The sequence below is a fragment of the Elgaria multicarinata genome, chromosome 3 (assembly GCF_023053635.1).
Source record: "Elgaria multicarinata webbii isolate HBS135686 ecotype San Diego chromosome 3, rElgMul1.1.pri, whole genome shotgun sequence".
In the NCBI taxonomy this organism is placed as follows: Eukaryota; Metazoa; Chordata; class Lepidosauria; order Squamata; family Anguidae; genus Elgaria; species Elgaria multicarinata.
This window is the reverse complement of record NC_086173.1, coordinates 115534102-115678280: the sequence shown is the minus strand read 5'-3', so window position 1 is coordinate 115678280 and position 144179 is coordinate 115534102. Positions and strand designations below refer to the sequence as shown.

At 39.9% G+C, this 144179-nt stretch overlaps 1 protein-coding gene across 27 annotated transcripts; it reads right to left on the bottom strand.

Annotated features, from left to right (window-relative positions):
* Positions 1-33840: 33840 nt before the first annotated feature.
* On the bottom strand, positions 33841-143528 carry SLMAP (sarcolemma associated protein). 27 transcript variants are annotated; one of them, XM_063121308.1, is made up of 24 exons: positions 142789-143518; positions 95822-95975; positions 92746-92818; positions 92322-92358; positions 86576-86638; positions 83362-83457; positions 82924-82995; positions 80993-81133; positions 79058-79195; positions 77094-77262; positions 76955-77005; positions 75748-75798; positions 72107-72169; positions 63818-63877; positions 57794-57874; positions 57517-57576; positions 54105-54227; positions 53485-53559; positions 50976-51296; positions 48281-48398; positions 44450-44621; positions 40654-40788; positions 35213-35302; positions 34045-34133 (listed from the first exon to the last, which is right to left on the bottom strand). In XM_063121308.1, the coding sequence occupies exons 1-23, from the start codon at positions 142984-142986 to the stop codon at positions 35219-35221; spliced, it is 2535 nt and encodes an 844-aa protein (XP_062977378.1). In that variant the 5' UTR covers positions 142987-143518; the 3' UTR covers positions 34045-34133; positions 35213-35218. The 27 variants fall into 27 exon arrangements, with proteins under 27 accessions (XP_062977372.1, XP_062977371.1, XP_062977375.1 ...); XM_063121307.1 differs by having other exon boundaries at positions 54105-54230; positions 142789-143502; XM_063121310.1 differs by having other exon boundaries at positions 63818-63874; positions 142789-143502.
* Positions 143529-144179: the final 651 nt, after the last annotated feature.

Below are 144179 nucleotides of genomic sequence, written 5' to 3'. Positions count from 1 at the left end.
CAGGAGTGTTGCCAGAGCATGGGGCATCATCAAGGGGGCGGAACTAGCCCCACATGTTCCTTCAGGCCCCTTCATGTATTCAGAAGTGAATGCTTAAACAGGGCTTTTGTTGGTTTGTAATAGGTTCTCACACACTTGGGACCAAAAGAAACATGTTCTTTATGCATGAGAATGTACTCTTACAAATGCATGTTTATTTTCAAAACAGTGAGCAGGCATATCAGAAACTGGTCACAAATTTTGAAATCAGCCTTATGTGCACAATTCATTGATGTGGTATTTACTTGAATCCCCCAGGTTCAAATAACACCTCATTTAAGAAGTCCTCTGGGTGGCTGTGAAGATATGACACCAAGGCCACAGCTAGACCTAAGGTTTATCCTTGGTTCATCCAGGGTTCACCCCGCCTGAACACTGGATCCCCTGTGTGTCACCTAGATGAACAGGTTTGACCCCTGGACGATCCAGGGATAAACCTTAGGTCTAGCTAAGGCCTATCTCTCAATTTAATTTACCTCAGAGGATTATTGTGGGGCTAAAGGTGCAATCCCAAACTTAAGATCTGCCACCTATAGGATTCTATGAAAGCCCTGCTATGCTGCTGGAAGGTCAGATGCAACATCACCAGGACAGGTATGCCAATGGGTCACCCCAGACACATGGCTGGAGCTTTCCACTGGTGAAGATACACCGGCAGCATGGCTGAAATAGGGTGGAGTTGTGGACAGGCAATGGGAAGCACAGTGGAGGAGCACACTTTTCCTACATCCCTTCAGCCCATGGCCACAACCCTATCGGTGGTGCAACTTTGCAGCATTCTCAGGCAAGGGAAGGGGGAAGACATACTGTAATAATGTAGAACAGTTGCAGCTGCACATCAATTCACAGTTATTGAAGTCTCTCACTGCCCGCCCCCATTGGTGGAGGCTGGGAAGCATGAGGCATGATCACTGAGCCAGGGGACACCTTTCCTTTCTCCCATTCACTCACTCTTTTCTCTCACCTCATCACAAACACCTAGCTGAAGGCAGGCTAGGGACTATACTAGGGATGAGCAAGTTCTGGCACAGCCAATGCAAAGGAAGGAATGATGGGAGTTGTAGGCCAAAGCATCTGTTGCCCACCCTGGAGTATGTGTTCCAATTGCTGCCTATTGCTCGTAATTCTTTCTGTGAGCGTCTTCAGGTGAGCGTTTGATCACACTCTCGCAAGTGGCCACTCACAGTTCTTCGCGGGGCATTTTGACAATGCAGTGTTCCTCCCATGAATCTCCCGCTCGTTCTGCTCTTTTTTCCATTACAAAATGAGCCTCATCAAATCCTTTTTGCTTTTTGGAGGGCTATAATGAAACTTGCCGCCATTTCCTGCTGTGTGCAGGATAAGCAGTGTGACAAAAATGCCCACTGAATGGGCCATGTGGCTGTTGCTACTTCCTCTTTCTTCCCTGTGTGAAGGAAGAGGAAGCTGCTCAGCCCTATTGTGGGACAGAAGCAGGAGGCAAAGCGACGGTAGAGAAACACGATTCCCCCCCCCCAAAAAAACTGATGATCCTCTGTGTCTCCCTTTGCTCGCCACAAGCTGCTGCCTCAAAGGTACAAGATCCACCTGCCATCTCATTCCATGGAGGCCATGTGGGAGGCCCACCTGTTGAGGTTTATATGTTTGAGGTTTATGGGAGATTTTCCAACCTCATTAGTTATTGCACAGACTAGGCTTCTGGCCAATAACTTTGTAGCAGAGTATTACAGCGGTTTCCAGCCAAGTCAGCAAAGACACTAATTAAGACTGAGATTTGAATTGGTTTAAACAAACCTTTACTGGCATATAAAAATATAATTTAGTTATGGCAATCACAGATAACAAATACTTACACACGGTCAGTCAATACAGCTCTGATACATCTCTGAGTGATTCTGAGTGATACATGTACATGGAAATACATTTACTTTTATAGACTACCTGTACAATGATGCAACTTCTTGCAACCCTTAATTGAAGACAATCAGTTTACCAATTATTCAATTATGACATCAATGTCCAGGTGCAAAGTTGACCTTTAAGTTTTCTGCTGAGTCTTCTGTTCCTCCAGCTCCTCAGCAATTAACAAATCAATGGAAACATAACCAGGATCCGTTCCAGGATTCCAACACCACCCTATGAACAGCAGCAGCAGCAGCTACCTGTAAGATGTCCTGCCATTTTAGTTCCCAGCTCTTGCTCTCCGCTGTCGGAATAAACTGCTCTCCTATTGATTTCACAGGACAGACCTTATTACACAGCAGATAGGTAATACAGGGAAGGAATAGGTAGCCCTGGAATGTTTACTCAGCAGAAGGTAGTGGTAGCAGCAGGCATATATACTTTCAGGACTACTCAAACCATCTTTCCAAAGTGATATGCCACCAATTGAAAGTTTCTTGCTTTGTTTCTTGCCTCCAGCACCAAGATTAATTTGTTATAGTTCAGAGACAGCATCTGAGTCACAAGATAAATCAGGAGGAATCTCATCTGATGTCTCTAAATGTCTAACTTTGCTAACATTTTCCTATTAGCTCCCTATTTTTCTCAGTTCACAGTCCAAACTAAAGAAAGGAATCAGGACAAAGAAGTCGAGAGAAGATTCTAAACGCAGGCTTAGCCGGTTCCATTAATCATTTTATTCCACACTGTGAACTCAAAGGTCTGTTCATCTAATAGGTGGAAGTATGTATTCATTCATTACATGCTGAAGGTTCCAATCCCAGGTTCCAATTCCAAGGGTTAAACCCAATCTTCTAATGGTTCCCTATAATAAACTCAGCTTTTAAGATTGGAAAATCAAACTCCACTGGGCTCAGACATGTTATAAAGACAGGGCCTGGAATCCATGCAAGAGTGAAAAGAGATAAGATACCACCACTATTCAATATCTGGGAAGTTAATCGTGGATTATATTTGTACAAGGTTTTTCTTTAGAACATATAAACCATGTAAGCCAAGAGACAAGTCGTGGAGACCACAATTAACAGAGTCTAAACACTCTCTTTTGCATGGTGTTGTCGTTTCTTATTCCAGCATTACCCTGTCCTGAGAAGAATATTTGGAGGAGGATGTCGTTTTCTGCCCTTTTTGTTACAAAGCAATATTCTTAGCCTTAATTCAACATCATACTCTGTCACAGACCACCTCAAACAAAACAGACCATATATGCCGAAACTGGCCATTAGCAGTTTGCCCAGATATTGCCAATCTGTCTATCTGTTTGACTGGTATTTACACCTTTTCTCCCACAACTAAGCTAAGGACATCTTCCTCTTCCCCCTTCCCCATTGTCCCTTGCACCGTGGTTCTAACTCCTAATAAGGTTCCATTGAAATTAATCAGGAGCAGCTCATGATATTTGGCTGCCCAAGGTGAAGAACAAGAGGGCGCCCCATACCAGCCCATCAGATGACTGGCAGATGAACCTGTCTTCAGCCCTGATGAGACTGCATCCTTCATTGCACATGAAGGCAGCAGGCTAACTTAGGTGCCACAGCGGGGATTACATGGCACACAGGTCTCTCCTGCAACACCTTGCTGCTGCCTCCCAGCATCTGCTGCCTGAGGTAATTGCTTTACTCTGCCTAATGGTAGGGCTGGCCCTGAAATTAATGGATTTACTTCCATTGAATGTGACCTTCCTGCCCCTCCCATTCTCTCATCTTGGATTCTTTTGCATCTACTGTTGTCTCCTGATCTGCCACTGGAGATCTAAGGGCAACGGTTGTGTCAAACAGCCACAGTAAAGCCTAACATTTAAGGATAAAATATCATCCAAGCAAAATTCAGGGGAATAGTTCCATCTTGTTTCACTAGTACAGGCGTGGGCAATTTGTGGTTCACCAGATGTTTTGGCCTACAACTCCCATCAGTCCTAGCCAGCAAAGCCAATGGTAAGGAATGATAAGAGCTGTAGGCCAAAACATCTGGAAGGCTACAAGTTGCCCACCCCTGATCATTGTGCTTCTCTTTGTGACTTGTTACTGACACTGCAGAATTATGGGCTACTTTCATTATTAATTACTTTTTAAATTATAAGTCCATCACATTATAATTTCTCAGGGAAACATCAAAACAATACAGTAGGGAAAGCATTGCTTTTGTTTGAGTAAAAGCTGGAGGGATATTTCTACAGTCCCATGAAAGGCAAACTCAAGGCATCCTGGATACATAATTTTGTTTATAAGGAATGTTTGGCTACATGGAGATAGCATGGTCTTATAAACAGAACAGCATCTGTGATGTGGTGTGTCTATAACCAAATGATTCAGACAGGGGAAAGCCAAGATAGACACATACTTTCAAAATAGCCCTGCTCTCTTTTTTATCTGGTCACTCTAGTATAGCTCCTGCAGCTTTAACTGTTGTGATGAAGAGGGACTTTCATCAGGTGCTGCATGCATACAAATGACACCTGCTGAAATTCCCTTTTCTATGCAACTGTTAAAGATACAGGAGCCCTGTCCTTCTTTCCATATGGTCACCCTATATATATGCTTCTCCAGAGCCCCAGCTGTCAGCTGTTATTTAAAATTGAGATCTAGAATTTAACCTAGTTTAGTCCCATTATGTGTCCAGGACAGGCAACCTGGATCACAACCCTGGCATACCAAAAGGCTACATCGCATGAGATATTTTCTACTCAGATATGGATCTTACATCAGGCCCCTCTGGAAATTCCAACTGAATGTGTCCTCCATGCCAACAACTACCCAAGGTTACATTTGCACTCCCCACTCTGGCTGAAGTTATGATTAAGAGTTTGGGCACATGCTCTTTCCAGCTGCATGCAGGTCTGAATAGGGTTAGTTGGAACTTCCTTTGTTCCCAATAGCAGATTTACAACACGGGCAGAAGTTCGGTTATGATGGAATGTCCTTAGCTTTCTCCTGGCATGCACACACACACACGCACACACACACTTTCAGCCACAAATGTCAAGAAGGCAAATGGCTTTTGTGTAGATGCTTGTAGGTTCCCCTTGCCTTGATGACTCTCTTGGGTTTCTCTCTGTTGACACATTTTCCTACCCATTCTTTATGGTGTGTCGCATGCTATTTTCCTTATATCCCTGAGAGAGCCAGACAAGAATTTTCCAATTGTTTCTCAACACATTTGTTTTTCCTGCTACTTCTAAGAGGAAGAGCTCTATAGAAAAATAGGAAACACCAGTCATCTGCAGGTTACTACCACACATGCTTGTTCTTCTTGAGCATATCTGAAGCTACTTTAAAATGTAAGGCAAATACTACATGTAGATTAAAAAAAGAAAGAAAAAAGATAGCTGTGCTAGTGCATGAGGGGGGAAATCTAAAATCCGCAGTTGGCAATACCTTTATTAGATCCAATCACACTTTTTGTGGGATTTTGGTTGGTCCTAATGAAGATATTGTTCATCTACATGTAGAGTTTCTGGTAATAAGCACCATGAAAATACATTGTCCGCACTCAGTCTTTCATAATCTGATTGTCTCACATTGTACCTTATTGTTGTTTAAAATAACCAGACGTTGTGCCTTTGTGTGCCTTACTTTACTCATAAATGAAACTACAATAATAACACACAGCTTTCTCTTCTTGGAACTTTGTGATTCACATGTGAAAATGGGTGGGTTGAGTCCATGGTGGTATCACTGAATTTAATTTCAAGGGGGCTGATCTGCGTCAACATGAGAAACTGACTCAAATTTCAGACTTGGCATAATGGCAGCCACTGATGTTGTTCCATTGATGATTGATCCTTATTCCACTGCAGCACTGTAGTCGTCATAGCTTGCTTGCGCATTCAGTTCATCACCTGATACTACTGTTAGGTGACAAACATGGAGGTGTGAACCAACCCTTAGTCACACCACTGAGAAACCAACAGGAGTGGTTTTGTTATGAAGCATGTCTTCATGTGATCATCCAAAGATGAATGTAACAGTTCTGTGGGTAGGTTCACATGTCACGCTAAGCCACCCTGAGAATAAGCCACGTTTCATTGTTCGCTTGCTAACCTGACAGATGATTGGATGCTCTGTGGCTTGCCATGGCTTGTTTCCCCCTCAGTCCTTCCGCCAGCTCTGGCATGTATCCTAGGCCCCTTTGCAGCAGAATTCCTTGTTTACTTGGTCCCTACATCAGCACCCTCTCAGCAATTGGTCTGCTGGGGTTGCCGGCTCCCAAAGGAACCCCTGTCCACATCAGATTGCCAAATAGAATGAATTTTCTGAGCCCTTATGAAGGTGTAACACAGAAGAGCACAAGACTGATATATAGCCCAGAATACCATTATCCCTTTCTTGTCAATGTCTTTGGGGCTGCCTATAAGCACCGAAAGCCTCGGGATGGCTGCGCTGTAAAACTGCATCAATTATATGACACAGCAGCCACCCCGCAGCCATCCTGGGGCTTTCTCGTGAAGCTGCAAAGCCAAAAAGTCAGGGATTTACCTTGATCTTTTCCTACTGAGCGAGGCAAGTCCAGCACATCTTCCATCTTTTGTCGCTCCTGAATCAAAGTCATAGTGGAGGTGTGGCCTGTTGGATGGTGCCCCCTGATTGGTTGATGTTCAGCTGGGCAGGGGGTGGTCCTGGCTGCCGGAAATACCACACTTTTGCTGCTGCATTGGGATTAACCACCACCACCCGACGCAGCAAAAGTGCAGAGTTTTGCTTATTCTGACGGCAACCTGCCACCATAAAGGCAGCCCCCTTGTCTATTTCATCCTCCATTTTGGGACTTCCCTTGTTAGCAAATGCTTTTTTTTTTTAAGGCTGCTTCACATTAAACTGAAGTACTAACACCCTAAAGCTCCTTCTCTCCTGGAGATACCAGGCATTTTTTGCTTTCCACACCCCACCACAACAGATCGCTAAAAGAAATAATTTCCCAAGACCTAATGAATATAGAAAAGCATTCACAAGTTCGCTTTCTCCCCCCAGGGTCTTCCTCTGTTCAGCATTTAACCAAAGATACCTGTATTCCCCTTTTGTCAATTCGTCCGCTTTGGCAATTTCTTGCTAGTGAACACCTTTTAAAAAAGAAAAACCTCCTTTAGAGTTCTGACTGGTTGCGACTGAAACCTGGAGCAGATTTACCACCCCGCTGGCATTGAAGCCCCCAGCCTCTGCTGCTATTTAGCACTTTCCCCTCCAAATCAAGAGTTTCCTCCCCATCTCCAGCCCACAACAACTGATTGCAAATTTTCTTCCAACGCCTGACATATCAATAAATGTGACGTGTTTTTTCCCAACAGAGCAACTAGTCAGTTTCAGCCCCATTCATAATTGCCAGGAGTGAATGTTTAGCAGTTTCTTTTCTCTTTGTGAATATAATACTCCATCATAGATGGAATATTATATTCACAAAATTACCCCAAGCCAGTAAATTGTTGAAATCGGAAAAGGTTGAGGTAGTCAACGGTCCTCTCCCTTTTAACTAGACAATGGAGGGAAAACAAAACATAAATCCCATATTGGTTTCAGGAGATTCAGATTACATTGGATGTCTTAAATAATATGTGACTATTACTAATAAATGGATAGTGCTTGCTAATTACAAATGATTGGACAGTGCTTTCTCCTGTTTCCTGAGAAATTAAATTAAATGCATAATATGTCATTTTTGAAAGGCATCTTTCTCTAGTCTGCCTAAATTAGATTGTTTTAATGTCATTTTCTAGCTGCTCACAATCAACTAAGACAAATAAACAACAAGCTACAAAATAATATAGAAGTTCTATTTCTTTTCCCCTATTGGGCAAACAAGCAAAGCAAGGGAAGAAATACAAATGAGATAAAATTGGATTATGCTACATGTCTGACACAACATAGACCTGGAGCATGATGTTTTCATTCTGACCCAAAGGCTGGTTTATGCACTTATAAAGGAATGATCTTCCGCTGTTTAGAGTGTGGAAACAAACATTCTGCGCTATTAGCTGATTTGTCTAAGCAAAGATAAAAGGAAAATGTTCATTACGCCTTCCTTAAAGGAAAGAAGACTAAAGCCGCAGCATTGTTCATTGTAACATGATGGAATTCTCATTCTAAACAGGGAAATTTTAGAAGACCTTACCATAATTAGCATCTAAAGATGTTGAGGCTCTTCAATAGAACACACAGAGAGAGACTTTGCACAGGTAAAAAAAAATAGATTGCCTTGATTCTGGAGTGAGTGGAAGCTGTTTATTTTCCCTCCCACCAGACATACTTAATAGATCCCTTTATACTTTTCTAAATTATTATGAAGCACAAAGTTAGTTGCAAGTGACAGCTTCAGACAGAGATTTCATAATGTCAAAAGAAGGGTAAATCCTATTCAAAGTACCGAATGTTTAGAAGGGCTTTAAGCCGACTAAATTAAGGACCTATCTGTGCACAGTCCTGTATTAACATTTCTCCTTCAACCTACCAGAGTCCCAAGATGATCTTATTTGCCTACATCTTCAATTGCTCCACATTATGCAGGTCCCAACTTTGTGTTTTCCTTTTCTGGAAATCGATCCCACAAAGATAGAACTTGATCTTTAGATGCCAAATTACTCTGGTTTTAACAGCAGGAGGTTTCTAGGCTGCCAGTTTTGTGATTTTTTTTTTTTTTTTTTTTATGAAATCATTTTCCAGCTGACATTTTTATTTAACCCTTTGGTATCTAACTACCTCAGGGGGAAATCTAAATAATCTCAGAGGAAAGCACCTTCTTCAGTTCAACGCATCTCCTTTTCCTGTGGCATATGCAACAGGACAATAGCAGCTGTTGGTTGGAAAGAAGGAAATTATTCTATGTACTAAATAATGTGTGTGTGTGTGTGTGTATATATATATATATATATGTGTGTGTGTGTGTGTGTGTGTGTGTGTGTGTGTATATGTATATATATATATATATATATATATATATATATATATATATATCCTGAGATTGTTACTCATGTTCAAATTGTTGGAGGAGAGTTATACAGAAGTCACTAGCATTTGTCTTAGATTTAGTATTGTGTGTTCACCATCCGAGAAAGAATGTGGCATAGTTAAACTATGGAATTCATTTCCACAAGATATAGTGATGGTCACCCATGATGGCTTTAAAAGGGGATTGGAGAAATTCATGGAGGCTAAAGAGATAAATGGCTACTAGACCTGATGGCTTTATACTATATCCAGTATCAAAGGCAGTAAGCCTATATATACCAGTTGATGGGGAACATGGGTGGGAGGGTGCTATTGTACCATGTCTTTGTACCAAGACCAGAGTCTTGTGGCACATTAAAGACTAACACATTTAGTCTGGCACAAGCTTTTGTGGACTATAGTCCACTTCATTAGATGCATGGAGTTTTATGGAGAGCTTCAGGATTTCATACAGTACATATGTTGTGAGGAGGAGAGCGGGAAGAATTGTAAACAGAGAGGTCAGAAGGAAATTTAATAAAGAAAATACTGCTGAAGACAATCGCATTACAAATAAATAAATTTGTTAGTGTTTAAGGTGCCACAAAACTCTTTGTGGTTTTGCTGCAACAGACCAAAATGGCTACCCTCTGGAATGTATCAATAAAATATGAGATCCAAAACAAAAACAAAACAACAACAATGTAACTACGTCAGGTGAGATTAATGACATGTGAAAATAGCATTAGGATCAGGGCGGTGGGGGGAGCAATTAAAACCACCTTTCTCTTTACTGAGAAGTACCAAGCAATGAACATTAAATTGTGGTGCAAGAAGTGTCTCAGCTTTAATATGGCCTGGTTCAGATGATAGTACGATAATCAACGGGGGAGGGGAGGGAACCGTCCGTTGAGTTGATTATTGTGTCATGGGGAGGCGGATACACAACAGACTCACAACTGACAGTAAGTTGTTTTGTCAATTTAAACAATGAGGAAAAATAAGAGGCTGCTCTGTTGTTTATCGAGAGACCTGTTGATTAAATCGTTGTGTTGCAGGCTCCTTTGTGTAATCTTCCCCATTGAGTGCACTATTCCAGAAGGCCACAGAATTCTCCAGCTGAAGCGTCCGAAATCACCCAATCGCTCCTGTACAACCAGCAGAACTTTCGGTGCATGATGGGACAGGGCTGGGAGGATTGAGGAAGGGAGGAGGACCAGCAGCTCAGAAGGACACGGGGACTTTCAGCCATACAATGGGGGGAGGGGCAACATGTTGTGTGGGAAGTACCAGAAAAATAACAGTCAGTTGCCTCTTCCCCCCTCCGTTGCCTAATATGTTGTCCAAACCAGGCCTTTTTGTCTATCTGGGTCACGACACCTGAGAAACCATCCTAAAAGGAACAAATGAATAACGAAGAAGTTGTACATTCTGGGATTTGGCCAGCATTTCAAGTAATCTGCTTCCAGTGGCTGCACTCCAAAAACCACCTACTAGCACTGAGTCCTTCTACTGAAGAGGTGGGTCACTTGCAAAAAAAAAAGAGAGAAAAAAAGACTGCTCAGATTACTGCCATGGACATTAAGTTTTTTATTTATTTCTAAGCTTGTTTCTTATTGGCATCAGGGCCAAAGGATTATTATTCTTCCTTCTCCCATTAGGAATCTCCAGTTAAGGAATGATTGAGACGGCTGGAATTGTACATTTTTCCAGCATGGCCCCTGTGGCTTTCACAGCAGCAGTATGACAGGCAGAAACCCAACATTACATTTTATTTATTAATTCCACAGTGTTGTTGAAATATCAGAGAAAGCTATTTATTAATTCCACAATGTTGTTGAACTATTGGAGAAAGTGAAACAAGTAAGTGACTGGCAGGTTAGTGGAGCTGAGCTGTCAACATTCCAGGCAATTCTAACCAAAATTAATACAGTGATTCGTTTCATTTTGCAATTTGAAACACACACACACACACACACACACACACACACACACACACGCACGGGAAGAAATGAGCACAGCCAGAGAAATGAGGGGGAAATCTTGGATAGACAAACTCTTGGATATACAAAATGTTGCATTGTGAAGTAGTCCCTGTTTAGGATTCCAGTTATTCCACTTCCCCTCCACCAGACCTCTGAACTATCAACATATCCATGAAGGATACTTCAGGGTTGTTGTTTTTTGCTGTGCCCTCTGTACAGTTCACTATACTCATCACTACTGAGAGAAGTGTGAACAGCCCAAACCTGTACAACTGGGATGGGGAATTAAGCTTCTGCTTAAAGGTGGCATGTTTATTATAATGTTTGGACTACAACTCCTAGCCAGCATAGCCAATGGTGAGGGTTCATAGGAATTGTAGGCCAAAATATCTGAAGGGCCATGAATTGCTGATCCTTGCCAATATATCCAAGTCCTCTTCTTACAGCCTGTGCAGTGATTCCAAAGGGACAAAAGGCACAAGACCAATGCAATTAATAGAGCCAAGCTGTAAAGAAAATGATGCTGGCCATACTTGGAGCAAAAGTTCCTTACTCATGCACCTTGACAAGGGTGGGCTAATTAACATATTTTAAATGGATACTTTTTTTTATATTGTTGTTTTTATGTTTCTGGGTTTTTTTAAATTTTGTATACTTTTTAATGTTTACCATTTTTAAGTGTTGTAAACCGCCCAGAGAGCTTCGGCTATGGGGCGGTATATAAATGTAACAAATAATAATAATAAAATAATTAACAGACATTTCTTGAGACACCACATTTACCCAAATGAAGTCCTCAGTAGACTCTTGTACAAAGACAGCCTCAATTAGTGCTTTACTGGTTAGCCAAGTAAAGGATCATGTTTCTCAGGTGTCTATAAGTATATTGGCCACAGGTGACACAATCCTCAAAGCGACAAGGAAACAAAGGACAGGCTATTGACTCCGGATCAACATTTTAAGCAGTGGTTGACAGTAAGTAGGATCTGGCAACCTACCTTGCAGACCAATCTGAATGGGTGAACAGGCTCTGCAATTTCAGAAGCAAGGAGAGGTTGTGGCTAACACAATATACATATTTCTCTCAGTGACGGCCAGGATGGCAACTGACATCACAGCCTGTGACTTGATAGGTGGTATAATGACTAGCAAGTGACTGTGATGACTAGCAAGTGACTATGATATCTGCTGTGTCAGACTTTGTAAAATGGCAGCACAGGAGGCTGAAGTATGAAGAAACCCCTTCACATTGTACAATATTTACTGCACTTGTTCAATGACCTCTTTCTGACCCCGATGGAGGAGAGGTAGATATCATCAACCCCTTTTCTTGAGGGAAAGAAATTCTGGCCAAACCATATTTTCCCCCTTGGAGTTCCAAGTTCTTCTGGATATATCCTAATAGCAACCCACAGAGGCAAGAGATTTCCCAGAAACCAAATGCAAGGGCTGCATACACAGGTCTAAGCTGGAGAAATCTCTTTTGGGAGTCATTGCATGGAAGAGAGATGTGTGGGTAAGTTCTTCAGTAAATTCCCTGTCTTAAGTACCTCTCTGGCTCACATACCATGATAGATGTATTGGTCTCCCGCCTGGGTATTAATTTTTTAAATGGCGAGATCAGGTCATCAGTTAAACCCAACTGAGAGTAACTCCCCCCAAAGAAATGCTTTATGGCTGCGTTCCACTTGCTTTCCTCATTTCCCCTTTCATCATCATTTGAAACCCCCACTGTTAATCAAAGTAATTGCCCCGAGAATCAGTCAGGAATGTTTTAAACATTAGAAGCAAAAAGTTGTCACTACAAATTCACCAGAAAGGCTAAAATACAGATTCTCTCTGTCAAATGCTGTGGGAAAGTTTGCTTTGGAGCACTGAGGGCAAAACACAAATTTGCTTCCAATCTGGATTGTTTATCTTCAACACTCATATATACATACAGGGTGCTTTCACTTAAACATGGTTTCCTCCCCTCCAACCCCACCTCTCCTCTCCATGTGCATATCATTTCAGCCAGTGCTGCTTGAGCTCAATGCCAGCAAGGCAATCATTCAAGTAAGCCATCATGGGACGGGATGTGTTGGGTTGCTTTACTTTTCTTTCTTTCTTTCTGTTAAGCATGAGCTCTTTGGTCCTACTCCTGATGACAATTAATTTGCAACTTGATGACTATGATCTGACTAACCTTAATATACTAAGGGTGCAATCCTATGCATGTTAAGACAGGAAAAAGACCTACAATTCTTACAGCGTGGCTGGCTGGGTCTGCTGGGTGATGTAGGACATTTTTTTTTCTGTCTAAATATGCATAGGATTGCGCCTTAAATGTGAAAAACTTTAAGGCTGTCACTCCTATGGTTGCAAAGCAGTGGAATAAAAAAGAAAGTTAAAGAGTGAAGACTCTTGAAAACTAGATGTTATCTTCAAACTGCAATTTTCACTGTTTTATTATTCTGTTAAATCTGATGATGGTCTTCCAGATTGTTTTCATTAACTGTTAGTTCAACAAGGAAACATTTGCTGCTTTGAGATTCCATGCCATGCCTACAGCATAGAGGGGGAGATACATTGGAACGGTTAGAGTGTTTGGACTTCGGAGACCCAGGATTAAGTTCCCACTAAACTGTCATTTATGTATTTATAGGGTGACCATATGAAAAGGAGGACCGGGCTCCTGTATCTTTCACAGTTGTATAGAGAAGAGAATTTCAGTAGGTATCATTTGTATGCATGCAGCACCTGGTGAAATTCCCTCTTCATTGCAGCAGTTAAAGCTGCAGGAGCCCTGCCCTCTTTTGTATCTGGTCACTCTAGTTTAGCAACTGCATCTTTAACTGTTACAGGAGTCCTGTCTTCCTTTCCATAAGATCACTGTATCATTTATAGCCAGGGAGAGGAGGAAATTTTTGTCCATTACATATTGAATTGTTACCTGGACATGTTTCTGAAAGAGATTCTTGAGACAGTTTCTTTTCTGAACAGCAGAAAAATGTGTTACTTATTGGGTGATAGGGATAAATATAAAGTCTCTAGGTTTGCCTATGCAGCCAAACGGATTAGATAGAGACAGATGATACAAAATGTGCTGGAGATCATCTGTGCTAAAATGTACTTTAGAGCTGGAATTTAGTCCCATTGAACTCAATGGGGCTCACTTCTGAGTAGATATGCATAGGATTGCATTGTGAACTTGATTGTGCTGTATGTGTGTTTTGGTTTTTAGCAAATAAATTTGACTGACTGACTAATCTTAGCAGAGCTGGGCTCGGTCGATTGTTTGGGGGATTTCCAAGAAACATGTCAGTGCTAAAGGAAATGGTGTTAGTGAGTCAGCAGACATAGAGCAGCATGTTGCTTTTGAGTCAAATTAAGCACTGCCTCAGCTTCACAGCCCATTTTACTTAATACTGTTCTAATGGAATAATGGTAAAATGTGACCAGGGCAACGGAATAGGACTGCATTTGTTTTTTTCAGACTTGCATCCTTGCAGCCAAAATGCTAATTCAGCTCAAGGTCGGGCCATGTTTGGGGAATGGGAAGCAAGGAGCCTGAGTAAAGGTGGATTAATACAAGATGGCGGTCATGAAGCCTTAGGAACAGGGAAGAAGGAAGAATGAAAAGAAACACGTCTGTTATTGATCTATGGAGCTCCATCACGCCAGTGATTTATCGCACGCTCGCCATTCCTGGTATGTGGTTTTGCAGCACGATATTCACATGCATCGTCCCTGTCCTGCACTCATCTCACTCCTCTCCCCTGTTGCATTTTATTTTGGTGTGGGGAAAGTCTGGATTATTTTCCCCTCTTGCTTTTTCCTTTGTTGGGGGCATGTGTTAATGGAGTCTTGATGATGAAAGGGGAAGGCAGGGCGGCTCTCCTCCTCCTCCTCCTCCAGCACATTGCCATAGGAACTTGTTTGAATGGACTTTTTAGTGCTCCATCCCCCTCATTGCCTGCAGAAATGGAACCCAGATGAAACCTTAAGTAATCACTAGATAACAAAGCAAGAGCAGGGGGGGAAAGAGCCCATGTCCATCAGAGCACCACAACCAATAAACTGGAGGAGGAAGGAGAAGGGGCAGGGTAGAGTGGAAGTGCAAACAAGCAAAAACCCATGTAAAAGGGACCATGTGTGATGGAGCCCTTGCAGCGCTTATGAAATGGAGGTAAAAAATGTGGAAACAAACCAGAGGGGAAAAATAGATGTGATGGTGCCCATGGTTGAAGCTCAGTGAGAGCTGCTTCTCACAACTACAAAAATGCAGCTGCATTGGCCAGCATCCAATCCTGCCACTGCACTACTGGGAATGACTGTGAGTACAAATGGGAACTAGCTTAAATGACCGCTTCCAGAATGGGGCAAGTCAGAGGAACTCGTGAAGGAAGTTCAGCTGACCTGTCCCATTCCAGAAGTGGTAGTTTCGGTTAGTTTCCTGACTTCAGCTAGCAATGCCAGTTGCCAGTTTCAACATGCACGTGTTCAGAACTAGCAGATTTCCAGCATTGGATACTGCCCATTGTATCAATTGCGAAGAATATATACACATTAAAATCAGTGATTTCCTCAGCAGAATACAGAGAAGCAGGAGCCTTTTTTGGCCATTCTGTGAAGAGATCATTCCATACAATAATCTCACACTTGTTTATTTTCCTGTACGATATATGTACGATCATCACATTCAATGACCTACGTGTGGGCTGCATGCTTTCCTACTTTGAATTGCTTTTAGACAATACCTTTTTATTGGATACAGAGACAAGATACACAAGGATGAATTATAAATCAGTAATTTTTATCCTCATCTTTCTTTCTAACTGCTGAGAGTAGGGAATCATTTGGTTGGCCATTTTTAGGCACAAAAATGTCTTTGCTCAACACCACTCGAAAATGCATATCCATCACATTGGTTGAGAAGAGAGATGCTACTGTAAACATCCAGGCAAGAATCCAGAGGGCCGGTGGGCTGTAAGCACCCAGAAATATCTAGAGGCCTCTAAGCATGATGCCCAAGCAGGCTTTTTACTGGGCCCTGTGAAGCCAAAGATTCAGAGCATGTAAGATAGCTTCTTCTCAGAGTCCAAGAATGTCCTTGGCTGCACTCAGACACCACCTCGCATTCCAGATGGCCTTCAGCATGGCAAGGTGGGCAATTAAAACATTGCCCCTCTTGCCACAAGTGAGGCTTTGAACATTCAAGGTGGGGATCTAGCATGGCAAAACCATTCCAGTTTCTGTACTCCATTCCAAAGTTTTGCCAGAGTAGCCCCATTCTGCTGTCTTTCATCCAAGAAGCTTCTGAAGTAGGGTTTTTGTAACGGTTGAAGCAAACCTAAGGGTCGAACTATGCACCTGTTAAATGCATGGTGGCAGCGACTGCCTTCCATGCGTGCTGTGTGGAGACTAGACTTCAGCCATGTAGCAAATGGAACAATTAATACAAACCAACTTCCCTAGATTTCAGAGGAGTTATGGATCTGTGTGCCATTAGAGTTACAATGAAGTTTTTAGGTAACACCACAGAGTTATATAGTTATGAGACTTCCTCTTACTAGTCATAGTCTTGTGGTGCTCCTGGATTATTTAAAGAATGTCCATGGACCTTCTCTATGGATCGGAGTCCACCAGAAGAAGAGCCTTCAGTGCGGTGGCCCCTTCCTATGGAATTCCATGCCTTTGGAGGTCAGGCAGGTACCAAAATAGTGTTGCTTCCAGCACTTACTGAAACCATTGTTATTTCAGGAACCCTTCCTGAGCTTATCAAAACTCAGTTGTATCAGAACTCTGTTTCTGTTTCTTTTTAAAACAAAATATTATTTTAACATGGGCCCTGTCCTGAAGGTGCTGCATCGGCGCTGCAAGGCCTCAGGCTTCTGCATTGGCGCTCCTTCCTGGCATCTGCACAGGAAGGAGCACCAATGCAGAGTTGCCGCTGCCACTGCGACAACCACTGGGGAGGGGGGAGGACGAGGCAGCCATCTCTCTTCCCTCTGACCTCACTCTGGCTGCCCCGTTCCTCCCCCAGTTGTTGTTGTTTTAATCTGTAGATGTGAAACTTCGCATCTACAGATTAAAAAGGGAGGGGGAGAGGAACAGACAGAAGGAGAAGAGCCGGTTCGGGCTCCATGCATCCCTCTCTTCCTCTCCCTCTGGCTGCCCCGTTTCTTCCCCCTCCCAAATGTAAAAATGGGAGGGGGAGCAACGGGGCAGCCAGAGAAGGAGGAAGGGAGGGACACGCAGCACCTGAACTGGCCCTCCTCCAGCCGATGGTGACCAATCAGGGGGCGCCATCGGTTGTGGCATGCCTCCGCTTAAAAAAAGTTGGGGTAAGTGCCCAACTTTTTAAAAGCGGAGTTTAGGGGGTTTGCCCCTGGATGGCTTCGGGATGGCAGCTGCATCATATAGATGACCTGCTGCCACTCCGAATCCACTCCACGGCAAACCCCTCGTCAAGACAGGCTCATGGTGTTTTTATTCTGCTGTTCACTGCTCTAGAATCTTTGGATGTGGAGTGGTATACAAATACTGCAAACAAATAATATCCAACATTTCTACCACAAAGTGTACTCAATCTAGTACAAGACCCAGGAAGTGCCAGGACAGTTTGTATTACACTGTATATATGATAATATGTCTGATTCACTGGTTGGCCTTAAAGTAATATCCCTGTGGAGAGGGAGGAAAAACCAGGAGACTTAGTGATTGGAGCTTTTACTTTATTCATTCTGTATATGAATTATCCCATATATATTTACATACTATCTGCTAGTAAAAATAAATAAATTAAAAAAGTTTGTAGCAGTTAGATGAAACAATTCTATATGGTCACTTCTTATGAATCGGTCCCGCAAGATGGGCACTGTTCAACATAAGGAGACAACAGAAAAATCAATGACTGGCCATAGCTCTGGCTTTCTTGGCATTTTATTTCTTACTAATAAAAGCAAGTGGTATGGCTTATTTCATGTGCATGATTGTTTATCTAGGAATGGTTAAATCAGGCAGCAACAAACCATCAAAACTGACTTAAATGTCTTAATTGACCTATTCACACTCTCCTTCACATTCTTCTTTTACAATCCAATCCTATGCATATACACTTAGAAATAAATCCCACTTCAGTCAATGGGGCTGACTCCTGAGTAAGATTGTATGGCATCACAGCCTTAAAGTCAGCTTCCTAGGTAACATAATAAAACAACTTCCTTGTTATTTTCCAACACGAATACCAAGATCACTTATCAGTGTTAATACTGGGTTCAAACCAGACCTCCCCAACTTGGTCCTCTCCAGATGTTTTGGACTAAAGTCTCAACATTCCTGATCATTGGCCATGCTGACTGGGGTGGATGGGAGTTGAAGTCCAAAACGTCTAGAGGGTACCAGATTGGGGAAGGCTGGGTTAAATTTCCCCATAGGAGAGCAGTTCCCAAAACCTCTCCAAAGTAGTAGCACAAAGAACGTTCCAATGAAGCATGCATGTGATATTCTTATTCTTCTGCATGTCACCTGTGAGCAAACAGGTGTGGGTCCTCCCATACGATTGGGCTGAATTCTTGGAAGCAGAGAGGAGGATTCCCAGCACCGCAAGGCTCAAAACTCATTTAATACATATGACTTCAGTCACTGGAGTGCTCCAATAGCAGGCTGATGCTGACCTGGTTGGAGGTGTTCTGCCAAGGCTTCCAGTGACAGGGCGCAATTACCTGGGCTTTAGTTCCGCTATCCAGCAGCTATTCTGTTCAGGAGAGAGACCACAGATGGATTACGTTTGCATGCTGCCTCCCACTGGCATGCACTGGATGTATAAAAATGAAAAACAACCTTCGAAAACAATGTACTGCAAATACAGAGCTCTTGATGTTACGGGCACCAATCTTTAAAGTTGTCCCCTGTGGGTTATATCTCAACCATTCTCAAAAGATGAGCTGGAGCGAACAAGCAGTGTGTCATTAGGAGTCTTTCCCTGAAGGAATTTGCAAAGAGAAGCACAGCTGAACATTTAATACTGGGCATGATTCAAGACTAAAACCATTTCCTTTTGGGGAGACACGGTGGGTAGATCGCCTTCCAGGGCCTAACTAAACATCAGCAAAACACACAACAAAACTCCAGCGACTGTCTGCTTCTTTTTTAAAAGAGAAAAGCTGGTATGGTGGTGGGGGACAACTTGGAGCAGAAAAGAGGTGGGTGTATGCAGAGGGCATAAACTTTCTCCCCTGTAGCTTCTCTACTACAAATCTACTCCCCAGCTGGGAGGGGGGGCACTTTGGCATTGCCAAAATAGAGGGCCAAAAGAGACACAGATTTGCATGACATTTGCATCTGCTAATTTATGGGTATAGATGCAAATTTAGAAATAGTTACTAGAATTAAAATAGAAATACAATATATTTGACAAGAATGGAGAAGAATGTAACTGGATAATCAGGGTATTAGCTCAGTCTGCTGTTGTGCTTGTGTCAACTGTTTATGGGCATCTTCAAGACTCCTGTGTTCCCCTCTCCTTAATTATTCTTTATCTTTAAACAGGTTTTGGGCTGGACAGCCCTTCAGTTAGAGGACACCTTCAAATAGAGGATAGTCCTCTGTAAAGAAGGGCAGATGGCCATCCTACCTCCAGTTTCTTTTCCCCCTGATGGGATTCCAAACATATTTACTTTTCCAAACCAGCTTTAAAAATTAAGGGGTCAGGAAGCAGCAGCAATAATCCAGGGTTTGCCATGTGTGTTTGCAAAGACTCTTTCGTTTGGCTTTCACACCGAGCATCTAAAATGATTGCCATATTAAACCCAATTACCCAGTCCATGCAGTACTTTAGTTTCATAGTAGCTGTTGAACATGGGAAGCAACATGGATATCTGTTTCTGTGAACTGCTGCTCACATGATTATGGAGAGTTTGTACTGATTTTAAATTTGTGCAGCTAATGTCCTTGGTTTTACAAAGAGTACCTGGAATGCCTTGTGTCAGCACAAATCACCATTACTGTTGCAAGTATGGTCACAGCCTTCACGTTTGTTTATTATAGCCAGGAGAGTATGTATCACTTCCTCAGTAAGTGATAGTGCATAAGTTCAAAGTGATTGAAGTTTCACCTAAGCTTTGGTCTTCAAAACACTTTTAGGTCTTCTTTCTCCAACTCCAAACAGGATTCCTGATTCACCAACTGAAGCGCTTTGAGAAAACAAAGTTGCTTACCTGGGCCGGTTGCTCTTCAAGGGCGACCCACACAGAACCAAGTGTATGGGTTTGCTGCCCAGGCTTGCCACTTGGCAGGAAATCCTCTGACAGCTGTGCTTTCGACCCGAGAAGGAGTGCTCTAGCTATCTGGTATTAATCTGACGCAGGTGAAGCTCTCTTCAACAGGGAAAGAACCTATGTTCTCTTAACTTGAAACCCAACAGCCATATATCAAAAAGGCCAAACAAGGGCCCCAAATGGGGAAATTGAACAGGGTGTGATGGTGACCTGGTTCACACGATCTCCGCAGCTCACCATGGCTTATTAGCCATGATGGGTTGCAGTGCCCACAGGCACCAGGTTGGTAATCCAAGACACTGCCGTGGCATCTCGTTACATCTGAACTCAGACAGTGTGGGTTGTTGGGATGGTGGACAAGCCATCCAGAACCTTTGGGCTGTTTGGGGGTTGTGTGTGTGTGTGTGTCTTAATTACCCCAGCTACCTACCTTTGCTGACTTCACATGTAACAAGAACCTACAGCACATCCCCACCACATCCCAATTATTGAAAATGGCAGCCACTGCAATGAGAAGCTGTGCAGGGATATTCACCCACAGTGGCTTCTTATTACATGCAAACTGGGGCAGTGTTTGGAATCTCAACACTGCTCAAAATAAAAATGGCAAGTAACCAATTTGTATCCACTTGTCCTATGGGAATGATATTGCACACAGTCCCACATAGAAGTGATGAGAAAGCCCCCCCCCTCGGGAAAGAGTACATGAAATCGAACAATCACATGTGACCCATCCCTCCTCTCCCCAAAATTTCAGCTGTGTTGCAAGGGAACAGGGTTTCTTTGAGGCACATGATGTAGAGCTCACCCTCAAGCATCCTAGGCCAAAAAGGAGAACTAGGATGAGACCCCTGCATTTCCAAGCTGTTTCCCACAACACTTAGGTACTTCTTTGGGCTCAGCAAAGGGGTATGGCTCAGTAACGTAGCAAAAGCAGGTTTCTCATATAGGGACAGGTTGCTGATCCCCAGCCCTTCCTGCAGAATTCAGATACAACTCTGTGGACGAGGCTTATGTGCAATTCCCTCAGAACAAGGAGGAGCAATTCCATCTGCCGATGTGCAGAGGGGCCCCTCCATGCCTGGGGGAACTGCACTGAGGTCACGAAGATGACACGTGCAGGAAGGGTGAAGAAAGAGACATTCTGTTGGTTTGCACCATTTCTCTTGGGGACACTGTCAGATGGAAATAAAGAGTTCCCACACTGCAACTCACAACAGTTCAAACCAAAGCAAATAGAAGGCTGTCTTGCCTCAGACTTTGCCCAGTAGGGGTGGGTTCTTAGCTTTGAAGCCCTGCTGTTGGAGGATTTGACACAAAGGATTTCGTACAAGTAGCCATTAATCCTTGGGTGCAGCCCTGCTCGAAGAAGACCAAAGCAGGATCTACACGACTGCTTTATAGCGCTTTTGAAGTGCACTGACAACTGTTGGGACCCATAGCACATACCACATACCATTTTCAATCCACTTTCAAAGTGTTATATCCTGCTTGGTGGAGATCTGGCCCAAGTATGTTTTTTATGTTGTTGTTGCCAAGCCAGGGCCAAAGCATGGATCTGCTCTGGTATTGATGTGCACCATTGGAGCATGAGTGCATTTTATATTCTCTCTCTAAAGGAGCAACTCCTTCCAGAAACCCTTATGCCTTCAAATCTTCATGTAGGTAACAATAATATAACTGCATGGATGAGAATGAATGATGAGGTGAACATGATGATTACTATAACAAGTGAATGAATCGGACTTTTATAATCCAGCAACTTTCAAGAAAATACTGGCATCTCAACAGATGATTTCACTAGTACAGGACTATCTTACAATATGATTACGAGGTTTTAACATTTATAGAACACTAGTGCTGTGCTAGGTACTACTTTGCGAGAGATTCAACTGAACAGCATAAGGAAACCATCTTATAACCAAGATGCACATTACAACTGCACATGAAATAAGCTAGAGCTCATGAATAAACTAGACTCTCTATGCCCTGCAAGGAAATGGCATTGACACACACACATTCACCTCCATTTTGTCTAACCATATCAGATATGCCTACCGAGACTGAGCACCTTCCCCGTACTGTCTTTCTCCGCTGTGGCACCCCGGTTGTGGAATGAGCTCCCCAGAGAGGTCTGCCTGGCGCCTACACTGTACTCCTTTCATCGCCAGCTGAAGACCTTTTTATTCTCTCAGTATTTTAACATTTAATTTTAACTTAAATTTAAATCTTACTGTTTTAACTCTGTATTTTAATCTTATATCAATTTTGCTTCGTGGTTTTATCCTGGTTGTGCTTTTTATATTGTATTTTGTATTTGTGCTTTTAACCTGTTGGTTGTTTTATTATGGTTTTAATTTTTGTGAACCGCCCAGAGAGCTTCGGCTATTGGACGGTATAAAAATGTAATAAATAAATAAATAAATAAATTTATAAACTAGATCAGGCAATGGTTGCTACACTGCTTCACTTCTCCCATATTAGATGCCTATTGGATCTTTGAAGACTGGTTACAAGAGACATTTAATGACGTTTTATGAACAGTGGCATCAACACCTTTTTAACAAAATTAAGAATGTAAGTTTAAATCAAATTTAATTTCACTAATGAGGAATGTGCACATTGGTATATTTTCCAAGTAATATTGTGTGGTTGTGGGTCTACACTTACATGCGCGCGAGCACACACAGACAAGATCTGGCTATCAGGATATTGAAATCAATTATGTCACAAATATCCTTCCAACGTACTCAATAGATAACATGCACAAATCATATGAGATATTTTCAGATAAGTTCATCATGTAATGAATGCACATTTGTTGCACATCTTCCTTGAATTATGTGGCAATATTACATATTAGAGCATTTCGAAAAATGCAGGACTACCTCATAGAATAGTATTTGCTATTGTCTTATGGCATATGTCTGCATCAGTATCATGACCCCACTATGATGGCAAGCCTTTAAATGTTTTTCTTAAAATTTATTTTACCTTGCTGCAAGATCGTTGCACACAAGTGCTCAACTGGTTTCTTCTGGTGGACCTCAGCAGGCAAGGTCTACATGCCTCATTGTATTGTAAATCTTTTTGTTTAGTATTAATTCAAATTGTTTATTTTGTTAGTACACTTAGGCACTCTGCCGGCTGTGAGTTCCCACTCTCCTGTTTTGGAATACATATCTTGGGTTAAAAAAATAAAATGAGGCTGAACAGCAGCTAAGCTACTCTTCCAGACCAATATGTATGGATGGGATAGCATGTGATTTAATACTAAAAATCCATGTAGAGGGTCACATCAAGACAAAAAGGCATCCAACATACAATTTCACAACGTGGCATGGCCTTTAAAACAGTTTTGAGAGGCACTTTTTAAAATCAGTTTTGGAAAATTTTGGAAAGACTATGTTTTTAAATAAAGCTTCCTATGGCAGATTTTCCTGAGATTTTCCTAGCCATTGCTATATTTTTGTCTGGCAGCTTTGCAGTCCGACCTCTTGTGCTGATGTAAACGAGCAAACTAAAAATGAGCAAGAATGGATCCTGCTGTTCTTCTGACTCATTCTAGGGAGATGTAATTAGCAAACGCCAGAAAGACATGCCAGGAGCATTTCACTGTGCTTGGCTACTCCTCTATCAAGACCAACAAAAGCAAGTGGCGTATTGTAAGATTCTGTTCAATAGGTCCGGGTATTCATCAAAGACGCATTGTGACAAACTGAGAGGAGATCATCACCTACCTCTCAAATTTACCTCAAAAAATAAATGTGCGAATGGAGAGCTGGCCTATAGTCCTCTCAGAGAAAAGAAAACTGAGGACAATCTACATTGTAAGACAGTGAGCGTCTTTAAATGAGCATTTTATAGCACGCTTGTTACTGGCCACTCACAAATGTTCGTGGGTCATTTTGATGACGCCATCTGCCTCTTGTGCATCTCCTGCTCCATTTTCTGGTTTTTAGCGCTCAAAATAAAACCAAAGAAAATTTGACTCTTCTGGGATATATCAGAATTTGTTGGGTTTTCCTGCCGTGTGCAGGCAAGGTTGCACTATAAACTGCCCACTAGAGGGCGCTGTCCCATCCAACTGCATTGAGACTGTACAAGCCATGTTGTCGCTGCTCTCTTCGTGTAATTACTGCTCATTGCAGAAGTGGAAGAGAACCAGGAAGCAGGGCCACGGTAAGGGAATACGATTCCCCCTCCCTCCATCTGAAGGAGCACAGTGTAATTAAACAATGTGAACAAATATCATCAAGTGAGAGAGAAGCCTCCCTGAAATGGTTCCATGATGTGCAGCTACTTGGCTCTTCTCCTGCTTCCATTACATAGCAAGCTCAAGTTAAGTCCCCTCCGGACAACCTTCCCTGTTGCTTTCTTCTTGCAATGACTGTTGTCGCAGAAGACTGAAGATCAATTACTTGTTTTAATTGTGTGGTACAAATATTATTTAAAATTTACTTTTTTTACATCGTGAGCGATTAAGAGAAAGAATGCAAATTAATGGACATATCAAGGAATTTTAAGTTATAAAAAGCCATATCCAATTAAATTCTAACTCTCCCCACCATTCTAAATTTCTATGTCCACCCATTATTTGTACCACGGATGGGGCCCCTATGGAGCAATCCTATGTAGACAGAAAAAAAGTTCTACAACTCCCAGCATCCCTCAAACCAGACATGCTGGCTGGGGCATGCTGGGAATTGTAGGACATTTTTCTGTCTAAACATGCATAGCATTATGCCCCAGAACACTGGAATTAGAAAGTTGCAGTGGTGGGACACAGACTTAGCCCCATGAATCAATGGAGATCCCCTCCTCTTGAACTTCACCCCCCCACCTTCCTCAGGGGCCTGCTCCATAGTTAACAGCAAACATGCACAAGAGTGTTATGAGCATGTGTGTGGCAAACGCCAAGCTTTCACTAGTATAAAAGACATTTAAAAAAATTCTAAAAACTGAAAATGGGAGGGAACAGCCCAATGAACCACTGAGATTACTCAAGGGTCATTAAACCCTGAGTGTCTGTTGGGCAGGGGAGGGGAACACAAAAGGCCAGGGAGGTAAAATGGAATGGAGTATCCTGGGGGCTGTCTTCATGGCTCCGGGTTGGCACTGCCTCCCTCTCAAACCTAGTGGCTTCCCTCTTGTGGGGCAGCATCAGGTAATCCTGATGTCAAGGAGGGAGCACGAGGTGTCTGGGTGGCTATCTGGGGGCTGGAACCATCCTGCCCTCTTTCTGGTGGAAGGTGACCAATAGCTGTTTGCCTTCCACCAGGCACTGCCTTCAGGTTGACCCCAGATTGGCCCTGGAGTGACTACAGATGGCGGAAGTGCCATATTGATGTCGCTCTATTTGAAAAAGTCGCGTTAAATCCCCAATTTTTTAGAATCGCAGAATTGCAGGGCTCTGAAGCTGAGCTTGCACAGACCCACAGCCACTGTGGGGTTTTCCTTGCGTATAGTCAGCCCCCTGGAAAGGGCACATGGCTAGATAGCTAGAATCTGAACAGGAGCTCTCCACTTATTATAGGTCCTACTTGTTCCCTTTAATAGCAAACTCAGATGTTCAAGTGTCCATCAGTTAGGCGGAGAAATGGGATTACCCCCACAATAAGGTAAGGGTTTGTACATACTCAGGTATGCCCTATGTGTGCAGGAGTACATTCGTTTGTGAATTAAAGGAGGTTGTTAAAAATCCCCCCAAAAATGGTTGAGAGGAATCTGTAAACTTAAAGAATGTTGAGCCTACAGAAAGAAAAAAAGAGACAGAGAAGGAAAACAAGATACAAAGCAAAACAAACAAACTACAACCCTTTGTGGACTTTATCCTTTCCACGTGATGAATGTCATGTGGAGAAAGCACAGTAGAACCGATGGGCCCAGTCCTCGCCCTCTTCATGCATTGGGGGCTTGTTTGTAAAGGGGAAGCTCATGTGAGTCTACCAATTAAGTCTATACCTGAGAGAAGCTTGGCACATGGAATGTGCAAATGAAGGAAAATAAAACAAAAGAAAGAAAATGGAGAGCAGAGGAACAGAAGGAACTGAAAAAAGAAAAGGGGCAAATAAATCCAGTTGAAACTCTAGTTACACAAATGTGGTGTAGCTCTCACCCAACATTGACCCTCATATCAATGTCACCCAATGCTCCCGATTTGTCCCAATGCTTGATTGTCTCAATGTTTGTGGATAACCTCTTTATCATTCACATAGATAAAGTTGCTTTTTATTCAAGAACAAAAAAGGTGTATTTCAATACTGTAATCCATTAAAAGGCCTTAAGAAATTTAATGTTTCGAGGTTTGTTTGTTTTTAAATTAAGCAGAATAGAACTTGGGATGCCAGTAACATAAAACAGATTTTGCTACAGAGCAGAATGAAGCTCTCAGAGAATGATACACACACAAACTAATTCAGGGGCAACCTTGAATAAGAGACAAGGTGAGTAAGACTGATACTGTGGTCTTAGTTATTCATGAAGTTCCCTCTTACACATATGCTGATGAATCAGTTCTGCAGCATAGCAGCAGTCTTTTGGCTGAGTTATAAAAGAAATCCTACCTAAATGGAGCCATTCAATTTTTTTTGCAGCCCTTGTATCATAGTTGATCTGTAGTAAACTGGGTAGTACAGCAGAAACTCAAACTCAGGCTATTCAAACGTTCTAGTCAAATGGCATATGACCCAAATAGCAACATTTCAGGACAGCTTCTGTGTCCTGAATAGGTGTATGGTTTCTGGAAATTCTTGCTCCCCCCTCCCCCCCCCTCGTGTGTATTTGCAAACAAAGTTGCAAGAAACGGCATGTTAAAATCTATTTTCAGAAACAACAGAAAGGATTGTTGCATATTAGTTCTACATCGACATCTGTTAAAAGGATGTATTACAACAGGTGATGTTTGCCCTGTCCTGGATGGGGTTGCACTCCGCCTAAAGGATCGGGTCTGTAGTTTGGGGGTGCTCTTGGATCCAGAACTGTCACTTGAGGCACAGGTGAACTCAGTGGCAAAGAGCACCTTTTATCAGCTTAGGCTGACATACCAACTGCGCCCTTATCTGGACAGAGATAGCCTAGCTACAGTTATCCATGCTCTGATAACCTCTCGTTTGGATTACTGCAATGTGTTATACGTGGAGCTGCCTTTGAAAACGCTCCGGAAACTTCAACTGGTACAAAACAGGGCAGCACGGTTACTAACAGGGACTGGCCTTTTCCAGCTTCATTGGCTGCCAGTCCAGGTCTGAGCCCAATTCAAAGTGCTGGTACTGACATTTAAAGCCCTAAATGGCTTGGGGCCAGGCTATCTGAAGGAACGCCTCCTCCCATATGTACCTGCCCGGACCCTAAGGTCATCCTCAGGGGTCCTTCTCCGCGAGCTCCTGCCAAAGGAAGGGAGGCAGGTGACTACCAGGAGGAGGGCCTTCTCTGCTGTGGCACCCCGGCTGTGGAATGAGCTCCCTAAGGAGGTTCGCTTGGCACCTACATTATATGCTTTTAGACGCCAGGTGAAGACCTTTTTATTCTCCCAGCATTTTAACAATCTATAAATAAATTTTAACTTGGTGTTTTAAATTTTTAATTTTGCATTGCTGCTGTTTTTATCTGGTTGAGCTTTTATACTGTATTATATATTATGGTTTTATACTTTTGTTTTATACTTTGAATGTTTTTAATTTTTGTGAACCGCCCAGAGAGCTCCGGCTATTGGGCAGTATAGAAATGTAATAAATAAATAAATAAATAAATAAACTTCTGCATTTGTTCATCAGACTTCTTGAAAATATAAGTGGACTGTTGTGTTCCAGAGAGTATAAATACAACTACTCTAATGTAGTGAACAAGACTGTGTACATTATTCTTTTTTATCTCAGAGTTGCTCATACAAGCTAATTTTATGATAGAAATTTTGCAATAGATGGATGTGACTTGGGGTGAATTTAGATACTATTTTCCCATAGATGGGTGAGACGTAGAGAGAATTTAATCTATATTATATTGCGCTTGTGATAGTGAAGCCTCTGACACTAATTGGATGAGCTACTCCTGGAGTGGAACCTATATATTTACATAGGAAGCTGCCATATACAGAGTCAGACCATTGGTCCTTCTAGTTCAGTACTGTCTGCACAGGGGTCAAAATAGGAGTCTCTCCCAGCCTTACCTGGAAATGCCAGGGACTGAACCTGAAACCTTCTGCATGCAAAGCATGTGTTCTACTACTGAGCTGTGATTGTTCCCATGGGCTGGCACAGAATGTTCATACACATTCCAAGTGCTTAGGGAGCAAAGCTATCAGAATGTCTGTAGTCCAATTTTCATGAGGAAAGAGAAGTTTGGCCAAGGTTAACACTATTCACAAAACATTGGAACATAGCTTTGTGGAGGTGGGCTGAGGACTGGAAAGAGATATGTGAGGCAAGGAAGCGAAGGGGGAGGGAGCTCCCTGAGGACGGGGTAGCAAAAGGGAAGGGTAAAAAGTAGGCAAGGACTGAGAAACAGAAACCCAGGGGAAAGGTCGATAAAGTAAAAGGAAGCTTGAGAAAAAGACATTTGAGACTGGTAACTGAGACAAAGAGGGGATAATAAAAGATAGGAAGGTGGCAGCTTAATTTCACATGGCAACTAGCCACCTAGTTCTTTGGCTGCAAATTTCCAAAGGAGGTTTAATTCAAATCAAACTTCATTGGGATGTTTAATTGTAAATCTGACCACATTAGGACACATTTATGAGAAAGTTTCAAGCGTAGTAAAATGACATACAAAACTCTCCATATGCTGTTTCTATTATCAAATATACTCACCCTCAGTGGGTTGACTCAAATTAGTTTCTTTTTTAACCCCCCCCCCCTTTCCCCATGATCTAGCATCTAATGATCAAGGCACACCCCTCCAGAACTTGCTTCTTTAAGCGATTGTTTCAAAATAAGGTTATCTGGCTCCAAATCATATAGAAAAGGCAGGAGCAGACTAGCACTTACATTTCTCAGAAAAATACCCAATTATCATTCTAGGCCTACTCAGCAACATCTACTCATGACAAGCTGCTCAGCACCAATTATGTTGAAGCTTATGTGTTTTCTAAAATAAAAACCAATTAGCAGTCTTTTTCTTTCCTTTGGTCATGGAGATGGACGAGATTGGGGGTGAAGTCTGAAGATATAAAACTCAGCCATAATTAATTCAGTCTCACTATGGCAAAAGTTTAAGATCTGGTGCATGTGATGGATGCACGAATACTAACCCACACTTCCAGATTCTTGTAAATTTACTGGCATAATAAATTAGTATTTGAGACAATGTTGCAATAGATGTCAAAGCCCCCTCCCATTAATACTTCCCATTTTTAAAATATAAAATGAGCACACATGCATGCTTTTCCCCCTGTGCTTGTATCTTGCACAGTATGTGGTAAGCTCCTCTATTCCACTTCCCCCTTTTCCCACAGCCAAAGCGACAACTGAACAGACAAAATGTTACAGGCTGCTACATTTTGGCCTTATCAAGCCTTATATTAAGCTATACTGGGTTTTCAGAACTTAAGGAGTTCAAGGATTTTTAATTAAGGCTTTGATGTCTTACCTTTTAAATTATTACCTAAATTCTAGATAAAGTTATAATACTGACGTGCTAAAACTAACACTGAAATTGAAGTTAATTACTCAATAAGTACGTGATATGAGGAGAAACGCATTTTGGTCTACAGATTTACTTTGACGATTTCTAAGTACAGAATACATGACCTATATACAAGTCTCTTAGGCACCGAAGTGCTGGATAGCAAATAAATTTGCATATATTTACTTATCTTGCATAATTTATCTGGCTTTCAAAGTTCAAGTTTTCAAAATTGAGAGGCTTTTTGGCAAGGAATGGGGTGACAGAAAGGGAATGGAGGAAGGAAATAGCATTATACTCAGGGAAGAAAAGCCAGTGAAATTGAAGGGCAGAGAAAAGTCACTCCTTGACCTCCAGAAGCCACCACATAATCATCCTCTGGTTTGAGCCTTATCCCCACGCCCCTCATACATTCTAAAGTAGTGACAATTAGAGAGCAATCCTATGGTCTCTGGTAGAGAATTCCCAGAGACCGTAGGATAGCTTATGAGACAACACTCTGGGCTTGGAAGGGGGAGTCAGAGATCCGACCTCAGAGCCCTCCCCATCGCAGCCAGTGTGGAGAGAACTGCACTGGCTACCTTCCGAGGTCAGAAAAGTAACCTTGGAGCCTCAGGAAATGGGGTGTTCTGGTGAGCAGTGAAGGGAGGTGACTGGAGAAGCCCGGATACAAATTATCGTGAGCTTTCCCCAGCCTCCTTCACTCTGCCTCCAAAGCACCCTTCCTAAGTAGGCTGAAAAACCCATCTAACAAAAAAGAAAAAAGAGAGAGAGAGATGGGAGAATGGAGAAGGTGAAAATCACCTCTTCCTACCCTCCCAGCTTCAGCCCAGCAGGGGATAGGAAACTCAGAAGGCTCCAAGGGCTTCCAAGCATTGAGGGTGCAGCTGATAGGATTGTGCCCTTAGCATTTTGTGCAGGACTTACATCAGAATCTGCACTTACACAATGAACCACAGACAAGCAGAATATACATAGACCAGTTTGTACATCTTAACTGTGACCAAAGCTAGCTACATTCTAAATTGAGTGAGAAAAGTTTGAGCAAAGCCATCTCTACAACCACAGGGTGACAATCTTCCATGCTGTTGTATCCAAGGCAAATTTCAGTTATTCCTTCGTTTTCTATTCTCCAAACTACTCCTTCACTTTTCAACAATTGTTTCTGCCCTAACACATTGGTTAGCCTTTAAGATTCCATAAGACGCTTAGTTGTTTTGGCTTGCAAAAGACGAGCACATTCACCCTCTGGAAATTCCCTTTCATAACACCACTATTTAGTTACATAAAGAAAATGATTTTCATTACAGTGAAATACCAAATGAGTAAATGAAAATAAATACTCTGATCTTTAGACAAGGATGTTTATTGACTAGTGGATTCTTTGAGAGAATAGTAGGAATGGTTCTCACCTATGGCTTTGATCCGTGTTCTTCTTTTGGGGAAGAAGGGCACTTTACAAGGAACCCAGAGCTTCCACCAAAACAGCCCTATGTGAAGTTCTGCTATCCCATGTCATGATGTCATTATTATGATCTTGCCTTTTTGCACATCATTGGCTACTGCTGGCAAGGTATGTATGTACAATCCACACTGGGTTGGATCCAGATTCAGGCACGTGCAACTGGGCTGGCAGAAGCAGATGTCCTGCCCCCTCCTCCAGCCCCCTGAAAATGCTACACAGAGGGGCTGTTTTCACAACACATCAGCCCACTGTGGCTTACTGTTTGTGAGGCACAACAGCCCACCGTGGTGCATGTAGGATGCGTATAGCCTCCATTTTGATTATGCAACCCCTGCTTGGGGGTTGTTGTATCATGTGAACCCATGCTCAGTGGGTTCACATGACACAGCAACCTGTAAATGGGGCAGGCATGTGCAACCTGGCACCAGTGGGCACTGTGTGATATTATCCAAACCTGATCAGAGGGGACCCTGATGAATGGGATGAGCCAAAAAGTCAGGCAAAAGCACCATCCATGAGTAGCCTTCAACTGGAGGCAGATCCTGGATCCAATCCACTGTTAGTACATCAAGTTGTACTAGACGGTGCAAGTTGTACTAGACATGACAGTTTGGGAGTGGAGGGAAGATTTGACACAGGGCTGAAATGTTTGGCGGCAATGCAGCATGCAATTATTTGTAACTATCCACAGTTGTTTGCTTTTCGTTCATAAAGCTAGCAAGGTATTTAAAAAGTGGATAATCTGAGATGTCTGGCATCCATTTCAATATTTGCACTAGCTAATCTATAATGGCAATAAAATATTGCTGTGTTGCTGGTGTAAACACATGGCTTTGTGATGTGCTGGCAAGCTGTGTGTATACAACATCCTAAGCAGTGCTAGTAAGTCTTAGAATTAGGCAGGAGACTAACGTACTAGCCAAGGAATTTTTTTTTTCATTTTTACTGTCACCAGACATAATGCAAACATTGTTTGTAATAATATTTAATCATCCTCTTGTGTACAATGCGCTTATCAAAAGTCTGTGGTTGTCAAATGAGATTCAAGTCGAACGTTCATAGGGAGAGTAAAGTTATTTTATTAAATCATGCACATCACGTGTGTTAGTGCAAATAGTTCAATCTGTACTCCAGAAATTCTATTGTTTTTTATATCTTTACAAAATAGATTTAAAACAATTATTTACTTTTAAAAATGTAATTCTGAAGTTAAGCATTTTCAGAATAATATTTGCAATAACCTATATACAAGAGGTACTGAGTACCACTGGCATGTCTGTGTTGTGGGTGGGTTACAGCTTTCTGCAACTGAAAAGAATGAAATGAACAAAAATGACATTTTCTACATCTGTGGACTAACATTCCCTTAAATCTAAATGATCCTCCCATTAACAAACCCCAAATAGCTTAAGACAGAACTTTTAAAGTAAAATGACCCAAAACCTCAAAGGCAAATTATAAACTAAAAACTCTATTTAAATATTTAACTAGATCTGTTGATTGCCATTAAATCCTTTGAACGAACTGAATATTTGCTGAAATTTTTCATCAGCTGAATCATTTCACTTTACAATTCTTTTTGTATAATTATAGACCTTAATGAACAGAACTGTTGTGCAGTGCAAACCAGCACTTTATTTAGGTTTTAATTACAGTTGCCCCAATTCATAAGTTAACACTTACTGGAGACATTAATATTAAGGCCATAAAAATTGTGATGTAAAGCTTCTATTTGTTGATAGCACATTCTTTCAGCTTAAGTTGTTGCATAGAGGACCAATTAGATTATTCTAACCTTCCAGAAGGCTTATTTTGATTTTTTCTTCGTCTTCTTTTCCGTAAAAATAGAAGCACTCATGCACTTCACATAATTAAATTATGCCAATGAAAGCGCAATTAAAGAGACAAATATTACTTCCCCAGCTCGGTTTTTATAATAAGTGAGTGGAAAAATCATTTCTATAATGTGATATGTGAGAAAATATGTTGGGTTTTATAGTGTCTATATACATGAGATTTAATAAATTACATTCAAACTAAAAGTTGGATCACTGCACTATATCCATCAGAAAAATCAAGATTTTGCTCCCAGAAAAACCTTAGTTCACTCAGGCACACACATGCACACACCTGCACACAAAAACAGTCTAGACTGATGCTTTCAATTCAGTTTCTTCTAGAGCTCTTTAAGGCTGACAATGAACTATACTAGTTCCCAAGTCATCAGTAAAATAGGACCTTTACTGAAGAAAAATGTTTGTTTCCATCAGAAGACTTGGAAAAAAGAAAATTGATCCCAATAGCTCAGTGACTCACAGCAAGTAAAAAATAATAATGGTATGTTAATGTACAAATAAAGTCAAACTGAAAGGCACTGAGCACACTGCATCTGCTTCCAAGTATTTAAAGGATATTTGGCATGGGTGTCCAAATCAGGGGGAAATGCATTGCTTTCAATCTGGCAATCAGACTCTTATGTAAAATATCCACACACCTAACCACCATAAATAATTTGGTACCAAGAAGCCTACTTTAGGCCACCATAACAGTATTTAGAACTCCAACATACTATCTTAAGAATTACATGAAATTGTAAGCAACAATATTGCTCACGATAGAATGAAGTAATAATTTTATTCCCTCTTTATAGACAGATACATTTTGTACAGTTTAAAGCAATGACCCTACTGCTGTTCTGAAGCCAAACTCTGTGGTACTAAGAGGTAAAAAAAAGGAACAGGATGAATCTGTTTTCCCCCTGTATGTGAATGATGCCAGCTTCTAAAGGGAGGACGGTGTATGGATTCAACAACAGTTCTCATGGAGAAGCTCTGGTTAGGCCTGGGTACAGCACCATGGCTGTCACAGCAACCAAAGCTGCCATCACAGGCATCCAAGGCCATTGTCTCTGTGTGGGAAAAAAAAGAAAAGAATCAACATCTCATTGTTTTAGTGGACACTAATTAATTCACCCCTGGCAGCCCCTAGAATGTTTCCCATCTGTTCTTGAGTTTGAGAAATTTTGATTGGGCATCAAGAACTTAAACAATGTTCATCTAAGTAAAGGAATTCCAATGGACACAAGTCCCCATGATGTGACTTCATTAGGTTAGCAGTTATATAATTTCATCGTTCAATAGAATTTTTCCTGATAAACCATTTGCATTTAATCCACTTTGTTGCTTGTGCCAAAGTGAAGGTAGATGCGAGCCCTGCCAAATTATGAATTCTTCTTAGGTATCTTCCAATACCCTGCAACAACGCACGAGGCAGTTTACCTGTTAACATTTCACAATGCATGTTAACCTTTTCTTGCCTAGGTTTGAAGCAGATCTAAAATGCATCGGCGTTAATCTTAGATGTATGTTCTTCATCTCACCTTTTAACTTAAATTTTGACCATCCAGCATGAAGAACATAATTCCCTATAGAGGGTCAGAATCTTACAGAATGCATTTTGGAAGATACTAGAAATCATTGCAAGCTTAGAGATGGGAAGGCAAACCCATACTTGTTGTTCTCCTCTTGTTCCCATTCCCCCACCCCATTTTTTTCTTCACCACAGTATTGAGAAAAAATAAAAAGCATTCAAATCCAGAGAGAAATTTCTGAATTAGTTGAGGATAAAAAGGAAACCAAGGATCTAATTTAAATATGCAAACTCCTCATTTGTTAAGTTTAATTAAATAGTTAGGTTTTCTTCCAGGCCTTAACTCTGCAGCATCTCACAAAAGACAAATGTGTGTTAGAAGAGGAACAGAAACAATTAGTTTACAACAGGACACTGTTAGCACTAAGCACAAGGAAAACAGACAGATGTTAAATGATTAGTTGGTTTGGTTTGCCAATATTACACACAATGGCTTATTAAATGAAGGGTTTGTGTCAGGTAAATAAATACCTGCTTTTCACCATGCACTGTTTTACAAAAATGGCACAAACAGGTGACAGGGACGAACATACATGGACTGAATAGTGCTTGTAGTACCTTTCTCTACCACAATGGGCTGTAACACCAAAACAGGAAAGCCAGGATTAGGCCGATGAATACGGCTGGGACGGGTGGTAATATGGAAGGCTAAAGGGAAGGGAAGGGATATTAAAATCATTTTGTGCTATAAAAATCAATTAGGTAAAGATGATTTAGATAGGGGTGAGTTCAAAGATCAAGTTTTGTTTCAATCGAAACATTAAAGACATCTAACAAGACACAACTAGTCTGGTATACAAAGTTAGTACACCACTGTACAAAGTAAACATGGATATTGAAAAATAACACATTTTTCTCCTAAGGAAGTCCTTATTATATTGAATTTATTATTTTACAGCAAAATAAGACTTAAACTCATTTTGCATTTTAGAGGGATTCCCTAGATGGAAGAATACATTTATATTTTATATGCAAAATAATTTTAGTGGTTCAACTCATATTCAGGAAATTCAGATACCAATCAAGATTTTCTATTTGATGTGTAACCATTTAAAATTATCTTCTTCAAATATACCTTTTCCTTCTCTATCTTACAACTGCATTGGAATTTAAACTCTGACGTCAAGATTATTTTTTTACGGGGGGCACTTTACACAAAATTCTTCCTACACAGGTATCACCTCCATGTAGGAAAAAGAAGTATACCAAAAAGTGAACACCACTGGTTCCAAAGAACACATTCACATATTTGGGTCTGATTGCCTTCATACTTCTTAACAAATGAGGATATCCCCTTGTATACTGAGTACTCTGATGATAACTTTTGCGGACCAAATTTCTTTTTAGTAGACAGAAGAGCAACTTTCAGCACTTTATGCCTTGGCACAGATATGCCAAAACACAGCTCTCTGTGTGCTGCTTGAGTCCAAAACTCTGTTGGCATCCATTCAGATTCTAAAACAGGAGCTAACTAACCCAAGTTGACTTGAGGCTATATCAGTGCATGAAACAGTTACACCCCCAAAGCACTGTGCTGTCATTGTTTATGATCTAGCAACTTCATCATGAGTTCTAAACGTGCTGAAGCTTCTCATTCTCTTCTCCAACGTAAATATGTGATGAGCACAATGGGATGTTTCTCTCTCAGTGAAGAGAATGGGAAGTCCTTGAGTACATGGTATTCAGGATCCTTGCTGTATTGGATTTGGTTTCAGAAGAATGGTGGGCAGGTGTGAATTTGGCCAGAGACATATGCAGTATATAATGCAATGATTAGTAGCATAAGTACACTGGTTTGTTAGAGCAGTTGGCCAGCTCTATGATTTTAAGCTTGGTTCTCATAGCTGTACTCAGTAGGGCTGTGCATGATTCGGCCTCGGCCTGGAAATTCTGAGGCTTTGGCAGCCATTTTACACAGCAGCCACCACATTGTGCACAGCCCTTGTGTCAATGCTGAGAAGTCCTACAACTCCCAGCATGCCTTATCAGGGAGGGAGGGAGGGACTTACTGGGCTCCAGGAGCAATGGGTGCTCGTGGCCTCACCCCTGCAGTTCCCAGTAGATCGCCCACCCGGTCACACAATTAGGGCCACAGGAGACCCTGCATCGCTCCTCACAGGGTCCGCAAGCGCCCCACAGCTGCTGGTGTCCCCTCAGCCCCACCAGCTTCCCTCTGCTCCTCTCCGATGCCATCCCTGAATGTGCGCAGAAAGGATCTGGTGCACAAGGGCCATAAACCAAACAGCCAGTTCCATAAACCAAACAGCATTTCAAGTCCCTGCTGTCAAGGACAGTGCTTAGTATTTAGTGGGGATTGATACAAATCCTCAAGTTCAGTCTTGACAGGCCTTTATGACCCAAAAACATAGATAAGAACAATCCCATTTTCTAAAGATATGCTAATCTGTTCCCACAATAGCAGCCCATTAGATCCTTTAACATAATTTGCCTTCATATTTCTCATCAGAGCAGCCTGTATGGCAAATGGCAGCTATGGGTGAAAAACTCAAGTAACTGGAAGATCCAACAGGTTATAATAGCAAGAAAAACAGTGATTAAGAAAATGGAAGTTGCCAGCAAGACAAACAGCAACGAAATGCTTGTCAACAAGAAGATTCTTAATACAAAAATACCTAGTAAGTGGAAATACAGGATGGTACATGCAGATTTCATGTAATTTATGAGTAGGACTTAATTGAATGTGCTATCTGGTTCATATCATATATGCTAATTCCAATTCAATTATCTGAGTGTGTTTGTTTATGTAGCCAAAAAGGCAGCAACCATGCACACAAGAGAGATATCAGCTGATGCAGGGGAGTCCCAAGGTTTACATGACTACGAAACATGCTCAGAGGCCACAGAATGCTGATTTTAGTGAGCAACCCCCTCCCCCACCATTTTTTTTTTTTTTGGTGGTGTGGGGGGCAATAGTAGACTGAGTGGAAAATGAGGGTAGAGGAAGACACATTCATATAAAAATGGAAGAAAGTACCATGTCATTGACCTGGTTTGGATGTCTCAACGACCCACAGTTTAAAATGTGGGTTGTTGTGAATGAACGGGAGTGAGTGAGCTTGCTGGCTCCCGCCCAATTGCCCACCCTGTCCCTGAGATTAGTGTGACATGTAAACACAGAATGGAGGATTGTTGGGGGAGAACCACCCAGACTTGGAAACCATGGTTAAAGCTAATAAAAATAGTCACATATAGTAGGTGGTTTTTTATTCTACTGCTATCTTTTAGGCCATATAAAACATGCAGCTTACAGGAAAAAACAAGAGAAAATCCATTTAGACCTGAGGGTTTCCAGTAAAGTAAAAGAATTTGGGAGCTACATGTTTTATTATAAACTCATTTCCTCCTAAATGGCGATCTTCTCTTTGCGGAGTATTTTTCAAGTTGATGAGTTAACTGATATGGTTCAAATTTAAATCATCCACTCTGTCCGTACAGCTACATTTCTAATCATTTAGACATTAGGGAATTCTAATACCATTTCAAACCCTTTGCATATTGCCAATCTGGAAAGAAATTTTTTTTATTCCAAAAATGGCGACCGAGAGCTGCCAACAGAAAGTTCTGGATTCTCCCAGCAAGACGATGTTAGTTGGAATGTTCAGGCCCATTTGATCTTCTTATATGACAGAATCATGCACAACATTTTTATGACTGAAAGCAAAATCCATGAGGATTCTGTAGGGGAAATCACTGAGTAGAAAACAACATCTACATAGATTCTGCATTCTATCAAAGTATTTTCCACATTTATTCTTTCATAGGTTGCAGCCAGCACTTCCTGTACTGTATATATAGCACATTGAAATGGGCTCCAAGGGGAAAGCAGCAGATGAGAACTGCTGCTGAAATTTATTTCTGTTGTCGATGCTTTAACTGTAGTGGTTCTATATTTTATCTTATGTTTCAAGTTGCTTTTAGTAGAAAAACAATCAATAAGAATTGCTACCAAGAAATGCTCAAACTGCAAGCTTATGGAGACTGCAAGTGTTTTCCCCAGTTCCACTGCATATACTCAGAGTTATATAGCAGGCTATAACAATTAGATTCTACAACCTCTATAATTGAAAGACTTCAGACACCATTGGAGCTGTCACTGCTGACTGAATTCTGCTTGTTAACTTTAAATTAGAAAAAAAGATCATTCTAGTTAATGAGGAGGATCCTAGCGCATTTAAATTCAGCTCCTCGCCAATGGAAGCAAAGAAGAAACATGAGCAGTCACCCAAGAAAGTATTTGCAGAATCATTATGGAAAATGATTAACTCAATCTTTGTTTTTTAAAATGTTTTTTGACATGTTTTGCATTGGTTAACATAAACAAAGTTTACTGAAGCAAGGTGTTTAAATAACTGTATGTATGTAGTTACAGTTAGCTTATAAGGAAACAGATAACCGAGACTAAAGATGCAAAGGAACAGAGATGCTGGTGAAGTTCTCCTGAGGCAGGCTCATTAAAAAACTTTGGGGGCTTGTTAAACCCTACCTCAGTGGAGACGTGAGCTGTACAAGCACCTATCTTGTGGTACTAAATTCCATGATTTAGATATGCGCTGTGTGAAGTACTTTATTTTATCTGTCGTGAAATTCCCACTATTTAGCTTAATTGAATATTATGAAAGATCCACTTTTTGCACACCATCCATAATTTTATACACTTCTATTATTTTTTCTCTTTACTCGCCATTTTTCTAAGCTAAAAAGTCTCAAGCACTGTAACCTTTCTTCCTAGGGAATTGCTCCAACCCCTTAATCATTTTGGTTGCCGTATTCTGGACCTTTTCCAACTCTACAATATCTGTTTTGAGTTATGGCGAGCCAAATTGTATACAGTATTCCAAGTGTAGTCATACTATACATTTATACAGGGGCAGTAGGATAGTGGAAGTTTTATTTTCAACTCCTTGCCTAATGATCCCCAACACTTAATTTGCTTTTCACAGCCTCCACACACTGGGTCAACATTTTTATCAAGTTATCCACCACAACCTGAAGATCTTTTTCTTGGTCAGTCACTGGAAGCTCAGTCATCATTAGTTTATATGTACAGTTAAGATTTTTTATCCCAATATGCATTTGTTTACATTGAACCACATTTGCTGCCAGTTTGTAGAGATCCTTTTGGAGATTTTCACAATCCCTTTTTGTTTTAGCCACCCTAAAAAAATTGATGTTCTTGGCTCCCTCACTGTTCTCCCCTAACTCCAGATCATTTATGAAACAAGTTTAAAAGCACCAGTCCCAATACAGACCCTAGGGGACACAGGTATTTATATCACTTCATTGTAAGAACTGAGCATTTATTCGTAGTCTCTGTATTCTGTTCTTTAACCAGTTCTCAATTCATATGAGGATGTTTCCTCTTGTCCCATATCTTCTCAGGAACCTTTCATGAGGGACCTCATCAAAAGCCTTTGGATGTCTAAGTAAACATTCTTTTCTCCCTCAGATTAAAATATGAACAGAAGAACTGCTGACTCAATTTTCCCTTGCTGAATGTAATGCAGCTATGTGACACTGTTACCTTCAACAGGAGGAAATCAAGAGTTTGCAGGGGCAAAAAGCAAGGGGAGGGGAGGCCCACCTGCTGGGCTTCCCTAGACTACCCGTTTTTTCACACCTGGACTTCTTTATGCTGGTCCCATTTAATATAAAGGAAATTGTCTTTTGTCCCTGCAAGCACCCACAACACATTCGCTCCACAAGATTATATTGGGGGCAGGGAGGATGCGCCAGGATTTTTCTGGAAAAACTTGAATAATTTCTGAGTTAATCCAAGGTTAGTTTCCCAAAGCTCATTCATATCTACTCAGAAATACATGGTCTATCTCACAACTTTGTTGGGCCAGTGACTGCATGTAGCTTGTGCACTTTGCAAACATCCCCCCCCCCCAAACCCTGATCCTTTATCTCTAATATGTATGGTTCTCTCAGCAGAACTGAAATACCCAAAATTGGACACACACTTTATACCAACTTACATGGTTTCCTTTTTCTTGTAGCAGCTTCAAGTTGTCTTTACACTGTTTGAGTTCATCATTGATTGATTGCTTTTCCTGCTCAGTGATTTCAAACTTCAACTTCAGATCTGAGAGTATGGTCTGTGTCTTTTCATACTAAAGGCAAAGAAAACACATATCTACAGACCCATTTAAACTAGATATAAGTAGTTAAAGTAGCTTTTGGATATGTTCCTAAGCTTTTATTTAATGTATTGCACTATGTTTTAATATAAATATTTGGGGCAAAACTTAATTTGGGATTTTTTGTATATTATAACCAAGGGTCAAAGCAAAAGCAAATGCATGAATGTGTATCCATTCTCCTGCACAAAGACGCCTGATGTACCAGTGATCTTTGAATATGATTATCGGCTGCTGTTAAAAGGTAAGTGTCAAAGGATAACACAAATTTATCTTCAGCCAGAACTAGACCCAGCATCTCCTGCTTCTCTCCCCAGTCATGGTGAGGAAGTACAATTCTGTTGTTTTGTGTTACCAGACATTACTGGGGGTGGGGGGAGGAGGAAGGGGGGGTTTGCAGATTTTGACAGGTACAACTTTGCTCTAATATCTAGTTCTGGCTTTATTTCTCAAATAAAACTGAACACTGATATTTATACATTCCATTTATATGTGGTATCTATATCGTAGCTTTTCAACTTTTCACTAGATGCCTAGAACACTTTCTATAAACCCTTGTCTCAAATTAAATGTTGTACTTCACAAATTATTCCATGATAGAAATGATTTATTAATATAGATTAAAGCTTTTTATCAGAGTCTTCACATCTCTTGAACTCATAAGAGTTCAATATGTAAAATGCTATTCAAATTCCCAGAAGAGAACCTAAGGTTTAAAGTAAATCTAACTACCCATGAGGTTGTTTTGCTGAAAAAAACAAAAACATCACATGTTATTTGGCTCAGACTTGTTTTCTTTGGGGAGCTGGTGTTAATGAAATTGCAACAAAAATGTTACCTAGATCAAAAGTCTTTCAATTTTATTGAGACATCTTTGCAGAAATCTTATTCAAATTCCATTGAATTATTAATACTTCCTAACAGAGAAAGATTCATGCCTAGTGTGATAAATAAAAATACAGCCATTCCTAAAATGCTTAAATCAAGCTCATAAGTAAGGTCTAGGAGTCAGACAATGCATTTTGTCCTGCAGTACAGATTCTTATGAGCCTATTTGAAAAGGTGTATACATTGTTCATGGTATACACCAGCATTTTATAAAAACTAAGAATTACTTTCTTCTTTAACAGAAAGCCTCTGTCCAGACATTTCACAGGAATAGTTGCTCAATAATGAAGTGTGGGAGTATGGGACAGCCCTGCACCAACTTCACATCTTAAATCATCTAGCCAGTGCAGCATTGGACCCATTCTTTCATGCAAATCAGCAGTTAAGCAAAACGAGTCAGTTACTTCCCCAGCAAAATATAACCAAAGAGCATCAACACTAAAAAAATTATGAAGACTGCTCTAATTCTCCTTTTCAAACAAAACGCCCTACCAGAAAAGGCTATTCTCATTTTTATGGGCCTGACACATATTTCATCAGTGCATTATATATTCCCGTTTTACAGAAACCTTACTACAAGTGTATGAAATCAACCACGCAGTGTTAAGGCCACTACATATATTGCCATCTATGAAAACAAACTAAAGGTTTAAATAACAAATAAAGTGTTCTGAATTCCCTGTAGAAACCAATGACTTCTCTGCTAAAGCATGTATCACTGCCACTTGGCTGAGTAAGTAATACCATTGTATTAATACATTTAAAAAACTAATATGTTGAGAAAATGTACAGTCCCACTAGTCCCCCATATAAAATAAATATAGAAATGAAATCCAGATGGCAGTTGAAATGGTAACACAAGAAGGAATGGAAAAGTACAATGGAAATTGTCAACCCATGCTTCTCTAGTAATGTTAATGAAGGAACAAAATATCCTTTGAAGGTTCTTCACCTGCATGGTTTGTGCATGAGTCACTTCTGGAAGGGTTTTAATATTTTATGCATTTTCTATCAAGCTCTAATGCCAAAGGTTCTAAATAAAAACTACACATGATCACCATGATTGATGTGCATTCCTAGTAGTTAAGGAAAATGATTGCTTTGACTACAAAACCAATTTGAACAGTTAGGGCTCAATCCTATGCATGTTTAGACAGAAAAAGTCCTACACTTCCCAGCATGGTCAGCTGGGGCATACTGGGAGTTGTGGGACCTTTTGTGTCTAAAAATGCATAGGATTGCACCTTTAATCTGCTTATAAAGATGACAGTTGTATTAGAAAAATCAAAGTCTTCCTCAGGAAGCAATGAACCTATGCTCTGTTTCTGGTGCAGAGAGGAAAGGAATGCTTTTACTCTCCTCCACTCATTTTTTTAAAATTCTGGCAAGAGCATGATGCGCAATAACCTGGTTCAGATATGGCAAAGTTATCATGAGATGATTTATGTCATTTTCCTATGGGGAACGTTTCTTAGAAATGTTTCTACATGTGGCAACAGCTACTATCAAGCTGTTCACAAGCATTCAACCTGATGTTGTATATACCAAGCATCATCAGCATAGGAGCTCATTCAGAAGTAACGTTCCTCATATGAAAGTAGCAATAGAAAAATCGACTCATGTAGTGAATGTGGGAACTGGGCTTTAGTTTGAGCACTTGGCAGTTGAATTGTTCACCCTTGATTACATCCAGAGAGAGATATTCATATTTGCCCTAACAGAAGGAAGAAGCGAAGGGGAAAAGAAATAGCAAGTTCATAATCACAGACATTCTACAGTGAATAAGCATTAACAAGCAAGACTTAATTTTAGAGCGCTGGACTGCACATTAACAAGTATAAAAGCATGCCTACGCACTCAGTTTTTAGGCTGAATGCACACAATACTTTCAGATAAGCTGAGTCAGGCTTTTGATTCCCCTCACCCTCGCCTCTTTAACAGCCACCCCTGCAACATTGCTTTTCAGACTCTTTTGAGTTCCAAAAGCAGTCTGCCTCATAATGGCCTTGTTTGCACACAATACTAAACGATGTTTTAAATTATATGTATGAGCCTCAGGGCTTGTATGCTTCCCTCACCCGTCTCCTCTCTATCGTGGCTGAGATGAGGAGACCAGAAGCTTTTGCTTTGTTTTCAAGCAACTGCAGTTACTTCACTATGTCCAAACCTGGACAAAACTGTGCTTGGTCTTAACAATGGTTTAGGGAAAGAAGCAAACTTCAAACCATGGTTTATGATCCAGGCTTGTTTCCCTAAACCAGACCAGATGGGGACCCTCTGGCCCATGGGGATCCCCATCTGGTCTGCCAAGTTCTTCCCCAGACTCAGCCCCCTCTCCTGGCAGGGAAAATGCCTTATCTCTGATCAGCAACTGATAGCAGAGAAAAGCTTTTCTCTGCTGAGCACTGAAAAAAGTTCCCCGTTCCTGTTCTAAATCAGTTAAGACAAACTATGGTTCTCAGTTTGGACAAAATGAGTAACTGCCACTAACTGAAAATAGGAGTAAAAGCTTCCAATCTTCTCCTCATGGCCATGCTGGAAGAGGGGAAGGGAAAGGCCCAGGCTCAGACTTAATAGTGTAAAATTGTAGTTTAGTGGTACATCTAAACACAGCTAATGTGAGGACTGCTCTTGGAGTAATGGGGTGAGAAAAAGAGTGCCAAGATCCCCTCTGAATGGCCAGCTTTTAGACCTTTTTTAAAAAGCATACAAAAACCCATACAGATGAAATCAATTTGATATCTACCTCATTTTGTGCATCCTTGACTTGGTTTTCTGCCTCATTAAGGAGGGTTTTTAGACTAGCTGAATCCCGCTGATGTTCTTCTTTCAAAGAACCCATTTTATTTTCAAGCTCCTTTCTGGTCAGTTCGAGAACGCTCAAGTCACTGGTAAGCGCTAAACTCTGCTGCTGAGAACTGCAAAAGAAAAAAAGGGCAAGCCCCAAGGGAATACTATATGTTTAGAAACAAATGCTTTTAATCAATGTTAGCAACTTCCCCTCCTCAAAATCATGTTTTATAACTTCTGTACAATACTATGAGTCTGCAATATCTGCCATGACTGAAGAAATTATTGATGCAGTGCCATACAAATGAAATAACCAAGTTCCAACCAAGCATTGCACTTTGCTTTTGGAAGCAAAAGGAAATATTTTCTACATAACTCTTAACCCCAAAAACGACACTTAAAAGTGTAGACAATGGTTCAGTTTGGACATAACACCAACTCAGTTTAGTGTTGTGAGACAGAGCTGAAGTGAACCTCACCCCCCTTCCCCCTCCACATCTAGAACAGCCACGAGGAGGAGACTGGAAGCTTTTGCTTCTGTTCTAGATTAACCACAGTTGGCAATGTCATCCAAACCCAGACAAACTGTGGTTATTCTAAAGCATGATTAGCTGAAGTTAGCCAATTTCAAACCATAGTGGATGAAGCTGGCTTGTTTAAACTAATCATAGTTAAGATTAAACATGGGGTCCTTAACTTTCTATACTGGCTGCTGGATCTCCAAGCCCAAAGACTGTGCCTGGTCTGAAAAATCTTCAGACGGGGATGCTCCCTCCTATGTCCACAGAGTCACATCCAGGGAGAATATAGACAATGCCGCTGACGACAAGGATGTCAAATTTGACTGATAATCCTCTCTGCCAGACTGCAGATAAAGTGATCTTCGTTAGACTGGAAGTTAAGGCTGAGATGCCCGAGGAATCTGGAGGTGTCCCAAGGTGGTCAATTCTATAACACATTGGGACATAACTGCAGGTTGCCAAGACACCATTATCAATGGTGAGATGAAATCATGTCAAAGTGGAGGCTGGGATTAAGCGGTTGACAGTACTCCCAAGGTGATAAAGGCGCAGGTGATATCAGTCAATCTTAAGGCGATACAGCCCCTGTGGTAAGAATCTCTTTCATGCTCCTGCCTCCAATCTTCCTAATAAGAATGTTGCGGGGAAAGAGACCATTCCGAGCATCTGTCCCAATTGGACATTGGGGACTGACAGCATTCTCTCTGATATGAGGAATATGAGGAATATCAAGGTGGCTGTCCAAGCTCTTTCCTATACGAACTGGAGGTATTCAAGCCCGGGGATATCTCTCAGAATTGAAAGTCATTTAGAATCCAGATACTCAGAGTTGGCCAATTGACTCTGCTCAAACTGGTTGGTGTCAAGGAGAAGAATATGATTTCACCCTCCAAAGTCGATGGTAAAGATATAGGTTACAAGGTTGGTATAGATGATATTGGGGACATTGGTATAGGCAAATCTAGAAGCAGCAGCGGCTGACACTGATTTCTTGGAGTGATCTTTAGCCCCCTTTTTTATCTTATTTCCTCTTTGTTTTCAGGGCATCTAATTAAAACTTTACACTTTAGCCTTTTTTGCAAATTTCTTAACAACTGTAACAACCGCTGAGTACCGTGGAGTTGGTGGGCCAGTATGGGTAACCTGAGTATCCTGGGCTGGGGATACTATAACAGTCAGGTACATAGTGGCCTGAGAGGCAGCCAAAGCTTCAGTAGAAAGACCTGATTGTTGGGTCTGGGGCATTTTCCCTTTAGGCTTGTCCACCATCATTTTCCACAGTTCAGCCTGAAGTCTATCCGCACGGTTATGTCAAGCTTGTTTGGTGAAAGATTGGCAGCACGGAAGGTTTCTACAACATGTTCTTCCCCCAAACCCAGCAAAGAGAGACAGCGGCCTTCTGTATGATAGAATTTAGCACTGCACCTCACACATTTGCAAAAAGGGCCCTTTGAGGCCATACACCCCAAATGATCCTGCGACTGTGAAAGAAATCGCTAACCAAAATAAACAGAATCAACAAATAATGGTAAAGATAGAAAGAACCATAGTAGAGAAGAAGCTAAGGAATAAAAAAACTTCAGCAAGTGCTAACCAATGCAGTCTTTATAGACCGTGTTCCTAGTGAGGCTCGCATAATGTCAGTTGAAGAAGAACTGAGGGAACAGGCAGAACCTACTAGAGACATGTGCACTGGGGTGGTTGGGGAGGGATTCCCACCTAAATTCCTCAACCATAGAAAATTCCTGAATTGAGGCTCCACACAGGCGCAGCGCCCAGATGTGTGATGCACAGAGACCACGAAGAAGAATCTTTATTGTCAAATGGGAAAGAAAAACAGGAAAGTGGGGCGGGGTCAGTGGAATGTCGTACTTGGAGGGAATGACTGGCTGGAATCTTGAACAGTTAGAAAGTGATATGTTACAACATTTTGCTGCAGGTTCCACTTGCTATAATTGGATTTTAGTCAACTCTAGTTAATTAAAACAATGTTACAATCTAGTCAATCTTTGCAATGTTAAATAAAAAGAGGATATTAAATCTTTGTAAAACAGGTTATTAAATCTTTGTAAAGAGTGTGAGATCTCTCCAACACAAGGGAAGCTACTCAGAAAACTACTTTAGGCGTAGCAAAGGACTTCTTGTACATTCATAGGACATGACTTTTTCTTTGGATAGCAGACTCCATCCCATCCTACTTCTGATGCAGCATAGCAGCAGCTGATCCCAAAGCCCTGGCGGCTGCATGAAGCTAGTCAAGGAATTCTCTAAGGTTGGTTAATATTCACTGCCCTTTAAGTCATGTAGGAAAAATTAGTCATGTGGAAAATATTTATACAATATGACCTTCATATTTTATTGAAATGCCTTCTGTTTTAATTCTTACGGCATATTTTAGGCAGTATGGGAACATTATTTTTTACGGAGGTAAACCAAGATCAAAATATGTCTTAAAATTCTGCTGTTAAATAGTTTATTTTAAACTCAAAATTTTATTTTAAACATTAAGAAGACACCAGCCTCCATTTATTTTTCACCCTTCAATATTCCCTCCCCAAGTGCTGCTTAAGAGCAACTATCCTATCTAGTCATTCCCACAACCTTGAAATAAGGAAGACGGGGTGTCATATGACATATGTTTCTGGAGTATATGGCAGTCAGCTCACAATGTGGAAGGTCACCATTTCTGTTGTTTTTATACTGTTTTTTAATGTTTTTAAATTTTGTATACTTTTTAAATGTTTACTGTTTTAAACTTTTGTAAACTGCCCAGAGAGCTTCGGCTATGGGGTGGTATATAAATGTAACAAACAAATAAATAAATAAATAAATTTCTACTATTTCACAGCTTGTTCTAGAGGATCTTCATTTTCACTGCTTTGTTCACAGAAGTCTGAGCATTTTCTAGAGCTGAAGAACCATGTTTGAAGATCAGGGCAACTGTTGATGCTAAGCTGGTGCCCCTAATGCCGGGTTAGGGCTCTATTTTAAACCGTCAGGAGTGTCTGTGAGCAGTACTCAGTACTAGTAGTACTCTTTAGAACTGGGCAATCCCTGGGAAGACCAGGTAAAAGACATCTAGTGCTCCAGATGCATTACATTCATCTCGATCAAATCTGCTAACAAAACAGTGCATGAGAGGCCAAAGTATTTTCCTTTAAAACTTATGTTTTAAAACCAGCGTCTACCTTACAGTATATGTGTAAGGACCTTCTTCACAAGTTCAACATTTGTGGGTATCTCCCATTAGATTCAGCAGCACTTACTTATGTAGCTCCTTCTCCTGCCGCTGAAGTTCACATGCAAGCAAAGAATTCTCCTTCTTTAAAGAAACGCATTCGGCTTCAAGAACAGTCCACTCCTTTCTCAACTTTTCAAGTTCACCTATAAGCAAGTAATGCTATGTTACCCATTAAAACTGACCGAGAAATAGCTGTTTTCAATTGTAATGCCAACAAATATGTTTACAAATTATCTAAATGTAGTTGTCACATTAATAGTTATGCCTATTTAATGGTAAAAATGGAAGTGTCCTCATAGTAACAAATCAGTATTACCCTAGGCTAAAGTAATTTTCCACATGAAACCATGTACTGTTTTGGGAATTACCACTAAAACATTACAAAATGTATAATTACCAAATATCACAGTAAATCAAAACATACTGATCAGAACCGCAAACAACAACAAAAAAATTCAACTTCAGGGCAGAGCACACACACACACACACCATTCATGAGACCTATAACACTGCAGATACACATGCAAGATGCCGTCTTTCAGATGTCATCAATAATTTGACAGAAAAAGCTAGGCATCAATTAGACTCTGTGTGTGAATGTGCATGTGTGCGTGCTTGCAGGGGGAATGGGGGAGAATGTTCCAAAAAGTACAGTACAGACATCCATCTTCTGTGGGCTTATGGGATAAGTACTGCCAAGAAAAAGACAAGAAACAAGGGCCATTGAGTGGATAGATACCACGTGTATGGTGGAGCCAAAGTATTAGAAGCTTGAATAGATTTTGAAAAAAACTAATCACTGCAATTAGCACTGAATGAAATTATATAACTCTTGCAGTGGCCAGATGGATGTAACTACAAAAAAAATTTCACAGACCTTCAGAAGTAATTAGCACAAAACAATAGCTCATTTGTAGGTGCAAGTTTACATATATGCAATACTTTGCTACATTATTAATATGTGTTATATATTTTTATTATATGTTAGTGTTGTGATGTATTTTCTTCAAATATTGCATTATAAGTTTCAGCATCTTCATCGATTTTAATTTTTGCTCTGGTTCAACCTAAACATCAGCAGTTGACGTCAGAATATTTCATGGATGATATGTACAGTCAAATTAAGATTTCTATGCTACAGTCTATTATTGTAGCTTGCCTAACATTTCATATGTTTCCAGTGAGTACAGGGGGCAGCTACTCGAAGAGAAAGCTGAAAAGCTTATGTGTATAACTTCATACATTGTGCTAGGGATTCCAGCTAAGGTGACTACATGCTACATGGGATCACTGATGGATCCCACTGGCCATTGCTGCAGCAAAGCTTCCTAGGGAATGGCCTCGTTCAGAAGACACCTTAAACCATGGTTTTAACCACGGCTTTAAGCCAGAAAGCTGGGCTGTGTTCAGAACACACCTTAAACCACGGCTTTAAACATGGTGAATAAAGCAAAAAGCCTTATTCAGTGTGGTTAAAGGTGTCTTCTGAACACGGCCCGGATTTCCGGCTTAACCACCATGGTTAAAGCCATGGTTTAAGGTGTCTTCTGAATGGGCCCAATTGCTTCTGACACTGCCACATTTTCACAACATGTCGTGCTTCCCCAGCTAACAGCTGCTGACAGCCCTGTCCTCCAAGAATTTGTCTAATCCCCTTTTAAAGCCACATGAACTATAGACTTGGTTCGCACATAATAACAATCCATCAGTTTAAAAACCATTGGATTGTCATGCATAAGTGGAGATGCGTGCCTCTTTTGCTTTTAGCTTACAATACATGCTCATCTCCTTCATAGATCATGGAGTATGATATGCAAACCCGGACTGCTGGGATGTCTAGGGACTAAACAACCCATCAGTTAAACCATGGTTTGTTGTTGGGGTAAAGCTGGGTTGTTTAGCTCCTAAACAACCTAGTGGTCTGGATTTGCATGTCATACTCCACAACTTACAAAGGGATTGATTGATTGTGGGTTGTGGAGTAAAAGTAGAAAATCATCACGGCTTTAACAAGCCGAGGTGACTTGTTTAAGTCACGGCAGGCGCCAATGCGTGAGGAGCACGATTTGCCTAATTACTTGCCTGGGCATGGCTTGTTGTGTCATCTGAACCTGGGAAGCATGGTTTGTTTGAGAGGGAAGCAACCTGCAAATAACTCATGGCCTGTTCTTTGGGTTATTTGAGGGATTTTTCTCCCTCAAACAAGTCATGCCACCCAGGTTTGGACAAAACAACAAGCTGCGCCTGGGTGAGTAATTAGGCAAAACGGTGCCTGGGCCTGGCACACATTGGCATGTGCCATGGTTTGTTTAAGCCATGGTGATCAAACCAGAAGCCAGTGTGAAAAATTACTTTCCTTTGTCCTGAATCTATTGCCAATCAATTTTACTGGGTGACCCTGAGTTCTAGAATAATGTGGAAAGGAGAAAAATATTCACTCTATTCACTTCCTTCACACCATGAATAATTTTATAAACTTTTATCATGTCCCCATTAGTTGTGATTTTTCAAAAAGCCCCAAACTCTTATCATTTCTATATGTTAGCTCTAAAGCAAATTTAAACACCTGCACAATGCCCCCTTCTCAATTTAGATTAAAATTTATCTCAATTTATATCATGGTTAATCTGAACTACAAGATATCATAAAGCTTTGAAACAATAAAAGTGTAAACACAACACTTTATACATGTTATTCAATTATCCGACACCAGTATATACCTTGTAGACGCTTGGCTTCCTCTCTCTGCTGATCTTCGCACTGTTGACATCGTAACTGAAAATTGGCTTGCAGACTGACAATCTCTTTTTCATATTCTGAAGCCTCTTTGCGCCAACGTTCAAGTTCAGCCCTTACTTTCTGAAGCTCTTCTTGTAAAGCAGTGACATCTGTGTCCCTTTCTGATGCAGCCTTTTCAGCCACTTGTTGCAGTAACAGAATTTCACTCTGAGCACTAAGTAATTCATTCCGAGTACTGGAGATCTCATTCTCCTTTTCCTCACGAAGACGTTCAATATCTTCCTGTAGCCGCTGCAGCTGAGCTGTAAACATTTACAAGAAATTAGATTTTCTGAAGGAGTTAAGTAGGCAAATTCATCTCAGTCAGGTAAAGCTGTACACCTGACTAAGCCTGACTTAAAAGAAAAGAGGAGGAGAAATCTTTATAGGAAATATGCTGCAATACACTGATTTAATGCCAGCGCTTCTGACATCCCAACATAACACCATTGCTCAATTAAATTCAGTTCAGGGTTTGAAGCATTTAGACAAAATTGAAAAGTAAGGTCAACTAGCAACTGTTTGGTGAATCAGTATTAATAATGTGACACTTCAGTACTTTCTGGATTTAATTTCCCTCTGGCCTCAATGTTTACAGTTGCCCTCCTCCCAAACCATGTGTACTGTATATACTTGAAACTCTCAGTAACACTTTAGGCTTTGATGAAACAGACTGTAGTCCACAAAAGCTTATGCCATACTAAATTTGGTAAGCTTTCCAGGTGCCACAAGACTCATTTTGCTACAAGAGTTACAGAAAGAGAGATGTGGACACAGCATTATCATAAGGAGATTGAAACTGAAAGAGGGTTCAATGGAGACTTAAAAAGATGACAAACTGCGAGATAAATAGAATTAATTACAAAAGAAAACAATAGAATTTTATGCTTCAGTGGTTTAGAAAGAGTATTATGATACAACACAAATTAATGGTGAAGACCATACAAAGTGTCACTATTTTTTTTTCTGAGAATTCTAGTCCTAACTTTTCAGTCCAAATGATAACGTCATTTGGATTAAAAAGCAAGAAACCTAAGAGCTGGTTGGGTTACATGCTCTTGTACTATTTTTATTTTTTTTTAAAGCTGAAGCTGTTTTATATTTAGTCCAAATAATTGAAATGTTTATCTTTCTTCCTCATTATATTAAATAGTACCTAAAGAGCTAATTCTAATGACAAAAATACTTTGCAATATTCATGAAGATTATGTGATAAAAGCCCAATCCAGCTTAATATAAATGAATCTTATTGAAACTCGTTAACATGTTAATTGCAGTTAACATAAATGTGATAGCTTCAATGATAGCTTCAAAGTTAGTCATGACTACAGTTTTATGGGTCAAATGTTACTGAAAGAGACAGAATAAAAACTTGACTTTTATTTCAAGTTCATTGGTGTTATTTAAGTAAACAACCTAATTTTTTCTTGATTATAATATATTATATATTCTTTCGTAGGTAGGCTTCCTTGTCTGTCATGAAATGTCTTGTTTGCACCAGGTGAGGACCTTTTTATTTGTCTGAAGATTGGTAATTTGGCACTGATATATTACTGACTGCTCTGTTAGGTTTCTAATTGTTTTTAAATTATTGGTAGCCACTCTGAGAGCATTCAGCGAGGATCAAATGATCCCCCCAAATTAATTAGTAATATTGAATGAAAATAGTAATTAACAAATGAAATTTGTTAAATTTTATATGGAAATTTGCTCTAACTAATTGCTTAAAAAAATTCTTCTTCATAAGCTGGCATTATCACAAACAAATAAAAGTTTTCACATATGCCCCTAGGCTTCTTAGACCACCCCACCTTGCTTTCTCTTTTGAATGCCCACCCCACCATCTCCAGAGTTAGGAAACTTTGGGAGCAGCTTCCAATACACTGCAATGCAAGGAACTGTAATTCACATGCTAAAGCACTTCGGCTTGCACACAGTAGTAGTAGATGATAATACAAACGAAGTATAGAAGAATACTTTGCGTTAGTAATAAGCGTTAGTGCAACGCTTATTACTAGAGATCTACCAGACCATTTTTACCCTTTTAAAAAAACAAACCTGAAGCTTGAGCAGCGTAGATTTTGAAATTTCAGAAAATTTTGAAACTTCAAAAAAGTTCAATGTTGGAGCTTTAATAGCAAAACAATATTTTTATTTGCTCTGTGCCAAACAGTCTCCTATTGCATTACAGTCCAGTGCCAGTTTATTTGGTCTGTGAAATACCCTGCTTTTATTCCATTTGAATCATCCTAAACCTCTTTAATATTGAAATAGTTTTTTTTGCATTCACTCCATTCACTGATTTGTGTTAATTTGTCCAACCATTGTTCGGCAGTAGTTATTTTGTTCTGTTTTCAGAATTCTCATGAAAATGTTAACAATTCCTTATCCTTTTCCATCTGTATCTTTTCTATTATATCTTTTGCATAGCCTTGAAGGATTTTTTTTTACCTTGGAGAACTTGGATTTGTTTGGTGGACTCTTCAGCTTGTAATCTATAGGCTTTTCTCTCGTCTTCCAAAAGAGCTGTAAGCATAATGAAAATATCTAAATATTTAATGCCTTATTTATTAATAGTTTAAACATTAAAAAGTAGCTTATAAGCAATTCATTAAAGTTTAGTAGATCATTAAAAATCAGTCAGAGCCAACATAAGTAAATTAATATATTTAAATGATTAAATTATTCTGCTTGTTGTTAATACATTTTAAGGTTTTTTACAGTTTTCTTCAGTGCATCCATGATGTCATTGTGTTATGAAACAAAATGAAATTAGTTATAAAGAGAAGTGGTTTATCAAACATTTAAACTTAAATTACATTGAATCCTAAACTTGTCTACTTAGAAGTAAGTCCTAACAAATTCAATAGGACTTACTCCTAGGTAAATGAGTATCAGATTGCAGCCTCAGACAAATTTTCCCCTTCATTGTGAGGAGGGTATAAAACTGTACCTTGCGTATAGATTAAAAATGACCAGGCCAAATAGATTTAAGTGTCCTTTTGGTTACTAAAGTACTTGGACACACATTTCCTGGGTACTCTGCAGATTAAAAGGAATCTTCATCTCACCTTGCAGTTCAAAGCATTTTTGTTTACTTGTTCTAGCTAGCTCTTGGGCTTCAACCAGTTCCTTGTGCAGCTGCTGAATTTCTTGTTTAGTCTCAGTTTCTGACTGTGCACCCTGCAATTCATCTGCTAAAAGAACATTTGTCTTTAACGCATCAGTTTTAGTAATGGCTTAATTTCTATTCTCTCATGAAGATAGGACCGTAAAGAGTCATGCAAAATTAGTTAGCTACACATCATTGAATTAGACAAAGGTTAAGAGATAAACATTGTTAGGATGTCAAATATCCATACACGCAAGTTCTGCATGCAGGAATAAAGTGTAAATCAGCATGGAATAATGTATGCTGGTAATTCTAATCACAACATATTCTGTAGTGTTACATTTCAAATCTGATAAATTTTTCACAACACCAAAAATAACTTGAATACAGCTGATATTTCACTCCAGTTGCTAATTTTATTATTCTTTCATAGTTTCTTACTCAAGGATAAAGTACTCAAGATGCCAGATGCCTTGAAGGAGACATGGTGAAGCCTAATAAGACCTGGCGGACATCCCTTGGGCTCCTCTAGACCTCCCCTTCTATTATCCTAGGAAGCATTGACATTTACTGACTCCTTGGCACACCTGAACTTTCAGTTATAAGAGGTGGGAGTAGTGAAGCCTGGGGACATATAGGGCCAAAGTATGCCCAGTTCTCATACATTTTTAGAACCCACTGGAATGCGATAGGTCTTCAGTTAACTCTAAAATGTTTCTGTCCCAGCCAGAATCTGTAAGAATCAGAATCCTTCTCTTGGTCATTGCTCTTGCCAACTCCTTGGTTTCCAACTCCCTAGACATTATCAGACGAATTGAATAGACCAATCATATTCCAGGAAGATGGTGATTTCAACACAAGGTGATGTTTACACTTTTTAGAGGAAAAAAGGTCAAACGTTTGAAAAGGGCAGAGAAAATGTCTGGGGAGGGACATCAAGGTTTAGTATGCACCCAAAACACATACTTAAGAACATCACTGCCATTCATTCCTGTAGGAAAAAGTAAGTCACTGCATGTGGAGGCATAACTGTGATACACAATTGTACAACTTTACCTCACCCCCAACCCCCACCTGACACCAAGTGGTCTGGCTTCCAGTGAGAGGTACCTCATTGGAGTGGGGGGCACAAATATTGTATGCAGAGCATTAAAAGGTGTATAATGGACATATATTATAGGGCCGTTCTCCCCGGTCATGACAATAAGCATTGTGCTAATCTAGATAAAATAAATAAAATATCCTAAATAAAAACAAACTAAACAAAAAGCATCCAGTTGGCAAGGAACTGGTGATTATACTTAACAGGATCAGTGGTCTATAAACCAAATAATTGGCCATCTCATGGGAAATTCTCTGTGCATTACTGACCACAGGAAAAGTGCCACCCATGAAGAGATAATATACCAATTTATGGCTTATTGTTAAATGCATTTAGTATATAAAAGGCTAAAGAATGTCTACACCCAAATGAGTGTTATTACAAAAAGGAAAATACCACAAAAAGGCTGCTGAACAGTTGGGCCATTAATTAAAAGGCCTAATCACTGCTAAAGTGATTACTCTAATTCAGTCACTAGAGGAAAATGTAAATGCAACACAGAAATAAAAGTTTTATTCCCCAAAAGAATTTCAAATTATAGCTTCAATTACTCTGGGGATTTCTCTATCCTAACCGCAAGAAGAGAAATATATAATTTTAAAGCTCTCTCTCTCTTTCACCAAACTTCATAGAACAAGTGAACAGCCATACATGTGTTATTATTATTTTTTGCTTGTACAGCAGGCACAGAACTCAGTGGTAGAGCACCTGCTTTGCATGCAGAATGACCCAGGTTCAATCCTGGGCATCTGCAGGTAGGGAAGGAAAAAGTGCTGCATGAATCCCTGGAACACCACTGTCAGTCAGTGTCTACAATGCTGGGCTAGATTGACCAATGGTTTGACTTAGTATAAGGCAGCTTCCTATGTTCCTAATGGGTTTAAGCACATTTTGCTTTGTGTTGTTCTCTGGCTAGCATGTTTACCTTACAAAAATACTAAAAAAATAATTATTGCCTTGCAAGGTCAAGACTAATGATCCTACTCAGTACTGTCTCCTGATCAATAAGACAGGAAAGTTCACAAGCTAATAATATCCATTCTTGGTAATCAGAGGTATGAATTCATCTATATTGATGCATTCTAATTTCCGAATCCTAAAACTGTGAGCGACTACTCATTAAATACAGTGAAAATGCGATTCGCTCAGTCCAAGTTCACAAGTCCTCTATCTTACCACTCTTACGTGTACAAAGGGACAAATGAGATGTGACGTGGGAGTTTCATTGTCAAACTCCTGCCATCTTTACATTTAGCTGGGAGTGGAGGAATCAGGCTGCAGCACTGGAGGAGGGAGGATGCAAATATCTAAACCAAGGGTTTTATGCCTGGATCCATTCTCCTGGATACGCAGGAAGCACATAACTTGTTTTCAAGCGATATCACATTCCCGGAAGCCTCCTATCCTTGGACTGAGCTTGAGACCTCCATTCTTCCCTCAGTTTCCTTCCCATATGTCACCTGACTGGTGATTTGAAAGGTGTCTGCTTTGCAGTTTTAAAATGCAAACACACTTCTGCAACACTTGCATTACATGTGTGCAATTCACAAAGTATTATAGCTGTACACACTATATTAATTTCAGCTGAGCTTGGACTAGGCTCTTGTGCAAGCAGTATGAAAATAAGGAGGGAAACAGCAAGGGCTAGATGTTTTGCTCTTCAAATACCAAACTGAATTTGTAATTACGATTTTCAGTTTCTAACTTTATTCAGTGACTTTTTTTTAGTAACCTTGTTTAAAATGATATAGCTCTTGCACCTCATCATTTGATGTGGTTCCCAAAGGCACATCCTGCTAAGCAGTTTTGTTGGTGAAGATATGAACAAATGAACTATTTAAGGCATACCATCTAACTGCAAGTATCTTCATTAAATTAAAAAACGACTAAAAAGAAATTGGCTCATACTTTTACAGTAACACTAGAAAGTGTATAGTTACTCTGATCAATTGTAGGAAAAAAGTGTCCATCTACAAATACTTTACAGAATATATAGATTCTAAATAATGCATTATGGCTAAAATTGGAGTAAGCCACAATGAACTTAGAGGGACATACATCTGAATAATATTTATAGGATTCAGCTGCAGCTTACACATACAGATACAATATCAGAACAGGTTTCAGCAAGAGCAATCAAGAACTCTTCATTATTTATTGTGAGTCAAAGCCATTTTTCACTCCAACAAATTTCAAATGCTCTTTTCCGATATTAAAATATTCACTATATTAAGAAACCATCTTATACGTTAAGGAAACAATGATTTACCTTTCAGGAGGGCTACTTTAGCAATAGGTTCATTTAGTTCATGGTCATCCATTTGAGCATCTAATGGGAAAAGTGAAAATGTTAGCATTCTGAGCAACACATTATTTGAGTAGATCTGGCATTCAACTTAGTAGTAACACAAAAAACCCTCACCTGAATAATGAAATAAAATATTTAGATAAAATAGTTAAATTGTTTCTCTCTCTCTCTCTCTGTCTTGTCTTCTGTGAGTAGTCAGTGACATCAAAATACAGTTAAAATCATGTCCAAAATGTACCTGTAGTGTCGTCGCTGCTTTTCTCTTTGCTTGGACTAAGAGTATCCGATAGCTCAGCTTCTTTAGCTTTTGCCTGATTTTCTGTAAAATACAAAAGTTGCCTTTGTTAAAATATTTGCATACCTCATAAGTATTTTTCAGTACTGGCTAAAGTTGTATTTTTGTCTCATAAAACAAACGAAAACCACACTAGTCAAGAAAACATTGATTTTGTCTTTGCGCTCCTGCTCCCAACTGGATTAAATATCTCCAGGTCACATATTTAATACTAAACAATCCAACACAGGATGCAGTTGCTTCATGCACAGTTTAGCCTTTTGTTTAAAAGTTGTACTCTGGCCAGCTGGAACTGAGTATAAAGTTAGTTGTTTTGTTCACTAATTCGGGGAGCAAATCAGGAGAGAGGGACACAGAAAACCATTTCTAGAACAATACAGATATTGTAACATGCGAGAAAGAAAAGACCTATGAATGCTGCACATTGGGTTTGTTAAGGAAATACACTTGTATAATAATAAGATGATGCATAAAATGTAACAGTAGCACGATATTTAAAAGAACCAAGCATTTAAAGTTAAGGAAAACAATATAAGCAAATTTAAAACATCATTGTGGGAAATACACACCCTTTCTACACCCAAAAGTGTCTTGATGAATCATGAACCTCCCCAGTTCAATGCACAAATTTTTATATATACTATAATGAAGATTCAAAGGTTTTCTGAGGTCTCTTAGCATAGACCAAAAGCTGACATCAATAAGAAGAGGAAAGGGGACTTGACTGGAAAGATTCCTAATTTCTCATACTGCCACTTAATTCAACAAATCTAGAGGGTGTATTTTTTAATTATAAAAGCATACTTTTATTGCTAAAGTTTAATCTAGACAGATGTCCTAACAACAAACATGAGATTCAAACTAACAGAAACAAAGTCTGTGTCAGCTGAGAAAACAGATAAAGTATTTAAAAGGAACCATAACTGAATTCATTCAATTTTGAAGGGTATCTACTATTTTGAAAATGCTTCTATTTCTGAAAAATGAGTTATTTAGCAAAGTAGCCACTATATTGCAAGCAACTGATCTAAAAAAGAATATGTTTTAGCACAAACTTTTTCATAGAGTAGCTGCAGATGTTTTCATGACAGATGAAACTTCATACCAAAAAAAGTAATAGAAACCACCTAGTCAACGACAACTAAAATTTGTTCAAATGCACCGAAATGTAAAGATGAGTAAGAGTGCACTTGCTCTAGAAAATAGATTAATACTGAAAGGGAGATATACTGATGAGTCACAGTAAGAGGAGAAAAACTTTATTATTTGTCAGTTTAAGTTTTTAGAATTAGTGTTCAGGAAACAGAAACTATTTTTGGCTTTGCTATAGTTATGGACAACCTCAATCACCATTATCTCCATTATTAAACACATTAGTACTTTTTTAAAGCTATCCTTAGCTCTCATCTCAAGTTGAAAACACAAAATAAAAAATCATTTCATTGCATTTGCTCATTTTAATCCCCTGATATCTGTGTTGCATCTTCCCTGCTGTTGCCTTCTTTTTCAACTGATCTGTTACAAATTTAGATAGTAACATTTATTTATTTATTTATTACATTTCTATCCCGCCTTTTTTCCTCTAAGGAACCCAAGGCAGTGTACATTTTATTTTATTTATTTATTACATTTATATCCCACCTTTTTTCCTCCAAGGAAAGGCAGCATACATAATCCTCATCCTCCTCTCCATGTTATCCTTATAACAACAACCCTGTGAGGTGGGTTGGGCTGAGAGTCTGTGACTGGCCCAAAGTCACCAAGTGGGTTTCCATGGCTGAGTGGGAACTAGAACCCGGATCTCCCAACTCCCATTCTGACACCTTAGCCACTACACCACACGGGCTCTTCTAAAGTTGAAGAGCAAGAATCTGCCCTTAGTTTATGTTACTCTTTAAAGCAAGCTCAGGGCAATTCCACTTCTGTCATTCTCATGGACAGATCATTACTCCCAAAATGTTCAGGCATTTGGCAGTTCTGAAACTCTCAGAACCTGATTGATTTAACTTTTTTTCAGGTAGATCTAGCGGAATTTTCTGCTGTTATAGCTGGTACTCCCATTAACAACCTAGCTTATCTCTGGCTTTTAAAGTTGACTTGGATGATTGAAATGCTCCTGAGCAATCTATTCAGATAAGCTGGCTTGAGGTGAGGAAGTAGCCTATAATGCAAATGGGGAAAAAAACATCCAATTAAACACTTAGAGCCATTTCAAAGACCTATTTGGTAGGAATTAATGATGGCAAACAAAGCTGACTTTGTCCACCGTCAATGGCACCTATGAAGTGCTGTCTGGAAAGGTTTTTTAAGCAGTGAGGGGGGCTTCCCCATCTTGAGTCCTCAGCACCTTGAATTCTGCAGATAAAATTGCTCATGTTCACTCTGACATTGCAATGCAGAATGTTCTAAGAGCACCATCTGGTCAGAGTTACATGGAGTTCTATTAGGGCTGTGCAAGCCTTAGGCCTCAGATTCGGAAATCCAAATCATGGGGGCCATTTTATGGCAGATCCACCATTTTATGACCGATCTGCCATTTCCTTGCACAGCCCAAGGCCCTGGAACAGCCTACAACTCCCAGCACACAGTGCCTGGGAGGGCTGCACTGATCGGGGCCCAGGAACAGAGGGCACATGTGTACTTGCGGCTGCTGCAATTGCTCGCTCCTCAGCGTAGGAACCTCCTCCTCAACATGATTGTAGGCTTCTTGGCACAAGCAGCTGCTGCCACCACAATCCAGGATACTCCAGTGACCCTGGAGGGGTCTCTGCATGTTGTGCAAGTGCCCGCAGCTGCCTGCTTTCGCCAAGAGCGCCCACCTCCTTTATCAAAGTGGGTGGCTGTCAGGGAAAGCAGGGCAGCTGCGGAATGCAGGGGATCACTCCACGGTCACTGGAGTATCCTGGATTGTGGCAGCAGCTGCTGTTCGCACCGAAAAGCTGGCAATTGCGTCGAGGAGGTGCGATCGTGCCGAGAAGCCAGCAATCGCGCCGAGGAGCAGGCGAGTGCGGCGAGTACACATGTGTCCTCTGTTCCTGGGCCCCAGTAAGTGCAGCCCTTGCTAGGAGTTGTACTGCTTGCTAGGAGTTGTACTCTGTATGGGGGCCTAGGTCTGTGCAAGGAAATGGTAGATCTGCCATAAAATGACCTCCGTGATTTGGATTTCCGAATCCGAGGCCCAAGGTTTGAACAGCCCTAAGTTCTATGGCTAAATAATCCATCTGACCAGAGATGTGGTCAGAGTGTTTGAAGTGACCTACCACCTGTTTGCTTGACACTTACCCATCCTAACCAATAAAATGTAGCTGAGAAGGAGTGACCAGGTGGGTCCAGAAGTTGAATGATGCTTCTCTGATGGAGAGATTGTCCTAGCCATCTTGAAAATGCTATAAAATGCAGCAACCAGATTGTTAATTTGGGTTGACCACAGATAACAAATTGTGTCAGTGTTACACTAGCTACCACTTCGTTTCCAGGCTGAATTCAAAGCTGGTTTTAACCTTTAAACATCTGAATAGCTTGTATTGGAACCTGAGTAACAAAAGGACTCCTTCACCCACATGAGCCTGCCTGCCTGGGTATTTCCACCTTCTGAAGATAAGAGGGTAACTAGTAGAGGGGGAGATTTTTAGGGGTGGTGCCAAAATTGTTTAACTCCTCCCTCTAGACAGGAGTGCCCCTAGACATGGCATCTTATTTACTGTCTTTTAAGCACCTGATAAAGGCCATCCTGTTCTCCCCTACCATTAATGTTATTTAATACTGTCCAAGACTCTTATTGCTGGCTTTCATTGATTTGTTTTAAATGGTTTTAGTGGCTAGTTTAATTGTTTGTTTCTGCAGCTTTTATAATTTTTGTGTGTTTTCTTTTTTGTTTCTGTTTATTTTGGTATTGTAAGTTACCTGGGACTTTATGCAATAAAGGGATTAAAATCTTATTTTTAAAAAAATAAAATCCATTACCCTTAAATTAGATTATACTTTAAAAAATCATTTACTCCAGAAGGTTCAAAACGGACCAGTCAATCTTAATTAACAATTTAGTATGTCAAAATGCTAGAATTCTTGCTGGCCTACTATCTTGGAAATGTTAATCTGAATGTGTTTTTTGCAGCAGTGTAACTCATATTTCCCTATATGGATATAGAAGGAACAGCTGGCCTCTTGTGCAAAATTTTGGTGAGTCATCCAAGACGCAGACATGAAAAAAAGCAGTATGCCACTGCGGGATTTCATTCTCTTTCCTTTCCTTGTTCTCATTCCCACTCCCCTTCCCAAACCTGCTTTTAAACCTTTATGCAGGGGTCTGTATAAAAAATAAACAATACTGACTGCACTTCAACAGAATATGAAACATCCAGTTATTCAAGAAAGCTAACAATATTGACAAAGATGCAAAGATCCATTCAAGGCAAAGATCCACACCCAAGGAGAACTGTACTAATGTTTCTTGAACATCAGCCCCTCATGCTGCATAGCAGAAGATTTTTAAATCAAGGGGAGTTACAAAACAATTTGCGATATGTCATGGGGACCTACTGTATTAGAAAATTCAACAAATCTATTTGGGTGGTTGCAAGCTCTTGGACTAGTCTACTGCAGTTTTTGGATCTCAACCCTAGTGCTTAACCTACAACACTTGATTCTGGTTTCTAAAGTCATTCTAAAAAACATTTCAAGGATCTCTAAAGTCCAGTTAGGATGTCCTTGTGAGCTATCCCAGAGTAAAGAAATAAGAAGGAACCTAGAAGGGTTACGAATGTCATCACATAAGGGCGCAGCATACCTTGCTAAACCATATTAATAAGATCATTTGTTACTTCAGTATAAGGAGATTTAGTACAATAACCAATTGCCCAATATTAAACTTAAGAAGTTAAGAAACCCCTTTATTTGTCCATCTTGCCCAGTATTGTCTACTCTGAGTGGCAAAGTTCTTCAAGATCTCAAGCAGAGGTCCTTCCCATCACCACTATCTGTTTTTTTTTTTTTAAGTGGAGGTGCCAGGGGTTTAACCTGGGGTCATCTGCAGGCAAAGCATAAACTCTCCAACTGAACAACACTCTTGCCCCTTACAAAAATGAAGTGATCCATCTAAAAGTTTATTATATTAGTTATGTTTTAATGAAAGAGTACTACTAGATGGGAAATTCGTTTTGTTTTACTGGGGACAACTTTTCATTACATAGTTTTTTTCTTATTTTTAAATTGTATGAAGTTATTTTAAACTTCATGACTGAATCCTTTTCAAAGTTAGATGGAATGCATTACATCAATGCAAAAAATAACTCACCATTCTGCAAGATAATTCTGGCATGCAAGCATTAAATTACACTTGTGTTTATTGTCTGCATTCTTTTCCAAATATGGCAAACTGCCTACACTTTGCACAAACAAGAACACACAGGGGAGCAATTGCATGCAGGATTTGAAAATTGTGATTTTTCACAGAATATAGTTTTAAAATCAAAGGATGCAGTCTTTAACCACCAGTACCTAATGAATTCTTAATAATTTAATAAAGACATATATACAGTTTGTGGAAATTAATTCCAAAAAAACAAAGTTTACTAACTTTGAATAACATATATCTTATTGTGAGTAGAAAATAAATTCTATCAGCTGATATTTACTGGATGAAAAACCTAAGAATGTGGAATTCATCATTAATTACAAAATTTATAGCAAGCAACAATTTCCACACTCCAGATCAAAAGTTAAAAAGATGCAACTATCTCCTCAAACTGCATATTTCAAAGCTCTCAATTCACATGTTTTCTAACACTAAGATTACCATTCTTAATTACATTTACTTGGAAGTAGTTTTTACGACTAGCTGGTAAGCAGTTAGGAATTGTAGCATTATAATCCTTCAAACATTCCTCACACTTATAACAGAATGCTCCAGTGTCAAGATTCAAAGATCCATTACATGCCTCCAAAACAAGAAAGTTTAATAAGTCTAACCTTTCAGAATCTTTGTTTCATCCACTCTGGAAAGATGTCCTTCGTCTATGAGCTTGTCTGCTGAACAAAATAAGGGTTACTATTCTAGCTCAAATTGTGCAAGCATTTCTTTGTACACGTCTCTAATCTACATTCCATGACCAAATTTAAACATGGCAATATTACTTCACACTTCTATGCTAGAATCAGTGGGGCTTTTTTCAGTTCAGTGCAGTAATTATACAAAACACAGTTTTAATTATCTATGCACAAAGAAATATTGTCAAAGACTTTGGAAAACCAAAGTGATTGAATTGAAACATAAGACTATAAAAGCCCTGCTGGATCATATGAAAGGCCTATCTAGTCCTGTATTCTGTTCCCAGAGATGCCAACCAGATGCCTATGCTAAGCCCACAAGCAGTACATGAGCTCATCTTGCTCATATTCCCAGCACCTGGTATTCAGATACAGCCATCATGATATGTAGTCGCTGCTAGAGACTTGTTCAAACAAACCATGGTTTAATTAATTGTGGTTTGTTGAATCATGGGCTGTTGTTATGTGTGGACCTGGAACTATGGGTTCACTATGGGTTGTTGATGATGAACAATCTGCAAAGGGAACCCATAGTTTCTTGTCGGGTTTTGAACTGAGGGTTATTTAAACCATGGGTAGTCATTCCATGTGAATCCAGAATCTTGGGTTGTTCATGGGTTCTTTTGCCAGGCCACAGAGGCAGCAGGCTTGTGCAGTCCCCAAACCCAGCCTCTTTACATGCCAGTGCTGCACTACATAAAGGCAGCTGAGAAACAGGGAAGTAGCAGGCAAAGAAGGAGAGAAACCAGCAACCCAGGGACTGAGAAAACAAACTATCTTTTGTTTGATTGTCTGCCAGACAAACCCTAGGTAGGGCAATAAACCATGGTTTAAATGAAGCATGGGTTACCGTTACGTGCAAACAAGGCCAAACATATTCTCCACGATCCATTAGATTATCAATTAAAAATGGATCATGTAATGAATTGGATCATTTAAGGAATTTAATGAAGATACATACATTTTGAGGAAATTCCACAACGGAAGTATTTTAAAACATTGTTATTAAATATAATGCACATACAGTGAATGGGCATACAAGTAAGTTGATATTCACTGAAAATAACTCTTATGCAGCCCAAAAAACTCCACACATATAGGGCCTGTTCAGATGACATGCTAAGCCATGGTTAGGCTGCTAACCCTTTTGCAGCAAATGGTTAGTGAGCGTGTTTAAACTGTGGTTATATAGCCACCATGTTTAGCAATGGTTCCCACGACATGGAAAGTCATGGTTCCCACGATAAGCAAAGCCATAATGTTTAGCTCAAAATGCTTAACACCGTGGCTTAGCGTGGCATCTGTACAGGGTCATATTGTGGCTGACTTCACAAATGGTATTTGGAGCACTACACCCTTCTATATAGCAAAACTTTTCTAGGTGCACCTTATGCACACAACATGTGGTACATTTTTTTTACTAGGAGCAATGCTAACTGCTGATAATGCAATACCATGTTTCAGATTGCCACCTCCCTAGTCTTTTTCAAATAATGATCCACAATAAGACTAGTAAGTGAGAACTACAATAAGATTCGAACAGGATGAACAAGCTTGGTGGCCTCATGCTTTGTTACCAAACTAATGAGGCAGAAAAGCACACAATACAAGAATAGACAAGAAATAAAATTAAGTTAACATGACAATGTAGAAAAATCATACTAAGAGGCCAAAAGAAAGTGCCAGCGGAGGGAACAAAGATAACAAGAACAGTGGCAAGCTGAGTGGATCAGAGAAGAACAAGAGGTAATACAAGGCAGATGGGGCAGAAAATGGGGGAAATCACACAGTTTGTACAATCCTGAAGGCAGAAAAAGAAGAAAAATAAATGGTACAGGAAGTGTGAAAAGTTGTGGAAATAATTCATGCAGATTTCAAATGCTAATTTTTATTGTTAAATAAATTGTATTCATGTGCACCACTTGATGATTGCAACATCTCATCATGATTTACACGTGAAGAGCCTTCACAAATCAAATTTAGGAGAATTATTATATCAGCTGTCAACTCAGCCAAAACTCTTTTCTTGAAGATAGTTCATATGTCCAGATGAAAATCTATTGTCGAGTAATGACGTGATAAGACACATTTGAGGTGTGCAGATGCATGTATGAATGAGCCTCAAATATTTTAGCAGGCACTAAGCTGTTCCACCTGCATTTTTGCTAGATAAGACTAATAAAACCTAACGAGGCCAAAGCTAAAGTCTTTCCTCAGGAATGAAACTAATGCCAGCAGAAAGTACGCAATGTAAGAGGTGACTGTTTCAGACACGTGAGGATAAGCGGACAGACTAAGGAGAGCTACACCACATTTCACCCTATGGAAACAGAAAATGACACTTGAGGTTATTATGTATCAATGACAAGCCTTGTCTATGGAAATCAAGTCTGCTCAAAATCGTTCAGCTAATGAAATAATAGGACAACTGTGGACACAAACTGTGAAGATTATGCTTTATCTGTAAAGAATTTGCATATAATAATGCTAGCTAGATGCAACCATTTTTCCATTGAAAACCCAAAGGCTCATTCATCTTTCCTTTTTTACAGCTGACAATGTCCAGGGAGCACCAAATTAACAGTTCAAGAATGGACTTCCAGGGACTTTCCTTTCATAATAAACTGTGAAACTGGGTCTTTTGGGCATATCTCCCACCAAGTATGAGCTCATTTGTCAATTGTTTCATGCCTGAGCCAATGACTGGGTTCAGACAACATGATAACCAATGGTGGTTTAAATAGTCTACGGTTGGTTATTTAACCTACCACAGGTTATTGCCTTGTGTGGAGGGAGCTTTTTAACCAATGGTTGGTTATTTGGCCGAAATAACCAATGCAAATAACCAATGCTTTGCAGAGTTGGCTATTTGAACCACCATTAGTTTTCATGTTGTGTGGACCATTGGTTATTTCCTCAGCCGCCATTATTTTGTCAGCCACAGAGCCAAAAGGCAAGAGCCTCTAACTCTAGTCCAGCTTGCAGGATAGATTTTTGGCAGCAATGGCTGATGGGATACTAGCAGGAGGATTGAGAGGGAGAGAGAGTGGGGGATGAATGAGTCAACTCAGCGTGGACTAATAATCAACTCAATGCTAATCCTAATCCACACCACCATTGATTATTATCATGTTGTGTGGCGAGTACCCCTATAGAAAAACAACTGTCGAGTTGATTATTACCCTACCGTTGACTATTAGGTTGTCTTAGTATTAAATGTGTAATGTTAAATGATCAGCAGATAGTCTTATGATCAAGAAACTGTCAGATACAGTTCCCAAGTGCATGTTAAGATAGGCAATAAAGTTAACTAATATACAGAACCTTAAAACAAGCCATGGGTTATTTAAGGGTTGCCTAACCCTCACACAACTGCTGCTGCCTGGGTTTGCATACACACTGAGCCATGGCAAGCTGGACGCCCACGGGCATCATGAAAAAATGATGCCTGCAGGTGACCAGAATGATGTGACAGCCACCAACCCACTGCCAGGTAAATTAAGCCACGGTAGTCTATCGTGTTGTGCAAACCAGGTCATAGTATTTGTTGGTTCCTTATACTCAAAAACCCATGATCAAACCAACCCTCAAAATAACGCCCAACCACACCTAACTCTAGCTTCTCAAGGAGAGGACAAATCAGAGATCTGGGTTCAGATGCCATTCTAAACAACCCCAGAGAGCGTTCCAAGATTTTTTCTGTCTCAAGGAGCCAAGCAGGGTGTTAATGCTGTAATGTTTTTTGCTGTTTTAAAATGTATTGTTTTTATTGTTTTAAATTGTTGTATACAATTGATAGTTTTTTAGCAGATATGGCAGTATATAAAGATAATAATTACTTTGTAAAGCTTGGGTTGTCGTTGTATGTGAACCAGCCCATTCTCATTCTTAAGGGCCCCACAAGGGTCCTGCTTCTCAAAGGCAGGAAGCATGATCACATTGATGTTCTTTATAATCTCAATGACGTATTAACAACCTAGCTGACCTAGTTGGTTTTTTAAAAAACCCACAGCAAAGTATTATTTGTCTAGAATAGTATGATTAATTTTACTGTTTTCTTTTACAGAATAATTTTACTTAATGATTGATTGACAGTATTTATATCTCATTTTTAATAGATAATTGGCCTCAAAGCTAACAAAATTTTAAAAAATATAAAGGACAATGAAAGCAATAGCTACAAGCAACCCCCCCCCCCGCCAAAAAAAAAAAACCCAGGAGGTAGAACATCACAAAAAGGCCATTAAGAAGGTCTCAGATATTCAGCAAATAAAAGCCTGGCTTGCTCTACAACATGCCTATATTATTCATTAGATTAGAAATAATGTACCCTTCAAGAGGGTAAGCAATGTAGCAAGGGAGTAAAATGCCAAATGAACCATTATTAAAACATGTTGGGGGAATCATCATTATCTGTTTTGTGTGTATATATGAGAAAATGTGTTCCAGCTTCCAAACATGTAAATGCCACAAAACAGATGTTTATGTAATTTTCACACAGAAGAGTATTCTACCTGTATATCCATGTAGGAAAAATGTCTTAATGTAAAGTGACACCAAATAAGTGCTGCTTCACTTATTATGGATTTTCTATATAATAAGCCCTTCCATAAGGCTGTGCGACAATTTATGCACAGACGTTCTATATAGAAGTACTTTCTATATGGGAAATGAATAACGCAGGAAGCAGACTAAGAATCTAGGAAGAATTGAACTAGGATGGATAAAACGGAAGCCCAAGTGGAGTATTTCTCTAAGCACATTCGTCCCTCCATCATAGAATATAGGCAGTATTCAATGTTGCCACTGTGCTAGGTGTGCTGACTTTTCCATTATGGAAGGAGTAGTTTCAGCTAGTTTATTTCCCATTGCAGTCATTACAGCTAGTGCAATGTGTTTAGAGCTGGGGCATTGCCAGCATTGGATATTGCCCACAATGTACCTGTCCTATTGATCTGAAGTGTAAACTCATAAACTTAGGGTGAGGAAGGGGAATTCAGCATGACGAAATTAGTACTAAAGAAAAAAATTTTTTTTTTTAAATTAAATAGATAAAAGGTCAGGTAGATGGTTTAGAGAGTTTATTGAGCATTTATTCTTAAGCAGACACAAACAGTTTTAGCTATGACTTATGGAAGCTCACTGCAAATTTGAGGATCTATGTTTTTAATTAATGTAATTCATCTATCAGTTTATCTCAAGTTAGTTCATTCAAATCCTCTTAGCATAGCCCAGTTTAAAACATCCTTGTTGAGACTGCCAAGAGCAAATGAGCACTAATTCTACAACTGCTATGCTCTTCCCCTCATAACAGAATGAATTGCATTTTGCAATATTACCTCATCAATCTACAAAGTCTTGCAAAGCAAACAATATGTGAATTTACGACATTCAACATCTAAGGTTCTCCTCTGGGTGCCTACTCCAAGGGAGGCTTGGAAGATGACAACAAGGCAGAAGGCGTTTATGGTGATGGCCCCCAATTATGGAATGATCTCCCCAACAAAGTTCACTTGGCGTCGCTATCTTTTCAGTGCCAGGTCAAGATTTTTCTTTTTTTCCAAACATTTGGCAGCAAATGATGAATTTTAATCAATCCCAGATCTGTTTTTCAGGTTTGGCTGATTGATTGAATTTGTTTTTAGATTTATTTATTTATTTATTTATCACACTTATATACCGCTCCCATAGCCAGGGCTCTCTGGGCGGTTTACAGAAATTCTAAAATTAAGATAAAAACGAGTATACAAAATTTAAAATTCTAAAACACAGAACATACACACATAAAGCATTAAAAACCGTTTTAAAAAAACCTAAACATGTGGGTGATTAAGATGTGCTGCCATATGCCTGGGCAAAGAGGAAAGTCTTAACCTGGCACCGGAAAGATAGCAGCGTTGGTGCCAGGCGAGCCTTGTCAGGGAGATCATTCCATAGTCTGGGGGCCACCACCGAAAAGGCCCTGTCCCTCGTTGCCACACTCCGTGCCTCTCTCGGAGTAGGCACCTGGAGGAGGACCTTTGATGTTGAACGTAGTGACCGGGTATATTCATGTCGGGAGAGGCGTTCCATCAGGTATTGTGGTCCCAAGCCGTGTAAGGCTTTATAGGTCAAAACCAGCACTTTGAATTGGGCTCGGAAACATACAGGCAGCCAGTGCAAGGGACCAGAGCAGGTGTTATATGGTCGAACCTTCTGGTTCCCGAAATCAATCTGGCCGTTGCATTTTGCACAAGCTGCAGCTTCTGAACTATCTTCAAAGGCAGCCCTACGTAGAGCACGTTGCAGTAATCTAACTTGGAGGTTACCAGAGCATGGACAACTGAAGCCAGGTTATCCCTGTCTAGATAGGGGCGTAGCTGGGCCACCAACCGGAGTTTGTAGAAGGCACTCCGTGCCACTGAGGTCACCTGAGCCTCAAGTGACAATGATGGATCTAAAAGAACCCCCAAGCTACGAACCTGCTCCTTCAGGGTGAGTGCAATCCCATCCAGAACCGGTAGAACACCCCCCATCCTGTCAGCGGAGTCAACTACTAACAGCATCTCAGTCATTTAGATGTATGTTGTCTTTGTCTATACTATCTGTTGTGTATTTTAATGTTTTTTTGTAACTCACCCAGAGAACTTCAGCTATGGAGCGGTATATAAAATTAATAAATAATAATAATAATAATTCCACAGCAAAAACTTTCAAACTGAACCTTTTGATTAAGTGAACTATATACATGAATGTGCATATGTATAGGATTGTTACAATTATTACTACTACTAATAAAAATGTGTTTAAATAACATTTTGCCCAAATGTGATAAAGGAAGAATTAGATAAAAGGGGGATAAAAAATGGGGAAAGCTAGCACTAAAATCAGAGAGAAATTCAAAAATATTAAGAGTGTATTGTTAGTTGAAGTTCTCCACAATACTACCACACTGAACATTTTTGCTTTTTTCCTTGATACCAGCAAACATTCCTTATTTACAATACCTGGAATACTTAATAATGAGATGCAGTCTTGGAAAGAATGAGAAAAGCCATGAAATGGAGGAAGACAAGTAGGATAAATAGGACACACCCTATTGATCTATTGTTTTCTGGAGCATACTGAACTTAATTATTTACAGATTATATAGATTTCTTCTAACGCTGTCCAAAAGCCTTCCAGAGGAATGTATCATGATCTCATTTTATAGTTAACTGGGACGCAATTTTCCCCTTAAGCTGCCCTGTAAGTCTCCATGAGAACTCACTGAAGGGAAGGATATAAATGCATTAAGAAATCCAGTCTACCCTGGCTCCAAACACCACTGATATCAGGCAACACCGACTTCTGAATTCACTTTGCACACTTCTTGTGTAAACACTGAAAGGGGAAACCTGTATATCTCCCTCGTGATTATATATACGAGCTCCCCCTGCTTCTGGAACTTGTACATCCCTCCATAGTGAGATGCACAAGTTCTCCTTTCAAATGTTATTCTGGAAATGCAAAAAACAGATGAGCTTCACTGTTGTGCAAGTATCTGAATCGAAATCTCTCACATCCCTATAACCATGGTGGTATTCAGTAGCAACTGACAGCTTTTATGGAGGAACAAGAACTTCTCCACATAACTAACTTGCATTTAGAATCCAAATATAATTGCACAACCAAAAGGTATTTAATGTAAACTCAGGGGCAATTCATATGACTCTCCTTCTATGGCAAGACGTGAGTTACCTTTTGCATGGTGAGCTTAAACTCCAGCCCAAGAAGGCTGTGCAAATGCCCAAATTGTTTGTCAGCACTTGATAAACTGAGTGAGAAATTAATTAATTTGAGGCATGCAGTGTAACTATCACCCGACTATTTAAACTAGATTCACAACTGAATACTTCTGTGATAACCCTCATTCCAACATACCAAAAAAGGGTGAGAGAACCCATCAGGTAAATCCTATTCTGGATCCCATTCTACTCATGACTGCAGAGTACCTTTCCATAATACTATAGCAACTTCTATAGTTGCCAACTTAGATACATATAGAGTACTAAAATATGCTCATTAAAGTGATATGTGACTTGTGACCAATATAGACTGGGGGGTGGGGTTAAAAGAAAAAAAATGTGCTTCTCACAGATCTGCAAAAATATAACTAGTCCCACTCTAGTACTGCATATAGGATACTGTTTTTAAAAGACTTTTTAGTGAATGTGAATGCTGTGTACTCACTCTGGCACTCTATGAACTGGTGAATAAAAGTGCAGTCACCTCCACTCTTTGAAAGAAAGTGCTCTAGTAAAGAAAGAAACACCTTTAAGTTCACATCTCCATCTTTTGAGGGCTCACGACAAAAAGCCTCACAGACACCGGGGGGGAGAGGGAATTCTCAAAACGGGACAAAAAAGCAAAAAGCAGGGGGAGTAAAAAAATACCCCAACAATAAACACTCGTGAACTACAGAAGATATTAAAGATATAAATATACAAACTTGTTATTTCTGCTTTTAGATCTTCAAAACATAGAGGACTTACAGTTTATACTAATGCATGTTAAGATTGATAACAGTTCAGCTATGTCCAATTCAGATTGTGTCAACACAGTACTTTCTCTAAGAATATGGACGCTTTTCGATATTAATTTCTTTTTATTGTTTGCCATTTCTGAGTTTAGGCAACAATTCTAAACTGCACTCATGTTACTTTATATCAACAATTGGACTAGCTTCACAAGTATATTCATTTGTGAAGTCAGCCACATCTAAACTAAATAGCTAGAAAGGACTACACCTGTCTTGAAGGCTACTCCTTGAAGCAGCTTAACTCTCATTATTGACTAACACACTAAAATTTATTTATTACATTTGTGTTCTACTCTTTTTTTCAAGAAGCTCATTTTAGAATCACACTCTATTCTGTACTTTTCCTTTAAATGTATTTTTTTTTGCTCAGAAAACTGCATTGCAAAATTCTGAGAAGTTTGAGTACTGAAGGGTAACAGTGTTCTGGTTCACATATTGATTTGGGAAGAGCAAATCTGGTAAGGTCTTATCAATATGCAAACCACACAACCCCCTCCCCCCCATCCCACTCTTAATGCACCAGCGAAAAAGATCCTGTGTGCCTTTACTCTGGTACTGGAACTGGCCTCTTTTCTTGTACTAGGGCGGCAGTACAGAATCTGTACTGACAGTGGGGCAAAGCACCTCTATAACATCATGGTCAAGGTGGGATGGGTGGGGTGGCGGGAAAGTGGTGGTGGTGGAAGGAGCCGAGAAGAGAATTAAGTCATCCATGTTCCCCAGGGCAGAATCTTACGGAACAGTGTGAATTGGCACACAGATAAAAAGTGGAACAAAAAGAGTGGGAAATGTTCTGAGAGGCAATTTCAGCTAGAAGGAGTAGGAGTATAAGGCTCTGCACCATAACAGCTTCAAGACAGGATAGGATTGGGCTAGCTCAGCCCATTTATGCCCATAGAAGAATGGTGGTTTCTTTTGCAATCTGGTGGATGCTCTGAAATTCAAACTCATGAGGATGAAGAAAATATGATAATGTGATAATGCCCAGAAGAATTTATTGGGAAAACTGAGTGTGTCATGGGACACAAGTCAAAGTTGCATGGCAGAAGGTGATTCTGGTAAGTAAACTGAATTAAACATGTAAGTCAAGTAACAAGAAAAGTTAGGAACTACAAGAGAGCAAGGGAAGAGGGAAAGCTGGCTGTGTAAAAGTAAAAGAATGAGAGAAGCTGCCTAAAAAGTTCTAAAGAGTGAGAGTGCAAGCAACGGGCCCCTGTGAGGAGAATTTAATTAAGGTTAATTTGAGAAAATAACCCAGATACAAGTGAATATACTTTCTATAAAGAAAAGGCAGAGACAAGTAAGCTTTTTAAAAGAATTATGTAGCCAAACAACTAACATTATGATCTATTAAAAAAAATTTCACTTTAGGAGGTGTGCTGACTGCTCAGATAGCTACTTTATGCAGAAAAGTAATCAGCTTGTTATCGCTGGATAACTGCACATCCTACCAGGTTAGATTATGGGTTTTGGAAAGTGAACAAAACTGTGTATAAGAAACCTCTATGAAAAGAAGAGTTGAACAGAGCCAATTCCAAGTAACATGGTATCTTCACAGAGATTATACATGATGGTGACTGAGATTTGAGGTAGCCACAACAGTGGCTTCATTCAGATGTAAATGGAACTTGGGTTAAAGGATTGGGAATGACTCATAGAACTGCACTCTCCCACTCTTGCATGTAAAATTCCAAATGCCCTCTTCCAACCAGGCTCAACATTATGCATTATCAGTGCTAACTGTGGCTAAGATGAACCAAGGAACACTCCTAAGCTCACTTTGAGAATCCAGTTTTAATCAGGTTCTTGGAGTGGGTATAGTTGAGTACTAAGATTTATTTTAACTAAGGCCAACAATGGTTACACCATGCCAAACTGAGTAAAAATTGGGAGGGGAAATTTGTATGCAAGTAGTAAGGAAGTACAGAATCCTGCAACCCAATCTTGGTATCTTGATTGTAGCATTATGTCCTCACCAGACCTTATTCTAATCACATCACAACTACAGCTGATGAGGCGAGCTTCTATACAGTTTTAAACATGCCCCAGTTTTCCAAAACTCTCCACCGGATCCCAGAAGGAAAAGCAACAAATTTTAACATTGAAGTTTAACACTTTAAAAGAAATAAGCTGAAACGTTGTTGGGATTAATGCTGAATGACAACACTCGAAAAGCAATGATTTTTTGTCTAACAGTATAAAAAAACTTAGCCTTCAGCGTATCACATCCAGCCACCAGTGTTTATAGCAAGATAATCTGCTGTAAATAATTTCTGCAGAGATTGGTACAAGTCAGTGTGTAATATTTTAACTGTTTTATACTAATTAAATATATGCACAGGCCTTACTTGCAATGTGCCTTATGAACTTTTTATGTGTAATATTTAAATTGTGTTGATTACATGCATGCACACAGGTCGTGCTTGCAATGTGCTCTTCTAACTGAAAATTATTTTGGTTTAGTGTTGTCTTATTCATGTTTTTATATATGCATTGTTTCACACATCCCTGAAGATGGCCTAATAAAAAGCAAGAGGCTGAAACGCATCAGGCGTTCCCCCCAATAAATTCGTTTATAGCATCTGAGACTATTATCCCTTTTTGTGTTCATCTTGGATGCTCACCTTGTACGCTTGAAAACCTAGCAGCTCGAGATTTTAGTTGCAAGGACGATGCCTAACATTAGTAAACAGTCTCATTAATGTTAGCAGGCAAGCAAAATAAATAAAGACTCTAGTGCTGCAATTCTTACCTTGGAGTAAGCCCCATTCAACATAATGGGGCTTACTTCTGAGCAAACCTGTGTAAGAGTACACTACAGATCAACTTGGACATCCTTACTCTTTTGGAAAACACGACATTAATAGTACCCTGTACAGGGGATTTTGATATATGTTACAGTATGGTTTAAAACAGACTCTGACCAGCGTCAGAGTTAAATCTGAAAAGTTACTGGCATTAATATCCTGAACTGTTGAGCTGATGTGCCTACATTTAATGCTGCAGTTATTTCCCAGCAAACCCGGTTAAATGTCATATTGTACTGATGTTGCTGTGGTAACCCATTTCTTTGCGGGTATAGAAAGATTCAGGATCTGACTAGTAACAGAATATCCAGACCTAATACATTAGTTTTTGCAAAGACATGTTAAGAAATGAAGGACATAACAAGAGCCATTACAATAAGGCATTACTCTTTTGCTTTGTAGAACAAAATTATTAAGACAAAATAAGCAAACATGCCCAATACACTCAAAATTAAGAAAAAAGGTTATCATTAAAGATACACTACCTTTTTCTGCACTCCCATTAATTTTAGGAATGAAGTCATCAACTTGTATGCCTAGAATTAACAAATGGTATTAATTCTGAATATGCTAAATAGACTATAAACATGAGTGCAGTCTTCCTGAATTGCTTAGGGTTGAACTGGAATGCAGCATTCCTCCAACTTCTCATTGGCACCTGCCAACAATTTTAATTCTCCAGAATGCTCCCAGAATGAGCGTCATTCACTAGAACTTTCCTGGGGGCAGGGTGGAATGGCAATGCGGGAGGGCACCATTTTTTCTCCATATTCCCCTCAGCATGGTACTAATTCTGGGGTATATTATGGGGAATTGAGACCAGCTAGGGGATTTTTGCACCCCAGGTGTGTTTTGCATCCCCAGCGTTAATGTTTATTCCCTGAAAATAGCCTAAATCACATCTCATTTTGCTGCTCCCTTCATAGGTGGAGAATTAAAATTGTTGGCAGGCGCCAATCAGAAGTTGGAGGGAATGCTGGGGAATTTTGAGCACCCAACCCTTTAAATTTAGATGCACAGGAACCTGCCCATCCAGCCCAGTACTGTTTACATTGCCTGCCAGCGGCAAACCATGGTTTCCAGACAGGAGTCTTTCCCAGTCTACCTGGAGATGCCAGGGATTGAACCTTGAACCTTTTGCTTGCAAAACATATGCTACATCTATCCCCTTTCCCTAAAATGCAAACGAGAGGAAGAAGTTATGCCCCCATCTTTACTACAGATCCCTCACTAAATTTGAGCCAAACATTTGAAAGCTTGGCCTTCTCTAGCATTGCTTTATCATCCCAGCTATTGGAAAATGAGATAGAATCCAAATTTACTTTTCTTGAGGAACAGACCTAGTCACATATCAGATGTGTCAAAGTCGAGGTACAATTAAAATAAAATAAAATAGTTAATTTTTTAAGAATTCTACTTCACTACTAGAACTAAAACCTTAAATGGCCAAGCAAGCACATTGTGTTAAAATATTTTAAAAGCAGTGCCCTCTACTGGTATTTTGTTGTAAGCATCAGGTTGTTTATCAACTATCCAAAAATGAATTCCTAACAAGCCAAAATACACAGATTTCAAATATTTTTACTGCCCCATGATCTATAGCTCATTTAACTGTTTTGCCATCATATAAAAAGGATAAAAGGTAATAATTAAAATCCAGCATTAAGCAAAGTACTTTAACATCAGACCTACCTAAGCTGTTGTGTTCTTTAAGAGCTTTCTCCTGAAGATGTTCTAACCGGACTGCAAACAGAATTCCAAAAAATATATATATTTCACAGTTTAAAAGAAAAACATATGATAAAAACATGTTTGGATTTAGTGTACTGACCTTGTAAAGCAGTGAGCCGTTCATTGGTGAAGTCGTTATCTGCTTGCAAAGCCTCTATTTTTGCTTGAAGTTCTTGCTCTCTCTCTTCCATTTCTTCTATTTTATGCTGCAGTTCCTTTTTCTCAGCCTGTCCCTTTTGCTGAATTTCTTCTTGTCTTCCTTCAGCTGCCTATTCAAAGCCAGAAAAAACAACAATATCGATCAAAACCTTTTTAGAAAGAACACTCAAATATCCTTTTTACTCATTCACAGCACCTGAACACCTCTTATGTAGAAAGCCAATTTATCCACAGAATAGACCTTCCGCATGCATAGTGGGAAAGCATCCATTTTTGTCTGCCTATTGCCACTCCTACAACAAGATGTGATACTGGACATATGGATGCATAATTCACAACAGCCTATCACTTCAAAGTGGGACAAGGCTTAGTATAACTGAACACACCTACAGTCTGCATCACTTCACACTGCACATGTAGGGAGGGGTTCACATAAACTTCCATGCTTTCACACCACAAGTAAGGGTGGTCTGTTCCAGTAAGATAGAAACTTTTTTGAAACTGTGCCTGCACGAGGTTTCTATCCCCAAATTGACTCAGTTGAGCCCACTGTACAAAAACATACTCTGTAATGTAGCACCACTAATCAATGGTTGTGTTCATAATATCCCAAAACAAATATATTTCCCAAAATGGTTGAAAAGCAACTGTACCAGCTGAAGAATCCTGAGGGGAAAGAGACAAATTTTGAACTCTTTATGTTCTAGCACTCTCTTAGAAAAAACTTTCCATATGAAAACATTCACATGTTAGCATTTTAATAAGATTTCATGGGCCTTTCCTCTATTTGTTCCTTATGTTGTAAGAGGGATGTCCAAAGTTGTAAGCCTGTTTCAATGAAGCAATAACCATGAACTTTAAGAGTCTTTTAAAGAAAATTACTTCTGAATGCAAGAAAAGAGTATACAGCAAAGGGATCAATGATTTGAGTAAATTAAGACAGTGCACATGATACGGCAACCATCTTGGAACTATTTAGTGAGAAGCTCATGGAACATTAATTATCAGGATCCCCACTAGTTTTGGAAATTTTTATTATTTAGACCTTCATGATGAAACTAACATAAATTCTTCAGGTTAAATGTAAAAAAATCACTTACTTTAATGAGATGTTAAAATCTGTGTGCTTTAAATAATAACAACATACCTCATTAAAAAACAGGAGGTAACTGTCCATTGAAACGAATACAGATGGATCCTCACAAGCACCACCTAGCTCCACGTTTAGAATATTAGAATATTACACTTTCCCAAAATGCAATTCACTTTAATAGAAAATGACTCTGAACTATAATAGCGACATGCCAAAACTTTTCAAATAGCCACCAACACAGAGTGGTCTCTGCACTAGACCAGCACTTGCAGCTGGGAGGCTGGAGAGAAGAGGGCTTACCATCACTGCTGTTCCCCAGCATTTCCCTCTTGCCACTGCCAGCCTCTGGTGGTGGAGAGCTGAGGGGGGCAATTGTGAACCATCTAGTCAGATGGGAAGACCCCTCTCCGCCAAGGTCCCTGAATTGCATTTAAGCCAGGCTGCTGTGTCCCCTTGAAGTGCAGCAGGACTAGCACTAGCAGTGAGGATTGGATTAAGCTTTATTATATCTTGACCTGGTGCAGCCCCTGTATTCTCCTGAGTAACCTCTGGTCAATGTTTAAGAGTGATAGCCTACGCCAAAGGTGGGGACAGGGTATAGAGTCAAACTTGCAAATTACATGTCACTACCATTTTTCCACAATCAAGGTTGTTTTGATACTATAAGAAAGTGCCTGTGATATTATCAGGATTCCTTGTAAAAAATGAGCAATGGATGGCAATTCCAGGAAAAAGGATAATGTGAAATAAGACACATATAGCCATCCTTGTGTCTCAGTATAGAATTGTGAGTTTAGAAAGATCATCCATACCTTTAGTTTGTCAGTGAGATCTTTAATTTCATTTACAGCACCATTGTATTTGTTAGCCAATTCCCGCAATTCTTCCTGAGTCCGTTCATTCATTTCTTTCAAGTGAGTACATTCATCTTCGGTGTTGCTTAAACTTCGCTGTAAGAAGACAAACTGAATCTTAAAACCAGAAAAGTTTATTTTAGCCTACTGTTAACATTTGTGCTAGCTGCAAAATGTATGAGAATTACAACCACTCTCCTAGAGAAATGCATGGGACATCACTCAAACATTCTTCTGCCTACAGATGGTATACAATGCATGCTGTGGGAACCCATCCAGAATGCGTTATCCATTAGGGCTAAGGCTTGGGGTTTTCCTTTTTTTTTGTCTGCAAAAGAACTTCTCACAGTATTATTACTCTTCTCTGTGTGTTAATATTGAAAACAGAAAGCCAAAGGTTAAGAATTGACTATAGAAGTCATCTCTAGGCTACAATTTGAAAGAAAATGAGGTCAAGTAAGACTGTATCTAGATAGGAGACCAACGGAATATTAATCTGCTATAATGGCTTAGTTTTGTGATGGTCAGAGAGATTTTGTTTTACTTGTAGTCTCCATTTCAGGATGCACCTGGCTTACCACTGAACTGAGCAGTAGCTATGACTGGGGCCAATTGATTGCCTGACCGTAGCACAGGCAGCAGCTCCACCTTGAGAGCTGTGCAATGCTAATACTGTATCTGTGCTGCTTTCTTTTTTTCAGTTTCATTAGTCATAAGAGTAATTTCCAGAGTGGTGTGATGGCTAAAGTGTTGCGATTAGGTCAGAGAAACCCAGCTCTAAAGCTCACTTGGTGACCCTAGGCAAGTCATTATCAACCTTCAACAGCAGTTACTGCAGGAACCATTTCCTATTTTAACAGTATGGGTAAGGTATTAACTGAACAAACATATGCTGGGCTTGTTTGCCCAACCACGGAGGGGGAAATAACGCATGATGTCTTATTTCCTCCACTGCATGTGCCAGTTGCTTGGTGGGGGGGATCTGCATAATTACCCTTGCCAGCACAGCTTGCCATATTGTGCCAAGCTGGGTTGTTGCCATGGTTAACAAACCACCCCACAACCCTATGTTATAACCCTAAAACAAGTCATGGGTTATTTGAGGTTATTCCCCTTCAAACAAGCCATGCTGCCCGGGGTTCAACAAGCTGCGTCTAGGCGGGTAATCAGGGGAATGGTGGCCAGTGCGCATCATTGATTAAAACAAGCCAGGGAGGTTAATTTGATCGTGAGAATCTGACCAGTTTATATTTGTATAATGTCAAACTCACTGCTGGAGCACTAAAAAAACATAAATTAACAGTTGACAATATTATTAGTGAATCTGACAATGAATTTGAATAATAAGGCATTCTGGATTACAGGGGATCAGATAATGCAACTTCATTTATAATCAAAATCTTTATGATCTTGATGTGTATGCAATTTAAAATACATTTTGAAATATCTTCACCACTTTCAACCAACAGTTCAAGTTATTAGTACTAGTATTAAACCCAACGAAGATCTGAACGTGTATCTAAGAAAGATACACAAGATATATATATATATAGATATATATATATATATATTCACAATGAACAAATATTGTCCCCCCTGCCTGCAAATCCTGCAAGAGGAAACCCTCTTTAAATAAATGTGATGTTTCTAAGCTATTTTTCCCAATGATAAGAAGAAAGAAAGAGGGAACATGCAAACCCAAGGCCTACTCCCAACCTTCACTGGGGACAATCTTGGGGAGAAAAACATGTCTGTTCAGGGACCAAGACAAACCACAAAGCAAAAACACAAAATGTCATAGATAAGTAAACACACGGATTATTTATTTACGTATATGATGGCAAAAAGACATTAATTTTTTTAGGAATGTGGCCAAAATGCAATTGTAAATACCTCCACTTCAGAAAGTTTTCTGACCACTTCAATTTTTTCCTGAAGGACCCGCCTCAGGGACTCTTTGGCAGTTGTTTCATAATTATGCTTGTCTTCTTGTAATGCTATAAGTTCCTTTCGTAAACTGTCTTCTGTTTGACTCTGTAAGAACAAATTTAGAGATTTCAAACCTACAGGTTCCTATCTTCTTATAACAGTACTACATTAAGTTATGATCCAATTTAGAACTTCATTTATGGCTTTTGTCCTGGAAAAGTTTCATTAAACATTTCCCACATCCTTCATGATGTCAGCCTTTCTCACATACCCCAATGCCAGTCCGATTTATTTATTTATTTATTTATTTATTACATTTCTATACCGCCCAATAGCCGGAGCTCTCTGGGCGGTTCACAAAATCTACTTGTTTGTAGATTAACTTTTGAGTAGTCATGCCATTATGACATTTCAAACAGTGAGTTGCTATACACCTCAGAAGCAGAGTCTAATGTTCCGGGGTGGGGAGAACTAGGAGAATGGATTTTTCAAGATCATACAGGAAGACAGCAGGCATAACACCAACTTCCATCTAAGAAGCTATTACACACACACACACACGCACGCACGCATGCACACACACACACACTATGGTTGAGGAAAACATCAATACAGACCTTAACTGCAGTTAACACTACCAGAGTTCCAGTTTAACCAGGATTTGAATCCAACATTAAATTATAAATTCAGATGCTCGATAAATGAGAATTCTGATTAACCTCTATGAGGAGAGACTGAAAGAACTGAGCATGTTTAGCCTTGAGAAGAGAAGGCTAAGGGGAGACATGATAGCACTTTTAAAATACTTGAAGGCCAGGATCTCTTCTTAATCATCCCAGAGTGCAGGACATGGAATAATGGGCTCAAGTTACAGGAAGCCAAATTCTGGCTGCACATCAGGAAAAACTTCCTGACTGTTAGAGCAGTACGACAATGGAACCAATGACCTAGGGAGGTCATGGGCTCTCCCACACTAGAGGCATTCAAGAGGCAGCTGGACAGCTTTCTGTTAGGGATGCTTTAAGGTGGATTCCTGCATTGAGCAGAGGGTTGGACTCAATGGCCTTATAGGCCCCTTCCAACTCTACTGTTGTATGATTAACTGAAGTTAAGTCTATCTCATGTTTCCCTTTAAGTGAAAGGGAGTGGGCAATTCAGTCCAGCAGAAGGGCGGGATGGGAGAAGAGATCATATATTCTCGTGGCTTTCTCCTACTGACTTTAACCACTGTTAAAAAGGAGGCAGTGCTACATCTGCACCACCCCATCATTACAAGGGGTTTGGAACATATGCAGTGCCTGATGAAACCTCAGAAACAAAAAAGAACTTAAAGCATTTTATGTGACGACTGCATCTCTCTCCATCCATCTGTAATAGCAATTGCCTCCCCCATTCCTATATAGGAGTTTTGGAAGGCTAACGAGCTCCAGAAGACTCACAAAGTCCCTGGATAGGTCTGAAGATAGGAATGAAGGCTTATGTTAACACTTTTTTCCCCTAGCACTAACCAGATCCTGGTTAGAAATTGTGATGGACACTGGCTTAGATGGTGTTAAAAGAGGATTAGACAGATTATGGAGGAGAAGTCTATCAGTGACTATTAGGCATCACAGACTCTCCAAGTTCAGAGGTAGTATGCCATTAAATACCAGTTGCTTAGAGGAGAGGGCAATAGTGTGGGGAATGGGGCTGGAATGCCTTCATGTCTTGCTTGTTGGCTTCCTGGAAGCATCTGGTGTGGGAAACATGGTGTTGGACTAAACAGACCTTTGTTCTGATCCAGCATGTCTCTTTGTATTGTTCTTAGTCACTATACAAATCATAAATATTTTAATATTAATAAAATGACTCGGATAACCCAAATGCTATACATTTCAGCCAGGACAGGCACCTACTTTCGAACATGCTTGTAGTTGGTTTCCCATAACCTCTAACCTTGATAGTAGTCTATCTTCATCTATCAAAGCCTGTTAAAAAGAAATCCAGACACATTCTTAATTAGCATAATCTAGTCCAGCAAAAACACACCGCAAACATTTCATAAGCAAGTGGTTTTTCACATAACATATGCAATACTTTATTGCAGCCTTCCCCAAGTCAATGCCTTGCAGGTGTGTTGGACTACAACTCCCATCATTTCTCAGCCATCCACACTGGGTTGGGGATGCTAGGAGTTGTAATGCAGCACATCTGGAGGGCACCGGGTTGGGAAAGGCTGCTTTATTGCATTACTAACTACACCTGCTTCAGATTATTTAGTATGGTCTATAGGCCTGATAAATAAGTAGGTGTTCTAGCTATATAATGAAAAGGTGCAAAAGCACACAGAATACCTGCCAACTAGTATCCGATGCTTCTTGCGTAACAGCAAGCAATCGCTGCAAGGTGGCCAACTTCTGTTCCAACATTTGTTCCCTATGTAAGGCCTCCTGCATTGAACAAAAACACAAAAACCATTAGTTCAAAACAGTACTAACGTTTAAAAATACTGGAAGCCTAACACTACACTTTTTAAATTCTGTCTTTATTTATTATTTATTTATTTATTTATTAATTACATTTTTATACCGCCCAATAGCCGAAGCTCTCTGGGCGGTTCACAAAAATTAAAACCACAAAAAACATCCAACAGGTTAAAAACACAATTACGAAATACAGTATAAAAAGCGCAACCAGGATAAAACCACACAGCAAAGTTGATTATAAGATTAAAATACAGAGTTAAAACAGTAAAATTTAAATTTAAGTTAAAATTAAGTGTTAAAATACTGAGTGAATACTGAGTAAATAAAAAGGTCTTCAGCTGGCGACGAAAGCAGTACAGTGTATATATCTTTCATATATGAATAACAAGTTTAATCTAAGGAGAATTAAAAGAGTAACAATGCGAGAGGCAAACATGTTGCTTTTTGTACCTCAATGTTCATGCCTTGAACTGTGATGTTTTGGCTGGGTTCAGACATTTACCACACCAAAGAGAATTTTCACATGGTACTGGAATGGGGGCAAATTGCAGATACACAATTTAAGCCACCTGTGTGATTGGCCATCTGCCAGCATATGTCACACATGGACAGGGTCCTGTTTTATTGGCAGCGAGAATTGTTGCAATGACAAGTCCTAGTTGTATGTATACAACTCCTTTCGGGAGGGGGCGCAGTTGCCAAGAGAGTCCTAATGTCTTAAATATGCAGGGACTTGGAGTAATGGCACTCTGGCATTAAAATGTCATGAAGCACCTGGATCTGGTCATTGCTACAGGCAGGATATTGGGCCATTAGTCACACCCAGTACAGTAATTCTTGTATTCTTATTAGCAGCAATCTGTGCAAAGTGGAGGAATTTAATGAGAATATGAGGCTTTTGTCTCATGGGAATCTTCTTTTCAATGCTGCTACCAGCTATCAACCTTCTTTCAAGGGTTTGATTACATTTCTCACGTTAGGCAGCCTGACACCTGACTGCACTTAGGCACAGCACCAAATTTAGGTCTCCTGGCCTGCATACATTCAATGGGCAGTCACAGTCAATTCCCTCTTCTTAAAGCAGGCTCCTGTACGCCTGAAAATGTGTTTGTTACATTTATACTTTACATCTTTATACATATACACAGAATCATAGAATAGTAGAGTTGGAAGGAGCCTATAAGGCCATCGAGTCCAACATCTTGCTCAATACATCTGTAAAGCTGTTTATATGCACACTCCAAAAAGTATAATATACGAAACAGCCATCATTTTTAATGCCTCCAAAATAGCAATAATTGGTGTATTTAACCCAAAATGATCTTCAGGGTTTAGGCAGTGTTCCCACCTCTGCATCTTGAGATGCCATGGACTGAGCTTAGGATATATGCCAGGGACACTTATGAATGCTGGGACCCATCTCACTGTAGAGCTTTTGGCCTGGTTCAGACAACACGTTAAACCATGCTGCTTAACCACAAAGTGGTTAAGGGAATGCATTGGCCTTAATGCATTCCATTAACCATTTTGTGGTTAAGCAGCATGGTTTAGCGTGTTGTCTGAACCAGGCCTTTGTAAGTTTTAATGACAACTACACATCACAGACTAATTCTGTTACAAGGAAAACAAAGCAGCTAATGTGTCAAATAAGATTCAAAGGAAGTAAGCAAACAGTACTCATTTCCCACCAAGATTCAAAGTTCTCTTTTCCAGCAGCCACTAGATGGCAAACTTGACTCTTCTCCTGTCAATGGGCTTGGTAGCCAGCAACTATTTGACCTTATCCTTAAATTAGCACAAAATCCAACTTTCCAAAACAAGAAACAAAAAAAACAAAAAACAAAACTATGTGCAAAAATATTCTGCACAAAGACAGAGCAACTCTACAACCACAGGCTTGCAAACTGGCAGTACCGGCTCCAGGTTTCTGCAGGCCCTTGGGCAAGGCACCCTCAGTAGGGGGGCCCTCTCTCAGTGAGTCACCAGCTGCTGCTGCTGCTCCTCACTGTCTCGCTCTTCACTGCTATCACTTGATAGTTAAGGAGCAAGCAAGGAGTGGCATCTGCTGCTGCTGTTCCTTCTGCAAGAGGCAGGTGAACAAGGAGGTTTCAAAGATGAAGAGGAGGAGCAACTCCAGGGGTGCTCTTATCTGTAGGCCCCTGGCAGGGTATGAGCACTCAGCAGATGTGCTCAACCATGCCTGCCCTTGATGCTATCCCTGCAAACTGGCAAAGCCAGCTTTCAGGTAAAGATTATTAAAACTTTTAGAACTTCCCAGGTTTTAAAAATTAGCAGAAACACAGGGAGCTTATTCTTGTCCACAGTTCAGGTAATACAAAAGGAGATTTGAAGTGCACTTAAATGTATTCTTTATGGGAAAGTATTCTAGAATTATCCATAGATTTATTGTAATAGGATATACAGAGGACATGCCATTGGGTACTAGACTTAGGGGATTTGCATGGAACAAATTCACTCCTGCAAGCAATGGGCTTCAATCTACCTTATATCTCATTCAATATCTTATCCAACTGGGAGTACAGAGAGACTGATTGGGGATATACTACAATAGCTGCAGCAAGATTGGAGGAAATGTCTCTGAACACTGGGTTGGTTTGCATGTTACAATAAGCCACCAGGGGGTAATTAATCCACGGGGCTTCAAAACATGTGCTGGCCACCATTTTGAATATGCAAGCCATGGCGGGGGGACACCATGGCTTGTCGTGCTGTGTGAATCTCAGCGTTGTGGGTTATTTGAGGGTTAAATAACCCTCAAATAATCCATGAGTTGTTCTAGGGTATACAGGTCCTTATATCACAACAAGTTGCAGAATGCCCTGTTGAGGCTTGCATATTCAAAATGGAGGCTGGCAGATGGAGTTCCGCAGGTTAAACAAAGCTCAAATAACTAATGAGTTGTTCTAGAGTTATCTGGGTTTGCAAGTCATGACAAGCTGCAGTGTGCCCCTCTTGGGACTTGAATATTCAAAGCTCTTCTCCAATTATACATAAGCCACTAAGTCAAATCTGCACAGTATAAAGTCATGGGAATTATTTATCTGTTTAAAAATAAAATTACCTGTAGATATTGAGAAAGCTGAAACAGTTCCTGAGAGTACATACTGGGAGTGTTAGCAGCAACCTGTGAAATTGGAGAACAACAGTGTTTATCCATGTTATGTCAGAATTTAATAAATTTCTCTAGAGCCTAAAATACTGTCAACCCAACAGATTTATTTCATCTTAATCCAATCAAATGATTCACAACAATGATAAAATTGAAGTCTTGTTATCATTAGTAATCACTTGAATGGTTTTATCATCACCTTTATAAATAATACTCTGAAACATTGTTCAGGTACGTTTAACTTCATATAACTGGAAAGGGGGGCAGAGAAAAACTCAGTATTACTGTCAAATGGATTTCATTTATCATTTCTCTAGATTTCTGCCTTCTTCCTTTTATAGAAGAAATTAAGCTAGTAAAATTCTTAGTACCTTGGTAGAGTACTTTAATACAATATTAGTCATTGTGCTGGAATGTTTATTGTGCAAGAAATCATACTCAGACAGCCAACTACAAAAGAATACATGAATGTACCTGTACTGCAAAAGCCAACTTTTAAATTGGTACTGGTTTCTAATCTAGCCTATACTTAAGGTAAGTAATTAAGGATTTTTATAATTAGATTGTTAGGTACTATAACCTTTGGGACTGTATATAAATGGTGCAACATGTAAGAGGCTAAACATAGGAAGCACACAGATCTACCAGCTATATTTCATTCCTCCTAACTTTGGGTTATCAATAGACATACAATTCTGAAACTTAGCTTTTATTTAATATTTTAGCACCCTTAAAGAACTTGAGGGAATGTACCTGTACTTCTATACATTTTTTTACAACAGCAGCAGTGTCAAAAACAAAAATAGGGGTAATGATAGCTAACCGCCGATAGGCACCCTAAGAAGAAGAAGCACCCTCATGATAAAAGTGTTTTAATGCAGTGTTTTAATATTGTCTTTTAATGTTGTGTTTAATGTTACATTATATGCAGTGGTATATAAATGTTACAAATAAAATGTTACAAATAAAAAGAACCTTCCAAAAAGTATAGTCATTGCAAAATTTTAATGTTTTGCTTAAACATGAAGTCTGGCTCATTGAATTTGTTTTAAATAATTTTGTATCATAACATTGTGTGGAACTGTGATTTGGCACCACTGAGCAATTTGAAATAACCAGGTTGGCTACTAAATTAGTTTGGCAACAGACGAGGGGAAAAGACAACAGGAGGTTCTGTCCACCCAATGTTTTCTTTATATGTCAGTGACGCTTATCTCAAACAGGAATGATGTAATCTTGGCATAATTGAACAAACCCCAGAAGGGATGTATAAGAACCTGTGGATGCCTGTTGTGACAGGTTTGTAAGGCACTTTGAGAATAAAATCACTTATACCCACTCTGACCTTGATGCCACAATTAGAGCAGTTCCTATGGAGGCATCCAGAACATGGACTGTTCTAGCTCTATGGGACCAGTTTCAGCTGATGCGACCAGAGGAAATAGACAAGGTGCTTGGAGGGGTTTGGTTGATCGCTTCAGTTTTCAATCCTTGCTTATCTTGGCTAAATACATCTGACCAGAAGGAATTGTTTGTGTGCATCCAGGAAATGATTAAAGCCCCATAGCTAGAGGGTCTAGTCCTGGCAGCGCTGAAGGAGTCAGTTGTGTGACTACTCCATAAGAAATCCTCTCTGGAAGAAGAAGACTGCAATAACTATCGCGCAATCTCAAATATCCCCCTATTGTGCAAGTTGCTTGACAGAATAGTGGTGATCCAAATCCAAGCACTCTTAGATAAAATGGATTATCTGGGCCCATTTAAATCCAGGTTCAGGCCTGGTTTTGGCAATGAAATAATATTGATCACACAATAGATTATCCCTGTGAGGAGAGAGACAAGGACAGTGCAAGCCTGTTGTTTCTCCTTGACTTCTTAGTGCCTGTTGTTTCTCCTTGACTTGGTACAATTGACCACAATATCTTGTTGGATCAGTTCTGTGGGTTGGTTGTAGCATGGCATGGTGATTCTCATTCTACCTGCACCACCATCTCTAGAAGGTGGCATTGGGGATTTCTCCTTGACCCCATGTCATTAAATGTTATGATGTCCTGCAGAATTCCATTCTTTTCCCCAAACTCTTTAATAACTATATGAAACTGCTGGTGAGGTTATCTAAGGATTTGGAATGAAATGTCATCAGTATGACGATGATACTCCTCCAGTTCTCTTTGACATTGGAGTCAAGAGTGGCTGTGAAGGTGACACAATAGTGCCTAGACTTGGCACTGGATGTGCCAAATCAGTTGGATGATGGCCAATAAACTGAAGCTGAATCCTGACAAGAGGCACTGTGGGTATATAGTTTTTGGGTCTAGGAATATGGTGTTCATCCTGCTTTGGAAGTGCTGAACTCCTCTTGAAGGAACGGGTATGCAGCTTGAGGATACTGCAAGATCTAGCTTAGTCACTACAGGCCCAGGTGGTCTTGAAGGCACAAGTCCCTGCTACCATCTTTGGCTGGTTCACCAGTTGTGGCCATTTCAGGACAGGGATAGTCCAACTACAGTGTAATTCCCCCAGCTAGATAATTGTAATATGTTATATATGGGACTGCTCTTAAAGAAGACTTGGAAGCTCTACTTAGTGCAGAATGCAGCTGCCAGAATTTCAACTGGTACTGCCAGGTTGGTTCAAACTATTACAAACTTAAAAGAACTGCATGGGTCGCCTTTTTATGTCTAGGCCCAATTCAAGATGCTGAATTACCTTTAAAGCACTAAATAGTTTGGCACCCAAATATGTAAAAGAATGCATCTTCTTATACTAGCCTGCATGTCTCTTAAGATCTTCTTTTGAGGCCCTTTTCCAAGCACCTTCCTTACTGGAAGTGCTCTATGTAATTACAGAGGAGAGCACTTTCTATATTGTGGTACCCCAGTTTTGGAATGCTCCTCCTGGCATCTAATTTTCAATCTTTTCAGCACTGTTAAGGCATATATTTTTACCCAGGCATTTTAATTTGTATACCCTCTCAGTCTGCCTTTCTAATTGAAATAGTATTTGAAATCTTTTATTATGGATGCAGGATGTTAGTTTTATTGTACTGGATTAGGTTTTTAAATAATTATTTGCTTTGTACAGTGCTCTGGAACCAAACACCCCCACAATCTCAAGGGCAGAACAGAAATGTTTTAAATAAATAAAAATGTGAAAATAGCTTTGAAATTCCTGTACTAGATTTGGTTTTCCCCCTCCTTTCCCAAATAGTTCACCATTCCATCTCGCTTCTGAGAATGAGGTTAAGCTGCTACAGAGTTTAAATTTGTATTGTTATAATGAAAAATGATATTTAAATAAAACATGGATTAAAGAAGGCCATCCTGCTGCACTGTGTATGTGTATACTTTTTCACATGCACATTTGTTTTATGGTGTGATTTTCAGGATTGTGGCTAAGTTCTTGCATTCTTCGTAAACGTGTTTCCAGTTTATTTCTGCGTTGTGTCCTTGTCTGCTTTCCTCTCCAAATGAAAATACCATAAGATGAATTCAGAACTAGTTGGAAAACTGTACTCAAAACATGCTGATCAATGGTGCCTGATCAAACTGTAAGGAGGTTTCAAGGGCTGCAGGACTTTGTCTTGGCCCTGGTTCAACATTTTTATCAATAACTTAGATAATGGGGTGGAAGAATCTTTATCAAATTTGGAGATGACACAAAACTAGGAGGGATAGTTAACACCTTAAAAGACAGGAATAAATAGCAAAACGACCTCAATAGAACGGAAAATTGGGCTGAAACTAACAACCTGACATTTAATAGGCAAATGCAAAGTTCTGCATTTAGGGAAAAAGCCCAAATGCACAAGTATGGTATGGGGGATACCTGGCTTGGTAGTAGTATATGTGAAAAGGGTCTTAAGACTGTGATTGATCACAAGCTGAACATGTGTCAGCAACATGAAGACGTGAAAAAAAGCTAATGCAATTTTAGGCTGCATTAACAGAAACACAGGCCTTAACTAGACGGGGCTTTATCCCAGGGCGATCCCCGGGGTCGTTCCTGTGCGCCCACTTTAGGCCCAGTTTTTCCACGGTCTTGGGCTGAGCCCGAGACTGCGGAACATGTGGCCGGGCGTCACAGTTTGTCCCGGTTCCTCACAGTTCCTTGCAAGGAGCCAGGACCCACGCACGGGGTGCAGAGCTCCTCAGGAGCTCTGTGCCCATTAGGGGTGGGGTGGGGTGAGCAGGGGAAATATATATATATTTTTAAAAAGGCTCACCTTTTGTGCATGAGCGCTCCTGTCGCTTTTAAAAAAACCAAAATAGCAGGCGCGATGCCTCTCCCTCTGAGGCCATCGTGCACCACATATGAACAGAGGGGGAGATCTCGCGATAAAAATATCGCGGGATCTTCACCCCTCCATCGTGCTAGACCACTAGGTCTAGCTGAGGCCATAGTTTCCAAGTCACAGGAAGTAATAGGCAGTAACCCCTTGATTTGTTACACAAGAGGGATCCACCATTTGTGCAACAGAAATCTAGCAGTTCAAAAAGCAACCATGGAAATGAGCAACCCCAGAAAGCTAGCAATTTGAAAATGAGCAAAAACACTTGTTTCTGGATCAGGACGGGTCAGTGGAGCTTCCTTCCGCAAGCTCCGCTAACCCGACCCATTCTGGGAACAAGAATTACTGCTCGTTTCTGGATGCTTTTTTAACCACTAACTCCTCTTTGCACTGTCACACTAGTTAACCCTTATCTGAAGCACTGTGAGGAGAGCAGTCAGGGAGAACAAGCTGCATGAAAAAAGGTAGAAGAAACTTTCCACAAGAGGAAAAGCCAAGGAGGGCATAATAGTTCTCTCCAAATACTTGAGGGCTCTCACAGAGAAGAGCGCAAAATCTTGTCCTCTGCTGCCCTAAGGGACAGGAATATTACAAGAGGATACATTTGGGTTGAACATCAGGAGAAAATTTTTAACAGTAAGAGCAGCTCGACTTGACAATGGAACCAGTTACCTGCTTGGAGGCAAGTGGGCTTCAAGCAGGAGCTGGACAAAATGCTGGGGATTCTCTAGCTCTGGATTTCCTCCATTGAGAAGGGGCTGGGCAAGATGGCTTACAAGATCCTCTTCAACTCTTATGATCTGATGGGTAGACAGGAATTCCTGTTTCTCTCCTCTTTTGCAAGACTAGTATCAATGAGCTGACGTATGCAAAAATCCACAGGCAGTCTGGAATGCGCTTTGTTATGTGAAGCTAATGTGATAAGCTGGTCTAAAATGCATGTGCAGAGTTGTGTATACTAAAATGCATATGTAAAGTTGCCCCCCTGACAATCCCAGCTGCTGCAACTCCACTGTAGATTGCTTGTATATACAGAAGGCTATCTTCACAGCCAGAAGGCATAGAAATGATTTTTTACAAGCTGATGTTCTCAGGATAGTGAATTCTTGAACCAACAGAATTTATAGAATGTTATGTTCTTATATAGAAAGATAAAATATGCACAGCCCTCATCACATCTTTGGGTAAACATTCATTTATTTGATATGTTGTATCCAACTTTTTGACTAGTGTCTCCAAAGCAGGACTTCTTCACTTTCTAATAGGATGATAGGTAGGAGTGGGTTATGGTGAAATGTACTCATAAATCAAAAAAACCCTTCTTATGACATTCAAAGTACTTGGTTCTTTTTTTAGAGTTGTTTTGACATCTAAGTGACAAAAGGAAAGAAATGTTCTAAGACTTACCTTATCAACAGGACTTGGTAATGGAGCATGGATGACGCTATAGAAGGAAAACATCACCATTTAATAAAATTCTCCTTCCATTTGTTAACTTCTACAACTGCAGAAAATTACAATTTCAACAATACTGTACTCTTTAAGTGTTCACAATAATGACTGTGTATATTACATTTAAAATATCCTAGTATGGTGCTGAAAAACAATTTTAGAAAACAACATCCAAGTTTGCTATGTAATAATGCCATTCAAAAATTTGTATAATACATTAAACAGATTTCTCAAGACAAATTAATATCAAAATGGACTATTGGGGTGAAGATAGTCATGGCTTTGCCATACTCAAGTTCTTGTATCCCTGTTTTATACAAATTCTTTAATATCTGAAGCTTGTTGGACATTAGAATGACAACTTTAAAGTTACACTTACTCTGACCGTAGCCTAGCTTCCATACCATCTGGGAGAAATAGTTTTATTGTGGAGACAATGCATCCATGGGTGACTGGAAAGAATATGAACACTGTAAGTTCTAAGTGATAAGTTAGTAAGAACCTATTCAATGAAAAATAAAAACACTTTGAAGAGTTCAATGTAAGTGTAGTAATGCTATCATACAAGGAACAAAAACAGATGCAAAAGCAAAAGCAGAGGAAAACTGGGGGGAAACCAGATGTTTCAGTTTTGACATATGATTTTATAAAAGAGAAGCGGCTGGCAATGAAATAGCTCAAAGAGACTTGGGTTCCATCCCAGCTTCCACCTTGTGCTATACATCCAATTCTGAATTGTTCAAACAGTATGCATGACATTTCTCTTGGGAAATTGTTTATGGTTAGGTAAGAAAATAGTTTTCAGACAAGTCAGATGTCATGAGGGGTCACAGAAAACAGAATAGATTTTTTTTTTAAAAAAAAAAATGGAATGGTGGCATGTAGATAAAAACTAGATCAGTTGCAATGAATGTAAAAGACAGGAGCTAAATAAGACAAAATTCAGGACTAAGAAAATCCACAAACATCTATTTCAGACATGCTGTTCAACGAATTTGGAGAAAAGAAATATTTTGCAACCTTTCTAGAGTAGCCAGTAATAATATTTGCTCTATAAGGATATTTTCATTTAAGAAATAGAGATCTAAAGCATCAGCTAGAGTGTTCTGCACACACAGTTGTTTTTCACCTCCCCTTTCCGTTGGCAGCCCCTAAGCTCCTTGGAAAGCCACCCTCATATGTCAGGGGATCCTCTAAATGTGAAGAGTTTGCATGCATTAGTTTCTCTAGATCCTGACTATAGGATGCCTAATAAAAAAGTCATACTAATTAAAACTGAAATTTTATTTGATTTAGAACCAAAACATTGTAATGAAAACTTGAAATACCCAGCCCTATCTTTCCCTCAAAGTGCCCACATGGAGCTCAGGGGATATTTGCAGATTACCACTGATGGGCGGAATACTAGGTGTAACCCCATCCTTTCCGTCCACCCTGTAAATGTTTTCCATCCTGCATCCATTTTTATCTTAGCAAATGTGGAATTGTGACAGTTTTGCTGAGGTAACAGCTTGTTTGGCCCTTAAAGTTCACATACTTCAAGGCAAAACGTTGCAAACATTCCATTTATGCCCTAGGATAATTTTCATGCACAGAGATGACCTGTATGGATGGCATTCCTCAACATAGAGATGGAGGCAAGAACAAAGGAGTGAAATGAATCTAATAACAATAAAATGCTTAAAGATATCATACTACCAAATAGCAATTCTGCATGTGTGATAGTCCGCATGGAGAGGAGTACAACACAAATAGATCCAAGCCCAGTTTTATTCTTATAAATCCAGCTTCAGTTCTCCTGCACTGAAAATGGCGTGCAACTACTATAAAAAGATTGGTAGCCCTTCCACGGTGAACAGAGAAAATGGAAAATCTCTGGGGAAGCATAAAGGGAACATTGAGATGCTGCACCATACCAAAATATGTACCTCAAGAAGCTCAAGATAAACAAGAAAAATAACTATAACTCATGTGGCTGGTAAGGGCCACACAACGGCTTCTCTTCTAATGTTCACTGCCAGTGAATTTGCCATGTTCCAGCAGAAAAAAGAAAGCCCTTTGCATGGATAGTCCTGAGCCAATTCTATGCTCTGTTCATCCACATATTGAATGTGGTGCTTAAAATCACTTAATTTCCTTAAGAGTATAATATATTATTTGACATGAAAACAGTCTGACTTGATAATTTTGTTTAAATGATAATCACTACTTTCACAGGCAAATTAATTCTGAACTATGTCAGCCAAAAGGAAAGCTTACACTGTATGTTCCAGACTGGCCAATTTAAAAAAGCAAACAAACATGTCATAAACAGAGAGCTCATTGCCAATGTAGTATAGAGGCTAGAGTGTAGGGCTCAAACAAAAAGCATGCTGGGTGGTCTTGGGCAAATCACAATTATCTCATACTAATTTCTTGTGGTGACTGTGAGGCCATGTTGATCTTCTTGGAGAAAGTACAGATATAAATGTAACAAATAAGTAGCAGTAAACAGAATAACATACATTAATTCTAATTTTACAGAATTCTAGTCCTACAGAATTAAGACAATTCAGCACTGAATTGAATTCACATTTTCCCTCTTATGTAACATGCTAACTTCAAGCTAAACAAATTGGATAGGATATTGGAGACAGGTGTTGCATCTGAAAATATTTAACTGATACAGAAACAAGTAGTGTTTAAATCTAAACATACTCAAAGATCCATTTTATAATCAGGGTTGTGCTGTTCAACAGCTATGCCCTTATTTTAAAATAACTGAAAAACAGATCAAGTTCCCAGTAGACTTGCTTTCCATAAAACTAGTTTCATGAGATGTGAAAGTTATGGGTTAAATACAACATTGTGCTGATCAGACTTCTGATTGCACAACGGGACTTCTCCTTCCTCTTCTATCCCCTGCACTCTCCTATGAACCCCTCTTCCCAAATCTGCTCTGAAGAGTCTCCCAACCCTCCAGAGATTTCTGTAACATTTTGACATCCACCAGGATCTAGACTCTAAATTTTAGAGGAATTATCTGATGTCAGAAAATAAAATCATCTCAGGAACAATCAACATGTAGACAGTATATGGCACACTGAGAAACAGCAAACTCAATGCAGTACTTAAATAGAGAAGATATGTATTTATGCATTTACTTATATTTTATTTACATTGTTTCTATGCTGCTCTTCAGTAAAACTGTCAGAGCTAACTAGCAATCAATATAATATAAGGCAGTAAAGGTAGTGCCAAATTACACATTATGTTAAAGTGATATTCATTGTTTGGATCTAGGAAGATGTATCTGCCGGGCTCCACGAAGAAATCTTAAGATAATACTTTATAATACCAAATCCAATCTAAGTAGTTGCGTGTGTGTGCTTGTGTGTGTGTGTTTTGAAAGCTTACTTTATGATAGAATGTACTAAAAAAATTAAATTAAAAATAGAAGAAAAAGTGATCCGTACCCTTACCTTTCCGCGTATTCTCCGTCACATCTACGCCAAATTGGATTATATCACCAGACAGAATTTCACATGGTGGGCTTTCCTCAGATCCTCTGCTCAATCTCTGACTATTTATAAAAGTACCATTACTGCTCTTAGTATCTTGAAGATAGAACTGTAAGAAAAATATAAGAGAGTTATAAGCCATCTGCAAGGAAAAGGTTACAAAAAAGGCTAGAGCCAAATTCAAAGTTAAAATGGCAGGCAGTCCACAAACATATTTATGTATGTAATCCCACTACACAGTCAAATAACATCTGCATTAGGTATTTGTTGTTGTTGTTCATCCATGAACGTACATGTCCTTTACAAAGGAGTATGTTTAAGGAGTTACTGCTTCAAGGAGGACAAGCGTAATATGAGACAAATGTGAGCAAACAGTTACATGTACATGTTTTGATGGAGTTGGCACCATGTAGTTCTGGAAGGGAGTTCTTTGTGAAAGAGGTACCAAAAGAGAAAAGTGCAATTATTTAACAGGGCAGGAGAGCCTAGGTTGGCTGGGTGATTGAGTTGGAGGACTATAAGTCATGTGCATGGACGTATCAGGAAATGTATAGCCCTTTGCATTGTAGCACCCTGAGGGTTGCTTGGAGCACAGCCCTTTTTGGCCCTTACCCCCTGCAATAGGGACTGGGGATTGGCAACTTGGAGAAGATTGGAGAAAGGGAGAAGGAGAGAGAAACAGATTCTGAGGAGACTGAGAATGAAACAGGAAGAAATTCTGAGAGAAAAAAGGGACTGAGGTAGTCTCTAGAAAGGGAGTAAAAACAGAGAAGACTGGGTTCAGACAACACGATAACCAATGGTGGTTTAAATAGTCGACAGTTGGTTATTTAACTCACCGAGGATTATTGTATTGTGTAGAGGGAGGTTTTTTAACCAATGGTTGGTTATTTGGCAGAAATAACCCATGCAAAAACAACAACGCTGTGTAAAGTTGTCTGTTGGTTATTTTCGTTGGCTACTGAGTAGCAAGGCAAGAGTAGTCAAAGCAGCAGTTGCTGCTCTAGTCCAGCCAGCAGGATAGTTTTTCAACAACAATTGCTGATGGGATACTAGCAGGAGGATACTAGCAGGATACTGAGGGGGATGAGTGAGTCAAATCAGCATGGACTAATACTCAACTCAACGCTGATCCTAATCCACACCATGGTTGATCACTATCATGTCGTGTGGGGAGTACCCCCTAAACAACTGTCAAATTGATTACCCCACCGTTGTCTATCGTATTGTCCGAACACAGTCATTCTGTGCTCCCACAGAAGCACACAAAATAATGTTTTCATACCAAAATATATTTACATACACTATCTGTAATGTCAGTTTGCATAAAGTATTTAATGCTTTTCAATGTCTTTTGCGCATCTTGAAAAGTAGTGGGTGGAAGAATAAAAATTTGAAAAAGAAACGTAAAACAGATCATACAAACCATTACATTAACCAAGTGCAATAATAACTTTTTATTTTGCTGTCTGTTAAAAAGTCACGGGCTGTGATTTACATACATGGAAGCCCCTAAATATAAAAACAATAGTATTTAGGAATGCGTAACTGAAAATAAAGGCTACAATCCTAGACCAATACAACAAAAACATACTGTTCTTTCTGAAAGAGTAATGGTTTACATTTCTAAAGTATTTAAATAGATTTTTGTTTGCTGTGTAATTATGTTTCCAGGAGTCTTTACAGTAGATTGGCGTGAGACCACTACAAAAACATGCTTAAATGCCACTCCCAATCCTTCTCTTTTGGTGTATTCATAACTACTGTCTCTTCGATGTTATGGTTGTGCCTAACACACACACTTCCAGAACATGATCTTTTCCCATAGCACTAAATTAATTGTGTTGTCACATTAGAGACAGGAAGTATAGCAACAAGTGAACAAACAGGAAATAGTAACATTAAGTAATTAAATATATTTCTTTTATTAGGAAAGAGTAAAATACCTCAGTGGAGCAATTCGTAAGATTGACTTATAACTCCTTTCTACATTACATTACCGCAGTGAGCAGCAGCCTTATTTCTAATACTGCCAAATGTTTCATTAAATACAACCACAACTCCTCTCTTCCTGGAGAAGACTGCTGCACTACCTCCACTATCAGAGGCAGTAAGCCTATATACACAATTTTCTGGGGAACATGGTTGCACTCGTGTCCTGCTTGTGGGCCCCTGGTTGACAACTGGTTGGCTAATGTGCGAACAGAGTGCTGGACTAGATGGACCCTTGGTCTGATCCAGCATGGCCCTTCATATGTTCTAGGTTCCATCACTTTAAAAGAAGGCTATGCCATCGTTTCACTGAACTACACCAAAACATTTTGTTCAGTGTTTAGCTCATCCATTTTAGGCTCCTCCAGGTACCTTAATCCTCTACCAAGTTCTTCATTATGATGTAAAACTTTAAGCCAAGTGCTCTGAATTAGCCTATCAGTGTTCAGTGCTACAACTGAGGCTTCGTTTCTTCACAATAATTGTAGCATATTTCTCATGATTTTTCCTTTTTAATAGTAACAAGTGCACTTGTTGAAGAAATATTCATTCTGTCCTCCAGGATACCACTTACACAAATGGTCCAAAGTTGCCTATTGAATAATGTAACAGTCTCCTAGCATACACTTAAATGGAATTTACTAACAACCTTCCTTTTCTAGAGACCTGCATGGGCAGTAAAGAAACATTTCTGCTATGGGCATCAATGGCAGGCAGACACAACTATAGCATGCTTTAATCACAGCGTGGAGCTACTTCCCCCTCCCCCATGTGTTGTTTCAATGTATGAGGGGTTGTGTGAAGTTCCCTAATGTCTGTGGCAACTGATGATGAAACAACCCTACCAAAGCTCATGGGTTATTTGAGGGTTACTTAATCATCCCACAACCCAAGCCACCTGGTTCAGAAGACACGATAAATTGCAGTAGCTTGTTCTGATTGAGCAAACTGGAACATTGTTTCATATTAATTGTTTTACCTATGAAAATTAAAACAGATCATACATTTTCTACACTGAGTTATTCTATGGCAGATTGCTTATTATTAATGGTTCTATCACTTTTTAGGTCACTGAAAGCTAATTGTGTCAAAACACAGTATCAGCAGTTTCCTAAAAGCTAATTTAGATTAAATTTTAATACTGTCACAAAAATGTATTTTATTAAATGTTTGGATTTTGAAGAAGTATTCTCTTCTGCTTTTGCTGGGCTCACAACAAGAGAATATATGGTACTTCACTTCCCGTCTTCAAATGCCAAAACAGTATAAGTTAAGTCGTAGTGGCCTTTATTGAATACCAGGTTAATAACTACAAAAGTATTGATTTTTATGACAATTATAGATGAGGAGGCCAACCTCACATAGATTAACAAGACTTGGCTGGATGAAGTAGGTAGTCCAATTCTGGCTTAGGTACCTGAAAGATAAGTACTCAGTTAAAATCAACCTAGGATTGGGTCCCACTGGATGGTAGAATTAGGATCATCTGCTGGGATGCCATTACCCTCAAAACCTATCAAGTGCTGAATACTGATAGTTTTGGAAGTAGATATATGAAACGGCAGCAAGAAATCAGGATATGCCAAGGATTCTATTAAGCACCATCTTACAGACTCCATGATTTATCTAATGGGTCTCAAATCTAATGTTAGTCCCCCAACCTGACTGTACTGAGAGTACTCCAGCATATTTTAGTGAGCCCTTGCTAGATGAGACCCAGGACTTTGTGATAGCATCGTCTCCTTGAGGCTATCACAGTATTACAGACACAACACACACTTGCCATAGACTCTGGTGGACAGAAAGATGCATGCTGCATCACCTTTGCTATGGTCAGCGATCTTTAACCTTGTTAAAGCATTGACTGTTCTATCGAGGGCTTTGGGATGGGTGGATGATTCATTAAGATGACCCACTCATGGAGAATCACTGACCTGCCTGGTTTCCAAAATGGTCTGCGGGATACTGCAGGCTATTCTGTCAAGTGCTTTAATCAATATTAAAAAGACAAGGCAGATAAACAAGATTAATGCTGAAACAGTATTCAGTTGTCCTCTACCATCTGCTTTGGAGACATCTGACTCTTTGGTTTCCCAGAGAGCTGAATGAAGTGGAAGACTCAAGCTCATTCTGACTAAGTATGCTATAGAGTCTATTTATGTGCCTATGATGTGCCAACAATTGTAGCAAAGAGCTTTCTTCTCCACCTCGTTGCATCAGTAATGTCCTTCTGCGGAACTGTCACAGGTGGCAAGGGAGTAATAGCAACCTGGATCATACAGTTGGAACTGTCTTGAGCCCATTGTGATCATTTTGTAAAAACACTTTCTGATAAACTTGCTCCGATTCAATCTGACTTAGCCAACATCACAAATAGATGAGGTAGTGAAACTATCCCTAGACTGAAACACTTTAGCCTTCAGGAGAAGAAATCACAAGGGTTGACCCTCTATAGAACTCCTTACATACATAGAGAAAAAACTATTGTAGACTTGCCACCTTTATTTATTTATTGCATTTATATACCACCCCATAGCCGAAGCTCCCTGGATAGTTAATATATATACAGTTTTTTTTCATTAACATATTTATACCTTGGACTTTCCACTATTTAGGTCTTAAAGGTGGCTTACAAACAGAGAGTTGTTTACACTCTCACATGTAGATCTTCACCTTCGAACAAAGGAACAGACTCACTGACCAGGATCAGACATAATGATAAGACTACAGTTTGCGTATGAGTTGTTGTTGAATCATGGCTTGTCATTAAATCATGGCTTGTCATTATGTGCAAACTCTGCACTATAGGTTGTTAACCCTGAACAATCCACAATCCAACAAAAACTATGTGTTCACTTTTTGGGTTGTTTGGGATTAACAACCCATAATTAAACCATAGTACAGGGTTCGCACATACAACAACCCACAAACAACATACTCAGGGTTGTCGTTAGAGAACAGAAATCACTGCTGGAATAATAGCCAGGGTAGAGCCAATTACAGGAGAGAACTTATAATCACATACATTCACACATTGCATTACCACGGCAAATACACGTCTGACAATATATGTTCAATAAGGCAACATATAGTTACCATCTTACGTGAAGCTTTTAACTAGAGCTATGTGCATGTCATTATTCCTGCCAGCTACAAAGACATGCCAGCAAATGTTTGATCAATGTTGTGTGAAAATCACCAGACAGAAGGCTTCCATAGGAATTCCATCATTGTAGATGGGTTAAAGAATTCAGTTTTTCCTTGCACAGAATTTTTGCGTTTCCATTGTGCAGAATTTTGATTTTTAAAAAAATCACAGAATACATGAACCACTACCTTTAAATCAGACACAAAACTAATTCAATGTACTTACAGGAGATACACAGATGTTGTCCACTTTCAAAATCATTATCCCTCCCCCTAATCAAAATCATTATCCCTCCTCTTAATCCAGCTGACCACACTATGTCTCTTTTTTATTAGTTTCCTGGGAACTGAAGCTAAAAGTTGCATAATCCTCTTTGAAAAGAGACAAATACTGATAACAGAGCTGCAAGCAGCCATAGACTTTTTTTTCTTTCCCTACCCTTAGGTGCAAATTACTAACCTGTAGTTCCTGAAGATATGAAGGCCTTGTAATTCTTGGAGCAAGAAAGCAAAATATATTGCGTCTTAAATTTTCCAAGTTATTCTAACCTTGGCTGGGTTCAGACGACACGATAAACAACCGGTGTGTGTGTGTGTGTGTAAAGAGGCAATCATCTGTTGCGTTGATTACTGTGTCATCTGGGGGGCAGCACACAACTCACAGTACATTATTTTCTGGAATTAAAAAATGGGGAAATACAAAGGGCTGCTCTGTTGCTTATCTGGACACCCATTGATTAACATGTCGTGTGGCAGGTTCCGTTGCGTAATCTCACCCGACGAGTGCACTATTTTGGCAGTTCATAGAGTTCTCTGGCAGGAGTGGCCAAAAGCACCCCAGGTGCTTTTGCCAGCAGAACTTGCAATGCATGATGGGATAGGGCCGGGAGGACTGAGGGAGGGAGGAACACCAGCCACCCAGAAGGACACCGGGACTTTCAGCCGCACAATGTGGGGAGGGGCAACATGTCATGTGGGGAGTACCTCTGAAATAAGGTACTGTGCGTTGCCTAAAGAATCTTGCTCATAAGTATCCTTTTACTCATGAGGAGTCCTTATTCTTCAGCCAGGCACTTTTGCATCTGGTGATCAACCAAGCCTGCAACTTTAGGCACCTGTACTTCCTAGGTGGCTGCACAGTGTCCACCTCCAGTTCAGAGAGGGGGTTATCTGCGTCTCGAAGGGAAAGTTTAGCTGCCATCCCACAAGGGTCCAGGATACTCCTGATCTGCTACAAGGTCCTTTGACACAGACTGCTTCTCCATGACATTTGGCTTGAGGAGTTCAAGGTCATCCTCCAAGAAGGATTCTTCCAGAGGGGGCATAACAATGATAAACAAATTAATTTCTGAATAAACATTCAATCCCCCTGCTTACCTTCCAAAACGTTAACTATATTTGTCAATTTTACCATATATGCTAGGTTCCAAATTTCCAATAACTGTTCAGTTATTACATATGGTGGAGTGACTTTTTTTTCATTTGTAAGTTATATTGAGCTTGCTGCTGTTAATAAATGAATAGTTATTTTCAAATCTTCTTGGAATTATATACATTTTAAATATTGAAAGCACACTATTAACTGGATCCAGTGCTAATTCATAATCTACCATGTATTAAGCATGATGTAAAATGTGCAGGGAGGTTTTAATTTAGAGGAACATTAAAAAATGTGATCTCCCTCCCTACAGACAGAAGTGGTGCAGTCCATTCTGCTGCATGTGTAGACAGGTCTTAGGTACTTCCTCTTTCCATTAATAAGAAAGGTGCTTCAGGCAAATTCATATCTGCATTAAGTTGCACATTTGCTGAAACCCATCCAGCGACTCATTGGAATCTGATTTTCTGCTCATTAAATTGAATTCATCCAGTAGCTTTGCAGCATATACACAGTGTAAGCTTTTGAGTGCCTAGTGAACTTAATACAAAATGACCTGTATTTTGAAATGTGACCTAGCAGTTCAGTTTTTAAAGCTTCAACATACTCAAGGTTAATCAGCAACAGAGCTTTGTAAAATATTGTTGTCTAAACTTCTGCTCACACTAGCCCTGCCCTCTTTGGTAGAGTGACCAGATACAAAAATGGACAGGGCTCCTGCAACTTTAACTGTTGTAATGATGAGGGAATTTTACCAGATGCTGCATGCATACAAATGGCACCTGCCGAAATTCCCTCTTCTATGCAACTGTTAAAGATATAGGAGCCCTGTCCTCCTTTTCATATGGTTACCCTAAGCTAGCCCTACTTTACTAGCCTGTGTTGCTCATTTCACTAAAGAGCATACTAATCCCTGAAGATACTAATGTCTTCATCCAGCCCAATGTAGTCCACTTTTCATAGAATCATAGAATAGCAGAGTTGGAAGGGGCCTACAAGGCCATCGAGTCCAACTTTTGATACGGACTCTTGTAATCCTCCTGCTTGAGATCATTTTAACTGGAACTGCTGGGAATTGAATCTAATACCTTCTGATGCAAAGCCTGCTCCAACACCAAGCTATGGCCCCTCCCCCCACATGAAGACAATTCAGCTAGTAGTAGCCCTTTGAAGCTAGAAGAGAACATGGTGATGGGGGGGGCATGGGTGAAATTTGTCACTTGGATGTTTCTTCAGGTGTAATCCTTACTTGCATCAGGCATGTGACAAATGACAAAACTAATTTACACTATTTTATTTGCCTACCTTATCTAACTAGAAATTAATGTTGTGTTTACTGTCTTCATTTCTCCTGTAATTTAGACATATATTTAGATATCTCCTTCATTTAGATCTTAAACATATCTGAGAGTAAAACAGCAATTCTATGGCCCTAGACATTTCCTGAGGGTCTATAGAGTACTAGGGCTTCCGCACTCTGACCTCAGAAAGGGGAATCACAGACCCCCAACCCCCTTCCTCCAACCCCTTGCAGAAAAAAAAACTGCTGAGGTCAGGAAATCCACCACAGGGGTGGAGGGGTCTTTCCAGTGGGCAGAGAGGGGAAGAGACTGGAGAGGCCAGAATTCAAGTTATCCTAAACATCTCTGATCCTCCTTCCCTCCCCCTCTGAAACAACATCTTTAGATGGACTAAAAGGCCTGTCTAGCAAAATATGCAGAGTGGGAGGGCAGAGAGGCAAAGATCACCTCCACCACTCCTCCCATCCTGCGTTGGATAATTGGAAGCCTCCAAGTTCAGGGGCTTCCAATCATCGAGGACGCAATTGCTAGGATTGTGCACTAAGTAATATTGAACTCAAGAGGACTTACTTCTGAGCAGACAAAAAATAAATACTCAAGCCACTATTCCTTTAGCCTTATGTCTCCATCTGTAATATGAGACTAATAAAACTGGCCTAGTCATAAGGCTCTAGGTTAAATGTGAAGAATTGTTGTTCTGTAATCTTTTAAATATAGCAACTCATTCTTTACTTCCTTTCTTTTTTTATTTTTTAAATCATAAACTTTGATGGAGAGACTTAATAGTTTTAAAGTGTTCGTGCAATGTAAAATTGTAACTGCTATAAAAACGAACAGCAAGAATAACATTCATATGCATGTGTCACATTGCCTAGTTTAGGATTCAGGATTCACACCAACTATCCAATACAGGGAAGAGAAGTGCTAAAAACATACTAATTGCTCAGAACTATAGGCAGTAACCCAGACTGCCACTTTATCTGTTACGCAAACAGGGCCCACCAATCAATCGCCCAACAGAAAGCAGCTGTTCAAAACATAACACCAGAAAAAAAAGCAAAAAAATGCTTGTTTCTAGATTGGAGCTTCCTTCTGCAAGCTCTCCTGACCTGCCCCATCTTACAGGAGGGCCAGCCAGGTGCTAAACAGCTTGTTGATTTAGCAGTATGGAATGCAGAGCAGCTGCTTGTCAGCTAGTGATGCAGATTGTAAACATGAAAATAGAGGTGAAGAGAGGGAAACAATTGGTGCAATGCTTTCATCAGCAATTAATTCAACCTAAGCTATTTTTTGAACTGAGTAACACCTGAAGGGCCAGCAACAGAGTTTTGACCACTGACCCATGCAACTGGAACAAAGGGAAAGGGTGCTTAAATCCCCTCCTTTCCTCCAGTTTGAACACTCCTCCAACTCCAGTGTGAACACTGGATCCAACTCAAAACCCAAATGATATGTTGCCAGGGTAGAGCATGCTCAGCTGACGCAGCTTGGACATGCTGGGAGTTGCGGAGTTATTTTTCTGACTAAACATGCATAGGATTGTGGCCTTGGTAATTTTTTCATTCGGAATATCAAATTTTAACATTTTAAAACACTAGTCATAAGAGCAATAGGAGATTTTTGATTTTTTTAGCAGAGTAGCCACCTCTTCTTAAAATACAATACACAAAACCCCATTTTCTTTAGCACTATCACAGATTTTAATATAAAACACTGATGTTTCAAGAAAAAAAGAAATGAAGTTCTAATTTACTAGTGACTAGCTATCTGACTTGATGCAAGACATTTGTCACCATAGCTACTAATTATTACTTAGACACTTTTCTCTTCCTGAAGTTTGTCACTGTTGTCTCCATAAAAATTGACAAGTATTCCTATGTCACAAATTCTGGGCAGTTCCAAGACAATTTTACTTTCTAGATTTTTCTCTACCATAACAGAACAACTTTAACATCAAAATTTACCACTTTTCTTCATCAGGAATATTTAAAAATTAAATAAAATTTAATCCATTATCTTAACCAAATGGCAAATAGCCTAAAAACAAGGCTGTAATTCCAACAGAACAGATTAAAAAATAGAGTTTTAAAAGTCTCAAAGTATACATACAGTTAGTTGCGCGTTTAGGAATTCCCAACTGGAAAGCAAATGAATCTTATTGGGTGTGTTCAGAAGACACCTTAAACCTTATTGGTTAAGGCTTTTGGTTAAGCAGCAGGGTTTAAGGTGACTTGTGTGATGCATTTCGCTAAACCCTGCTCACTCACTAATCACAGTCGGACCGTCTGCAGCAGGGTTAGCCGCTCTAAGTGTGGCTTAAAGTGCTGTGTGTGACAGCATGGCTTGTGATTAGTGCTAACCCCAGAGAACCACAGTTTTGCTAACCACAGAGCTTGAAGTGATATCTGAGCAGGCCTGTTATCTATTTACATAGCAAACTCATAATAATACTGATTTAAAATGTTTAATACATTACAGGTTGGATCCAGCTGTTATTCTGACAGCGGGAACAGCCCTTGAGCAGAACACTCCCATCAGTAGTTCCCAGCACAACCTTGTCAATGTTCTCTACAGGAGATTTTCAGGAGGCATAATGAAGATTGTCTCCTCTGCCCCGCCACCAACAGGATTCTCCTGCTGGATCCAAAGCCTCCTATGGAGAGAAGCCCCTCTGTCTGTGGGAGGCCTATGATGCTGCATACAACACTATGCAGAATTATATCACTAAGGCCCATGACAGTAGAGTATATATACCAGCCTTAGCAAAGTGAAGACCCCCCTTTCAATAAACACATAAACAGCACTGCTGGATCAGATAAAAGTTCAATCTAGTCCAGCATCCAGTTTACCATAATGGCCAACAGAAGCTTCCAAAAAGCCCACAAGGAGGGAATGAAAGCCAGAGCCCTCCTCCATGGTTTAATCCCCAGCAGCTTGCATTCAGGGCCTACTGCCTATGAACCTGAAGGTTTCATTTAGCTATTGTGGCTAAGAATGACTGATACACCTATCGATGAGGCAAAGGAAAGACAGTCTTCTCCCATATGCTCTCTCAAACAAGATTACTTGTTTGCTGAAGTAGATTTAACTGGTAGGTACTGTTTATTTCTTAATTTTATTTATGTTTATTGATTGCTTTTGCGATTTTATTATAATTTTATATTCTATCTTGTATTTTATTGTTAGCTGACTTGAGCTCTATTTGTAGTAGAAATGTGGGATATAAATTCAATAAATAAACACACCTTGAGAACAGGCCAGATGAGGAGAAGAGGGGATAGATTCCTTACAGCTATTCCCTTTTCTGGTACCTACCCCAACCGGATAGTTCCTGGCGGCCTTATCAGCTTGCTCCCGGGTCTGGTGCTGCTGCTGCTGAATGCCAGGTCAGTCCAAAACAAGATTTCCCTCATCCATGATCTGATTGTGGATGAGGGGGCTGACTTGGTATGTATCACTGAGACCCGGTTGGGTGAACTGGGGGGAAGTGTTACTCTCACCCAGCTCTGCCCTCCTGGGTACTCGGTGCAGCACCAGCACAGACTTGAGGGCTGGGAAGGGGGAGTTGCCGTGGTCTATAGAAATACAATCTCCCTCTCTAGGCTTACTGTTCATTCGAGTGCTGATCTTGAGTGTTTGTACTGTGTGTTGGGTACTTGAGACAGATTAGAGATTCTGCTGGTGTACCGTCCACCCCACTGCCCAACAGTCTCCCTGCCTGAGCTGACAGAGGTTGTCTCGGACCTGGTGTTGAGGATCCCCAGGATGGTGGTTCTGGGGGATCTCAACTTCCATGCCGAGGCTGCATCCGGAGCGGCTCAGGACTTCATGGCTGCCATGACAACCATGGGGCTGTCTCAACATGTCATTGGCCCAACGCATGTAAAAGGACACACACTTGATCTGGTTTTCTCGACTGGACAGGAGGATGGTGATCTGGAAGTGGGGGAACTAACATCTACCCCCTTGTCATGGTCAGATCACTTCCTATTGAGGTTTAGACTCTCGGCGGCCTTTCCCCTCTGCAAGGATGGAGGGCCTATTAAAATGGTCCGCCCCTGGGGGCTAATGGACTCCAATGGATTCCAGAGGGCTCTGGGGGATTTTCCTGCTGATATGGCTGGTGCTCCTGTCGAGGCCCAGGTCGCTCTATGGAATGCAGAGATGACTCGGGCGGTTGACACGATTGCGCCCAAGTGTCCTCTCCCTCTGAGCAGAGCCTGGTCAGCTCCTTGGTATACAACTGAGCTGAGGGCAATGAAGCAAGAGGGGAGACAGCTAGAACGCAGGTGGAGGAAAACTCGTCCTGGGTCTGATTGAACACGGGTTAGAGCTCACTATCGAGCCTACTCTGTGGCGGTGAGGGTGGCAAAGAGACAGTTCTTTTCCACCAGCATTGCATCTTCTCAGTGTCGTCCAGCGGAGCTTTTCCGAGTGGTTCGCGGCCTGTTACACTCTGGGCCAGGGCATGAGATAGTTGAACCCTCGGTAGCACGCTGTGACAAGTTTGCACGGCACTTTGAAGATAAAGTCGCTCAGATTCGTCATGAATTGGACACCACACTTAATGCATCTCCACTAGTAGAGGCGTTCAGAGCGCCGTCCGGTTCAGTTTTATTGGATGAGTTTCAGTTATTGAGGCCCGAGGATGTGGACAAGGGGCTTGGCCAAGTCCGGTCGACCACCTGTGTGCTTGCCCCTTGCCCCTCATGGCTCATTACATCAAATGAGATCGCTGGCTGGGTCCAGGAGGTTGTAAATGCCTCCTTGAGAGAGGGAGTGGTGCCGGCCTCTTTAAAAGAGGCAGTAATTAGACCACTCCTGAAGAAACCTAATCTGGACCCAGAGGATGTTAACAACTACAGGCCAGTGGCTAATATCCCTTTCCTGGGCAAGGTGCTTGAGCAGGTGGTTGCAGGACAACTCCAGGCACTCTTGAATGAAACGGATTATCTAGATCCATTTCAATCGGGTTTCAGGCCTGGTTTTGGAACGGAAACTGCCTTGTTCATAGAATCAAAGAATAGCAGAGTTGGAAGGGGCCTACAAGGCCATCGAGTCCAACCCCCTGCTCAATGCAGGAATCCACCCTAAAGCATCCCTGACAGATGGTTGTCCAGCTGCCTCTTGAATGACTCTAGTGTGGGAGAGCCCACAACCTCCCTAGGTAACTGATTCCATTGTCGTACTACTCTAAGAGTCAGGAAGTTTTTCCTGATGTCCAGCTGGAATCTGGCTTCCTGTGGGATGACCTCTGCCGGGAGAGAGAGAGGGGGAGTGTGACCCTGTTGGTTCTCCTGGACCTCTCAGCGGCTTTTGATACCATCGACCATGGTATCCTTCTGGATAGGTTGTCTGAGCTGGGAGTTGGAGGTACTGTGTTGCAGTGGTTCCGCTCCTACTTGGATGGCCAATTCCAGAAGTTGGTGCTGGGGGATTATTGCTCTGTGCCGTGGCTCCTAAGCCATGGGGTTCCACAGGGCTCTATCTTATCCCCTATGCTGTTTAACATATACATGAAGTCGCTGGGGGAGGTTATCCGGAGATGTGGACTGAGGTGTCGTCAATATGCGGATGATACCCAGCTCTACCTCTCCTTTTCATCAAACCCAGGTGAAGCAGTGGCTGTTCTGAACCAGTGCCTGGGCACGGTAATGGACTGGATGAGGGCTAACAAACTGAGACTCAATCCAGACAAGACGGAAGTACTGTTAGCGGGTGGTTCATCTGTCCAGCAAGGTGATGTTTGCCCTGTCCTGGACGGGGTTGCACTCTCCCTAAAGATCGGGTCCATAGTTTGGGGGTGCTCTTGGATCCAGAACTGTCACTTGAGGCACAGGTGAACTCAGTGGCAAAGAGCACCTTTTATCAGCTTAGGTTGATATACCAACTACGCCCTTATCTGGACAAAGATAGCCTAGCTACAGTTATCCACGCTCTGATAACCTCTCGTTTGGATTACTGCAATGCGTTATACGTGAGGCTGCCTTTGAAAACGGTCCAGAAGCTCCAGCTGGTACAAAACAGGGCAGCCCGTTTACTAACAGGGACTGGCCAGTGAGATCACATTACACCAGTCCTTTTACAACTTCACTGGCTGCCAGTCCAGGTCCAGGCCCGATTCAAAGTGCTGGTATTGACATTTAAAGTCCTAAACGGTTTGGGGCCAGGTTATTTGAAGGAACGCCTCCTCCCATATGTACCTGCCCGGACCTAAAGATAATCTACAGGGGCCCTTCTCTGTGAGCCCCTGCCAAAGGAAGAGAGGCAGGTGGCTACTAGGAGGAGGGCTTTCTCCGCTGTGGCACCCCGGTTGTGGAATGAGCTCCCCAGAGAGGTCCGCCTGGCACCTACACTGTACTCCTTTCGTCACCAGCTGAAGACCTTTTTATTCTCTCAGTATTTTAATAGTTAATTTTAACTTAAATTTAAATTTTACTGTTCTAACTCTGTATTTTAATCTTATATCAATTTTGCTGCGTGGTTTTATCCTGGTTGTGCTTTTTATACTGTATTTTGTATTTGTGCTTTTAACCTGTTGGTTGTTTTATTATGGTTTTAATTTTTGTGAACAGCCCAGAGAGCTTCGGCTATTGGGCGGTATAAAAATGTAATAAATAAATAAACAAACAAACTTAACTGCTTCCAACCTGGGCTGGTACTACTCTTATACATCCCAAAAGATATGGAATGAACTCCATAATCAAGGGAGATATTTCTGTTTTCCTTGACCAATGGAGGTTATTGCACCCATGCCTAGTTCATGGGACCTAGACACCAGACACCATAAGGCTTTTGCATTCACCACACATGTAGGAGCCGTAGACAGCCAGGGATGTCTTTACCCCGTACTGTTCTATTACTATATTTCTTTGCAATTGCTACTTGGCATAAGCTTGTGGACTTGATGAATCAGAGTTGAGGGATTCTTCCAGTCTCACCTAGGAGGGTAGGAAGATGGCCCTTCTCCTTGGAAAAGCAAACGAAACTGCTGGAGCTTGCCTCTTGTACAAGGAGAGGAACTGCTTCCGGAAGGATTTGGAATGATCGCTATTGATCAAGAACAAAATACCCTATTTCTTCGATTCTAAGACACACTTTTTTCCCCATATAAACATCTCTAAAAATTGGGTGCGTCTTAGAATCACAGGTGTGATGATACACATCTGTCATCTCCGGAACTTTCTCCTGATGTTCACGATCGTATCTCGGCATGTCTTTCAGATATCTCAGCTTGGCTGCTTCATCGTCGTTTGAAACTTAATATGGCAAAGACTGAATTGCTTGTTTTTCCTCCTAAACCTTCCCCTCATCTCTCATTCTCTCTTACCGTCAATGATGTTACGCTTACTCCGGTCAAGGAAGCTCGTAGTCTTGGCTTTATATTTGACTCCTCGCTCTCCTTTATTCCTCATATTGAGGCAGTAGCTAAATCTTGTCGTTTTTTCCTGTATAATATTGCCAGGATTCAATCATTTTTGTCTGTCTCTTCTGCCAAGACGCTTGTTCATGCATTGGTTATTTCTCGGTTGGACTACTGCAACCTTCTTCTCTCTGGCCTTCCTTCTTCTCACATCAGTCCGTTGGTTTCTGTTCACCACTCTGCCGCTAAGATCATCTTCTTGGCTCGCCGCTCTGACCATGTTACTCCGCTTCTGAAATCTCTTCATTGGCTTCCAATTCACTTCAGAATCCAGTATAAACTTCTCCTGTTAACCTTCAAAGCTTTTCACGGTCTAGCTCCTTCCTATCTCTCCTCTCTCATCTCACACTATTGCCCCGCTCGTGCTCTTCGCTCCTCTGATGCCATGTTTCTCGCCTGCCCAAGGGCCTCTACTTCCCTTGCTCGGCTTCGTCCATTTTCTTCTGCTGCCCCTTACGCCTGGAACACTCTTCCAGAACATTTGAGAACCACAAGTTCAATCGCAGCTTTTAAAGCTCAACTAAAAACTTTTCTTTTTCCTAAAGCTTTTAAAACTTGATGTTGTGCGGACTTTATACTGTTAGTTTTACCCTACCCTGTGTCTGCTTACCCTACCCTGTGCCTGTTTGCATTCTCTTCCCCTCCTTATTGTTTTACTATGATTTTATTAGATTGTAAGCCTATGCGGCAGGGTCTTGCTATTTACTGTTTTACTCTGTACAGCACCATGTACATTGATGGTGCTATATAAATAAATAATAATAATAATAATAATAATAATAATAATAATAATAATTTTTCTGTTGGCGATACTGAAATTAGTGTGCGTCTTACAATCGAAGAAATACAGTACATGATAAGTACTTTCACTGTTCTTTTCATTTCCCCCCTCAACCACTACATTTCATTACTCCTCCCATCCAATTGTAAGTGGTGGTGGTGGTGGTAAGGTTATTTCATTTGCTTAACATTCTGTGCTGCTGAGTTCTTATGGGGCTCTTTGGATTCCCTATAGATTTTTTTTTTAGCATCTATAATCTTCAGGATTACCCAGGGTCTGCCAATACTTCTTTATTGTGTGGACAGGAAGACTTGAATCGGCAGAGGATCAATGATGCTAAAAGTCAGAACAGCAGTTCAGTTTCACTGATAAATCAAGTCCCACAGACCATAATATTCGTGAAAACATACTGGCAATGATGTGTTGTGCTTAGATTGCTCTTCCACAAGCTTTAACACATCATTTTCTTCAAATGATTTCTCAATATGTGCAAAAGTAAAGTGTAATACAGATGTTCACCAAAATTAAGTATACTCTTGGTGAATGCCATAAAAATAAATCACAAATTTGGGGTAAAACTTTTATGTAATATCTTTGCATTAGACTACTCAACACATTAGTGTATTGTATTATGCATTATACATGTTCAAGTGTTGAAAAAGTTTTGCTACAAAAACAGTGCATATAATCTCCTTCTCTTTTGTATTTTGAAACCTGAGCATTCCACTGGAAGTATGAGTAATTAGTTGGAAAGAGAGCCAAGTTAAGAAGGGTGCGGCCTCTCCAAGTATATTTATTTAAATTTTTAGTGCAAAAGTGCAACTTACTACAGGTTTTAAAAACATAAACTTTTGCCTGACTAAGTAAACCCTGTAATAAGAATAATTTAGTGAATGAGAACATGCTCCCCTACAATGATATTTCTTAAAAGCAGAGAACAAGAACTGTGATTTGTTGACATTCAGCCAAGGCAGTATTGCCCTTCCTTTGGAATGAACAAATAATATAAGCTTACACATATGGTTGCCTGTGTGAAACACAAGGAGGAAGTCACAAATATTGCCACACCCAACGTATTTGCGTGAGGTAACCATGTGTTAAAATTGCAATTAACATTCATCTTTGTAACATTATACCTCTAAAATACTTTGCCAACTCTTCCAAGATTACTAAACTGGTACCTTTTTGTTAAAAAGCAAAAGTGTCACTGCTTAAGCAGCAGCTAGCCATTATGCTGACTGTGTCATTTTATAAGAGGACTTGATTAGCCACTTTTCATACCGTTTGGCTTTGAAAGAAAAACATTCTAGTGGATTTTCATGGTGTGCCTGTTCCAGGACTGTCAGGCACACCATCCAACACCAGATGAAAAGTGCATAGGCGCATTTCATGCAACTTGCTTTTTATGAAAGGAACATGATTATGCCAAAATTTCTATTCCAATTCTTGATCTAATACAAACCACCTCTTTTGTTGGGTCAATTCATTGCATCCTTCTAACCACAGTAGCGTATTGTGTTTTAGTTTTTATCAGTTTCTTTCCATTTAAATTATTCCCCAGTGATTCATTTTATGATTTTTTTTAAAGGCCTCTGTTTCTTATTATTTCTCATTATGGAACTTATTATTATTATTATTATTATTATTATTATTATTATTATTATTTACTTTTATATACCGCCCCATAGCCAAAGCTCTCTGGGTGGTTTACAAATATTAAAACTCTGAACATTAAAAACCAATATACAAAATTTAGAACCATAAAAAGCATAAAAAGAGATTATATACAATATCCATTTAAAACAACTACTCTGGGTCAGTTAAAAACTCAACATATGCTGTTAAATGCCTGGAGAAGAGAAAAGTCTTGACCTGGTGTTGAAAAGATAACAAAGTTGGTGCCAAGCAAGTCTTGCCAGGGAGATAGTTCCATAATTGGGGGGCGGGGAGAGACACCACTGAAGAGGCCCTCTTCCTTGTTGCCATCCTCTGAGCTTCCCTCGGAATAGACACCCAGAGGAGGACCTCAGATGTTGATAGTTCGGGATAGTAGTACAGGTACCTTCTTACAATAGCCTTTATAGTCACAGCAACAAAACAAACTCCTTTCTTATGTTAGCTAACTCAAAAGTGTCTCTCATCACAGGCTCTGTTGCATTATAGTCCATGTTTAAAAGCTTTCTCTCCATTCATTTTAAAGAGCATTCAGTTTTACCAGGTTAACTTCACTGTAATACGGATTGATGGTTTTTAATCCTTGGAACACTTACACTTTAAGAAGCGTTATCTAACTCAAGAGGCCACTCCAGCACCTTAAAGATTAACTGGCAAAGATTAAATGAGTTATCGCCTTGCTTGCTCTGCAAGTCTAAAAATGGTACAATCACTAGAGAAAGGTTAGATATATATTAGAAGAAGGAAAAAGAGGATGATGTCCTTTCTACCCCATAGAACTAGCCCACTGGAGATGGAGATACTCTATGCATGAAATCTCCAATAGATTTGCAAAGTCCTCCCCAGCCTGGTGCCTTCCAGATGTCTGGGACTACAATTATCATCTGCACCCAGCATGGCCTCTCTAGCCATGCAAAGCCTCCACATCTGGAGGACAGACTTGGGGAAGACTGATAAGGCTAATCCAAAGTGAAACATACTCCAGAACAGGAGTAAACAAGATACACGAGGCCAGAGGAGCATGTTGGGCAAGAAAAAAGTTGCTGCAGGGGATAGGGTCACCCCAGTTGTGGAAAGAATAGTGCAATAAGGTAACTAAGTTTGGGGCAACTGTGTGGAGAAAAGTAGGTCAAACTAAATGATATTGTAGATAACTTCATTTATTCTAATTAACACATAATAAACATTCCATCATTTTCAAGCAACCCAAAACCATGGCTTGGTTTCGTTTTTTGTTTCTATTGTTTCTTTCAAAAAGCCCAATACAGCAGATGTACAGTCACAAAGCCACCAAGCATTACTTTATAACTCCTTTATTAGCAAAAAAAGTTTAGTAAGACTATATGAATTGCCCTTATGGAACCATCTAGTCAGTGACAGTCCCCACCCCACCCCACCGGAAAATTCTGTATTGGAAAATTTCCAGAAAACATTTCCTATGGAAATTAAGCAAATTTGCATTGGAAAATATTCAGTTTGAACGCCCAAGAGCATGATCTAATTTAGCATGTTTATTTTACTTGCATTCAGTAAACAACAGAGCTTAAAAGGTACCCCATATTAATTTGAATGTTAAATTATGTAAAAAAAATTGGAATGCTTGTAAAGAATGTAAAGACAAAGAACATAAAATGAACCATGATGGATCAGACCAAGGATCCATCTAGTCCAGCATTCTGTTCACACAGTGGCCAACCAGCTGCCCACAGGAAACCCACAATCAGGATATGAGTGCAACAGAACCCTCCCACCCATGTTCCCCAGCAACTAGTGTACATAGGTACAGAGCCTCTGATACTGGAGGTAGCATGTAGCCATCAGAACTAGTAGCCATTGATAGGCTTCTCCTCCAATAATTTGTCTATCCCCTTTTAAAATTATCCAAATTTGTGGCCATCACTATATGTTGTGGTAGCAAATTCTATAGTTTATGTGCTGTGTGATCCTGAATCTCCCACCATTCAGCTTCATGGGATGACTCCCCTTATGAGAGAGGGAGAAAAATGTCTCCCTATGCATATTCTCCCCACCAAAGGAAAAACCAAAGGTATCGAAAACTGTGACCTCAGAAAAGGAGGAAAGGGGGCATTCTGTTGAGTGGGGAGGAGAGGAAACCAGAGAGGCCAGGATACAAGTTATTGTGAGTGTCCTCCAACTTCCTTCTCTTCCACTCTGAAGCGTCCCTTGCTGAAAAGCCCATCTAGCAAAATTTGCAGGGTAGGAGGACAGGGAGGCAAAGATCCCCTTCACCGCTCCTCTCACTCTGCATTGGATAATGGAGCACCTGCAAGTTTCAGGGCTTCCAGTCACCAATGGCACAATCAATAGGATTGCTCCCTTAATGACATATGTATTCTTTCACATACTTTTTAGGGATAATCACCTGAAAAATATTAATTACAACTTTGAAATTGCCAGGCTTGCCTAATATTGTATTTGCAGTTAACATCCATTCATTGCTACTTTATGAAGTGGAAATGCTGCTGACGAACACCGAAGCACTGGAAAAATTTCTGTTCAGGATTTTTTCCAGTGGAAAATGCTCTGCGTCACTCACACCACTGCCTGTAGTCCCGAGTTCTCTCCCCCATAGTGGCCAGAAAGATGCCTTTAGGAAGTAAATCTTCCCAAAAGATATTTGGGAAAGAGATCTATTACAGACCCATCTCCACCCCACCGAAACATTAGACTTAGAGGAGCACTAGTAATTAAGACTGAGAACTTTTCCAGCAAACTTTGGTATGGTGGGGTTGAAATGTTGGTAAATGGATGCAATTATAGAACAGACACTGAAACCTGAGACTTAGGGAAAGATCCTACTGACTACAAGGGCTACTATAAGACCAGTTCCCACTATTAGAATTTTCCACCACTACAAACTGAGTTCATATTGAAACAGGCCAACGGCTAGCATTCCAGATCATTTCTGAGGCCCAGACCTTATGATCACCACCGACTGGGAAACAAAACTGTTTTAATCATCCTTGAACGCAATTGGCGTAAGGATCCATTCTGAAAAGCTCATCTGTCTCTCCATATTGAGTCACCCTTAAATGGCAACTTTATTAATTTCCAAAATACTCCTTGATCCCTTAGGCCTCCTTTCTCTCCAGCCTTCATTTTCACGTTTCTGCTGCCTCTCTGGCTGCTACTCACCTTCAAACTTGTTTTTCCTGTGATCTGCCAATTTAAAAACAGTTGCAATCTGGGCTTGCTATCTCGCATCCTATGTAGCGCATTGGATCCCGAATCTTCCAACCAGACCTATGTCAGCCTTGAGGATTCATTTCCCTGCTTTGATCAGTTGCTGTACTTGTTACTTTGTTCTTTCTGACACGTGGCCATCACAGCCTAAACTATGAACCTGCCCACAGATTTCTTCTATTAACCCTCAGTTTTGGACCTGCCAGTGCACCAGTTCAATCCAACCCAGATCAGGCAAAAGATGCTCATAGCGAATTTCCTTTACAAGGTGGACATTTGGGAGAAAATTCCAAATGAAATGCAGCACTAAAATATGGGGAAACTGAAATAAAGCCCCTTCAACTGAACATTCAAGAGAAAATTCTTCCTCTGCTAGCACAAACCACTATTCCATTCTCCAGTACTGGTATTTTCAGTCGCTTCAAAGGGATGGAACACATATTACGGGGGAAAGGCCTCCAGCTCCCAAAAAGGCCACTGCCAGATTAATAGTAACTTAACTGATTATACACCACAGTGTGCAATAAGGAACCTGAATGTTTTTCAGAACAGTGGGCTTACATGAGACCAAAGTCCCGGTGAAGGACTCATCATGCTATAAAACAAAAGCCATGTTTCTTCTCTTTAACTTTTGTGTTCTTCCACCAGTGTTCTAGCCAGCAACTTAAATTATAAAATAAAAACTGCAACATTTGCCAAGACTCAGATTTATATTTTGGTTTCCAGGGTAATAGGTTTCTTGTTAAATAATTCTCTACATACTTGAGAGGAACACATTATTTTAGGAGTTAGTTTTTCGTTTCTTTAGCATACTTTAAAATGAGCGAGCGAGCGCGTGCACACACACACACACACAGATCAACTTTTATTTAATCATTCAATTTATACCTCACCTTCCCTCTCAAAAATTGGCACTTATGTTATCATAAAAACATAGTTAAAAGCAATAATGAAACAAATACACTAAAAGCACATCCATGAAGGATACATGCCAAACATTCTCTCCTATTTTTCTTCTTAGCCTTTTGCCCTTCTATAAGCATAATTTTATGCTCGGGTGCAACATGCAGGCCATGGGGTGCAAATCAGCCCCCCTCCTCTGGTATGGTCCCTGCCGCTGCACCAAAGTTTGTCAGCAGCAAAAAAGAAAAAGGTGGTTCTGAAAACTTAAAGAGTACAAATTTAGCTTAGAAAAAAGCTACATTTATCCCTTTTAAGCTTCTGTAGCAGTTTGCTATCAAAATTCAGCAGTAAACTCTGTGTGTGTGTGTGTGTGTGTGTGTGTGTGTGTGTGTGTGTGTGTTTTGCAGGCAGCAGCATCAGTGCAGCTTGCAGGAGGATCCTGGGTTGGAAAGTGGCCCCTAGATCCCCTGAAATTGCCGCCCCCCCCCCCCCGCTCTACACAGTAATGTAAGTCTGCATGTGCCATTGCGCTGGCCTTCTTGTTGCACCAATAGTTTTAATGTTTGCATTTTAAAAAACTCCTGCTACTGGGACTTCTTAAATTTTTTTTAAAAAATCGTTAAAAGTTCTGGAAACATATTATACTATTGACACCCTATGAAGGGCTTCTTGTATTTATTTCAAATACGTATAGTTCTCATTTCAACTGGGTCAGGACCCCACTTGAAAGGAGAACTATCAATGGTATAAAACAAAAGATTCACACAAAATATAGGAAATGTGTCTTGAAATACTGATTGAACTTTTTTTTTTAAGGTGGAAGAGCTATGACTAAATTAAATGCAAATGAAAGTTTTAATGAAACGCAAACTACCTTTTCAAAATGGTGGCAAGCAAACTTATTCTTTTTCCATGCCTCTTGACAATATCATGTTTTTACTCCTAAGAAAGCATCAGTTTTTCCTTTGTTTTCTCATCAACTTAATTTGGCAGATATTAAGTTTTGCCATTGTTCGTCATCAGATGTTCAGATCCATAAAAGAACAAAGACATTGTCCAGGCAACAAAGTGAATATAGAAGACATGTCCAGAAAGTATGAAGGCTGAAACAATTCAACAAAACAGCCCCTTAAGAAAAGGGTGACTTTTTGAAGTGCTTCCAAATGCAGAATATAGCCTGCAATTTTCAGCTAGAATTATTTTAATCAGCAGGATTCAAAACAGCTACAACTGTTGAGTGAATTTAAGAGAAAAACTGTTTTCAGAAATTCAAAAAGTTTTTTAATTTATAAGACTGAGAACAGTGGTACGTTATACTACATCTTAGACAATTAAAGCAAGCTCCGGTAGCTATTTTTCAAAGTTATCCATGTATTTTAGCTCAAAGAATATGTATAGCTTTTGTCGGGGGGGGGGGATTATACGCTTTAAAATTAAACGTTCTTTTAATTACAGAAACAATTACTTAAATAGGGACAAGGAATTTAAATACAATGTATTACAGGACATCACTCAAAAACAATTAAAAAGAGTCAAGTCTAGAACACAGGTCTGTCTGTTCTTCTATACTGATGGTAAAATCTTACATATTTGTCTATCCAATATTTACAATTTAGTTTGTAGAAAATGAATACTATTTATTTATTTATTTATTTATTTATTTATTACATTTCTATACCGCCCAATAGCCGGAGCTCTCTGGACGGTTCACAAAAATGCTACATTACTTAGGGTGACCATATTTTGGAAACCAAAAAGGAGGACAATATGGCTGCCCTCAAGGAGGTGTGGCCACCCCAACATGCCCACCCCAAGGTGGGGCCAACTTGACATGTCGGGCCCCCAAGTGTGAGTGGCCTTGGTCACATGACTAATCATCATCTATTATCATTACCACCATCACCATCATTATCATCACCATCATCATCTATTATCATTACCACTATTATCTATTATCATTACCTCCATTATCACCACCCTCACCATCACCCTCATCATCCATTATTCACCATCATTATATCACCATCATCATCACTTATCATTATCAACATCATTATCATCATCATCACCATCCATTATTACCATAATCCATTATCATTATCACCATCATCACCATCACCATGATCCACATGGCTGAGGGGGATGGGATGGGAACCCCGGGCTGTGCTGGCCCAGCCCCCCCGCCCCCCCAGCAGCAAAATCCAAGATGCCAGACCTCGCGGCGGAGGATGGCCACGCTGCAGCTGGCCCAGGCCAAAGCCCCCCAATCAGCCCTTGGTACATGTGCTTCCCCCAGGCACATCCTGATTTGCCCTCCTCACCACCAGCAGAGGCAGGCCTGGCTGCCTCTTCCTACGGAGGGCCTTGTGTGGTCTCAGGCCCAGGGCCCAGCCGCCTAAGCTGGACAACAGAGCCAACCCACACCTGAAGAGATGGGGCAGGATAGCCGCACTCCCAGCCACCTACCTTTCGGTACTGCTGGTGATGGTGATGGTGGTGGTCGTCAGCCGCCACTGCTATTGCTGCCACTGCACCTCGCTGCTCCCGCGCTGGCTGCTGCTTCTGCACAGAATGCAGATCAGCCAGCCAGCCAGCTCTAAGATCGCGTGAGATCTCAGCTGGGCCTGGAAGTCTCACCAGAATTCTTGCGAGACTTCCGATTTCCTCACGGAGAAGGCAGGGCCGATAGGGAAAAGAAGGCCAACACGAACCACAGGGCCGGGCACCCCCGTTTTACCGGTGAGTTTGCCCTCAACTCCGGTTGGCCTTCTTTTTCCCTGAGGAGGCCGGACTTCTCCGGTGGGTATGGTCACACTAACATTGCTTAAACATTCATAAGAGAGGTAATTAATGCCTCCTTGCAAGAGGGACCGGTCCAGGCCTCCCTGAAAGGAGCGGTGGTGAAACCACCCCTGAAGAAATCTCTGCTGGACCTGGAAGATCTTAACAACTTTAGGCTGGTGGCAAATGTTTCTTTCCTGAGTAAGGTCCTTGAGCGGATGGTGGCCAATCAGCTCCAGACACTCTTGAGACATGATTTTTCAACATACCTGGGACTCCAGTTTGTATGCAAGAGAGACCTCTCCCTAATCCTATTCTGGTGCCTTTCTGGTCAGTCCGTACCTAACATGCCCAATCTACTGTTATACAGAATAACTGGTAGAATTTATTAAACAACTCTAGATGGGACAAGAAAAAAGTTTAGACTTATAAATGTTTAGATGCCAAGGTTGAAAAGGGGGCTTGCAAAACTAAATTCATGAATGAATGCCCAGCCAATCATTTCTTATTTTCAACAGGTGCCTCTTATCATGAAATCAGTCTGGACCCTTCTCTGCTTTTTACTGCTTAGTCAAAACTTGTTTGTTTTGGCAGGCATTTGATCTGCCAGGTTATTTTGTTTGTGTCAAATCTTCATTACTAGACAATGTTTATTCGCTACACCTGTCTTAATTCTAATGCTTTACACGATGGATGTTGCTATTTTATTTTATTATTTTTATATGTGGTAAGTTGGCTCAGAACAAAGCAAATGCTTTGGAAAGATGGTATATAAGCTTTCTTAATAAAAACAATAATACGTAAGCTTATTTGGGTTCAGTTGGAAGAATTTGCAAGGCATGACTTGAGATATTTATACTGGGCAGAGCTAATGATTTAAAGGAGGAAAATATCTACAGAAAAAAATAACAGAAATTTTCTAATGCTTTTTTACACAGAAAATTTTCCATTTCATAAGTTCATCAGTAACAATGAACAGGAGCCAATTGCAAATACAATATTAGGCAATATTGGTGGCTTCAAAGTTATAGATGAGTTGTTGTCAGAATATCATACACAGTTCTTTGGGTTGCTAAAATTTATTAGTGTCAACAGTTTTCAGTACCTGTTTTTTTCTTAAATTTTAACAACGTAAGGGAAGTATATACCATTTTATTTACTTTTTAATCCAATAAAAATATAGATAATATAACATTTAAACCATAGTAAGTGTGCTTTAATATTTTCTCTGCAAATATTTCAGGTCAACTACTTATTTATTGGCTTGTTTAATAAATGAAATTAAAATAAATATGCTAAATTAGAGTACACTAGAACAGCATAAAGTTTTGAAATGCAAATTGCATATGCAAATTAACCTAATTTGCATAGGAAACATTTCCAGAAAACCCACATAACTAGGGAGGGGAAAGAGAAGTAACAGATGTACAAGCTGCCTTCCACTCATGCTACCACTTGATGCAACCCTTTGGGAGGCACTTCCACTCTCCTCTGGATATCTGTAAATAAAGCTAATATCATGAGGATGTCATAGATCTTGTGTACTCTCTTCTACCTGCAAAGGAAATTAAAGCCTCCTCCAGGAACCTTTCACTGCTTAGGGAAGTGGGAAGCACTTATTAACATGTTCATATAGTGTATTTGTGGAGTTAATATGCTTTCTGGGCAACATTGATACTTCTGAGATTCCCTCATGCCTGGCAGCTATATCACAGGCTGAATGAGAGAATCCAGGCACATCCTTACCAAAAATGATGCCACTGCCCACATGTTACATGGGGGAAGAATGAATGTTGAATGAAGTTTCTATCATTAAGCAATGGATCTACCACTCCCTGCACCAATGAGCAAAGAATCCACTATGGTGACTTACTTTTTCAAAGCCACTTTTATAGCAAGAGTTTGGGAATCAATGATATATAATATCTGTAGTAGCAAGTTAATCATACCCCAAGAATTTACACATTCAAAAGCATTATGTAGTAACTCTTTTGAATCCTCAATATGTGGGAAAAGCCCTGCTTTCTTTTCCTTTATTTTACCTCCTTCAAAAGGTGAGCAGGTTGGTAAATCTGGGAATGTGCATCTAGTTGGTGAACTATATAGCTAAATAAATGTTATAATTATATCTAATAACAGACATCTGATGAAAGCCACTTGCTTCTTCGTGGAACATTTGTTCATTGAAAACCTAAAGCAATCGGACATCTGTAGTCAACTGTTTTTAAATAGGAGCACTATAGATGTTTCATTCAAACTTACAGCTACTGCATTCAAAATATTTTGAAAAAATGTAGTTATGATTGAGAAATAGGTAAACTTATAAATAGACAGGCAGCAACTAACCCTTGCCACATACAGTACGGGTCTTAAAAATAGTTCTTCATTACCCCCATTTCACCAGAGCTTTGCTATAAATAGACAAATCTTCATGCAGTGGAGGATGCAAAGCAAGCAAGCAACTAAGCCTTTGTTTTAGCTCCTAATTTAATACGATGACTCTTCTCCAATACAAAACAGGATTACATTCTTGAAACTGAAGATCCTCAATTTGTCACTATTAAGTGCCCCAACCAATTACAACGGCACATGCAACTGAAAGGATATTTAATATATTTATTTATTTAAGCTTCTTGACATAATATTCGACATTAAAGGAAATCTGCCTTCGTCTTATTGTAGTTCCATGTGATCCACTTTTTCATAAAGGTACTGCTCATTAGATCCAAGAACATGTAATAAATAAAAATATAAATATGTATATCGTTTTTATGCTTTTGATGGTTTAAAATTTTTGTATATTTGTTTTTAATGTTCACTGTTTTTAACCTTTGTAAACCGCCCAGAGAGCTTCAGCTATGGGGTGGTATATAAATGTAATAAATATGGCTTGAAGTTGGAATCAGTAAAAACAGATTATTTTTTGAGGGAGTGTCGGGAGAAAGATATGCCTACTACATAAATGAATAACCTAACCAATTTTTATACTTTAAGAAACAACAACTAGGCTGTTAGGTACGAAATGTTGGTCTCCGTTTTTGGGTACCAAATAGCCATTGTAGCATCTCATTTGCTTGTGCTTTACATAGCTCTAGACATAATCTGTTAATACCATCCCCAGTCTTCTTAAAATAAGTAGCTTTATGTTGAGCTTGTTCAACATTCAGCTTTTGAAATGCCATGTTCTTCAGTTATTCTGTTTCGTATTATTCCCATACTTTGATGGGGTGTTCTTCTAGAGCCTTATTAAAGACAAATATGATAGAATATTATACTTAAACTATTTTAAGAATATTTCTGCAGTGATATTTGAATGGTATCTTCTTGTCTTTGCAGTCAATTCCTGATTGAGGTACACAGGGCCACCCTAGGAAGATAAACAAGGACACTTTCCTTATAATCTATATCCCACTGACTTCTGTATTATTTGGAAAGTGCCCCAAATCCATTATAGTTCACAAAAAGATTCAAATCTTGTTTATATCTCATTTCATTAGAAAGGCAAAGCAATCTTTTTTCCGCTAATTTAAGCTATTATTATTATTATTATTATTATTATTATTATTATTTCTTTTTTATTTTAAATACAGCTAAATACTAACCATGGTTAACACAAATGCAGATTACAGAGAACTGTTATTTCTACAGTCAGTTATGTCTTCCATGAATTTACATTTGATGTGTTCACACATACTCTATGGGCACTATCCAGCCAAACCAAACACGTTTTAATTCAACATATGACTTATGGAAGAGATTAAGCACATGCTTAACTCTTTCACTGAAATCAAAGGGTCTCAAAAGCACTTACATTTTGCTGGACCATACATATAAGTGAACAATCTCATATATCTCAAAACGTTTGCACAACAATTCAAAAAATAGTGGGTTGGATCCAAACTTAGTTATACTTTGTCATGACTAAGAAGTCCAGTTGATTTTAGTGGGTCTATTTTAAGTATGACTAAGTTTGGAGCCATTGCATTAGTTTCAACTAAAATTACAATAATTATGAAGCACAGGTAATTTTATCCGCAGTTTGCCCTTAACAGGGCCTTAATGAAATCCGTATAATCAAAATCAACAATTACCATAAGAACATAAGAAGTACCACGCTGGATCAGATCAAGGGTCCATCTAGTCCAGCACTCAGTTCACACAGTGGCCAACCACCCATCAGCCAGGGACCAACAAGGCAGGACATGGTGCAACTGCACCCTCATTCTAAGCCTATAATCCTATATCCATTTACTAGTAAGTCCCAAAGAACACAGTTGGACCTACGTCTGAGTAAACATGCATAGGATTAGGCTCTGTCAGAGTTCTGTCAGAGAACTATATTATCTTTATTTGGCAGTATATCTGGATTGTGAGACAATCCACATCTGGGGCACACTCTAGAAAAGAGTTATGTCAGAAGTAAATTTCATATGAATGAACGGGACTTAAATAGAAGTTCTTTCATTTCAATGACTTTTGTTCAATGATAGCCATTGATTTTTTAGGTTCTATTCATACTGTGTAATAATATATGTGTAATAATATATTGCAGTAATACATCAAATGAAATAACTTTGTTGATTTGAAAGATTTTACACGAGCAATTTAAGCATATTTTGCCACTTATAACAGTGCTGCACCCATAAATGAGTCAAAGATTCAGAGATCTTCAGCAGGAAACATATTTCAATCTCTGTGCCTGGAGTTAATTCACTCAGAGGGGATAACTGGACTAATTAACTGCACTAACACTCAAACAAACCTGACTGAAAGTAAGACTAAGACTGTGTTCAAACAACACAATAGTCAATCACAATAGTCAATGGTGGGTTAATAGTCGACTCCATTGGTTGATTATCGAGTGGTGTGGATTAAGGCCTGTGTTATCTATTGGTCAATGTTGTGTTTGACTGATACATCACCCACCCTCTCTCCCTCCCTCAGACCTCTCGCTGATATCCCATCAGCCATTGCGAGTTCTGCCAGCTGGACTAGAGCAGCAGCTGCTGCTTTGGTCACTCTTGCCAGGGGACTCTGTAGTCTCCGAAAATAACCAACTGTGTGCGCTGAAATAGTCAACGGTTCCCGACACACCACACGATAACCAACAGTTGTTCAAAAAACCCTGCACAGCATTGGTTATTTGTGTGGTTATTTCAGCCAAATAACCAACTGTGGTGTGAAAAAGTCCCGACAATACAATAATCAACTGTTAACTATTTAACCCACCATTGCTTATCGTGAAACATTTGTCATCAAAAAATATTGTACACTACAACTTTTTTTTTTTGAAGGTCCTACTTTTAGGACCATTGATGACAAATTTTTATTAACCCAACTATTATTATTACAAGTTCATTTAGGTGTATTTACATAAACGAACCCAGTGTTTACACAATCCCTCTTCACCATTACCATGGTCTAATTTCTCTCTCACCTGATTTAGCAGGGAAATGATAGTTTGCAACTACATTTGTGAACCGCCAGAGAACTTTAGCTATTGGATAGTATAGGAATGTAATAAAAGAAACAACATTTAATGCAGGAACAGTATGGTTTGTGGAAGCCATTGTTTGCCCTCAAGGTGCAAACTTTGATTGCAAGATACAATCTGAACCAAGTTTGCAACTCTGGTTTGTAAGCCAACTATATTCTTCAGGAAAGTTATGTTTTGCCAATAATTCAAAAGTGAAAGAGGAAATCATAGAGCTCACAGCACTCATTCACAAGCACAAAACCATGATTTAGCATTATGGCTCTATTTACACGTCACAACAATCCAGGTTTTTTTTAAAAACTGTGGGTCACAGTGAACAAGCCAGCATGCTATTTCACATAGCTCAATAACTCCCGCTTGGCTCCTTCCACCTCTGGAAGCAGCTGAGGAATACTTCATCCATTAAACCCTGGGTATCGACTCTGGCTTGTCGAGGGAGAGAAAAGCCAGAGTTTGAGGTTTAGGTGACCTGGTAAATAAACCAGGGATGGAGTGTCCCTGGGTTGTTTAGCTACTTCCACTGGCAGGAGGAATCAAACAGGAGCAATTGAGCCATGTGAACTAGAATGATGGATTGTTCTTGGTAGCCCAGGATTTTTTTTTTAAAAAAAAACTGGTTTCCTGTGACATGCAAACACAGCCTATATCTTAACCACCTTAGTGTATCCCGTGTAGAAGTATTACTTTAAATAGCTGTTAATCAAGCTGATTCAGGTTTTATTGCTACTTCCACTGGCAGGAGGAATCAAACAGGAGCAATTGAGCCATGTGAACTAGTATGCTGGATTGTTCTTGGTAGCCCAGGATTTTTTTTTAAAAAAAAAACTGGTTTCCTGTGACATGCAAACACAGCCTATATCTTAACCACCTTAGTGTATCCCGTGTAGAAGTATTACTTTAAATAGCTGTTAATCAAGCTGATTCAGGTTTTATTGCTTCAATAGCAAAGTTTCCGTTAGAAATATAATGAAAGGACTAGTGAGTATCTTCAGATATACATGTATTAAACTTAGTAATGATGTTTTTGCAATTTTTCAGTGAGATTTGAACAAAAAACTAAATATCTGAAGAAAAAACAAGATTTAGATTTAGCTTCTAAATGAATAGATAGCCCATCTTTTGAATTATCCATCAAGTTACATAGTTTTGAGGAGATACAAACAAAACCTGTAAAATCTGGTTGGATCCATATATAATCATATTTATAGTAAAACCCATTAAGTCTGAATCCAACCAATTATATTATGGGCACTAATCAAATTTCTGTTATGTAACTCTCCAGGAAGAAAAGTGAAGACAGCAAATGTTTTACAATATAATACAAATTTATATTATCTATATGCCAGTCTGCATACATTAAATACAATTCTGGAACTAATGTTATTAATAAAAATCTTAGATTAATATTCAGAAAGTTTACAATAACTTTAAAGCTGTGAAATATTGTTTTGCTTTATACAATTCACCATGTTTAATATATAATAATAATAAATTTGTTTGCTTAGCTTGTAAATAACTGGACATAAATATATATGTACATTATAATGAAAGAACATTATAGCACACTGCTCAGTCATAATGCAACAAAACTAATTTCCTAAGAATAACCAATCTGATTTCCCCCTAAAATGGTACTTATGCAATAAAAGATAGTTCCTTCTAAAATAATTCATATATATTAAAGATCAGTTTATTTAAGTCATATGTTTCTCTTTTCATTCTTTCCTTTGTTGTACCATGCTCCTACACTTTTGAAGCTATTCAGGTTTCAAGCAAATTCTCACATCAAAATGTATGCAAATTATACCTGTCACTAGAGACAGCCACGGAATTATAGCACAAGTACAACTTATTTTTAGATGGAGCAAAAAGCATTTTGTAACTGTTGACTCATATTGAATAATGAATTTAAATTCTATTTTTAAAACAAGTACATCTGAAGTTAAGCTTTTGAATCTTAAAAAAGGTACTTTGTAATATTATAAACTAATCAGATGCTTTTCTTTTAAGAATGAAGAATACAATAGTCAAAACAATTTCATTTAGGAATATGCAATCCAGAAGATGTTACTATAATACACAAAAGCTAAAAAAAATATAAAACTGGGTCCCAACATTTATGTTATCTATTATGAAAGTATAATTTAGAAGAGATGGACTATGGACTTATAACTGTTTGGAGACTTCAGTAGATATTCCCATTGAAAAATATTTGTGCCTGGTTCAAAAGATTAACATGCATTTCAAAGAGAATCTCTAAGCACAATTACTATAGAATGTGTTAGGAAGCATATTTAGAGATCAGCTGTTATTAGATATATAAGGCAGTCATGTCAACAGTGTCACGTTGGCTGCAACACTTTACAAGTGAGTAAGCCTCACAGAACATAGTGAAATTTACTGCTGAGTAAACATACATAGGCCTTTAAGTTATATTACCAGCAGTTTGTCTACATTTTGGTTATAAATCACATACACTGAATTATGCTACACACACATTTCCATACCAACACATTATACATACATCTTCTGAAATGTATTAGAAAAGACAACATTACCAGAATACTGAAATGTTGAGCTTGAATTTGAGCTTTCTAATTCCTTTGTATGAAGAAGGAACTCCCTACTTAAGCACCTAACTTGGTAGGTATTTAGTAAGCACTGAGTTAAAATGAGGAAGTGATAAGGCATTTTTTAAAATATTCTGCAACCTAGAATGTGCAACAACTCCTCTGATTACAAATGTGTCAACCAGGGATTCTCATACTTTATGAAAGTGAGCCTCTGCAAATAAGGATTAATCTGAAGCTGCCAAAAGGTACAAACAAATACAACACACACTGAAGTTTACTTGAGCACACTCTGTACCCATGTCTGGCAAGCAGAAGAAAAGACATGGCATGGCCTAATACAATGCCATCAGGTAAATGGAAAGGAGGGATCCAACAGGAAACTGATGAAAACGGGAGGGCTGCCCATAAACCCAAAAGGGCACCTCTACTGCAAGAGTTTCTGGGCCACTGAAGATACTTAATTGGCAAATGCATATTGGATCAACGTGGTTAAATATTCAATTTACAGAAATTACATAGTATTTTAATGTAATATATTAAAGTTTTCATTTCGTATACATTTAATATAAATTGAAGATTTTTTAAAGTATTGATGTCATTCGATCAGAGGAAGGGAAACCACTGGCGAAACAAATTTCCTCTCCCCTTCTGAAGCCCTGTATGCTCCCTGAATCTGTTCCAGAGGGCTAGAGGAACCATCAGAACAGATTTCGGGCATGTGGAGGGACTGCAATGTGGAGGAAAGGACAGATAGTTCCACTGAATGAGGTTTCAGGCCTGGTATTTTCTATTATTATTATTAATAATAATAATAATTTCCCACCTTTTCCCCAAAACTGGGACTCAAGGCTGCTTTACAAATTAAAACATGTACAGTTAAAACAAATAGAGATATACAAAAATTAAAATAATTAAACAAGCTACAATATTAAAACATTTAAAAACATTTAAAATATGAACAATTTTAAAAATCCAATATATAATCAGTGCATTAACAGAGATCCAGACTATTCCCCAAAGGCCAGCCAGAACAAAAAAGTTTTAACCTGCCTCCGGAAACACACCAGGAGGGAGCCAGTCTAGCTTCCCTGGGAAGGGAGTTCCAGAGCTCTGGGGCAGCTACCGAGAAGGCTGTATCCCACGTTCCCACCAGGTGTGTCTGTGACGGTGGTGGGACCAAGAGAAGCGCCTTCCCTGAAGATCTCAGAAGATGGGCAGGCTCACAAGGGAGAATATGGTCTTTCAGATAACCTGGACCTGAGCTGTATAGGGCTTTATAGGTCATAACCAGCGCTTTGAATTGTGCCCAGAAACAGAATAGAAGCCAGTGGAGCTGTTTTAAAAGGGGAGTTGTATGCTCCCTGTAACCAGCTGCGCTCAACACTCTGACTGCATCTCTTTGAACCAGCTGAAGTTTCCAAACACTCTTTAAAGGCAGCCCCACATGGCCAGGTCAGACATCTCTAGGAATGGGTGCAGCTGGCACACTAGCTTTAACTGTGCAAATGCACTCCTGGCCACCACCGAAACCTGGGCATCCAGGCTCAGGGCTGAATCCAGGAGTACACTCAAGCTACAAACCTGTGTCTTCAGGGGAGTGTAACCCCATCCAGCACAAGCTGAATCCCTGTTCCCTGATCTGCCTTGCAGCCTACCAGGAGCACCTCTAAGTTGTCTGGATTAAGCTTCAATTTGTTTGCTCTCATCCAGTCCATTACTACCGACAGACACCGGTTTAGCGCTGAAACAGCTTCCTTGGAATCGGGTGGAAAGGAGAAGAGTTGGGTGTCATCAGCATACTGGTGGCACAGCACCCCAAAACACCGGACAACCTCTCTCAACAGTTTCATGTATATGTTAAATAGCATGGGGAATAAAACAGAACCCTGAGGGACTCCACAGACCAACGGCCAAGGAGTTGAACAGAAGTCTCCCTGCACCACCTTCTGGGTCCATCCCTCCAGGAAGGAATGGAGCCACTGTAAAACAGTGCCTCCAAGTCCCATCCCAACGAGACATCCCAGAAGGATACCACAGTCAACTGTATTGAATGCTACTGAGAGCTCCAGCAGTACCAACAGGGACACACTACTCCTGTCAAGTTACCCAACCAAAGCTGTTTCTGTCCCATAACCAGGTCTGAAGCCAGATTGAAATCATCATCATCTTATTTCTTACCCGCCTCTCCATTTTGATCAAGGTGGAGAACAACAGTAAACGATAAAATACATAAAACTGAATTAAAATATAATATACATTGTTAAAACATTAAAAAAAAAACATTCTAACTGTTTGGATGTATGGATCTAGATAGGTACTGGAATGGAAACAGCCTTGGTTGCCCTGTATGATGATCAATGTCGGGGGGGGGGGGGACTCTGTTGATTCTCCTTGATCTCTTAGTGGCTTTCGATACCATCGACCATGGTAACCTTCTGGGATGACTATCTTGAGTTAGGAGTGGGAGATACTGCATTGCAGTGGTTCCACTCCTAGTTGGAGGGTTGTCTCCAGAAGGTAGTGCTTGGAGGACACTGCTCAGCCCTGTGGATCCACCAGTAGGAGGTTTCACAGGAGTCATGAAACCATTGAACGCAGTCATCTGGAGTGTTGCAGTGCATTGTCATCAGTATGCTGATGACACACAGCTCTATTTCTCCTTCTCATCTTCATCATGTGAGGCTGTGGATGTGCTGAACAGGTGCCTGGCTGGGACAATGGACTGGATGAGAGCTAATAAACTGAAACTCAATTCAGACAAGACTGAGATGCTGTTAGTGGGTGGTTCTTCTGACCAGATGGAGGGTGGGGGTTCTCCTGGAACCATCTCTGTCACTTAAGAGTCAAGTAGCCTAGGTAGCACTGAGTTCCTTCTACCAACTTTGGTTGGTGGCCCAGCTACACCCTTATCTGGACAAGGATAACCTGGCTTCAGTTGTCTATGCTCTAGTAACCTCCAAGTTAGATTACTGCAATGCACTCTACGTGGGGCTGCCTTTGAAGATGGTTCAGAAGCTGCAGCTTGTGTAAAATGCAGTGGCCAGATTGATAACAGGGACCAGAAGGTTCAAGCATATAAGACCGACTCTGGCCCGCTTCCATTGCCTGCCTGTACATTTCCGAACCCGATTCAAGGTGCTAGTTCTAACCTACAAATCCTTACATGGTTCGGGACTACAATACATGACGAAATGCTTTTTCCAACATGAACCTACCCATACACTTTCAACATTTAAGGTCCTTCTCCGGGTGCTTACTCCGAGGAAGGCCCGGAAGACAGCAACAAGGGAGAGGGCCTTCTCTGTGGTGCCCCCCCAATTTTGGAATAATCTCCCCAACAAGGCTCACCTGGTGCCAACATTGCTATCTTTTCAGCGCCAGGTTAAAACGTTTCTCTTTTCCCAGGCATTTAACAATATGTGACAAGCTTCATCAATCCTGGATCTGTTTTTATAGTTGTTTATAGTTGTTTTTAGATGTATGTTTCTGTATATGTTGCATGTTTTTGTATATTATCTAAACTGCCCAGAGAGCTACGGTTATGGGGTGGTATAGAAATGTAATAATAATAATAATAATATAGTAACTGTGGTTATGATCTATCTCAACCAGTGCATAATATCATCACCTCTCTTTACCACCTCTTGACCCAATTAATTCATTTCTCACACATATTCCAATTTTACAATCCATGGAATGCCCCATTCCCTATTTTAAAATTTTCCAGCATACTGTTTTCGTTATTATCAGTGAATTGTATAAAGGGACCATTTTACAGCTTTATGAAAAGTAAGAAAGAATATATGTAGTCAAAGTTGCAAATGTCAACATACATATAGCTTCAAAAATTTTAAAGGACAAAGTCTCAGCCATTGTTGAAATGCCAGCAGAACTCCCTCAAAAAGACCACTGCTCCTTGAGGAGATTTGTTTTGCAATTGCTATTGACAATTTTACTAATGAAACAAAATAAAATCTAATCTTATAGATTAAGGATAACGCATTTATGTTTTTAATATCCTATATTAAACTCCCCAATCTAATGAATTCCTGCATACCTTATGTATCTTGGTGAACAATAATGATAAATGTAAATAAAGCTACACCATTCAAATTATTTGAAGCATCTCATCAAAATCCCATGGATTTCCAGATTTCATACGAAACTCTTTACACACTTAGAACTAGAACCATAATTCATATACAGCTCACTGTGTTATTTTCAGAACATGGCAAGGATCAAAGCTACAATCTGTGGTAAGTAGAAGTGTAATCCCAAAATACCCAAGTATATTTACAGAATGCTGATATGAATCCATGAGGGAGATGTCCCAGTTTTATTATTATTATTATTATTATTTATTTATTTATATAGCACCATCTATGTACATGGTGCTGTACAGAGTAAAACAGTAAATAGCAAGACCCTGCCGCATAGGCTTACATTCTATTAAAATCATAGTAAAGCAATAAGGAGAAGAGAATGCAAACAGGCACTGGGTAGGGTAAACAGGCACAGGGTAGGGTAAAACTAACAGTATAAAGTCCAAACAGCATCAAGTTTTAAAAGCTTTAGGAAAAAGAAAAGTTTTTAGCTGAGCTTTAAAAGCTGCGATTGAACTTGTGGATCTCAGATGTTCTGGAAGAGCGTTCCAGGCGTAAGGGGCAGCAGAAGAAAATGGACGAAGCCGAGCAAGGGAAGTAGAGACCCTTGGGCAGGTGAGAAACATGGCGTCAGAGGAGCGAAGAGCACGAGTGGGGCAATAGTGTGAGATGAGAGAGGAGAGATAGGAAGGAGCTAGACCGTGAAAAGCTTTGAAGGTCAACAGGAGAAGTTTATATTGGATTCTGAAGTGAATTGGAAGCCAGTGAAGAGATTTCAGAAGTGGAGTAACATGGTCAGAGCGGCGAGCCAAGAAGATGATCTTAGCGGCAGAGTGGTGGACAGAAACCAACGGACTGATGTGAGAAGAAGGAAGGCCAGAGAGAAGAAGGTTGCAGTAGTCCAACCGAGAAATGGCCAGTGCATGAACAAGCATCTTGGCAGAAGAGACAGACAAAAATGATCGAATCCTGGCAATATTATACAGGAAAAAACGACAGGATTTAGCTACTGCCTCAATATGAGGAATAAAGGAGAGCGAGGAATCAAATATAAAGCCAAGACTACGAGCTTTCTTGACCGGAGTAAGCGTGACATCATTGACAGTAAGAGAGAATGAGAGATGAGGAGAAGGTTTAGGAGGAAAAACAAGCAGTTCAGTCTTTGCCATATTAAATTTCAAACGACGATGAAGCAGCCAAGCTGAGGCATCTGAAAGACATGCCGAGATACGATCGTGAACATCAGGAGAAAGTTCCGGATATGAGAGATATAATTGTGTATCATCGGCATACAGATGGTATTGGAGGCCATGAGATTGAATAAGCTTACCCAAGGGCAACATGTATAAAGAAAACAACAACGGGCCAAGCACCGAGCCTTGCGGAACCCCTACTGAAAGGGGAAAGGAGGAAGACGAGCTGCCATTAGCCAACACGCTGAAAGAGCGACCCGCTAGATAGGAGGCAAACCAGTTATAGACAGAGCCACAAAGTCCAAGGTCATGAAGGGAATCCAAGAGAAGATCATGATCAACCGTGTCAAAGGCTGCAGTTAAATCAAGGAGAATAAGAACGGAATAAAGGCCTTTAGACTTGGCAGTAAGGAGATCATTGGTGATCTTAGTAAGGGCTGTTTCAGTGGAATGCAAAGGATGGAATCCAGATTGAAAAGGATCCAGAGCAGAGTTACTAGAAAGAAAGTCAAGACAACGAGAGTAGACCACACGCTCCAGGATCTTTGAAACAAAAGGCAACAAAAGAGACAGGTCGGTAGTTAGACAGTTTTCTCTTCCAATGACAGCCCCTTGTACCTCATGGCATCCAGATGCCAAAATGGACCTGCTGGGGGACCAACAGAATATTATAACCTGTGATTTAATAGGCTGCAGAGGGAGGGGGAACTCCTGATATGGGGAACCATGCATGCGTGGTGCAAGATTCAATTGCCCAATTTCAGGCAATTGCCCCTCCCAATGCAGCCCAGTAATACAGTTTACAATGTTGTGCATGCCCCCAACAGCCATCTAGAGGGTCTTTTGGGGGAGTACAGGTAATGTAGGGGGGAAAGGAAGAAGGAAAAGATCTGTAGTACAAGCTTGCCCTCCACTCGTGCAATGATGGATTTTACCGCAAGAAGTGAAGTCAGAAAAGTCTGCAGCTTTTCCATTGGCAGGCAGTTTCCATACAAACAGTATTAGTGAGTGAGGTAAAATCTTTGTACACTACATTTTTCAGCTCTTCAGGGAGGAAAAAACTTAGTAGGAACTCCCCAGAATGAGGATTAAAAATTCTCCAGTTATTTTTCTAGTTGCTTGATAGATCTGTGCCCCAAATCTAAAGATAACCCCACACGTCCATCACATTACAGAATTAGCTTTGTATATTGCAATCTTGCTTACAACATTGTGAGAAGATTTTGTATATGTGAAGGAATTTAAGATATGTCCATCACTAGTATATTGTCCCATTTAATGTTGCCTCCCTAATTTTTGAGGAAATGGTTACTTTAAAAGGTCTCTATGCTGTACAGCAGATCTAAGTAATACTTTTTTACATGAAAGTGGAAGATCATTCCAAATCTAGCTTTCTCTCTCCCCCAATCTGCACTACCCTAAGAAAACCAATACTATTTTTTTAAAAATCCTTTTAATCGCAGTAGCCAGTCTTGATCTATTTCACCTTTGTGTCTTGTTCAGGTTGTTCAAGGGGCTGAACTCACCTCCAAATTAGCTTTACTCCTACCCTCTTCCCCAGTGGGCCTTCTCCATCTCCTTGTATGTTCGTTTGCTTTTAGTGTAATTTAGGATCAGCATCAAATCTAAGTATGTTATTACTGGAGAGTTAAGGTCTAAAGTATGAGAAAAGGAGAAATGGCGTTTTCCCTTTCTTTCCTCTTGAAAAAATTCCTGTGAGGTGCAGGTTTGCTGTTTAACTTTTGGCATGCATTCCTCCAACCCTACTCTCTTCACCACCAAGATATTTAATTATCAGCTCTTAGAGGCTGGAACAGGTCATTTTCTTCTCACCCATTGCTTTCCATTCCTCCCCCTTTTATCAACTGACATCTAAACATTCTGTGCCTCAAATGCTTACAATTGAGTCTTAACGGTTATACTCACAATGTCTTCCTGACTTCAGGTTCTTTCCACATCATGGAGGAAGAAAAAGTTCTAAACTGAAACTCTTTTTTCCTTCAAAGTGTAGAAAGAACTGCTGCCCGTTGAAGACAATGAAGTAATCTAGAATTTGAAGACAACTGTGACTTGGCAGCATCATTATGAAATACCTGCTATATTATGAAAGTAGTAAATAAAGCAAGTCTAAAAAGTAGTATCACCTTAAGCTGTGTAAAGCACATTTTAACATCTCCTTTTCTAAGGGATTGCTGGACTGGGACATAGGACATCTATGTTGAAATTGCATTTCACTCACTGGCTCGCCTCAAGTCAGTTATACTGATTCAATTCTGACATTGTACCATCAAACTCAACTCCCCAAGCATAGATAGAAAACAGGGTGCTAGCTCAAACTAGCAATAGCACTCTGTATACTAAAAACACTACATAAATAATATATGAAGTTAGCAGAATTGAGCAAGATAAAAATGTAATGTTAGAAACACTATTACAAGATTCCACAAGTCTATTTGTAGAGTCCAGTTTCCTTGCTTCACAATGAACAAATGCCTTCAACAGCTATCATTTCCTTGAACATTTCCCTGAATGATTATAGTTCATGTTATTTGTAAATTTAGGTATTACCAACTACTGTTCATTAAAGCTATAGATGACTGTCAGACTAGCTGGATTTAATTAACTCAAAACAATAGATATCCTCAATCATAGCAAACTCAGGTGTGTTAGTGCTGGTGGCTATGTAGTCAACAGGACTACTAAGAAACAAGGCCAAGGTATTACCATGATCTGGGAAACCCCAAGCTTTTCAGAAGAACAAAAAGTCTGCAAGGTCTGCAGAAACATAATCTCCCCCTACCAAAAAGAAAAAACCAAAAAACTAAGAGGAAAAAAGAAAAATGAATGAAAAACAGCCCAAGGAGGGTTGAACCTTCTCAGCAGACACTGAATATTAAGTGTCTGTTGGAAGAAAAAAACAAAAACCTGAGGAGGGGGAACAGAAGTGGAATAAAATATACTGGAAAAGGGCACAGCTGGCTAGAATCCTGCAGAAGAGCAAAACTTTGTTGCAAGTCTCACTTAGCTTTAAGTCACCCCCCCCCCAGATAATTAATATATTCAATTACAATCATAATTCAAAAGACTGACCTCTTCTCATCTGCAATACATCAATTCTAGAGTTACTGTGTTTTTACTAGTCATTTTAAAGCACGGGTGCAGAACCTGCGACCCTCCCGGGGTTTTCAGACTGCTCCACCCCATTCAACCACCCACCAATTGTTTCAGCTTTTTTTGCACAGTTTTTCCCTGATTCTAGAAGTTTGAAATTACTATCCTAAGGCTGAGTTACTGGCAGTAAGAGCTTTTAATATAACATATGCTGGTATTTTTTTGTATTTTGGCCCCACTCCCTTTTGCCTTCAGTCCTGCCCAACATCTGAACATGCCCCCCCAAAAGCTTTTAACTTTTGTAAACCGCCTAGAGAGCTTCGGCTATTGGACGGTATATAAAATGTAATAAATAAATAAATTCTCCAAAATGAAATTTGGCCTCTGAGTTGAAAGAAGTTCTGCACCCCGTTTTAAAAACTAGCAAATGATAGCCTTGAAATACTACCTTAAGTATCCGGGTTAACATTAACTTAATGAAAAATATGGCTTTTGTCCATTTGAAACCAAAATCAAAAAGCATTAAAAGGTGCTCATATAATTTCATTAAGTACTGAAGTGGTCCCAGTTCAGAAGAACTGAGGGTTTGTGACTGTACTGGATCAGCTCCAACAATTACAGTATTACCTCTGCAGCAGTGACTACATTTGGTATCACTGCAGGAAAATCCTGATCAGTAGAAAGTAACATCTCTCAGCTATTAACTACTGGTATCCTTTCTCTTTTGGATTTTAAAATAAAATATTTTAACTGTGAAGTTTATTTTAAATTTGTGACAGGCACAATTCTCTCCTCACAACATAAATTATGTAAAGAGATTTAATTCTTCCAACTGGAGCATTCCCTCTGTAAATCATGAACCTGACTGCCTCTTAACTGAAAAGGTTCAATGTCTGGAGGGGGAAATGCCTCATAACATTAGAGGAACGCTTCATAGTATCAAATCTTTGAACTTCATTAACCCAAGTAATTGTATTAACATCAAACTCTGCTATTTCAGTGCCTTGCCTTCCCCTAATGGAAAAATACTGACAAAAAACTTAGGTAATCTACTGACCTTTTGCCATGAGGTGTGTTAGCTTGATTTTTTAATTGATGTATTATAAAGTTCCCTTGTTCTGTTTATGACTTTTACTATATTGCATAGTACTTTTTCCTTTAATACTGAACACCCAAAAGATCATCTTCTAAATATTTTGTAGTGATAAATGTTCATACTACATGATGACCTTCTCTTAGGTGGATTTACCCTTCACAAGCTTTGACATGAGACTGACACAACAGAGCAATGACCATGTGCTCATTTACTGTGTTTAAGTGTTCTAGGTGGGATACACACAATGTAATGTTTTATTAGTTGATAAGTGGCATTACAGGATCACTACAATCATGGTAATGAGCAGTGGGCTACAGGTCACCTAAGCTATACACAGGTATACATGCTATATTGGACTTCTTCAGACTTCCTTCGCTCTTTGATGAGCACTACAGTATATAAATAGAAGTGCAGCAAGGGTCACTGAGAGGCAGATATCCAGATCTCCCTCCCCACAACACCTTTCTTCCACAACAAAGTGTGCACATTGCATAGCCCACACTAGTCCCATCAAACATAAGCAATGGCAGGGACATGGAGGGGGCTAACCAACCCACAGACTGCCAACCACCAAAATGAGGTTTGTCTGCACTTGTTTCAAAAGGCTTATATCTAGAAGTCAAAAGTTGCCTGTTTCCTCACACACTTATTCCTATTATGGGTTTATTCCAACTACTAATAAGACAACCAAGTTGCATGGATGGGTTTTGTAAAATATACAACTTTTCTGAACTTAACAAAGACCAGATTCCTCACATGTTGGGCCTGCTAGACTAACTTTATTATTTGACATTTATCCCAAGCAATTTACAATTCTCTTTAAGAAACCTGGTTCTAATAAATACAAGACAAAATTCAATTGCCACATTAGCAGTAGTGAGACAAGCTGCACAAACTCCCCATTTAAAGTTACAGGGGTCTTGAAGTGGGGATTTTGGCAAAAAAGACCTTACACTCTGCACCACCATGGTGACTTGTCCGAAGAAGAACATGAAAAGAGGCTACATAAGAAAAGGCTTCATGGCATGGTTTTTGCTGCATTTCAGTGCCACCACTTCAGCTGACCAGAGGATCATTCTGCAATTACTAGCTCTGAAGGGATCATGTGACAGAAGGGGGCCAATAGGGTTCCACATGGTCGTGGAACACTGCAGTCGATGACCTAGTTCACATGACACACTGGGGATGTCACATTGTGTCATAGGTTATTTGAGGGTTATCTAACTCTCAAACAACCCCTACCGCTTGGGTTTGCATGACATGGCATGACAAGCTGGGCGCCATGCAAATATGGAACCCAACACAATGCAGTAAATTAAGCTACAGTGTCTTGCGAAACAGGTCACTGTTTAGTTCCTCAGACTGAACAACATGATGCTCAAAATGAGCAAGCACACAAATACCCCCCTTTTCCTGCCTAACTGTCTTCACTTCCCAGCTCAACGAATAGCTTGCCTCCAGCCCATCAGCTCTGTTTTAAGACAGGGCAACGTTCTGGCAAATGCTCTGATAGATACTGGCTCTGAGACTGGACAGTGAAAAAGAATTCTGAGCTTCATAATACTGCACTACAACGAACAGGACAGTGTAATGGAGAATGCAGGTGGAGCTCTATCACAGCTACACAGTGCAAACAAGGACAGACACCTGGGACAGACAGCAAGATAAGGGTAACTTCCTGGGAAAGCTAGACCGGCTCCCTCCTTGATGTGCTTTCATAAGCAGGCAAAAACGTCTTTCTTCCAGCAGGCCTTTGGCAAATAATCTGGGCCTCCATCTACATTAAGGACTTGTAAAACTGACGTGTATTTTAAATGTTTAATGTTTTAATATTGTAATATATTTAATATATTTTTAACTTTTGTATATATATTTTTCATAGGTTTTAAAATGTATATGTTTTAAATTTTGCAAGGCCACCTTGAGGCCCAGTATTGGGCAAAAGGCGGGATACAAATAGATATAATAATAATAATAATAACAACAACAACAACAACATGCAGTAACAGCATCTGCAGGAGTGTTGGGTAAGAAGAAGCAGCTCAAAGAAGTAAATGGGCTTCCTGAGTGTTTAGTTGCAAAACTCTCACCGGTAATTCCTGAGTTCAAAGGTTAACTACCCACATACCAAGACAAATTAAAAAGCCTTTAAAATGTGTTTCTAAAGCTTATATCTAGCCATTGTAGATAAAAGTATCTGTCTGTTTTCAATTTCTGCTACCACACAGGTGGCCTGTCACATTGATTCGTCTTAGGAGATGATTTATAAAATAATAATCAATAATTAACAGCAATTTTTCTTACAAAGCATGGAGAAATTCTGACATAAGGCATAACAGTAGTATGACTTGTGCCATGTACTACTACTCAGCATGCTGAATCAATATTTTAGGTTGCAATCCTATACATACTAAACTGGGTAAGTCCCACTGGACTCAGTGGGGCCTGCTTCTGAGTAGACATATATAAGATTGCACTATAAGGCTGTTTCAGCCCACTCTATCAAGCAAGAAAGATGGTGTTTCTGCATTGGAGTAGAGAGACTGCTGAGAACTGAACCAGAAGCCAGAGAAGCCAGTGTGGTGTGAGAAGCCAGAGCGGATCAGTGGCTAAAATGTTGGACTGGGAGTCAGAAGATCCGGGTTCTATTCCTCATGCGGCCATGGAAACCCACTGGGTGACTTTGGGCCAGTCAGACTCTCAGCCCAATGTACCTCACAGGGTTGTTGTTGTGAGGATAAAATGGAGTGGAGGAGGATTACGTACGCTGCCTTGGGTTCCTTGGAGGAAAAAGGGCAGGATATTAATGCAATAATAAATAAAATAAAATAAAAAACTTTACACTGCAGTAAGAAAGGAAATTAGTCTCCACATTTTGAAATACATAATTTTCATTTCAATATATAACCATTAATCTAAATTAAAGTCATATGAAATTCATGTTACAACTTATGATATTCACCTCTGAGCTTGTCCCATCGTGTTTTGTTATTGCAAAATATATAGTACATAAAATAAACATTCTTATCATGCCTATACCATGCCAAATGAAGCAGTCAGGTGGTAGTTTTGCTAATATATTAACTAGCAGTCTTAACTAGAGATACTTACAGTATACCAAAATGAAAAAGTCATAAATAATTTTAAGAGTAAACACATGAGAGCATATCAAAAGTATATCAGTTTTTCTTAGTTATGGAAACTACTACTTAAATCAATGTTTCATTTGTAAGAAAGTTTGAATACAAAATTGGTTGGTGTGTCACAGTTCAGTCCCTGCTGGACAAATGTAAGCACTACAAAGCCTCCAAGCAGCTGTCCTTACTAAAAAGGCCTAATATAGGTTGAGATGTCATAATCTAGCTAATAACGTATATGCACCTACTTGTGAAAAAACATATGCAATTAAAATAAATTGAATCCCCTCATTTCATAGTTATCATAGAAGAAGCATTGGGCCTGTTCAGACAACATGCTAAGACATGATTTGCAGCAGATGGTTAATGAGCTCATTTAAATCGTAGTTATGTAGCCACAATGGTTATGAATGGTTCACACAATACGCTTAAGTCATGGTTCACACAACACACTAAGCTATAATGTCTAGCTCAAAATGCTTAACCACCATGGCTTAGTGTGTCATCTGAACAGGGTCATTAGGTTGGATCCCGACTAAATTAGTCATATTTAGGTCCCAATGACATCCATGTGAAAATATTAGGTATTATACTAACTTTTGCCCTGGTTTTAACAGCCTGATTTTTTAAAAAAAATCAATGTGAAAAGTTAGTCATGAACAACTTATGACCCATTGATTTCAATTGAACGTAAGCACAACTAACTTTACAATGGGTTTGATCCAGACCAAGTTAACTGCACTTAGGTTTCATTAAAAAAATCAATGAGTCTTAAGTTAGTCATGACTAACTTTTCACATTAATTGATTTTGATGCTACTAACTTAGTCTGGATCCAACCCATTGTACAGAGCTCAATACTGTACCAAGACAAATCACAACAGCTAGAACAGCTCTATCCATATTTATGTGTCAGCTGCTTAAAATTAAACTATTGTCAAAGCTGAAATATTCTTGCCAAAATATATACATACCAAATAAGCCACACAAACCAAATACAGACATATTGCTTTAGATGCAGCTAACTATACTCTGGGGGCCAGATAGTAACTATGTAGAACAACTTTCAGTAAAACATTCATTTGCATGCAATAAACAGTTTGAGACTTAAGTTATTATGGTTTCTGAATATTCAGAGCTAGTTCACTGAAGTACTGCATTTCTTCACATGACAAGTGGTAACTAGCTGTAATGTTATTTTTTACAAGACAATGGCCAGTTTCAAACAATTATCATCCAGTGGACCAATAAGAACTTTGGTAATGGAAGCGAAAATCAATTTCCACCTTAGGTGCAGACTCAACGTCAAAAAAGACTTGTTGAATCAGCGAATAGGTACTGTCCACACATCACAAAATACTGTGTTAAGGTAGTGTTGTAACACACTTTGCTCACAAAGCACTATTAAGTGCTATAATCTGATAAAGCATTTCTACTCATCCATAATCTTGGGAAAGATACCATCAGCAAGGAAAAACGTAATTTGCTTCAAGTGCAGTCACATTATTATTTTGTTGGACAACTACAGGTCAGTTTCAATTTACAAAGACTTAGCAAAGCCAAACACTGATCAAAATAATACAACATGAAGCTCATGGTACTTCTCTTGAGGAATGTAAAATGACTTACCTTTCCTGTCTTGTGGTCAAACCAGACAAGTGCATGGTTCCTCGACAAGACCTTACAGTCAAAAGTAGCATTATTCTGAGCTGGTCGACATCGAGCCACTGAGCGACCAATTTTAACAGGCTCATCCAAGTAGACATGACGCTCTTGAAATGGGTGAGAGTTCGGGCGGCAAGTGAAGATAGCCAAGGCTGAAGGCATTGAGGATAGATATGTGGTGCCACACCAAGCAGGAAAGAAGAGAAACTCTTCTTGATCCAAGCCACCCTCCACAGTTGATAAGCAAAATTCCCACAGCACTTCACATTAAAGCAGGACAAACATTACCTGCAAGTGAGATCTAACAACTCATACCTTCAGTGTGTGAACTAATATTGGCAATAATCCAGTAAAAAAGACCCATTGTTTCCTGTAATAAGGCCTGTACCAAGTCTAAGAAGTTCCACTTTAATCCATCTTTCTCAGTAATACGAACAAGCATCTGACAACTCAGAAGAGAAACAGATCTTGTTAAATTAAGGTGGGGATGACTATAAATCCAAGTGGATGACTCATTCACAAATACTTGTTTGGGATGTAATCGGTTCTCTTCCGTAAACACTGCCTAAGATTTTTCCTCAATAGAGAGAAACAATGGAAGATTCAGGGAGTGGGAAACAGAAGATAAGATTGATTTACAAGACTGGAGCAAGAACTGGAGAATGACCAGGAAGCCTTTGTAACAAAATCAGTTTAACTGATCCAGGGATAAGTCCATGGTTCATCTTCTTCACAGATCAATGCACAGTAAGGAATGGGAGGCTGCCCAACTAACAAGCAGGCTCTCCTGCTCAACAGCCAGCACAGGCCCAGACTAGAATATTCAAAGAGCCAAGTGAATCACGAATTTGATCATTAAGGAAATGCAAGTTTTATTCTCCATAAACCTAAGGGTCAATAGATCCGGAAACGTATCCCAGCCATTGAATGAGGTGGTCTTCTCAAGGAGAGGGGAAATTGACAGCAGCTTGGTTGGTCGCCCAGATGGGGGACAGCGGATGGAAGAAGTGCTGAGATCGCGCTAGGATGGTCTCAAGCAATGCAGGTTACTTATCACTGAAGCGGGATGCGGGGAGGAGAGGGGAGGGGGGGCGCTTCTGCCTGGCGGCGCCGGCTGAAGAATGGGTTATCGGCGCAAGGACCCCCCAGGCAGGGAAGCGGGTCGCCTGACGAAGGCCGGTGGAAGCTCTGTCGGCGCAGTCCGCTCAGTGACTCTGCAGGTGGCTGCGGACGGGGATCCCGCGCCCTCCTTCCTCTCTCCTGAGGAGAGGCGCCTTCTGCGGGCTTATCGAAGCTTAGCCCCGTTCCCGCCGAGGGAGAGGCCTGAAGGCCGGGCGCCTTCCGAGCGGTGTCTC

Bases quoted from the DNA above. Each gene is read 5' to 3' on its own strand.
- SLMAP (XM_063121301.1), bottom strand. From the start codon at position 142,986: ATGCCTTCAGCCTTGGCTATCTTCACTTGCCGCCCGAACTCTCACCCA. The intron at 92,359-92,745 runs GTAAGTGTAACT...TTCCTTCTATAG, and splicing joins GAAGCTAGGCTACGGTCAGA to CGTCATCCATGCTCCATTAC. The intron at 34,134-40,653 runs GTAAGTTGGTAT...TTTCCCACACAG, and splicing joins TACAAGAAAAAGGAAACCAT to AGACAATGGCCTTGGATGCC.